The 138,330-nt window shown below is 44.4% G+C and overlaps 5 protein-coding genes and 1 long non-coding RNA gene across 13 annotated transcripts; 2 read left to right on the forward strand and 4 right to left on the reverse strand.

Annotated features, from left to right (window-relative positions):
- Positions 1-13,914: 13,914 nt before the first annotated feature.
- On the forward strand, positions 13,915-33,746 carry LOC110501626 (gap junction alpha-5 protein). The gene is made up of 2 exons (XM_021579320.3): positions 13,915-14,431; positions 32,172-33,746. The coding sequence occupies exon 2, from the start codon at positions 32,202-32,204 to the stop codon at positions 33,360-33,362; it is 1,161 nt and encodes a 386-aa protein (XP_021434995.2). The 5' UTR covers positions 13,915-14,431; positions 32,172-32,201; the 3' UTR covers positions 33,363-33,746.
- A 6,996-nt stretch (positions 33,747-40,742) lies between these two features.
- Positions 40,743-46,708, forward strand: LOC110501629 (lysophosphatidic acid phosphatase type 6). Of its 2 annotated transcripts, none has more exons than XM_021579325.3 (11): positions 40,743-40,970; positions 41,442-41,681; positions 41,855-41,983; positions 42,652-42,782; positions 43,253-43,332; positions 43,408-43,495; positions 43,627-43,759; positions 43,904-44,004; positions 44,216-44,308; positions 44,484-44,649; positions 45,611-46,708. In XM_021579325.3, exons 2-11 carry the CDS (start codon positions 41,457-41,459, stop codon positions 45,743-45,745), a joined length of 1,281 nt encoding a protein of 426 aa, XP_021435000.1. In that variant the 5' UTR covers positions 40,743-40,970; positions 41,442-41,456; the 3' UTR covers positions 45,746-46,708. The 2 variants fall into 2 exon arrangements, with proteins under 2 accessions (XP_021435000.1, XP_021435002.1); XM_021579327.3 differs by having other exon boundaries at positions 40,756-40,970; positions 41,447-41,681.
- Positions 46,709-47,470: 762 nt separating this feature from the next.
- On the reverse strand, positions 47,471-82,113 carry LOC110501627 (B-cell CLL/lymphoma 9 protein). 3 transcript variants are annotated; one of them, XR_002470230.3, is made up of 12 exons: positions 81,749-82,113; positions 80,086-80,266; positions 76,096-76,168; positions 69,200-69,641; positions 64,403-64,740; positions 63,800-63,907; positions 63,502-63,688; positions 54,816-54,915; positions 52,169-54,341; positions 49,458-49,727; positions 48,110-49,288; positions 47,471-47,907 (listed from the first exon to the last, which is right to left on the reverse strand). XR_002470230.3 is itself a non-coding variant. In XM_021579321.3 (11 exons), exons 4-11 carry the CDS (start codon positions 69,496-69,498, stop codon positions 48,234-48,236), a joined length of 4,530 nt encoding a protein of 1,509 aa, XP_021434996.2. In that variant the 5' UTR covers positions 69,499-69,641; positions 76,096-76,168; positions 80,086-80,266; positions 81,749-82,113; the 3' UTR covers positions 47,471-48,233. The 3 variants fall into 3 exon arrangements, 2 of the variants coding, with proteins under 2 accessions (XP_021434996.2, XP_021434997.2); XM_021579321.3 differs by having other exon boundaries at positions 47,471-49,288; XM_021579322.3 differs by having other exon boundaries at positions 47,471-49,288; positions 81,928-82,108.
- A 25,684-nt stretch (positions 82,114-107,797) lies between these two features.
- Positions 107,798-110,060, reverse strand: LOC149972839 (uncharacterized). The gene is made up of 2 exons (XR_016490742.1): positions 108,346-110,060; positions 107,798-108,064 (listed from the first exon to the last, which is right to left on the reverse strand). It is a non-coding gene; the product is annotated as an uncharacterized LOC149972839 (long non-coding RNA).
- A 163-nt stretch (positions 110,061-110,223) lies between these two features.
- LOC110501630 (uncharacterized) lies at positions 110,224-127,205 on the reverse strand. 4 transcript variants are annotated; one of them, XR_016490740.1, is made up of 8 exons: positions 125,527-127,193; positions 124,682-124,755; positions 124,223-124,457; positions 121,071-123,199; positions 114,528-114,737; positions 112,732-112,852; positions 112,321-112,382; positions 110,224-110,364 (listed from the first exon to the last, which is right to left on the reverse strand). XR_016490740.1 is itself a non-coding variant. In XM_036958988.2 (7 exons), exons 1-6 carry the CDS (start codon positions 125,864-125,866, stop codon positions 112,751-112,753), a joined length of 3,090 nt encoding a protein of 1,029 aa, XP_036814883.1. In that variant the 5' UTR covers positions 125,867-127,205; the 3' UTR covers positions 110,224-112,382; positions 112,732-112,750. The 4 variants fall into 4 exon arrangements, 2 of the variants coding, with proteins under 2 accessions (XP_036814883.1, XP_090072566.1); XR_016490741.1 differs by having other exon boundaries at positions 124,682-125,276; positions 125,527-127,183; XM_036958988.2 differs by having other exon boundaries at positions 110,224-112,382; positions 125,527-127,205.
- Positions 127,206-129,657: 2,452 nt separating this feature from the next.
- Positions 129,658-137,685, reverse strand: LOC110501631 (chromatin assembly factor 1 subunit B). Of its 2 annotated transcripts, none has more exons than XM_021579329.3 (14): positions 137,530-137,685; positions 136,975-137,107; positions 136,543-136,675; positions 135,435-135,555; positions 135,217-135,320; positions 134,983-135,079; positions 134,772-134,856; positions 134,543-134,636; positions 134,270-134,339; positions 134,046-134,137; positions 133,783-133,942; positions 132,969-133,544; positions 131,767-131,846; positions 129,658-131,514 (listed from the first exon to the last, which is right to left on the reverse strand). In XM_021579329.3, exons 2-14 carry the CDS (start codon positions 137,098-137,100, stop codon positions 131,393-131,395), a joined length of 1,860 nt encoding a protein of 619 aa, XP_021435004.1. In that variant the 5' UTR covers positions 137,101-137,107; positions 137,530-137,685; the 3' UTR covers positions 129,658-131,392. The 2 variants fall into 2 exon arrangements, with proteins under 2 accessions (XP_021435004.1, XP_036814886.1); XM_036958991.2 differs by having other exon boundaries at positions 136,975-137,104; positions 137,530-137,649.
- Positions 137,686-138,330: the final 645 nt, after the last annotated feature.

Below are 138,330 nucleotides of genomic sequence, written 5' to 3' on the forward strand. Positions count from 1 at the left end.
TCTACACCACTAAAATCTCATGTCTCATTTTAACCCTCCCCTGGGATTTCCACCAACCATTGGGTTTTGGACTGGACCCAACAATCTGGGTCTTCAGACTCTGGGGTGTCATTGAGTTGGGTATTTGGTCTCAAAATCTCGATACCAAGAGCAAACTGCTAGGAACAGCAGTACAGCAGTTAACCTGAGTGTTTTTGACCTAGGAATTTACTATATGTTTATTACTGCAAGACTAATGCAGGACAAAACAAAGAGATAACGAATCCTGGTCTTCCTTTATCACACAGAGCAAGTCCTATTACTTATAAGTGGTATTACTAATGGCTCAGTTGCTGATGAGACTTCCGGAACTTCAGGTGTCAAGTTAGTGGGTGTGTTTTAGGAAATAGTTTTCTGTGCTTCCAGAATTAAGAGGCAGGTTGTGATGTGCCTGCCACTCATCCTCAAATGTGAATATCAGAGAAAAGCAAAAGGTCAGCAAAAGGTTATGAAACACATTTCCTCTCCACCAAGGCCAGGGGAGTAACCCCCTAGAGGAAATGCAGCAGAAAGCACAGGTGTGGTGGTGGCAAGTTGACATTTTCCGAGCCGGTGGACCCATGGTGAAGGATGTATCCTCTGAGAAGGCTGGGGCACTGGGGGACTCCCTTTAAAGCGCTGTGTGTTGGTTTGGTGGACGCTGGCATGCTAAGCCCTGCCATGGGCCCGTGAATGGTGCTGGGATTTCACACAAAGACATGATGTCATGATGGAGGGTGCGGACTCTATTGAGCATGTGCGGTGAGGCGTGAGGCCAGATTAGATTCCTGTGGCCGGGCACTAACCGGCCACTAATCAGAACGCTAACACGCTAACAAACCTATCGTACAGCGATCTGCCTACGGCGCGATGGCGCCACTCGCTTCCTGCTCCCAACATAGCCATTGGAAAAGAGGGAGCGAAAAGGAGAGAGAGACGGACAGAGAGACTATAAGTTATGGTAAAAACTAATATACAGTAAGAACAAAAATACAGTAAGGACAGTACAGTAAGCAGGGTAAATACATAATGGTTGTCATCATGTTATGAGGAGTTTATGTAGAATAGACTAACATTGCCCCCTCCCTTTTTACCCACAAACACACCGACACACCACACAGACAAAAAAAAGACCACTCAGGTATCTATGGTTACTACAGTAGCTTCCATCATTGGTCATTGACCTTGCTGCAACAATACCATTACATAAACCTACATCTCTCCCAATGACTCCACATACATTTCCCCAAAGTTAAGAATCTTACATAACCATTCATATGTATTGAGAACTATAAGACGAATGAGAAAAATAAAATACATGCCATACTGATTTTATGCTTAAAGCTGCAGCCTTACAAGTTACAAGACTGAAGATTTCCATTATTCTCAATGTGATTTACAAAACTCTGATTTTAGCCTGACCCCTGACCACCATTTACTCAGTTGATTAGAAATTAAAGTGTATATTTTGTTTGCCTTGAGGGTGGCATAAATGTGCATAATATGTCCCAGAACATCACAATAGTGCTGACAATCCCAAGTCAGAGAGATGTAACACCCTTCAATAACAAACCCATGAGTCTCAGCCCTTCTACTCCTCTCTACACGAGGCAGAAGTCTCACAGAAGAGATACAGGATGAGTGTCATGAGAGAGGGATGAAGGAGAGAAAAGAAAGCGAGTGACAGAAATTAGTAGGAAAAAAAGACTGAAAACCCAGGGCTAGATCCTGTGAGCTTGTTGTGGTCCTAAGATACTCACACACTTGAATACTTGATTAGAATCCATAGTGGAACACTGTGCATGTAGCCACCCACGCATTTCATACAGTACATGTCAGGTGATGTATAGGTTATTTGTAAGGGAAGGTTTTCATAAAGCATCCTATTTTCCCTTCAGATATACTGTATAGGCTATATATATGGAATTGTTCAATCTGAACACACACATACAGTGGCGATTTTAGCATGTAAATCTTGGTGGTTGAAACTAAAAGCAACATGTTTTTGATGCATGCCAGCAAAGCCACTACACAATGCAACACATCCCTAAACAATACATTAATTTCACTATAACAGGGACAAACGGTGCCTACAAACTCTTAGGGCCTAGATAAAGCTGTCCCAACAGCAGAGTCCCAACAGCAGAGTCCCAACACCTTACCACTGCTAAACCTGGCTATCAGCGGAGCCTTGTCTGGCAGTGAAACAGTTCATTCAGCCTCATTTACTGCCTTTAAAAAAACATAGCTGATATGGTTGACTTACCTAAACAAATGTGGTTTGTAGTGACAATTGAAATGTACAAACTACGGTGCGACGAGTGGATAAGAGGCCATCTGTAATTTTAATGAAGATATTAATGATCAAGCTAGGACGGGCATACAATAAATTTTTGGACTCACCTTGTTGTGCTGTGCTCACTTGAACAGGAAGGTGGCGTGGCGGTCCTTCGTGGACACATTTTGTCATCAAAGTCTGTCATTCTCTGGATTTATGGTGCTTTCGAGACAACCGGGAACTCTTAAAAAAAACAAGGTCAAATCATGACATCGGTGATCTTCAGGTCGGAGCTCTAGAAAGAGGCCCTAGTTCCCGACTTGGAATTCTCAGTTGGATGACTGTTCAAAACGTATTTTCCCAGTCGGAGCTAGTTTTTTTCCAAAGTTCCCAGTTGTCCTGAACTCACTAAAGTCAGAGATTTCCCAGTTCCTAGATTCTACTTGTTTTGAACATGGTAGAAGTCATTCTGGATTGACAGCATGGCCAGTGTTGAATGTTTATCCTTTTAAGCTCAGAAAAGAGACCCTTAAACCCAGACTTGAACCACACACTCACTGCAATGAATATCAGTCGAGTGATTGTTTACAATGCTTGCTAAACATTGCAAAGCAATCACTAGACTGATATTTAGTGGAGTTGGTGTGTGGTCCAAGCCACTGATTCCTTCCAAACCACTCATTGTTGAATTTGCGATTTCAAACGTGTTGTGTAATGTTTATGTCCTATGGCCGATGAGCACTGGAGCAGGGTTTTGGCCGATGAGCACTGGAACATTTTATCTATAATTTCTCTTCATAATTTCTCTTCATATGATAAGGGTTGAAAAGGATTTTCCAGTAGATTGTTGACTTGATTCATGATGATGACTGCTAGCTTGCTAGCTAAGATTTTGAAAGTATGATGTTGACATGATCAGTCCAATTAAATCTAAAGTAGGTATAACGTGATTTGACTTCCTTTTATCTGTGGGCCAATGACCTTGAGCATTCTTGGATGGGCCCTTCTAATGTAACTCTATGGCAGCACCCAATGGGCTTGACTGAGCCAGTCAAGGCGCAACTAGAGAACATTACCAACCCCTACCCAATATTTTCTGCTGGCTGCCCCACCACTACAGAAAGCACTGCGCTAGGATGAAACACCTACATTTTAGAGCTGCCTTAGTCAAGAAAGCAAAAAAGAGATCATGTTTGCATGCGGCTTTATTAACTCAATTATTATTCAATGTTTTATATTGTTTGCAAACTGATATGTGACATGTATTAATGCCAAAATAACATGCAAAAAAGGCATTAACAACAACAATATATATATATATATATATACAGTATATATATATATATATATATATATATATATATATACAGTATATATATATATATATATATATATATATAATATATATATATATATATATAGATATATTGCTAAACAGGTGGGGCTCTGAATGACGGGTCGCCACTGCACACACGTCACAATATCAAACATGCCTGAGTGGTTATCACATGCACAGTCTCACATGCATAGAGAGGTTATTCACTGAGAGTGTTAAAGAGATGCTATTGGAGATGTCTGTATAGGAGGGCCTGGGGGCAATGCTCCCATGACCTAGCACACTACCATGACCACTAAAGTATTGGACTTACTGTGCACTGGAATGCAGAGGGGCTATGCAAAGGGCTATGTCACAATTTGTAAAATACTAGATATATCACCTTTATATAATGGAACATCTGATTTTAAGTTATGAAGCATTTATGTAGGCTCTATAAAGGCTTAATAAAGGTTTCATTAAGCCATATAAGCCAATTTACCAGTAAAATCAGGCCTAGGCCAAATACTTTTATGGTCATGGCAGCTCCAACCTCTTGCACCTCCAATGTGTGAACAAAACACCTCTCTCTATCCTTGAGAAATGTAGTGTTTCCTCTGAGAACCCAACATTCATTACTTTCCAATGATTGTTCTTAAGATTGAACAGACCACAAAGGCATTTCCGACCCTTTACTCTCATAGTCACCAAAGCAAATAAAGCCAAATGTTTGAGAGAGAGAGAATGTGCATCAACGTCGGCCAAGTCAAACTGGTGATAATACTTTTTTATTCTCAGTGTTTAAACTGGAGCCTGCATTTGGACCAGCTTCTGTGCCAGTGGAGTGGTAAAGGCACACACACCTTGGGTTATGGCATTGTGCTATTCGGCTGGTCACGGGCCATACCATTGTGTTTAGGAGGGCAGATCTGTTGTTGCCCAGCTGGACTTAGGTTATACCATTGTATTTGGGAGGTCAGGTTTGTTGGGTTTGGACGAGCACTCTGTCTCTACCTCTTCTGGAGTAGACCTGGTTGATAACCTCACTGGACCTGTTTCCATAAACCAGATAGGGCATAGCCAAGGTCATTTCACACACACACCCAAAACACAAACCAAGCTTCCTTCATTTTAAGTGTGATATTAGAGCTATGCAAAACAAGGAAGTTAATCTGACTAGCTTATCCTTAACGTTTAGCCAGTGATAAATATTTGCTTCGACCATTGTTACATGGTTCGTTAGAGAGGTAAATACTGTAAGATTGCTCATTAGATTGTAAAACAGTTATCAAGATTGTTAGAGATTGTTCGATGGTGGAGGGTTGTATTGTTTGGGTTCACTACCTGGGTTTTTGCTCCAGGCTTCCCTTCCTATGTTCTGCCACATTGCTAACACAATGCTAACACACGCCGGCTACTGTGTGTTTGTGAAGGGACAGAGTTCCTGTATCCAACACTCAGCGTGTCGAGAAGGCCTCTATTGTCTTCAGCTTGTGTTTACTGTGTTGCCTCCACTCCAGACAAGCGTTTTTAGGAGATCTAGTGATTCTAATGGTCCACATGAGACATGGGGCATACTCCTTCCTGCCTGCTGGGCAAAGGCCTACTCTACACCAGGGCCTGCTTCCTGCCATGTACAGATGTGTTTGTATTTAGTGCAGGTAACTATGTAGAAGAGAACTTGCCTGAGCATGGGACACAAACAGGCAAGGCAGGGGAAACACTGGACTCTGTGACCATGCATCATCTAGTCTACATTCCCACACACCCAGTGAGGGATCTGGCCTGGTCCTGGCGCTAGGAGTGATGAGTGAGTCTCATGTAACCTGAGTCCTGTAGTCAGAGCTCACTGCAGGTTCACAAGCCTAAACCCTGCTCCAATAAGCCTGGAGACCAGGGAGCTTTTAAATAATTTTTAAATGAGGCAATAAAATAATTCCTTACTGGAAACCAGGAAACACACTCATAGAGCCCATGGGCCCAAGCAGTGTTAGAAAAGTACTAAATTGTCATACTTGAGTAAAAGTAAAGATACCTTAATAGGAAATGACTCAAGTAAAAGGGAAAGTCATCCAGTAAAATACTAGTTGAGTAAAAGTCAATTGTAATTACTCAAATATACTCAAATATACTCAAAAGTAAAAGTATAAATCATTTCAAATTCCTTATATTTAGAAAACCTGATGGCACATGTATTTATTTCTTTCTTTTATTTAAAGATAGCCAGGAGCACACTCCAACATAATTTACAAACAAAGCACTTGTGTTTAGTGAGTCCCCCAGATCAGAGGCAGTGGGGATGACCAAGGATGTTATCTTGATAAGTGCATGAATTTGACTATTTTCCTGTCAAAAATAGAGTTATTTTGGGTGTGAGTTAAAATGTACGGAGTAAAAAGTGCATTCTTTTCTTTATGGATGTAATGAAGTAAAATGAAAAGTTGTCAATAATATAAATAGTAAAGTACAGATATCCAAAAAAATGACTTAAGTAGTACTTTAAAGTATGTTTACTTATTAATAAGTACTTAACCCCACTGCGCCTAATCATGTATTTAAGAAATATGATATGAAGAAAATGTATTTCATTAGCATAGCATGCGAGTTGACACAAATTAATTTTATTTGATTTTATAGTAAGAAGAACGTAATTGAACAGCTTAAAAAAAAATAGAAAAAAAAAACATTTTTTCCATAATGCAACGACTGCGAATATGAAGTGGCTACGTTGAGCGTAAAAGTGATCATTTGAAAAAGGGTCCTTTATGCTAGATTGGGTTATTTGACAACGTTAGTTGTGAATGACACAAACCTTAGAATGTCTTAAAAATCAAAACATAATATGGGCTGCATAGGCTACTGATGATTTGACGAAGAAGAAAATAGCTTGGCACAGCTGTTACCGCATCAAGTGATCATAATTTCCAACCATCAAGTGATCATAATTTCCACCCACCAGACTATTCTCAATTTAATCTCGTTTTTACTAATATGTCAAATTAGTTTCTATTTAGAATGGCCCTTTATCAGATTGGCAGGAACAGGGGCACGGGAAAAGTACATGTATGCATTCGAATAGCGAATGGAGGCCGCGCGCTTTCCCACGGGTCCGTTTTGTAGGCTACTTCGGTGTTATAGTGGAGCATGTGCTTAATATGAGCAACTGAGAAACAAATCTAAGAACACTTATGTCACTCGACTCATCAACCACTGTTTGAGGAGCATACTCTCGCTGACCCAACAGGTGATATTCCGCCCAAACTCTGGTGCCACGGGCACTCCAACCTTGTTCCTGCAGCTACCCGGTGTTTAATTTGGGAAACCAAGTGAAATCTGTTCGGGAACATCGATAGTAATATGTTTTCGAAACGAAAAATATTTCACTAAACTGTTGACTGCCCGTCTGCGCGCTCGAGAAAGGAATAAACAAGAGAGAGGAAGAGATGGAAACGCATGGTGGTGAAATATTCTATATACAATTGAAGTCGGAAGTTGACATACACCTTAGCCAAATACATTTAAACTCAGTTTTTCATAATTCTTTACATTTAATCCTAGTAAAATTCCGTGTTAAGTCAGTTAGGATCACCACTTTATTTTAAGAATGTGAAATGTCAGAGTAATAGTAGACAGAATGATTTATTTCAGCTTTTATTTCTTTCACATTCCCAATGGGTCAGAAGTTTACATACACTCAATTAGTATTTTGTAGCATTACCTTTAAAATTGTTTAACTTGGGTCAAACGTTTCAGGTAGCCTTCCACAAGCTTCCCACAATAAGTTGGGTGAATTTTGGCCCATTCCTTCTGACAGAGCTGGTGTAACTGAGTCAGGTTTGTAGACCTCCTTGCTCACACACGCTTTTTCAGTTCTGCTCACAAATTTTCTATAGAACAACATATTTTTACCTTGTCAGCAATTACTAGTCCAACACTTTAATCACTAGGCTACCTGTCACCCCTCTTGGCAAATGTAATGGGTTGTGGTTTTTGAACGCAGCCTCCTGCCTCTGTCAGTCACATGTGTAGCGCATTCTACTTAGAGGTGTGGCTTTGCGGTTTACCCTGTTTCAGGAGGTGCGGTTGATCCTGTTTCAGGAGGTGCGGTTTACCCTGTTTCAGGGGGTGCGGTTTACCCTGTTTCATGGGGTGCTTTTTACCCTGTTTCAGGGGGTGCGGTTTACCCTGTTTCAGGGGATGCCTTTACGTGCAGGCTGGTATGAGCCAGGGTATAGATTGTGACTAGCCTATGTTTATGAAAACTGTGCCCGTAGCCACAGGTACCTGTTCCCCTTCCTAAGTATGCGATTTGTATTTGGCCAGAAAGAGTAAGAATATTTCTTGTTATCAGCAGTGATTGTACTGAGCACTAGGTGCTGTAGATGGTGTCTGAAATAAGCTTTCATTGAGTTACTTGAATAATTGCAATAAAACCTATTTTTGTATAATTCAGGCCTGATCCTTCCCATGCTCCACTACTTGATGTAAAGAACCTGTGCATTGTTAGTTTAGTCCCGAGGACCTCACCTCATGTATACAAAATGTGGTGTAGTACTACTACAGAAATTGTAAATATGTATAAATCCCCCAATGTTACACAGGGGAACTACAGACTAGGCTAGCAACAACAAACTCTTTCTGTTAATAATATTCTGAGATGTTTATCAACCCAATACATTCCTAACCAGTTTAGGGAAAGTGTGGTACATTTCTTGGTGAAGTTTTTGGAATAACCCAGATCCGTGACCCTTCAGTCGAACCCTGGGCCGGTGATTGGGTATTGTCTGTTGCGTAATATAGTTATGTGGGTAAATCCATTTGAATTGAATCACTTTGACAGCATCTCTTTTGCAACTAGCGCTCTCTCTCGCATCAGAATTAGAAGTTTATCCATGTTTCTCAAACGCCAAATTTCATCAAGGACCTCACCACCTGAGCCTGTTCTCCCCGCTTCCATTACTCAGGCACGGGCAGGACAGGAGCATCATGGCTAAAACTAACAGACTGGCCAATAGCTTCTACCCCCAGACATCAGGCTGTTGAATAGCCACCACTTGTCAGCTCCCTGTCCCCCCCCCCTCCCCACCCCTCCATTTTGTTTGTTTCATTCACACATGCACTGTTGGAGCTCGGGGCTTAAGTATTTCACTGTACACTGCAACTACATCTTCGACCCTGTGAACGTGACTAAATATAATAGTCAATCTAATCTATTCGTTGTTGTAACTTACACACTATTTCACATAATTTAAGGGTTTTGTGTTGTGCCAGCCATTTGGTTGAGACACAACATGCTCTTGAATATAGGGTGAGTTCCATTTCAATCATATAAGTAGAATGGACCTAAACCTTCAGACCACTGCAATTTAGCTGGTACACCATTGACATTTAAATTGTATTGAAATGTTAACTCCTAATTACTACCACAAAGATAACCACCAGTCCACCTACTGTTAAATGTCAACTGAAATTGTCATGTCTATTCTATTATCTATATTTCTATCATTTCAATAGGTTTCCTATGGTAGATTTACAGTGTACTTTAAAACAATGGATTTTGCCACTCAAGTCAATATTCTGATGTGTGGACCTCCAATCATCTTTGTGGTACCATTTTAAAATTTGAACATAAATTCTATTTGTTTATCAGCCAAAACAGCACACCCACCCTGTATTTAAGAGCATGTTATGTTTCAAATGATCATGGGCACAACAAAAAACCATTAGAGGCTGTAAAACAGCTACAACATATGAGAATATTTCAATAAAAACATCGGAGTTTACATCTTCTTAGATTATGGACGTTAAAGGTTAAATGTCTTTTTTTTTTCTCCAGAAATTATAAAATAGTTTGACAACTCTGTTTGTAAGATTTCAAATTATATCAATCTCAACCGTTTATCTTCCCCTGTGATGAAGACATGGATGTCTCATGGTATGGTGGGGTATGGGTCACCTTTATCTCTTGAATGGTTTGGCATTCAGATCCAAAAAGTCACTTTCTGAGCATTTCTACAATGAGCAAATATGTCTGGAAGGTTTTGTTTAAATCAAAAGGGATGCTATCAAAAAGTGATTGAATTCATATAGATGTACCCATATTCACTGGCCAAGTTGATGAGCGATGCCCTCCTCATTCATTCAGTTTGTTTTCATGGACGTAGAGCACACACACACACAATACACACCCTTTTCTGCCTTCTATCACAAAAGGAGCCATTTCAGTCCACACGCACTCGTTGCATATCTGTCCTCATATCTGAGGTAGTTGTCTTTGGCAAGGGAGCCTTGTAGATACATCTCTTCCTGCATTTGTTAGCTCTCCCCTACTCTACTGCTCAGTTCAAACTCGACTGGAGACAAACATAGCATTAAAGCCCAAATTTCCTCTAGCTTTCTCACAGTCTTGGTGGCTTGTTCTCATGGTGGAGGAGGAACTAGCAGGGACCAATTTACGTTTCTGCTTGTTTTGATTTGAAGAAAAGACCAGTTAGTTATGTTAGGTCTACTAAAGGAAAAAGTCAGAAAACTCATGGAACATTTTGAATATAAACATTGATAAGATCTTAATTTGAATAACAATGGCCCAGCATATGTTCCAGTACATTTCCCATCAATAACTCATGAAAGAGACATTCCAAAGAAATAGGCTAATTGTAATATATTAGTATAACCTTTTTGTCGATTGTCTTATAGGTTATCAATATCATGTTTTTTTCCCCCTTTACGTAACAACGAATGGAAGTAATCCCTCTCAGAATTCTCTATATGGGCAAAGCCTAGAAGGCACAATAATGATCATTGAGAGGCTGAATGGAAAACACACACACATAAGCAGGATGTAATGACAGTCTCCAGTCTTTAGGAGGCGGCTATAGGAGGGAGGTGAAGGGAGGAGGTTAGAGAGGGGAACCGACAGTCAACCTTGACACACATGACCCATATATTCCCTCTATCCCTCAGGTCTGGGATAACAGCACTATGATGATGAGCTCAGAGAGGTCTAAAAAGCAGTGGTCTGATACCTCGTCAGTTGAATGCATTCAACCAAAATGTGTTTTACGCATTTAATCCAACCCCTCTGAATCAGAGAGGTGCTGTCTTAATCGACGTCCACATCATCGGCACCCAGGGAGCAGGTGTTGTTGAGGGTTAACTGCCTTGCTCTGAGGGCAGAACAGTAGATTGTCCCACCTTGCTGGCTCAGGGAATCAATAGGGCCCATGCAGGAATGGGAGCAACATCTCTGGGTTTGCCTATCGAATGACCGAGAGAGAGGGCTACATTAGAACAACACTGGTTTATCAGGAGGCCTACTCGGATCACTTACTGTATGTAGTTTAGTATGTAAGAAGAATCCAGACTGCCCTGGCAAATCACTCAGCACATACTTAGAGCACATATCTCACCTATGTGCGAACACGTATGTGCGCATACACACACACACACACACACACACACACACACACACACACACACACACACACACACATACACACACACACACGTAAGGTTTGGTGATAATACCATTGTATATCACAACATATCACTGTTTTTGTCCCTTAAAAGCCATTGTCAGGTCAGTTGTGCTATTTGTGTGTGTTGAACTGAACTTTTGTTAAATTTTCCACAGTGGTATAACCCAGGAAACCCAGGACTACAGCCCCCACCCTGGCACTGCTGCTCTGTTGTAAATGTTGAGATTACGTTGAATTGGAGAGTGTAACCTCTCTGTTCCAGATCACTTGATACTGTTTGACTAAACAAACTCTGCTCTCACCATAATCCTGCCTGACGATGATAAACACTAAGAGGTGAAAAGGGGTTGAATATCCCTTAGAATGAAAATAGAGTGATTAGGAATTATTAACATATTTTCTTTCCTTAAACATTTCCTTTAAGAGTATTATTGATTGATTCAACCTCAAAGCGCACAGCATGATACCTGCATCATTAACTAGTTTCCCAGATGTATATATACATGCACAGGCATTCTCCACAGTCCGCCATCAAAGACAGACTTGTTACAGGGAGAACGGGCTCTTTTCATTACTCTTCAGATCTAGAGTAACCCGCAGAGTAACACCACTGGAGATCTGGCTGATCTAGGAGCAGCACAGACACACATACTGTAGGGAGTATGTTTCCATGTGTGTGTTGGGGGGGAAAGGTGCATCTCTCCTCTCACCCCTCTCATTAGAGATGGAAACAGAATTCCCACACGGTGATGGAAAGCAATGTCACATTTGACAGAGGTGCCCCTGCCACTAAATTAGCATTGTCATAATGTCTGTGTATCTGCCTTTGTGTGTGTGTGTGTGTGTGTGTGTGTATGTTTGTATTCACGTGTGTGTGTCTATTGTGTGTGTGCCCTCACCACTTACTGTAATAACAGTCATTCGAACAGGCTGCCCTGCATCAAGTAGGAATCACAACCTAAAGGATTGACACTATATAATGTCATCATATAGCTGCAGGCCTGTACATCTAGAACAGTAAAACCAGCCAGGCCAGATACTGGTACAGGAGAAAAGAAGAGAGAAGAAGAAACAGGAGTAGGAGGGTGTGGAGGAGTATCGGCTGGCATCCCAAACTCTGTCTCCTGACTTCACAGCAGGACTGTGTTTGAGAGCATGGGAGGAGGGAGAGAAAAGAAGAGAAGACATGACCAAAACAGGTATTCTCAGCACAGAGTGGAGGGGGTAGATTGTTTTTGGCATCCGTGGGGCATGCTTTATTATACAGTATGCCAGATAAACTTGTATTATCCCTGACTTTATCATTACATAGTAGTTGAACGAGGGTGGGGTACCCAATTCTGTCTAATTTAAATGCTTATTGAACCCTGATCATCATAAATAATGTTTTTGTTTGTAACCTATAATATTTGCATAAAATCTATATTGTTATTGTAAAGTTATTATAAAACATTAAACCTGTTTCACATATAACAGTGACATTATTGACTGTGAATAACATACTTAAAACGTTGCTTTACTAAACATTTTCCACAAAACTTACTGAACAATGTATAACAACGAAGGCTTATGCTTCATGATTAGCATTCATATGAAATCTCATATTTCTTTCCCGGTAGAGTGATTCTACCTGGTATATTCCTTGACATAATGAATCATGTTACCTACACATTTCGCCACAAAAAAAAACCCACGGTAGTTATATAGTAAGCTGGGAAAGTATGTGTTGCAATGTCAGACTGTTGCTTATGCTGACTACCACTTTAAAGACAATGTACTGTTGACGGTAGTAAAACAAAAAAACACACAACTACGACTAAGTAAAACACACAACAACGACTAAGTAAATCACACAACTACGACTAAGTAAAACACACAACAACGACTAAGTAAAACACACAACTACGACTAAGTAAAACACACAACAACGACTAAGTAAAACACACAACAACGACTAAGTAAAACACACAACAACGACTAAGTAAAACACACAACAACGACTAAGTAAAACACACAACAACGACTAAGTAAAACACACAACAACGACTAAGTAAAACACACAACAACGACTAAGTAAAACACACAACAACGACTAAGTAAAACACACAACAACGACTAAGTAAAACACACAACTACGACTAAGTAAAACACACAACAACGACTAAGTAAAACACACAACTACGACTAAGTAAAACACACAACTACGACTAAGTAAAACACACAACAACGACTAAGTAAAACACACAACAACGACTAAGTAAAACACACAACTACGACTAAGTAAAACACACAACAACGACTAAGTAAATCACACAACTACGACTAAGTAAAACACACAACAACGACTAAGTAAAACACACAACTACGACTAAGTAAAACACACAACAGCGACTAAGTAAAATACACAACAACGACTAAGTAGAACACACAACAACGACTAAGTAAAACACACAACAACGACTAAGTAAAACACACAACAACGACTAAGTAAAACACACAACTACGACTAATTAAAACACACAACTACGACTAAGTAAAACACACAACAACGACTAAGTAATGCCTCTGAAAGCTTTGTCAGAACGGAATTCCTATTGATCCCTGAACACAATTCCACTTCCCTTCCCGATGCTAAGGAATTCTTCCCACCAAAATAAAGTGCCAGGGAGCCCACCAGGGAATCTGTGAGAGGGATGTACCATAAGAAGACGGGGGAGGGAGGGGACTGCAGAGGGAGGGAGGAGACTGCGGATGAGAGAGAGGCAGGGAGGAGGGCAGAGAGGAAATCCTCTCATGATGCCCCTGCTTTTCTTCCCGTGCCCCCTGCACAAGTTAGCATTCCCACCCTGGGACGGCACAGAGCTCCAGCACTACTCCACTCTACTCTACAGAGATCCTACTCCACTCTACAGAAATCATATTCTTCTCTGATCTACCCAGCTCCTGTTGATTATATCTGACGGTGTGTCTGCAAGAGGTACGGCTCAGGATCACTGGTCTCCACCAACATCTGTCCTCCGACCCAGCCCATCTCCACTCATCAGATGGTCAGGTCCCATCCACCAGGTCATCACTCCTCTACGGCCCGGTCCCATCTCCACTCATCCCACCAGGTCATCACTCCTCTACGGCCCGGTCCCATCTCCAATCATCCCACCAGGTCACCACACCTCTACGGCCCGGTCCCATCTCCAATCATCCCACCAGGTCACCACACCTCTACGGCCCGGTCCAATCCACCCTCCACCATTCCATCAGTCTCTGAGGTGAAGACCCTTATGGGAAGCAGCTAGGACCCTCTTCCTCAGTACTGACAGCCATCACCATCTGTAGCACGAAAAGGTAATTTACCACCACATCACCCTCGATGGGATACATAAACATAGGAAGGACACTTCAAAGTAGAACAGGAAACTTGTGGAAATGGACCAGAGTCTTAATTTGTCCCTTTTCATAGGTGCACTCAAGGCTAACAGGACTCACACAGCTGTCACTCAGTGAGTGTGTGTGAGGGTTTTATAGAGGTATTCTATTAACATCTGTCTCTTGTATTCATATTATATAGTTGCTGGGCCACTAAAGCATCATACCCAGTGTCTCTGTCTTTTACTAGTTGAGACAGAGCATTGAGAGGGCGCTGGTCCATAGCGGTGAGGTATCTGTCACAGAGAAGAGTGTAGGGACGATTTATAGGGGTCCTGGTGTGTGTTAGTCTCACTCTCTCTCAACACTGACTCATCCAGCCAGCCAGCAGCTCCAGAGACAAATATATTTTAACAAACGACTCCACTGTTCCGCTGTCTAAGATGGCACGGGTCTCTTAGAGCAGTAAATGTCCTTATATTAAGTGTTTCTTTCATGAAGGTTATTCATACAGCTACAACACCATTTTAAATCTACAATAATTTACAAGACTTCAGATTGGATGGCTTGACATAAGATTGCTTACATGAAATATCAAAAACAGGATCATTAACAAATACAAGACTTTCACCAATTCGGCATTAAATGACATGACAGATGTGTACCTTTTTCATCTCTTTGTTCACCTATAGATGCATTGTCTCATGACCATGGCTGGATGTAGCCTTTTGGGGGCCATAATTGAGATTTGGTTGGGGAGCCCCACCCACCAAGAGGGCAAAAATGTTTAGTTGCCCACCTTTTGATGGAGGAGAGAAAAATGTATGTTTTAAAGTTTATTTCCAGCAGTTCTACACATTCTACCATGACTTATGTTAATTAATGATATTTGAGTGAGAGTGACTAACAAAATCAGTAGCGGACTCCTTCAGGTCAGGGCCCCTGGGCAGCTAGGGGTACTTCCTGATAATGAGCATACATTGCTGTGCAGCTAGAAATAGAGATACTATTGATAAGAAAGACTGTTATAACACCCTATTGCACAAACATTCCATGGTCTGACACACCCCTGTTTATTAGAAGAACTGTTGAAAAGTGAAGAGATAACTGCAGGAAACATCAAGACACACCTGGTCTCTGTTTTTCATGCTGCTGATTATCACCTCACTCTCTACCTCATGAAAAGATTAAATCCAATTTGATAATCCTAAGAACTACAGTAAATATAAATGTACTTCCCGAAGGCAAAGCATTTAGCAACTCAACTTTAGAATCAAACTAGAATCATGTACAATACCTGCAATGAACATTTACTTTTATAACAAAACTTTAATGCAGGTACTATAATTGATAATCAAACATCAATAGTCTTCCCCTCCGGCAACAGGCTGGTGTCTGGGCTGAGCGACCCAGTGTAACACAGTTAAAACAATAGCTCATAACAGGGCTGTGGGTCTGTGTACAGTTAGTGGCAGACGAAAAGGCAGACCTCCATGTAAGGTAGCAGATGATCTGGCTAGCTGCGTGGCGTCTGGTGGGGTGAGACGGTGACTGATATATGGCTCGCCAGTCCTCAGGGCTTGCTGGTGGCTCGCTGCTCTATAAGTAGCAGTCGTGTGGCAGGTGACTAACCCACTCTGTGATTTAGGAAGTATTTCTCCCTCCGTCTCCCGCTGCCTCCCCCCAACTCACCCAGGGGGTCTGTACCCACCCCACCCCACCCCTGCCCCTCCATGGCTAAACTAAGTCAGTTAATAGTCAATGTGTTTAGAGAGGAGGGCCATTCAGACCTCAAACTGTTGATGTCTCATATACACATATACAGTTTATTAGGTGCACCCATCTAGTACCGGTTTGGACCCCCCTTTGCCTCCAGAACAGCCTGAATTCTTCAGGCCATGGAAACATTGCTCAATTGGTATCAAGGGACCTAAAGTGTGCAAGGAAAATACTCCCCACACCATTACACCACTGCCACCAGCCTGTTCTGTTGAAACCAGACAGAATGGATCCATGGACTCCTGCTGCTTACGCCAAATTCTGACTCTGCCATCAGCATGACGCAACAGGAACCAGGAGATTTTTTCCACTCCTTAATTGTCCAGTGTTGGTGATCACGTGGCCACTGGAGGCACTTGTTCTTGTTTTTAGCGGATAGGAGTGGAACCCAGTCTGGTCATCTGCTGCAGTAGCCCATCCATGACAAGGACCGACAAGTTGTGCGTTCTGACATGTCGTTCTGCACACCACTGTTGTACTGCGCCGTTACTTGCCTGTTACTGGCCCGCCTGTTAGCTTGCACAAAATTCTTGTCATTCTCCTTCGACCTCTCATCAACGAGCTGTTTTCTCCAACAGGACCGCCACTGACTGGATGTTTTTTGTTTATCGCACCGTTCTCTGTAAACTCCAGACACTGTCGTTTCTGAGATACTGGAACCGGCGCGCGAGGCACCAACCATCATACCACGCTCCAAGTCACTTAGGTCACTTGTTTTACCCATTTTAATGTTAATTTCAACAGTAACTGAATGCATCAATACCTGTCTGCCTGCTTTATATAGCAAGCCACAAACCATTTTCATGAACGGGGTGTACCTAATGAACTGTATATATACTTTACTATTCCCCTCTTTCTCTCTCTTCAATCTTTCTTCCTCTCGTGTTTCAGGCCGCCTACTAAAAAACTGTGGAGTGTTTTTGTCAGATAAAAGGCCCACCTGGCATCCATGTTAAAACCAAAACAACGATTGAGCACCTGCTTTATGTCAGGGTGGGGGTCGCATCCTTACCCAACCTCTTTGTTCTCCAATGGTACAACAAGCAGTGTGCTGGGACTTCATAGAGAGAGGTGGGAGGAGGAGGACTTTATGTTTTCTTAATATGTCTCTGAAGTTGTGCCACTTTTACTAAGCTGTCACTGCACAGTATATGCATTCGGGACTGTTATTGATGAGGATATTTTGTTCTCCCCCACAATGAAATCGGGGCGGGGACTGTGGATTTGTCTCCGTCTGTTATTCAGTTAGTATGTTCGTTTGTACGTAAGTCACACACGATATCTCAGACAGCACTGGCCCGATTTTGACGAAACTTGGGTGAATGATGCGTCTTGCCACAGAGATCTGGCATTAAAAACTTCCATAGATTGGCCAGATGGTGGCGCTATAACAATAGATTGAACATGTTAACTTTGAAAGGTCACGCGCCTCACCCCATTTTACCTAAAATCATGAAATTCAGTGCATACCTATCTGTCACAGAGAAGGTCCCTCTCCTCACAAGGAACAGATTTGCCTCAGGGACCCATAAGGTCGGCCATGATGGATTTCCCGACATTTTAATTTTGCGACAAACACTTAACGCTACTCTCCTGTGTCGTGTCTTTACTATGGATTAATATATGACATTTATCATATCAATTCTCTGTAAATAATATTACCCGATTAAACTAATCATGTAAATGTAATTAACTAGGAAGTCGGGGCACCACGGAAAAATGTTTATAGAGTTCAACTGGCTAACAAGTTGAATCAGCAATACTAAATTTGGTTTAATTATTTATTTACTAAATACCTAAATCACCCAGAATTACATATACACAGGATGGATCATACATTGATTACTAATTATGTCATAGAAGAAAACGTCCCTAGCGAATGAAACGATATGACGGCTGGTTAGACAATGAAAGGGGGTTGGGTTTGAATGAAAGAGCGGGAAGACTGAGGAACAAAAGGATTGGGTCTCTATCGGACCTATGCTCTCGTAAATACAGAATCTTGTGCATTATAAATAACCGCCCATTCTGAAAAGGAAAATGCAAGAAATATATTTACTCTGAGCTGCGCTTCGATAGATTGGTCGAAGATGGAAGGCTGGGTTGCCCAGCAGAGATCTCCCTTGTCCTTTGAAGAATATTTCTGGGCGGATACGTTGTCGTCTGTTGTCATGTGTTAGAACGGATACGTTGTAGTACCCTGTCATTCTGAAGAGATTGTCCGTCCTTTCCTAGGCCACGCATGTTTACAGCTGCTGATAACTCGAAGTCTAGGATGCATCACTTCTTTAGTGAATAAGAGTTCAAAGTTCATACCAAGTTGCCATACTATAAGCTCATGCTATATTCTGGCTGGTGTAGTCGAAATTCATCCTTCCAGCGTGGCGATCGCCACCCCCACGTTGAAATTAGCCCTTTTAAATGAATGGACATCAGTCCTCACGTCATCGGGAACACAAGGTTGACTTTCGTCAATGTGCTTTTGTGGTGGGTTCAGAGGAAGGCGTGTTTCATATTTCTCAACCAATGTCTGTTCACTTGGGCGTGGCCACCGAGTGATCATAGTTTACATAATGAAAACAATTCTCTCATTTAGAAGCTAAAATTACATTTAATCTTTTCACAAATGGTTTCATATTTAAACATTTAAATTGAACAACAATTCCATGTGAATCTGATAACTAGAATGTCTAGACTTTCCAAGATACATTTTATGTCGTCCTATCATCAGATATAATGTCCTAGACAACAACTGATCTGACATCATATTCTTTAAGTACCAATGGACACTTTCAAATGGTTGGATTACAGAAAGATTGTTCTTTACCCCAACCTTTTGATGTTACCCTACTCTCTCTATGTTAACAAAGGGCTTTCCAAAAGACCGATCTGTAGAGTGGAGAGAAAAAGGGGAAAAGGTATTTAGGGGGGATCATAAACCTCTTCCAACAAGGCAACTTTATGACACCGGGCACAAAAAGACCGATCTGTAGAGTGGAGAGAAAAAGGGGAAAAGGTATTTAGGGGGGTATCATAAACCTCTTCCAACAAGGCAACTTTATGACACCGGGCACCAAAAGACCGATCTGCACGAAACTTGATGTGGCATCTATGGACAAAGTTCTCTCAATGCAATATTTTCTAGGCGAGTACCTAAAACAACATGGCCGCTATTGACCAATAAACACTCACATGGGTGTGGTCTGTCACATAAATGCATATATATCAGTCAAGGATATTCGTATTGTAACAAAATTTGGCACACATGTTGCAAACACTGTCAAGACTCAACATATGGAAGAACATTCATATTAACCTCACGGTAGTTCTATAACAGGCACATGTTTATATATCTTGATCTGCTTGACTCAGAGTGATGAAATTTGGCACACATGCTCAGGGATATAAGTCTAGCTCAGACACCACTGGCCTGATTTTGACAAAACATGGGTGAATGATTTGTCTTGCCATAGAGATCCGGCATTGACTAAATTATACTGATTGGTGAAACGAGGGCGCTATAGTAATCAACTGTATGTACATTTGTCACACACAATCTCAGACACCAATGGCCCAATTTTTACGAATCTTGAGTGAATGAGTCTTGCCATGGAGATAATTGACAAAATTAAACTTATTGGCCCAAGTGAGGCGCTGCATCATTCGTGGGGGATGACATGTTTACTGTTGCCTTGTTATAATGTGCATTTGGCAAAGGCTTGTATGAATTCATTTAAAATGCAAACTATGCCATACAGTGGCATGGTACAGTATGTTTTGTTTCTACAGTTGTTGAGACAGTCCTTAAAAATCCAGGTCAAGGACTACATAAAAATCAATATTTAGTTCAGTAATTTTACCAGATTTGTCCATGTCTGCCACCTTAAAGAGGTTCAAGCCCAGACTTGAACCAATTCAAACATCTCTGGAGAGACCTGAAAATAGCTGTGTGGCGACGCTCCCCATCCAACCGGACAGAGCTTGAGAGAATCTGCAGAGAAGAATGGGAGAAACTCCCCAAATACAGGTGTGCTAAGCTTGTAGCATCATACCCAAGAATACTCAAGGCTGTAATCGCTGCCAAATGTGCTTAAACAAAGTACAGAGTAAAGGGTCTGAATACTTCTGTAAATGTGATATTTCAGATATTTTTTTTATACATTTGTCATTATGAGGTATAGTGTGTAGACTGATAAGGATTTTTTTAAATCCATTTTAGAATAAGGCTGTAACGTAACAAAATGTGGAAAAGGTTTGGACACACCTAGTCATTCAAGGGTTTTTCTTATTTTTACTATTTTCAACATTGTAGAAAAGTAGTGAAGACATCACAACTTTGAAATAACACAAATGGAATCATGTAGTAATCAAAAAAGTGTAAACAAATCCAAATATATTTTAGATTCTTCAAAATTGCCACCCTTTGCCTTTGCCTCTCAACCAGCTTCATGAGGTAGTCACCTGGAATGGTTTTAGAACAGGCTTGAAGGAGTTCCCACACATCCTGAGAGCTTGTTGGCTGCTTTTCCTTCACCCTGCGGTCCAACTCATCCCAAACAATCTCAATTGGGTTGAGGTCGGGTGATTGTGGAGGCCAGGTCATCTGATGCAGCACTCCATCACTCTCCTTATTTTTCAAATAGCCCCTACACAGCCTGGAGGTGTGGCACACTTAACAGTTGATGTTGAGATGTGTCTGTTACTTGAACTCAGTGAAGAATTCATTTGGGATGCAATCTGATGTGCAGTTAACTCTAATGAACTTATCCCCTGCAGCAGAGATAACTCTGGGTCTTCCATTCCTGTAGCGGTCCTCATGAGAGCCAGGTTCATCATAGCATTTGACGATTTTTGCGACTGCACTTGAAGAAACGTTCAAAGTTCTTGAAATGTTCCCGATTGACTGACATTCATGTCTTAAAGTAATGATGAACTGTCATTTCTCTTTGCTTATTTGAGCTGTTCTTGCCATAATATGGACTTGGTCTTTACCAAATAGGGCTATCTTCTGTATACCCCCCTACCTTGTCAAAACACAACTGATTGGCACAAACACATTAAGAAGTAAAGAAATTCCACAAATGAACTTTTAACAAGGCACACCTGTTAATTGAAATGCATTCCAGGTGAGTAGCTCATGAAGCTGGTTGAGAGAATGCCAAGAGTGTGCAAAGCTTTCATTTAGGCAAAGGGTGGCTACTTTGAAGAATCTCACATTTCAAATATATTTGTATTTGTTTAACACTTTTTTGGTTACTACACGATTCCATTTGTGTTATTTCATAGTTTTGATATCTTCACTATTATTCTACAATGTAGAATTAAAGGACTTTCAGACCATGAGAAACAAGAATCTCTGGTCTGATGAAAACAAGATTGAACTCTTTGGCCTGAATACCAAGCATCACATCTGGAGGAAATCAGGAACAAGAACTAGACAAGTCAGGACAAGTCTCTGAATGTCCTTGAGTGGCCCAGCCAGAGCCCAGACTTGAACCAATTCAAACATCTCTGGAGAGACCTGAAAATAGCTGTGCGGCGACGTTCCCCATCAAACCGGACAGAGCTTGAGAGGATCTGCAGAGAAGAATGGGAGTGGCTTTTGGCAAACTCCAAGCGGGCTGTCATGTGCCTTTTACTGAGGATTGGCTTTCATCTACCATATAGGCATGATTGGTGGAGTGCTGCAGAGATGGTTGTCCTTCTTCACAGAATAACTCTGGAGCTTTGTCAGAGTTACCATTGGGTTCTTGGTCACCTCTCTGACCAAGGCCCTTCTCCCCGATTGCTCCGGTTTTCGCTTTGTCAGTATGGGGTATTGTGTGTAGAATGATGATAAATATTTGTTTTATGTATATATACATTTTAGAATTATGCTGTAATGTAACAAATTGTGGAAAACGTGAAGGGGTCTGAATACTTCCATAATGCACTGTATATAATGTGTATATGTGTATATATACGGTGCCTTCAGAAAGTATTCATACCCCTTTACAAAGGGGTTGAATACTTCTTTACTCAAAACATTTCAAAGCTTTCCATTTTTTATTAATTAGTAAAAAATTCTAAAAACATTATTTCACTTTGACATGATTAGATATTGTGTGCAGGCCAGTATTGTGTGTAGGCTTACTCAGGCTGTAACACAACAATATGTGGAAAAAGTCAAGGGGTGTGAATACTATCTGAAGGCATAGTATTTTATATATTGTTGTCTTCTATGGGGACAGAGAGGGTGTGCGTCACTGATCAGACCAGGCCCCCAGTGTCCCCTCTGGAGCGTGGAGCTCTGCTGGTTGGCTACTGTTCTACCCTAGAAAGCCTATGTAAATTACGACGAACAGAACAGCCCCAAAAAATTATAATATTTATGACTGTTTTGGCCTTTAAAATTTGTTTATTATGATCAAGCACAATCCCCACAGTGAATTATTTTAAAGATCACTACGAATTGAGATATTTCATTAAACAGTGATCCATTCTGACTACTACATTTATGACTCACAACCTGGATTCGGTCTTATGTAGCAAAACTTGAAATTGTGTTTTTTACATTGGATAAAAGTAAAGACTCAGAGCTACAAAATGCTATATCATACACTGCAGTTGAGGAACAATGGGAAAGTCATTCTGCTTTGAAAGTTGATCAACTTGTAAACTCACTTTTGAGAAAATGGCCTTTGAATGCTTTGGTATCTAGTGAAGAGCTCATCTTTGTCTACACCCATTCAGCATCGTTCACACCCTCTTAAGCTTTAGCCCTGCCCATCTCGTTTCGCTCTCGGAGCGTACACTTGTCGTCACACAGGACCACGTGCTGACCACAGACCAATCACGGCCGGTGGACTGGGTTGACTATCTCAGGCAGGATGAAAACGTTTACATCGACCTTTGCCAGTTACGGCCACTTTCACCATGATCTTCAGCAATTTTTTTGGTGCCATTCTGCAATATGGCGTGCTTCAAATTCAAATGCTTGTGGCTTCATGCGCCGTCAGTAGTTTTCCCTAGGAATATGTCGATGACGCCAGTGCCATCACTATCTACTTGTTTTAATGTCTACGGATCAGACTAGTGATGAGAGCAGTGAAGGGACAGTGTGTAAATCAACACTGCCCCTGTTGTTCCTGTCTGGTGGATGCATGGAGAGGAAGGAGAAATGGTGGATGGGATTATGGTGAGGGAGGTGGCAGAGGGGTTTGTGATGGGAAGGGGTTGGAAAGAAGATAGAGGGGTTGACGTTCTACACCTGCTTCTACACCTGCATTGCTTGCTGTTTGGGGTTTTAGGCTGGGTTTCTGTACAGCACTTTGATATATCAGCTGATGTAAGAAGGGCTATATAAATACATTTGATTTAATTTGATGATGTTTTGGAGCAAGACTGATTTCTCTCAGTCTTTTCAGTGTGAGGCAATATTTTTATATGAAAACTCAGGATAGTTCTACATAGATATGTAGTCTCATATAGGTCAGTATGGTAGATTGTCCAGTTATGATGCTACTCTTGCGGGAGCTCCTTGTAGATAGTTCATCCTTTATCCAGTCTTCAATGCTCTGAGGTTGTGGGTTTGGTTTTTCAAATTAGTCATCACTTGTTAAATGGCACCGGTTAAGGCAGACAAAAGTCCAACAGTCAGTGTTTTACAAGACAGCTATAAGTTGTAGAGATCAATCCCATGAATGGAGTGGTTGATCTCCAGCTGGAAAATCACTAACTTCCCTCTAACGCAATGCTTTGAGCCCAGGCAGAGAAAAGGAGAGGAGGGTAGAGGCATTGGACAGGATTTATTGCTGTTGTGTGGCTTCCTTCCCTGGCTTGCTTTGAGAGACAACACTGTATTCATTCCTGTGGCTTTTTCAGCCCTGCTGCTGCTGCTGCTGGGTCTGTACCTGCCCTTAATTAGGACATCAGTTACCACCACACATTATTGATGCAGTTTGCTAGCTATGTCATCTCTATGGACTATAGCCTGGTTGCTCTCCAGCCCAGGTCCAGTCAATGTCCATGTATGTAAAGACTACTGTAAATACTACTACAATGAACCACAGGTTGTCCATGTCACTCGGTGTGTCCTTCTTGTTATTTGCTGATGTTCTGGGTTCCTGATCCATTCTCTATCTATAGGCTACTCCACTAAAGGCCCCTATGGTATGAGTTCAGGCATCACACCCACTTTTCCAAACCTCTCTAGCCCTGTGTTTACAGTATGTTCACTAAATGTAGTCCAACCTCACTTAATGCAAAGTGTGTAGGCCTACTGTCCAACCTCAAACACCATCTCTAAACATACAGTATACTCTCACTCTCTTTTTGTTAACAATAACTATCTCTATAGACTACAATACAGACCCCAGACTCTCGCTATGCCAATGCAGCCTATGGTTTCATTTGCCTATCCTCTCTCAAATCAAATCTAAGTTTATTGATCACTTACACAGATTTGCAGGTGTTATGGCAGGTGCACTGAACACTGATCTTACTAGCTCCAACAGTACAGTAGAATGTCAGGAAATACAATACAAATACACCAATAACCAAAAATAGAATCAAGACAAAATCCCAGTTACAGTTACTAAACAACAGTATATAAAACAGAATATGAGGTGACCAGAGTTCAATGACTCTATATACTGTACATGGGGCATTAGTCTCAAGGTGCAGGGCTGAGTACCGGGCAGGTAGCCGGCTAGTGATGGCTGTTCAACAGTCTGATGGCCTTGTGATAGAAGCGGTTTCTCAGTCTCTCAGTCCCAGCTCTGTACTGTCTCTATCTGCTAGATGGTAGCAGAGGGAACAGACTGTGGCTTGGGTGGCTGAGGTTCTTAATGAACTTCTTGGCCTTCCTTTGACATTGAGTGCTGTAAATGTTCTGGAAGGCAGGCAGTGCGCCCCCTGGAGAGCCATGCTGTTCAAGGTGGTGCAGTTGCTGTACCAGGCGGTGATGCAGCCCGACTTTGAGAATGCTCTCAATGTGGCATCTGGTGAAGTTCGTGAGGGTCTTAGGGGCATGCTGAATTTCTTTGGCCGCTTGAAGTTGAAGAGGCGCTGTTGTGCCTTCCTCATCCCGGTGTGTGTGTGTGTGTTGTGGAACCATTTCAGGTCCTCAGTGATATGCACGCCAAGGAACTTGAAGCTTTTGACCCTCTACACTGCAGCCTTGTTGATGTGGATCGGGGCATGCTCCCTCTTCAGTCTCCTGTATGTAGTCCACGATCAGCTCCTTTGTTTTTTTTATGTTGAGGGAGAGGTTATTTTCCTGGCACTACTCCGCCAGGGCTCTAAACCTCGTCGTTGTTGGTAATCAGGCCTACCACTGTCATGTCGTCTGCAAACTTGATGATTGAGTTGGAGATGTGCATGGCCACACAGTCATGGGTGAACAGGGAGTACATGAGGGGACTGTGCACACAGCCCTGTGGGGACCCATTTTGTGGATCAGTGTGGCGGAGGTGTTGACCTTCACCACCTGGGGGGCGGCCTGTCAGGAAGTTCAGAACACAGTTTTACAGGGCCGGGTTCAGACCTAGGGCCCCGAGCTTAATGATGAGCTTGGAGGGTACTATAGTGTTTAAGGTTGAGCTGGAGTCTAGGAACAGCATTCTTACATGCACTACAAGGCCAAAAGTATATGGAAACCCCTTCAAATTTGTGGATATGGCTATTTCAGCTACATCCGTTGCTGACAGACGTATAACATCGAGCACACAGCCATGCAATCTCCATAGACAAACATTGTCAGTCAAATGGTCCGTACCGAAGAGCTCAGTGACTTTTAACATAGCACCGTCATAGGATGCCACCTTTCGAACAAGTCAATTCGTCAAATTTCTGCCCTGCTAGTGCTGCCCCTGTAAGTGCTGTTATTGTGAAGTGGAAATGTCTAGGAAATGTTCACGGCTCAGCCGCGAAGTGGTAGGCCACACAAGATCACAGAACGGGACCCGTGAGTGCTAAAGCGTGTAGCTTGTAAAAGTTGTGTCTTCGGTTGCAACACTCACTACCAAATTCCAAATTGCCTCTGGAAGCAACAGCAGCACAATAACTGTTTGTCAGGAGCTTAATGAAATCGGTTTCCATGTCTGAACAGCCACACAAAAGCTTAAGATCACCATGCGCAATGCCAAGTGTCGGTTGGGGTAGTGTAAAGCTTGCTGCCATTGGACTCTGGAGCAGTGGAAGCACATTCTCTGGAGTGATGAATTACGCTTCACCATCTGGCAGTCCGACACACAAAGCTGGGTTTGGTGGATGCCAGGAGAATGCTACCTGCCCGAATGCATAGTGCAAAATGTACAGTTTGGTGGAGGAAAAATAATGGTCTGGGGCTGTTTTTCATGGTTTGGGCTAGGCCCCTTAATTCCAGTGAAGGGAAAGCTTAATGCTACAGCATAGAATTCCATTTTAGATGATTCTGTGCTTCCAACTTTGTGGCAACAGTTTGGGGAAGGCCCTTTGCTGTTTCAGCATGACAATTCCCCTGTGCACAAATCTAGGTCCATACAGAAATGGTTTGCTGAGATCAAGTGTGGAAACTTGACTGGCCTGCACAGAGGCCTGACCTCAACCCCATTGAACACTTTTGGGAAGAATTGGAACACCGACTGCGAGCCAGGCCTAATCTCCCAACATCAGTGCCCAACCTCACTAATGCTCTTGTAGCTGAATGGAAGTCCCCGCAGCAATATGCCAACATCTAGTGGAAAACCTTCACAGAAGAGTGGCTGTTCTAGCAGCAAAGGGGGGACCAACACCATATTAATGCCCATGATTTTGGAATGAGATGTTTAACGAGCAGATGTCCACATACTTTTGGCCATGTAGTGTAGGTATTCCTCTTTTCCAGATGAGATAGGGCAGTGTGCAGTGGGATGTGACTGTGTCATCCGTGGATCTATTGGGGCTGTATGCAAATTACAGTTGGTCTAGGATATTGGGTAAGGTGGAGGTGATATGATCCTTAACTAGCCTCTCAATGCACTTCATGATGACAGAAGTAAGTGCTACGAGGCGATAGTGGTGACAGCAGACTGGGGTAGGGAGAGATTGAATATGTCCGTAAACACTCCAGCCAGCGGGTCTGCGCATGCTCTGAGGATGCAGTCCGGGCCGGCAGCCTTGCGAGGGTTAAAGTGTTCTACTCACATTGGCTACAGAGATTGGGGCTGATTTTCCCTTTATAATCCATGATTATCTGTAGTCCCTGCCACATCTGTCTCGTGTCTGAGCCATTGAACTGCGACTCCATTTTGTCCCCGTGACGTCTCTTTTCCTCTTTGATTGACTTACGGAGGTCATAGCTGGTCTGTTTGTACTAGTCCATGTTCCCAGTCACCTTACTGTGGTTAAATGAGGTGGCAGTCCTGTAGCATGGATTCCAATCAGGCCAACGTTGAGTAGTTCTTACCACGGGTGCTTCCTTCTGTAACTTCCCTATGTTCTGATCAATGTCAGAGACATATCTGAGTGGTATGCTATGCCCAGTGTGTGCTGTGTTAGATACCTCATTGCCAAAGTGTCCATTACTCAGAGACAGATATTATAAACCAATATGACAGCCATGACGGTGGTCAGTGGGTACAGTGTATTACAGTAAATCCCTATTTATTACTGGGCACCCAGGAATGGAACAGAACAATCTCAAATGTGACGGCAAAGATGGGCAGCCTCTTCCCAACAAGGAGCTCTTAAATTCCATGCTCTATAATTGCTTGCAAAGTGATTTCATTAATTGAGTTCAGAGATAAGTCATTGTTAGACCATATTACGTGGATTTGTGTAGTGCCATGGGGTCCTTTAAAAAAAATAACAGCCAGAACATGCCTTTCTACATCCAACTGTCATCAAAGCTTTGGGTAGCGATCAGATAATGTGTTTACAGCGAGCCACAAAGAAATGAGGAAGAGCTAGCCTCGACTAGAGGAAGGGAGTGAGAGCCTGGCCTTCACAATGGCAGGAGGTAGGAGTTAAAACAGTCATTTTCCTACCAGACTGGTCTGACAAAAGGGTTTCCTCACCTGTTTACAACACAACCTATTGGCTGTGTAGCCTGGCTGGCCAACATTGCAATATTAGTATCAATATGAGACCAGATGTTTACATACAGTAGTGTTGTGTTTAGTTAGTCAACACAAGTTATGGTATGATCAGATGAACTTTACTCAAAGTGGTGAGGTCATCTTTTGTTAAAGTTCGTCATTTTGTGTCTTGAGCCTTCTAGTAAGTCTGTTGTTTTCACCTCATATATTGTTGCTCTGTAGGCTATATTTCATTGTGCTGTCACACAGTGTATCACACATGCTGTTCTAGTTTACTGTTAACTTTCTGATCGCTTTAGACCTGCACCCTTAAGTCACTCTTGATATTTCTGACTGTTTACTTCAAATCCAATCTAATTGTATTTGTCACATGCACCGAATGCAACAGGTGTAGTAGACCTTACCGTGAAATGCTTACTTACGAGTCCTTAACCAACAATGCAGTGTTTTAAAAAAGTTAACTAAAGGAAAAGTAATAACACTATAAAAATAACAATAATGAGGATATTTGCAAGGGGTACCGGCACAGAGTCAATGTGCGGGGTAGGGGTTAGCAGTGGTGGAAAAACTATCCAATTGTCATACTTGAGTACAAGTAAAGATACCATAAAATTACTCAAGTAAAAGTGAAAGTCACCCAGTAAAATACTACTTGAGTGAAAGTCTAAAAGTATTTGGTTTTAAATATACTTAATTATCAAAGTAAATGTAATCGCTAAAATATACTTAAGTATCAAAAGTAAAAGTATATATAATTTAAAATTCCTTATATTAAGCAAACCAGACAGAACCATTTTCTTGTTTTTTATTTACTTACGGATAGCCATGGGCTCACTCCAACACTGAGACATTATTTACAGATAGCCATGGGCACACTCCAACACTGAGACATCATTTACAGATAGCCATGGGCACACTCCAACACTGAGACATCATTTACAGATAGCCATGGGCACACTCCAACACTGAGACATCATTTACAGATAGCCATGGGCACACTCCAACACTGAGACATCATTTACAGATAGCCATGGGAACACTCCAACACTGAGACATCATTTACAGATAGCCATGGGCACACTCCAACACTGAGACATCATTTACAGATAGCCATGGGAACACTCCAACACTGAGACATCATTTACAGATAGCCATGGGCACACTCCAACACCGAGACATCATTTACAGATAGCCATGGGAACACTCCAACACTGAGACATCATTTACAGATAGCCATGGGCACACTCCAACACTGAGACATCATTTACAGATAGCCATGGGAACACTCCAACACTGAGACATCATTTACAGATAGCCATGGGCACACTCCAACACTGAGACATCATTTACAGATAGCCATGGGAACACTCCAACACTGAGACATCATTTACAGATAGCCATGGGAACACTCCAAAACTGAGACATCATTTACAAACAAAGCATTTGTGTATAGTGAGTCTGCCAGATCAGAGGCAATAAGGATGACCAGGAATGTTCTCTTGATAAGTGTGTGAATTGGACCATTTCCCTGTCCTGCTAAGCATTCAAAATGTAGGAGTAAAAAGTATATTATTTTATTTAGGAATGTAGTGAAGTAAAATAAAAAGTTGTCAAAACTGTAAATAGTAAAGAAAAAAACTACTTAAGTACTACTTTAAAGTATTTTTTACTTAAGTACTTTACACCACTGCTGGTTAGTCAAGGATATTGAGGTCGTATGTACATGTAGGTAGGGGTAAAGTGACTATGCATAGATAATAAACAGAGAGTATCAGCAGCATGTGTGAAGAGTGTGAAGGAATTTTATTTTATTTTATTTAACCTTTATTTAACTAGGCAAGTCAGTTAAGAACAAATTCTTATTTACAAAAATGGCCTACCAAAAGGCAAAAGGCCTCCTGCAGAAACGAGGGCTGGGATTTCAAAAAAAATTATATATATATATGTATAAATATAGGACAAACTCACACATCACGACAAGAATGTGTGGAATGTGAATGTATGTGTGTTTGTGTGTGTAGCGTCAATATGCTTGTGTGTGTGTTGGAGTGTCTATGTGTGGTTAGTCAGTGAGTGTACACTGAGCCCTCCCTTTCCTGGAGTCCAGGATCAGCTCTTTTGTCTTGCTCATGTTGAGGGAGAGGTTGTTGCCCTGGCACCACACTGTCAGGTCTCTGACCTCCTCCCTATAGGCTGTCTCATCGTGGCCACGCAGTCGTGGGTGAACAGGGAGTACAGGAGGTGACAAAGCATGCACCCCTGAGGGGCCCCCATGTTGAGGGTCAGCGTGGCTGAGGTGTTGTTTCCTACCCTCGTCAGGAAGTCCAGGATCCAGTTGCAGAGGGAGGTATTCAGTCACAGGGTCCTTAGTTGAGCAGTAGTCAATTAACAGCATTCTCATTTATGTGTTCCTTTTGTCCAGGTGGGAAAGGGCAGTGTGGACTGCAATCGAGATTGCATCATCTGTGGATCTGTTGGGGCGCTATGCGAATTGGAGACTTGATCTTATTTGACAGTCTTTTTGTTGTTGTTCCCAGACAGAGTTGGCATGGTCGCTCAGAGGAGGATAAGAGGGGTGAGAGGTAGAAGTAGGAGCACGGGGGTACAGACCCATCACAGGAGCAGTAATTAGTCTGTCAGTCTGTCTGGATACTCACACACAGGCTGTCATGGTGGGAACGGAATCTTAGCTACGCTGAGAATCGGAACAGACCAGAGGTTGCAGAGGGCTGAGCGGTCTCAGTCTATGTCTCCTTTCCTCAACTTCCTGTTCTTATTCTCAGAGGAACCAATCCCAAACAATATGATTTCTTAAACAAAGCCACTCAAAAGGGACCTCTCTTAAAGGTTGTAATTTGGCTAACTCTAGAGCTAGAGATGTACTGTCAAACCTCTCATGGTCATATGTATTTATTTTATTTAACCTTTATTTAACTAGGCAAGTCAGTTAAGAACTTTTTACAATGACGGCCTACCCCAGCCAAACCCGGACGATGCATGTGTGTGTGTGTGTGTGTGTGTGTGTGTGTGTGTGTGTGTGTGTGTGTGTGTGTGTGTGTGTGTGTGTGTGTGTGTGTGTGTGTGTGTGTGTGTGTGTGTGTGTGTGTGTGCGTGCGCGTGCGCGTGTGTGTGTGCCTACTTTATTTTCGCCTGTTGAATAATTGTAGTAAAATTCAGATTAGTTCACTTAGTGTGTACTTCGATGATTGGGGGTTTGATGACACTCATAAAACGATCTGCTGAGATGCCTTATAGGGACAGTAGATACACGCAAAGTCTCACTCATACTGCGGTCAGGGGGCAACGGCACACACACACTGATACAAATCACAGGAGGAGTGGAACGGAGAGACAAGCGAGGGAACATCAAAGGCTTCAATTAACCGGTACAAACATGATGACCAATGACCGATGCTGTGCTCTGGACAATATGGAGGAGATGTTGGAGATTGTAGGGTTAGGTCAGGGGCACAGAATTCCATTCCATTTCTAACATTCGGGGCCACTAGCTCCTAGCCTTGTCCTGCCCTATGGCCCCTCACCCTTTCTGTCTAGTTATAATGTGTCAGTGTCAGGAATAGTAACACAAACATCCAACTACTATATATCATTTCTCAGAAACAACCTCACTATTTACTTTGAAATGCCCTTAAATATACAGTATGTTTGTGTGTGTCGTGGGAAAAGATTCCTTCTCAGGCATTTGTGTCGTGTCCAGTCTCCAGGCCAATCACAGGCTATTTATACATGCATACCATGCCACTCACACATACTAGTCATTTTATCTCCTTTCTTTTCTCCCCCTATTTTCTTTCTTCTTCACTCGCTATCCCTTCTTCGTTCTCTCCCTTTACCCTCACCCTGCCCCTCTTTCTTTCTCTCTCCCTCTTCTCCTCTCTCAGGTGTGTGCCAGTGACCAGTGAGCAGTAGTGATGGGGGACTGGAGTCTCCTGGGGAACTTCCTGGAGGAGGTTCAGGAACATTCCACGTCAGTGGGGAAGGTGTGGCTCACCGTCCTCTTCATCTTCAGGATCCTGGTCCTGGGCACGGCCGCAGAGTCCTCCTGGGGAGACGAGCAGAGTGACTTCCTGTGCGACACCCAGCAGCCCGGTTGTACCAACGTCTGTTATGACCAGGCGTTTCCTATTGCACACATCCGCTACTGGGTCCTACAGATCATCTTCGTATCCACGCCATCACTGATCTACATGGGCCACGCCATGCACATCGTGCGGAGGGATGAGAAACGAAGGAGGAGGGAGCAGGAGAAGAGGGAGGAGATGGAGGAGAGAGGAGAGGGGGGGTGCGTATCAGGGGAGAAGGCATACCTCCAGCAGAGGGATTGTGGGAAGGTGCTGGAGGCGTCAGGGCAGGTTCGCCTGCGGGGAGCGCTGTTATCTACATACATTCTGAGCATTCTGATCCGCACAGTGATGGAGGTGACCTTCATCGTGGTCCAATACATGATCTATGGAGTCTTCCTCGGGGCTCTGTACCATTGCAAGGCCTGGCCCTGTCCCAACCCAGTCAACTGCTACATGTCCAGGCCCACAGAGAAGAACGTGTTCATCGTCTTCATGCTGGTGGTGTCTGGTGTCTCCCTGCTCCTCTCTGTGGTTGAGCTCTACCACCTGGCCTACAGGCGTATCAGGAAGTGCAAGCGTACCCACGCCGCCCTCAAGAACCGCACCCATAATGCTGTGGCCATTGCCGTTACCAGGGACCCCGACACCCCGCCCCATCACAACTCCCCGGGCTGCACCCCTCCCCCTGACTTCAGCCAGTGCCTGGCATCGTCGGATACGATGAACCCCATGAACCCCATGACCTCCATGCCTTCTCACCCCTTCAACAACAGGATGGCACACCAGCAGAACTCCGTCAACATGGCCACCGAGCGCCATCATTCCCATGACGACCTGGAAGGGGAGGGAGGATTCCTGAGAATGAGCTATACCCAGATGCCAGGGGAGATGCCCAACGGGTGCTCCGCGCCAACCCTGCTACACGCCAGCTACCTGAAAGACAAACGCCGCTTCAGCAAGACCAGCGGTACCAGCAGCCGGGTCCGACCAGATGACTTGGCCGTGTAGAACTAGACAGACATAGAACGAGAGAGGGGCTGAGAAAGAGAGGAGGGAGCAGACAGGACTTTCAGACACAGCAGGAGAGAGGCCCTGCCTAGAGGAGATTGGAGCAGGCTGGGTCTATAGACCCAGAGACTGAACTGGAGCAGGTACTCTACCGGTCAAAAGTTTTAGAACACCTACTAATTCAAGGGTTTTTCTTTATTTTTACTATTTTCTACATTATAGAATAATAGTGAAGCCTTCACAACTATGAAATAACACATATGGAATCATGTAGTAACCAAAAAAGTGTTAAACAAATCCAAATATATTTTATATTTAAGATTATTCAAATAGCCACCATTTACCTTGATGACAGCTTTGCACACTCTTGGCATTCTCTCAACCAGCTTCACCTGGAATGCTTTTCCAACAATCTTGAAGGAGTTCCCACATATGCTGAGCACTTGTTGGCTGCGTTTCCTTAACTCTGCCGTCCGACTCATCCCAAACCATTTCAATTTGGTTGAGGTCGGGGGATTGTGGAGGCCAGGTGATCTGATGCAGCACTCCATCACTCTCCTTCTTGGCAATTGGGTCATTGTCCTGTTGAAAAACAAATGATAGTCCCATTAAGCCCAAACCAGATGGGATGGCATATGCCTTGAGAATTCAAGTGTGCCTTTAGAATTCAAGTGTGCCTTGAATTCTAAATAAATCACAGACAGTGTCACCAGCAAAGCACCGTCACACTATAACACCTCCTCCATGCTTCACGGTGGGAAATACACATACGGAGATCATCCGTTCACCTATTCTGCGTCTCGCAAAGACACATTGGTTGGAACCAAAAATCTCCAATTTGGACTCATGACCAAAGTACAGATTTCCACCCGTCTAATGTCAATTGCCCCAATCTTGTCCCAAGCAAGTCTCTTCTTCTTATCGGTGTCCTTTAGTAGTGGTTTCTTTGTAGCAATTTGACCATGAAGGCCTGATTCACACAGTCTCCTCGCAACAGTTGATGTTGAGATGCGTCTGTTACTTGAACTCTGTGAAGCATTTATTTGGGCTGCAATTTCTGAGACTGGTAACTCTAATGAACGTATCCTCTCCAGCACAGGTAACTCTGGGTCTTCCATTCCCGTGGCAGTCCTCATGAGAGAAACGACAGTTTCATCATAGCACTTGATGGTTTTTGCGACTTTCAAAGTTCTTGAAATTTTCCATATTGACTGACCTTCATGTCCTAAAGTAATGATGGACTGTCGTTTCTCTTTGCTTATTTGAGCTGTTCTTGCCATAATATGGACTTGGTCTTTACCAAATATGGATATCTTCTGTATACCTCCCCTACCTTGTCACAACACAACTGATTGGCACAAACACACTAAGAAGGAAATAAATTCCACAAATGTACTTTTAAGAGGGCACATTTGTTAATTGAAATGCATTCCAGGTGAGTAGCTCATGAAGCTGGTTGAGAGAATGCCAAGACTGTGCAAAGCTGTTATCAAGGCAAAGGGTAGCTATTTGCAGACTCTCAAATATTATATATTTGGATTTGTTTAACACTTTTTTGGTTACTACATTATTCCATATGTGCTATTTCATAGTGTTGATGTCTTCACTATTATTCTACAATGTAGAAAATAGTAAAAAATTAAGAAAAACCATTGAATTAGTAGGTGTTCTAAAACTTTTGACCGGTAGTGTAATACAGACTGGGGCTAAAGATGGATGTGTTGGCAAACTCCAAGTTGATCCATTCAGAAGGCACCAGGCTGGCCGTACAAACCCAGGAGCGGCAGCCCAAAATGGGGGAAACTGTGGAGGATTGTCTGGTGTACAGCTCCAAGAGCATCACAGGAAGAGAGACCTTGGGGTGTGTAAGCTCACTGGGAGTGGGTTAGGTGGATCTTGAGAGCTTCCGCATATTGGACTGAGCTTTAAGATTGTGACCGTTGGGAGAACTGATGTTTTTTGTTAGAGCAATAAGAGCCTGGCCAAGCTTGAAACATGGACATGATAACTGTGATCAAATATTGATCTTGATGCAAAAGAGAAATACACCTTTTAAATCACAATTTGGGAAAGCCTTGAAATAACAGATAATTGCACATTGTATGTTTTGATGTTTTATAGATCAGAGAATTACAGTAGATCTTTCTTTAAAGTCTAAGAATAGTGTACATTAAGCTTGCATATTCAGTGTGCCAAAAACTGTCCCACTGTATACCCAGCTGCTGATTATAATAATACAAACATGTACATGCTTGCAAATGGAACACACAGAGACGCGCACACGCCCACACACACACACTGCTGTCAGAGGAGGTAAAAACCCTACATTCAGGGGTCTGACCAAAGAGTGTTGTCCCCTGATCCCTGCGATCCAGTGACGGAGGCTATCTGCAGCAGTTTGGAAAGTGAAATTGGGACACAGATCTCTGCAATGCAATCCATTGTGCACTATATCAGCTTCAAATATAGCAGGAGCAACTGTTTTCTCTGTGTTTAATCCTGATTGCAGACACTGCATTCGGAAAGTATTCAGACCCCTTACATTTCTTCCACATTTTGTTGCGTTACAGCCTTGTTCTAAAATGGATTAAATTGTTTTTCCCCCTCATCAATCTATGCACAATACCCCATAATGACAAAGCAAAAACAGGTTTTTCAAAGTTTTTGCAACCATTTTATTTAATGAAATATTACATTTCAGACCTTTTTATTATTCAGGCCCTTTACTCAGTACTTTGTTGAAGCACCTTTGGATGCGATTACAGCTTCAAGTCTTCTTGGATATGATGCTAAAAGCTTGGCACACTTGTATTTGGGGAGCTTCTTTCATTCTTCTCTGCAGATACTCTCAATCTCTGGCAGGTTGGATGGGGAACATCGCTGCACAGCTATTTTCAGGACTCTTCAGAGATGTTCGATCGGGTTCAAGTCTGGGCTCTGGCTGGGCCACTCAAGGACATTTAGAGACTTGTCCCGAAACCAATCCTGCGTTATCTTGGCTTTGTGTTTAGGGTCTTTGTCCTGTTGGAAGGAGAACCTTCACCGCAGTCTGAGGTTCTGAGCGCTCTGGAGCAGCTTTTCTTCAAGGATCTGTCTGTACTTTGTTCCGTTCATCTATCCCTCGACCCTGACTAGTCTCCCAGTCGTCCCTGTCACTGAAAAACATCCCCACAGCATGATGTGGCCACCACCATGCTTCACTGTAGTGATGGTGCCAGGTTACCTCCAGTGACACTTCAGGCCAAAGAGAATCTCATGGTCTTAGAGTCTTTTAGGTGGCTTTTGGCAAACTCTAAGCGGGCTGTCATGTGCCTTTTACTGAGGAGTGGCCTCCATCTGGCTCTACCATAAAGGCCTGATTGGTGGAGTGCTGCAGAGATGGTTGCCCTTCTGAAAGGTTCTCCCATATCCACAGAGGAACTCTGGAGCTCTGTCAGAGTGACCATCGGGTTCTTGGTCACCTCCCTGACCAAGGCCCTTCTTCCCCGATTCCTCAGTTTGGCCTGGCAGCAAGCTCTAGGAAGAGTCTTGGTGGTTCCAAACTTCTTCCATTTAAGAATGATGGAGGCCACTGTGTTTTTGGGGACCTTTAATGCTGCAGAAATGTTTTGGTACCCTTCCCCAGATCTGTGCCTCGACACAATCCTGTCTTGGAGCTCTAGGGACAATTCCTTCGACCTCATGGCTTGGTTTTTGCTCTGACATGCACTGTCAACTGTGGGACATTATATAAACAGGTGTGTGCCTTTCCAAATCATGTCCAATCAATTTAATTTATCATAGGTGGACTCCAATCAAGTTGTAGAATCATCTCAAGGATGATCAATGGAAACAGGATGCACCTGAGCTAAATTTTGTCATAGCATAGCAAAGGGTCTGAATACTTATGTAAATGAGTGTTTTATTATTTAGAAATTTGCCAGAATTTCTAAAAACCTGTTTTCGCATTGTCATTATGGGGTATTGTATGTAGATTGATGAGGGAAAGAAAATATGTAATGCATTTTAGAATAAGGCTGAAACGTATCAAAATGTGGAAAAAGTCAAGAAGTCTGAATACTTTCCGAATGCACCGTATACAGTAACATAGCACAAGCATTATCTTCCCGTCAGAAATCAGAACAAGGGACAGCTGTGCAAAAAAAAGTGTTTTGTCCATTCAACAGACTCCAATCATTACAGAGGGTTTTATGCGCTCAGGATCAGATAGTGAGGAACTATGCAAAAGTAATCAAGTGCCTATGAAAAGTGAATTCACAAAAGGATCAAAGTCCCAAACGTTCAGCTCCATGTTAGATTTGAGAAAATGTCCTGATGTGAAAGAACAGTGTGTTCAAAAGCCATATATGAAAACAAATCATTTAGCTTGAATCAAGGCAAGGCACAAGCTTGAAAAGTTGATTGTCCTTCAGTATATCTGCATGTTTCATTTTTTTTTTTTTTACCCACGAGGTGGAGACATTTCCCCTTGAGCCTTTAAAATACAGTGTAATTCCTTTCTTACAACAAAATTACAGGTATCTTCCAAAATGTGTGGGGCCACCACGAGCCAGAACAGCTTCAATGCACCTCATCATAGATTCTACAAGTGTCTGGAACTCTGTTGGAGGGATGCTACACCCTTCTTTCACAAGAAATTCCATGATTTGGTGTTTTGTTGATGGTGGTAGAAAACACTGTTTCAGGCACTGCTCCAGAATCTCCCATAAGTGTTCAATTGGGTTGAGATCTGGTGACGAAGACGCCATGGCAAATGGTTTACATAATTTTCATGCTCATCAAACCATTTGTGACTTCTGGATGGGGTCATTGTCAGGAGGCATAGCCATGGTAGCCAAAATAATTCCCTGCCCAGCATTTTTATACTTGACCATAAGGATGATGGGATGTTAATTGCTTAAACTCAGGAACAACACCTGTGTGGAAACACCTGCTTTCAATATACTTTGTATCAATCATTTACATTTACATTATTTTGTCAGTTATCTATACTTTAATGTGACTGTGTGAAACAGTTGATTGATTGTCACATTGGTAGCTATCTATCTCTTGGCAGTACATGTATTTTCATATTTGTTTAAATGTGATTTATTTTTGTTTAAATGTGAGGCTAGTCAGAAAATAACATGTCTAGGCCTGGAGGCTACTAAAGAAGGCATAGCCACAACCTGTGAAGTTCTAAACTGATTTTGCACTAGGCTTTTGGGGTTTTGGAATATACAGCCCCCTTTATAATATCATGAATCATATTTTATTTTTCTATAGAGTAGAGGAACCTCTTTTGGGATGCCAACAGACTGGTTGCCGTTTCTCTGTGCACATTTCAATGTCATGTTGTCATTCTGTTCCTGTAAAGCCTGCAATAAAATAAAACTAATCTGTCAAATGAATTTGTCCGCCAGAAATGAATGTGACACAAACTTTCTCAGTAAAGTCGACCACAGCCCAAACATTTGTCCTCGATATGGTTGCCCTCAAACAAATTAATTGACATTGAAACGCCACACTATGGCTAACTCTACACAAGACCTTCCCTCTATAGAAGCTCTCATCTGGTCATCCAAGGAATGATTTTATACTGTATGTCAGGTCCTTCCTCAATTAGGGTACTCTGGGAAACACTGATCAAAACTAAGTTTCCTACCCTCTACCCTGTCTACTGTAGGTCTGCATACACGCAATCCTACTAGTTGCAGATAGCCTTCATTCACACTACTCATTGTCTACAATAAAATGAATAGGCTATCATTATCATCATTGGATATTCATTTTTTATCATATTGCCTGTCTGAACACGTAGTGATGACTATCGGCTTCATCATTAGATAATATGAATACATCATAACATCCAATGTGTATATCTACTTTATGACTTACACACTAAAGTACACAAGATGGGTCTAAAGTTCAAGTCGCAGACAAGGCACTGGGGCAATTTCAATTCCAGTAGGTAGAAAGATTAAAAGATTTAGTTCACAAGTAAATCTCCACACATAAAACCATAGACCATATGCCTATATTTATAATATGCATAAAACACCAAAGAAAGGAAACACCAACAAAAAGTGTCTCAATAGGGCGTTGGGCCACCATGAGCCAGAACAGCTTCAATGCACCTTGGCAAGTGTCTGCTCTTCTTGGGGAGTGCGACACCATTCTTCCGCAAGAAATTCCATCATTTGGTGTTTTGTTGATGGTGGTAGATGCCTCAGGCGTCACTCCAGAATCTCCAAAATAGTTCACTTGGGTTGAGATCTGGTGACTGAGATGGCCATGGCATATGGTATACATCGTTTTCATGCTGATCAAACCATTCAGTGACCACTCATGCCCTGTGGATGGGGCATTGTCATCCTAGGGCATAGCCATGTTAGATGACCCTAAGCATGATGGGATGTTCATTGCTTTTTTCCCCATTTATTTTTGTAACCTTTATTTCAAATCAAATCAAATTGTATTTATCAGGTGCGCCAAATACAACCTTACCGTGAAATGCTTACTTACAAGACCTTAACCAACAGTGCAGATCAAGAAAGAGTTAAGAAAATATTTACCAAATAAACGAAAATAAAAATAAAAAGTAACACAATAAAATAACAATAACAAGGCTATATACAGGGGGTACCGGTATCGAGTCAATATGCGGGGGTACAGGTTAGAGCTAATTTGTACATGTAGGTAGGGGTGAAGTGACTATACATAGATAATAAACAGCGAGTAGCAGCAGTGTAAAAATCTAATGGAGATGGGGGATGTCAATGTAAATAGTCTGGTGGCCATTTGATTAATTGTTCAGCCCTCTTATGGCTTGGGGTAGAAGCTGTTAAGAAGCCTTTTGGTACTAGACTTGGCGCTCCGGTACCGCTTGCCGTGAGGTAGCAGAGAAAACAGTCTATGACTAGTTGACTAGGGTCTTTAGGGCCTTCCTCTGACACCGCCTAGTATTTAGGTCCTGGATTTCAGGAAGCTTGGCCCCAGTGATGTACTGGGCCATTACGCACTACCCTCTGGGACATACGCACTCAATTATTATTTACAATGGCGGCCTACCCCAGCCAAACACTAAACCGGACGATAATGGGCCAATTGTGCACCACCCTATGGGACTCCCAATCACAGCCGGTTGTGAAACAGCCGGTAATCATACCAGGTTCTGTAGTGATGCCTATGGCACTGAGATGCAGTGCCTTAGACCGCTGCGCCTTCTCGGAGCCCCTTAATTAACTCAGGAACCACACTTGTGTGGAAGCACCGGCTTTCAATATACTTGTATGACTCATTTACCCAAGTGTTTCCCTTATTTTGGTAATTACCTGCATACTGTCTGTTTAGTTTTAATTCCCACTTCATACAATATTGCGCTATGTTCATATGCGCACCACGCTGTTTTTACGGTAATGAGGGGCATGGGAGGGAAATGACGCATGTGGTTAGCTTTTCCGTGAAGAACAGTTTCACTTTGAAAGCTTGGATCACACCAGAAATGACTACATATTCCAAAAAACATTTTGTCCCTAGCCGGGTGACGTGTTTTCAAAATACACGGAGTTAGTCGATGACTTTTATTTTGTTTTAAAACTAGTTAATAACTTCCAGTGATAATTAAACGTAAGTACTGTACATTTGAGTGCAACATATTGTGCCGTTGAAGTAGCTAAAGAGCTAGCTAACCCGAAAATGAATTAATTTCTGGTTAGCTAGTTAACGTTACATATTTAGATTACGTTACTTGAATGGCTTTGACATTAGCTGAGATATCGACTGTACCTCATCAGTCTGCAGCACATTCTCAATATTGACATTACCGACACAGCCAGCTTGTTTCAAACGCCTGCTTCATAACTTGCTATCATCGACACCAAAATATCAAGTGCCAGGTTTACCCAGAATGTAGTTGTATACAGTACGTTAACTAGATAACGTTAGCTACCAAAAATAAAGATTGGAATAACGTTTGCTACCGTTAGCTAAAATCTTATGCAGATCACTAAACATGGTTAACGTTAGCTGCAAATGATAGGCAGTGTGCTAGCTAGCAAGCTATGTTCAATGTTGGTATTGTGTGGTCTGTCTCGGCAGTATAGTAACGTAAGCATGAGGACGAGGAACCTCTTGACCAAAGCAGGTGTTTTGGGCTCGGTGTCCATGGCGTTTGGATCCATGCTCTGGTCTCATAAGAAGACAGAACCAACCCAGACGGATTCGGGTTCGGCCCCCTCATGCAAGGAACCACATTTTCCTTACGAGCTCAAACTCGTACAAGTCCTGTTCCGCCACGGAGCCCGAACCCCGCTGAAGTCTATACCAGGCATCATGGAGGTGAGACCACCTGTGTCACACAAGAACATCTGACAGACCTGATGCTCTGTTTCCCAGGACTTGAAGTTGAGGGAAAGCCATTTATCTTACCTTCATATGCCTTGTCTTGGAGATGAGGCTATGTTCACCAGCATCTGGAAGTCTAACCTTTTTCCTTGTCCTGTCTGTATCAGGCCCAGTGGGTGCCTAACCTCCTGGAACCCCCAGCACACACACAGATCAACTATGTGGTGACAGACCTGGAAGGAGGTCCACGGCCCTCCTCACCGGTGGAGGACAGCTACCGGGCCAACATACTGACCGTGAGTATGCCTGTGTCTGTTAACGAGCAGAGGAAGTAGTGCCTAGAGAGATAAGGAAAGGAGTAGGCAGTGCTTGGATAAGTACGGTTAATGGATTTAAGTTGTCACGTAGGTGTGCTGGCATTGACTCCATACAGACATATGTCACTGTCACTTACTGGGTTACTCACAGCCAGCTGTCAACCATTAGGATTTCCCGCTCCAGACCAGTAACATCACACAACATCACTGGCACGACGTGTCAGGATTGAAATTCTAGTTGCCCATTTAATCTATTAGTGGTCTTTGAGGGTAGGGGTCATCATAAAGGACTTTGCACCCTGAGAGACCTTCTCCTGAGGCTTAGACCGGGGGCTGTATCTCAGCTAAAGGCCTGTTCAAGTGCAAGAACAATCTGTGGTTCACTCTGACCCAGCTCTGACTGTTATGGTCTGGGCCTGGCACTGAGGGAACGAACAGATAGCCAATGAGCATATACTGAGAGGTTTGTCCTTCACTCAGCGGGAGATTGCTGCGAGACTCTTCGGAGGATTGTGTCTGTTTCGCGGTGCACCTGGCATACCACAGTACTACTCTGCGGGCACACAATAGATAGACACTGGTGATGCCATTTTGGATTGACTGTCTTGGCAACCTTTGACTCCTGACCCTGTTCCTCTCCCCTGCAGGGGGGTACGTACCCAGGTCAGCTGACCACGGTGGGCATGCAACAGCTGTATGAGCTGGGAGAGAGGCTGAGGAAGAGATACATCCAGGACACAGCCTTCCTCAACCCCACCTTCAGCCCTACAGAGGTTTAGTAAGTACCACAGCCATCCTCAGCCCCACTTTCAGCCCTACAGAGGTCAAGTAAGTACAGACCAGTAGCCTGGTAGTCGCATCTGGTTCTGTAGCCAACTCCCTCTTTGTTTTTGCTTGACAATGTTAAAGGGTATAGCAGAAATATCTGGGCCCCAGGTTAGGTAACCTATAATGTACTGTTATTACTTTATGGATCTAGAAAGAAAGACACTGAATACAAGGATGTAAACTTGAGCTTTACATTTACTTAAGTAATTAGCAATGGCATAATTACATTGCTCATACACTATGCATGACTGTAGGTGCTTGGTCCATAAAGGGGACATGAATAGGTAACAGAACAAGAACATACCATAATCAGTTATCAACCTGAACGGTAAAGTACACTCCTACTACAACACGATTGTAAGATCTGTGACAGAGTACATGTAGCCACAAGACATTGATATATTCTTCTCTCTCTCCCAGTGTGCGTTCCACTAACATTGTGAGAACCATAGAGTCTGCCAAGTGCCTGGTGGCAGGGCTGTTCTATCAAAGCCAGAGAGGTAGGTGTCAGTTTGTGTTTGTGTGTCATAGGAAATACTGGTCTATCTCCTAATGTTGCTCCCCCTCTCCTGAAGACATGGTTCCCATTCTGACGACTGAGGCAGAGTCAGAGATCCTGTACCCTAACTACCATGGATGCAGACTGCTCAAACTCCTCAGCGGGTGAGTGACTGTCTGGGTCCCTTTTCTTGTTGATTTTTGTGATTGGCTGGATCCCTCACTTGTTGATTTTTGTGATTGGATGTTTCTCTCGTGTTGGTTTTTGTGATTGGCTGTGTCTGTGTGTACTGTAGTCATCGCTGGGCGGAGTCATCCACTCTGCCAGACATTGCTGCGGACCTGAGGAGCATCAAGAGTGCTCTGGGCATCGCTGCCCAACAACGGGTTGACTTCATCCTCATCAGGGATGACATGGTGGCAAGAGAGGTGACACAAAACAACAAAAATACAATACCATGACTAAAAAATATCATTTTGTTACCAAAGTTGATTATGTGGTCAAAGGATATGAGTGATACTATCACTGCGTTACATTGACATTTTAACGTAACAATATGTGTGTTCTAACAGACCCACGGCCTACCCTGCCCACCAGTCCTTGACTCCTGGAGAAACACAGTGGAGCGGAGAGCTGTGGAGATGATCTACCACATCTACGAACCCAGCAAGAGGTCAAAGGGCAGAGGGATTTAAATACAGATCAGCATGTGTAGAGGGTTGGGGAGTAGAACACACAGAAAATACAGTTCCCTGTTCCATGAGCATATGCTTCCTTATTTCACATTATGAAATTACAGTCCACTGTGCATTAGAGGTGTTTTAAAAAATCACCCAATACAGTTGTTTTCTTAATCTTCTCTGTGGTTGGTTTGTTGCGACTAGGGAGAACCTGCAGCTGTGTGTGGGTCCCCTCCTGCATGTCCTAATGGGCAACATAGAAGATAAACTACAGGACACAACCTCAGAGCCCAACAGGTGAACTACTGTAACGTTTACCTGTCCATTAGAACACAGAGCCAGTAGCAGAGATTTGCAGTTCTCAACCCAACCACTTGATGGTAGCAAATGTCATTTTCCGAATGGCACATTCTTAGAACGTGTTGTTGCTAAACATCAGAAATCTGAGAGTATTTATGCATGTTTCTTTCAGGAAGCTCTTCCTGTACTCTGCCCACGACACCACTCTGATACCCTGTCTCATGGCTCTGGGGATTTTTGACATGCGATGGCCACCATACGCTTCAGACATCACCCTGGAGCTGCACCAGCACCGGCAGACCAAAGAGGCCTTCGTCAAAGTGTCCTACATTGGCCAGGTAGGATGCAGGGCTCACAGAAGTGTGCGCACAATATTGAAACAATTTCCAGACTGTTTCTCTCCGAGAGTCAGTGATCTGTTTGTCTAGCTAGGTTTCCATCCAATGGTGAAGGTACATAAAGGTGGAGGAATTCAGATATGACATCATTGTTTTTAGCACTTCCCACAGAGTTCTTAAACTACGGTGTGCAACATGGTCCAATGTGCCAGTAAATCAGCACAATAATTTTTTCCAAAATGCCGCAGTATTGGAGCTAGAATTGGGATCATGTATACTGTGCTGATGCCAATTTAAAAAAAGAGTAATGGAGAACATTGTACAATACGGCGAACTGAGCAAACGAGACATTTGTGTTAAGTACTTGGGGGGCCGCCATCTTTATGTTAAAAATGTTTAAAATCCGCATAATGAAAATGTTTCCACCAAACTGATTTGTTGCGGATATAAAAAAAAAATCAGTATATGTACTTTTTCTCTAAAGTTGAAATCTAAAGTTTTGTGTTTCCAATGCATTTTCAACTCTACTGATAGTTTTGTCACAACTGTTGCGTTAAATAGCAAATGTGCCAACTCTCCTCTTGGCACATGCGGCAGGCTAGTAGTCTACTTGATGAGATTATTGTGGATACTATTTATTTGTCAAATGGTAGTGGTGCATCGATCATCATGTCACCAAAATAAGATCCTCAATATTTATTTGGAAAGGAGCATCAAGCTCATCACCTTGCACTTTCACCACCCTGTGAAGGTCATCAACTTATTTAATCTGTAGCCTAATAAACTGCATGGTTTACTGAGTCAGTTTTCACCACCATTTCTCACATAATACATTTTACCAATACAAAAAGGTCCCTCCATGTCGAACGAACAAATGATCTGCATTTTTTTATACGGTATAACTGGATGGAAACGTGATTAGTGTCTTTCTTACATTCTTTATTTTGATCCGTCTCTGTAGGACCAGTTGGTTCCAGGCTGTAGTGGAGTCTACTGCCCCCTGCAGGAGTTCAAGCAGGCCCTCTCCAACTACTCACTGACCTTTGAGCTCTACGAGTCACTCTGCAACCGCACAAAGGGCGTGGCTGAACCCTGAGGCTTCTGCGACCCCCAGCTCTACCCCATGCACTCACTGTTACCAGCCACCGTGTTTACATCCCACCAGAGACTTCCACTCTCCAGCCCTAGCCTAGCATTTGCCTATCACTAGCCATTGTATTACAACAGAGGTTTTCAAAGTGTGAGTACGCGGTTGTCTTAATGCTCATTGAAGGGAGGCCCACTGTCTCAGACTTTGAAAACAGGCTGTATTACAGTACAAACTGTGTGTTAGGATACCTCACTGTCTAAACGCACAAATATAGCTTCACTGTCAAAGTGTATAACTGGCTTTGAAACCACATCCAGCTGATATCAGGGCAATGGGCATCCTGTGTGTTACTGCTCATACTGGTTAAGATGAAGAGTTTTACTTAGAGGTCTTAATTTTTGAAATGATCTGGTAATATATTCTGCCTAAAAAATAAGTGTGTTACCAATTTATATTCATACGTTTACATTCTGTGACTACTATGCACACAGCAATGTGTATTTACTGTATATCTGATTACTTTATGCACTGTAAATTATAGTGCACCAGATTCTAACTAGCTGAAATATGTTCTGGCTTTGTTGCTTTTAGAGTGAACTAAATTTCTTCATATCAAACTGCAATCTTTTCCTCAGGGGAAAACCAAGCACATCATGTACGTTGTGTTCATAAACCAAGGGAACCAAATGTGTGTGTGTGTGCACGTTTACCCACTCCAAATCATTCATTTTAGAACCTGTTAAAAGGGAACTACTCTGCTAAAAGTTTGTCGTGAGTGAAACACTAGGTGCTGCCTTTTAGGATTGTATTGTGTATAAATGAAATGCATGGACCTATGAGCAAATATACACCCCCACACTGGAGTGATTTAATTTGCTTGTTAGTTGTATGCCAAATCATGGAGAGTTGCCCTGAAATTCTTTGACTTTGCTTTGGAGTGGTGGAGAGTAATAAAAGAGTTGGTCAAGGCTTTGTCTCTCACTACTGTGCAGCATAGCAATGGTCCAATCTCAACACCAGTGGTCATATATGGTCAGTCAGTGGGCCTCATAAGGATACCTGAACATCACCTTTCAGTCATGTATTAGAATTCAGGGGTATTCCGCTCTTACCCTACAAGGTCTGGAGCCTGCTTGTTTTCTGTTCTACCTAATTAAATTGCACCTACCTTTTGTCCCAGGTCTAAATAAGTCCCTGATTAGAGTGGAACAATGGCACTGTCTGATACATTGTAGTTTTGATCCACTCAAACACGGCCAATATGTTGTCTTCCATTGACACAGCCTTGGAAGACGTCTCTGTACCAAAGACAATGGAGGTACACATGACAAGCTTACAGACGGGTGAGGAAGTAGGGATCTTGGTTTTTCCTGACCATGTGACTTGAGCAGGAAAAGTCATGTTATATGGTCTGGAAAGATGTTGATGGTCAGATTTCTGTCTTTCTTGATACCCTGTTCCACTAATGTCTGAGACCACCATACATACAGCACCTGACTAGCTCATCGAGGCCTGTCCCACTAATGTCTGAGACGACTATAAAGTACATGACGAGCTCACCAGTTCTACAGTCTGATCCCACTCAGTTCATTTATGAGATTAATGCTGTGGGAATGATATTCCAGAGTAAATAGAAGAACAAACAGGAGTAAGAGAGCACATAGAACAGTTCTACCGCTATTCACACTGACTTGCTAGTAGAAATGTTTATATGTGAGTAAGACACTTAAGTTGATCCATGTTTGTGCTTTTTTAATAATACTAGTATCTTTGAGGTCATAGTTTGGTTTGTTATACACTGGAGTTACAAAGGAAATGAATGGAAAACAGTACTGTTCTTTAGTGGGGCGTCCCTCCCCCAATGAAAGGTGGATAAGAGAGCTTAGAGGTCATTGATAGAATCCCTATACATACTTACAACAAAAACACACACACAGGCGCATACACACACAGTCATACTGGACAGAAATAGTCAAAACGATGGAGCCAGAGAGAAGATGGGAGTTCCATTGAAATCTTCTCAAAGTACGATTTTATTCCACAAAGTCTTTCTATGTTTGTTATCCATTACCGGACAAATCCATTGTTGATTTTTAACTGATTTGAAAAAGTCGATGTACAGTCCTCCAAGGTGGTTCACTCCATTCCTCTCCGATGCTCAACTCACCCTTATAATCAGAGATTTAGAAGAAAAAAAACACTTGAACAGTTTAAATTGACATTGAAGCACAGCAATCCCATACATTCAGACATTTCTGAAGAGACTAAATGAAATGCTTGTGGTAAAAGACAAGTACTGGGCTATGTAGCTCCCACAAGCCATTAACTACCCATTCCTCTGCACTACATGTTTCAATCCAGAGAACCCACCTCTGTCTTTCATTCCTTACTTCCTGCGTTTTAATCCATCTCTTATCTGCTGTGAGACTTATTCCATCCTCATACTGTATATCGGCTCAGAACATTCAAGGTCCAAGATTCTATGAGTTGTGTGTTAGAACATTCCGGGCCCTGGGCTGAACCCCATGTCCATGTCCCTGCCACGCTGCCTCATATGCCCCCCCATCATCATCGTCTGCTGGGGGGGGGCACCCATGCCTTGTAGTGACATCATCATATTGGGCGACCCCCCAGGCCCAGGGTGGTTGTAGAGCACCCCCCTCTCTTTCCCCTGCATCATGCCCCCCGGACCCCCCGGTGACATCATCCGGTGCTGGGGCCCCATCATTCCCTGACCCATGAACCCTGGGGGTCCATGCGGCCGCATATGATTGTGGGAAGGGTTTCCCATGGGCATGTCCTGGGGGGCCATACCACCTCCCGGCCCCCCAGCCATCCCCCCCATCCCTTGCATGGACATACCCATCCTGGGCGGGCCCTCCCCCATCATACCCTGCATCATCCCCTGCATGTGTGGAGGTTTCCCCCCTGGGCCAGGCCCATCTCCTCCTCCCCTGGGGTAGTAGGACAGAGTCTGGCTGGGCTTCTCTGATGGGATGATCCTGGACAGGTCAAACTCTGGCATACCGGATGCTCCTGTTCGCATCACTTCATGCAGATCTGCATCACTAAACTCTCCCTGCATGTTGAACTGCGGTCCTCCAGGATTGTTGGGCCTACCCCCGTCGCCTCCCCCTCCATGGGGCATGTTCCCCATCCGACCGCCCATAGGACCCCCCTCTCCCTGGAAGCCCATGGGATGTCCTGGGAAGCCCTGGGGCCCGGGGCCATTGTGGGGGGAGAAGGGACCCTGCTGGGAGGGGGATTGGGGCAGGGGGTAGCCCTGCACTCGGTGGGAGTAGCCCATGCGCCCCTGGGGCATCATCTGGGGGTTGCCCATGCCTTGGTCCTGGGGGTTGGGGGGCATCATCATGCCATGGGGCATCATGCCCGGGCCAATGTTGGGAGAAGGCATCTGCTGGGGCATGCCGTGGGAGAGAGGCTGGGAGCCCATGGGGGTCATACCCAGAGGACTGAGGGCAGGCATTGAGCTAGAGGAGCCGGGGCCCATCATACGAGGAGGACCTTGGTGCTGGTTCATTCCCATACCTACAGAGGGCCACAGAGAGAGACAAGAGGGATGTTAGTGCACCATACAACACAGACAGCAAACCTACATCAAGTGGCGTAAACAGAGTCACACCTCTATGAAAAACGGTTCAAAATACATCTCAAAAATGGTTTAACATGACTTCTAGCCATGTCTCCATCCACTCACCATTGTTGTTCATGGGGGGTAGATTTGGGGAGCGTGCGGGGGGCGAGTCGTCGTCCGAGCTCGCCACCGTCTTGATGGCGTCGTGGTAGAGGGGGGTGGAGCTTGGCATGGCGAACTTAGACATGCGTGACATCATGATGGAGAGGGGGTTCTGGGATAGCGTGGGTTCGGGGGGGAGGGAATAGGGGCTGCCGGTCGGGGCGCCACCTGGACCCCCCTGGAGGGGCATGGGGCCAGACTGGGCTCCTGACGAGGGGGGGACGTTACCACCTGGTGAGAGAGGGGAGAGAGAGAGAAGAGAGAGATGAAATATAATAACTATTTACCTTAGGTAGCAAAACATATCCTGGTTTGAAATAGATATATAAGGGACATTGTGGCAAATACATTTTAGATACAGACATCAACCGGCCGTGATTGGGAGTCCCGTCGGGTGGCGCACAATTGGCCCAGTGTCGTCCGGTGTTTGTCCGGTGTAGGCAGTCATTGTAAATAAGAATTTGTTCTTAACTGACTTGCCTAGTTAAATAAAGGTTAAATTAAACTTTAAAATGTTTTAATTGTAAAAAATGATGGGGGTGTGATTTCCCTGAAAAGGGAGAATGTTTCTGCTTTGGGAAAATGTGTTTAGATGGATGAGAATGATTCTTTCAATTGACTTATAAATTACATGATTTAAAGATGACAAACAAATGCTAACCTGCCTGATACACAACACAGAGACTGCTTTGGTCAACAGACATTACAAAACAGCCCTCTATTAAAGACGTGAGGTAATCATCATTCAAGAGAAAGGTAGTAAGTATTAAAATCTCTTTGAAAATGAATATTATCTGTCTTGAAATTGAAATACACATGTTTTATGTTGTTTATCACAGCAGTTGAGAGAAAGAGGGAGAGAGAGAGATGAGACAGCCTATAGGGAGGAGGTCAGAGACCTCAGCAAGACAAACCGTGGACTACCGGAAAAGGAGGGTTGAGCACTCGCCCATTCACATCAACGGGGCTGTATTAAAGAGGGTTGAGAGCTTCAAGTTGGATCTACCATGGTCCACACACACACACCAACACAGTCGTGAAGAGGGCACGACAACGCCTCGTCCCCCTCAGGAGGCTGAAACGATTTGGCATGGGCCCTCAGATCCTCAAAAAGTTCTACAGCCGCACCACTGAGAGCATCTTGACTGGCTGTATCACAGCTTCATATGGCAACTGCTTTGCATCTGACTGCAAGGCACTACACAGGGTAGTGCGTACGGCCCAGTACATCACAAGGGCTGGGTGCTCTGTTATACAGGACCTCTATACCAGGCGGTGTCAGAGGAAGGCCCTAAAAATGGTCAAAGACTCCAATCACCCAAGAATGCTAAATAGTTAGTTAAAAAGTTAACCAAATAGCTACCCGGACTATCTGCATTTACGCATCACATACGTTGCTGTTACATTACGTTGCTGTTACATACGTTGCTGTTACATACGTTGCTGTTACATTACGTTGCTGTTACATTACGTTGCTGTTACATTACGTTGCTGTTACATTACGTTGCTGTTACATACGTTGCTGTTACATTACGTTGCTGTTACATTACGTTGCTGTTACATACGTTGCTGTTACATACGTTGCTGTTACATACGTTGCTGTTACATACGTTGCTGTTACATACGTTGCTGTTACATTACGTTGCTGTTACATTACGTTGCTGTTACATACGTTGCTGTTACATACGTTGCTGTTACATTACGTTGCTGTTACATTACGTTGCTGTTACATACGTTGCTGTTACATTACGTTGCTGTTACATACGTTGCTGTTACATTACGTTGCTGTTACATTACGTTGCTGTTACATACGTTGCTGTTACATTACGTTGCTGTTACATTACGTTGCTGTTACATTACGTTGCTGTTACATTACGTTGCTGTTACATACGTTGCTGTTACATACGTTGCTGTTACATACGTTGCTGTTACATACGTTGCTGTTACATACGTTGCTGTTACATACGTTGCTGTTACATACGTTGCTGTTACATTACGTTGCTGTTACATACGTTGCTGTTACATACGTTGCTGTTACATACGTTGCTGTTGCATTACGTTGCTGTTACATATGTTGCTGTTACATACGTTGCTGTTACATTACGTTGCTGTTACATTACGTTGCTGTTACATTACGTTGCTGTTACATACGTTGCTGTTACATTACGTTGCTGTTACATTACGTTGCTGTTACATACGTTGCTGTTACATTACGTTGCTGTTACATTACGTTGCTGTTACATACGTTGCTGTTACATTACGTTGCTGTTACATTACGTTGCTGTTACATACATTGCTGTTACATTACGTTGCTGTTACCATTTATCATCTATCCTGTTGCCTAGTCACTTTATTCCTACCTATATGTACATATCCACCTCTTACCCCTGCACATCAACTCAGTACAGGTACCCCATGTATATAACCAAGTTTTCATTACTGAATGTGTATTTATTATTATTATTATTATTATTATTGTGTTTTTTCTATTATTTCTCTCTGCATTGTTGGGAAGGGCTCGTAAGTAAGCATTTCACTGTTAGTCCACACCTGTTGTTTACGAAGTACGTGACAAATCAAATTTGATTAGCGAGAGAGCGAGCGAGCTAGAGAAAAAGAGCGGTAGAGGGAGAAATAACATTAACAAGAATAAAGCCATAGAAGTACTGTACCTTGCTCCATGTTACCCATCATGTTAGGTGAGGTCATACTGAGGGGGGTTTTTCCCCCCTGCTGCTGGGGGAGTACTGGGCTGGGCATGGGGGGTTTGGGGGAGGATGCCCACCCTGGAGAAGGGTTGGGGAGGGACGGGGACCTCATATGTACTGGGGAGGCACCAGCAGACCCCATCATAGAATGAGGGGACTTCATTGGGGCCGAGTTGGTAGTGTTAGGGGGGCCGTTGGGTCCCGGAGGGCCGGAGAGCATACCAGCCAGCTGGGAGGGGGTCTGGGGGGACTTGAGGTTCCCAGAGGGAGAGCCCATCATGGGGGATTGCACCTGCCTCAAAGGAGGGGACTTGAGGGGATTGAGACTGGGCGAGCTGGCCCCTCCTGACTGGATGTTCAGTTCTGCAGGCTTACGTCCCCTCTGGCCCTGGGGTGTTCCGGCGGCGGGGGGAAGGTGGTTGAGTCGGCCGTTGCCCGCCGTAGGCGTGGTCCTGTGCTCCGGGCCACGGTAGGGCTGCTCTCCATGAGGCCCCCTCATACTTCCAGGACCCCCAGGGAAGGGCCGTCCGGGCCCCATGGGGAAGTCCCCTGGCTGGGGATGGTCAGGGAAGTGGGACCCCTGCATCTGCCTTCCCTGGGGCCCCATGTTGTCCATTGGAGGCCCTCTCATTCTCATTATCTCGTCTGGGCTCATATTCATTTGCCCATCTCGTAGTTGGGGGTTCCCATGGGGGCCCATGCCAAACTCAGGGCCCATATCCCGGCCCCCCATCACAGCCAGTCTGGAGGAGGGGCTCATGGGGCCCTCGCCAGGCATCCTGGGAAACATCATCCCGCCCCCGTTGCCCGGCTCCATGCCGCCTCTTTGGTGTCCCATCATCCTCTGCATCTCCATCAACATCTGTGGAGGAAGGCCCGGTCCCTTGTCGCCCCCCATGCCCTGGTGAAACATAGCCTCCTGGACTGACTGGGGGTTGGGGAAGCGCTCTCCCCGCAACCCTGGACCTCCGAACATCCCCCCTGGCCCTCCTGGGAACCCTCGGCCATCCCCCATTCTGGGGGGCATGTCTTCAGGCCAGCCCATCCCGGGCCTGGGGGGTCCCTCCATATCAGGATTCATCATGCCTTGGGGGAACCCTGGCATCCTCTGCATGTGAGGCGGCATCCCTCTGGGGCCCATGGCAATGCGCTCCTGGTAGTGCTCTGATGGCCCTCCCGGCCCTCCCGGCCCCCCTGGACCCCACACCTCTCCGGGGCCCATCTGGTAGGGAGGTGGGGGTCCTCTCATCATGCCGCGCGGCCCGTGGGGATGCATCATCATGTCGGGAGGAAGTGGGCGGTGATGCATTTCCTGTTTCCTCTTCTTCTCCTCGTAGAACTCCTGCTGCAGCTTCAGCCAGGCCACCTGCTCAGGGGTCATGTGATCTCCGTCTCCACACCCCCCAGGACCTATCATGTGACCCAGCTCATCTGGGAAGGGGGGCATGTCTCTGGGGTGTCCATGCAGGGGGCCGAATGGGGGTCCCTGGGGTCGGGGCCCTCCTGGTCCCACTGGTGGACCTAGGCTCTGGGACTGGGCCATCATGGCCTGGAGAGGGCCCTGCTCCGGCCTCCTGGGTCCCACATCAGGCATGCCGTCGTGGGGCTGTGGGGGTCCCCCATGGGGGCCGGGTGGCGGTGGGGCGTCGCGGTCGTCAGGGAAGAGCATGCGCTGGATGTCTCGGAGGGTCTGGAGGGAGCGTTGGCGGTGCTCCAGCTGTTCCTGGGACAGTCCCTCGGTATTGGCCTCCATGTTGAGAAGCTCCTGGGCCAGTTGCTGCTGCTGCTGCTGCTGGGGTGTCAGACCAGGGTGACCCATCCCCATTGATCCCGGACCTCCTCCTTCCCCAGGCTGAGGGGGGTTCACAGGGGGCATGCCCTGTTCGGACTGAGGCTGGCACCCAGGGGCCTGGTCACCTGGACCCATGGTATTACCAGGGATTTTCTTGGGGTCCATGCCTGCTGAGGAGGCCCCATCCTGGGTGAGTGAACCAGGCTTAATCCCCTGGGGAGGGGGCTGGGGTGGAGCTTGATCAGTCATGCCAGGTTTAGACACTGTCTGGTGGTTCTGGTCTGAGGGGTGAGATGACTGCTGAGAGGGCTTGGAGTCACCTCGGAGGGGTCCTGTCTGATTGTTCTAAAATGAAGAAAGGAAAAAGAGAGAGGGAATTAAAAACAAGGAGGCTTGAGTAAGTGAGGGTTTGTAAGTCTTTATCAAAGCTGACTGTATGCCAAGTGGCCTGCGGTCATCACCTTTGTCACTGTTTATTGTGTGTATGTGTGTGTGTTTAACTATACTGGACGTGTTTAACTAAGTCCCCACAAGAATAGTAAACAAACCAAAATTTGACCAACTGGGAACATTTTGTTAGTCCCCACAAGGTCAAATGCTATTTCAAGGCGGTTTAGGGTTTAGGGTTAAGGTTAGTGTTAGGCTTAGAATTTGGGATAGGAGCTGGGTTAGGGTTGAGGTTTGGTTTTAAGGTTAAGGTTAGGTTTAGGGAAAATGTAATTTAAGGGGACTGAATTGTGTGTCCCCACTAGGTTAGTTATACAAGACTGTGTGTGTGTGTGTGTGTGTGTGTGTGTGTGTGTGTGTTCGTGTTCTTACCAGGGGTGGGAGGGGGGTCTTGTCCTTGCTGTTGGATATGTTTTTCATGTGGAAGTTGATTATGTTTTCTGAGTGTCCTGTCAAAACAGCATCGGCTGCCCTGAGGATCAGAAACCAGACAGTCACACATCAGTCAGCAGTCTATGTGTGTGTGTGTGTGCGCGCATGCGTGGTGTGTGTCCACGTGTGCCAGCAGAATGACGGCAGTGTTAGACAAGGGCATGAAGGAAATGCCAAGGTTGACATACTAAACAAACAACTTTACACACATTTTCCAATTAACATCCACATCTTTCATCTCCTATTCCCTACAGAGGACAGTGTTAATCTGAGCTAACTGAAACACACACACACTTTCAGGCAAGCACACTGAAAACAAAGCATAGCTGCAAGCTTTCACATGTTCGGTGGAGAGCAATATTTCTGGATTTGATGTCTCCTCTACTTTCTCAGAGAAATGTGCAGCATGATGTGCTTATGCACATTGGTTATTATTCTCTGCCCCCTCCGTGTGTACAGTGTGTGTGTGTGTGTATGTGTGTGTGTGTGCCTTGAGTGTACAAAACATTAGGAATATCTTTCCATGACCCACTGACCAGGTGAAAGCTATGATCCCTTATTGATGTCACAATCCCTTATTAATTGTTGCGTTTATATTTTTGTTCAGTTTATATAAAGCACCAGTCAAAAGTTTGGACACACTTAGTCAAAAGTTCCTTTATTTTTACTATTTTCTACATTGTAAAATAATAGTGAAGACATCAAAACTATGAAATAACACAAATGGAATCAAAAGTAAACAAAAGTGTTAAACAAATCAAAATATATTTTCTATTTGAGATTCTTCAAAGTAGACACCATTTGCCTTGCCTAGAGCATATCGGACTGTCCATCAACCAATTTCTTGGGCTACAATACCTATTTGCCAATTGGCCTGGGGCCTTTTATTGCCTACACGGAGCTCTGCCAATCCAACACGACTGGTCTGCCGACGTAACCGTCCAAGGGGGCTACAACAGACTCTTCCGTTGCGACGTCCCCCCCTAAGGCCCTTCTGCTAGCCCCGGCCCGCTAGCTGTCTGAGTCGCCGTGTCTCCAGCTCGCCTAAATACCCACTGGTCCATTTGATCACTCGGCTATTCATACCCAAATGTCAATATGCCTTGTCCATTGCTGTTCTGGTTAGTGATTATTGTCTTATTTCACTATAGAGCCTCCAGCCCTGCTCAATATGCCTTAACTAGCCCCTTTGTTCCACCTCCCACACATGCGGTAACCTCACATATTCGATTATGATATTTCTAGAAACAAACCTCTCTCATCGTGACTCAATGCCTAGGTTTACCTCCACTGTATTCACATCCTACCATACCCTTGTCTGTACATTATGCCTTGAATCTATTCTTCCACGCCCAGAAACCTCCTTTTACTCTCTGTTCCGAACGCACTAGACTAGACGGCTAGTTCTTATAGTCTTTAGCCGTACCCTTATCCTACTCTTCGTCAGTTCCTCTGGTGATGTAGTGGTTAAACCAGGCCCTGCAGCACCTAGCTCCACTCCCATTCAAATCAAATCTAATTTTATTTGTCACATACACATGGTTAGCAGATGTTAATGCGAGTGTAGCGAAATGCTTGTGCTTCTAGTTCCGACAATGCAGTAATAACCAACAAGTAATCTAACTAACAATTCCAAAACTACTGTCTTATATCCACAAGTGTAAGGGGATAAAGAATATGTACATAAAGATATATGAATGAGTGATGGTACAGAGCGGCATAGGCAAGATACAGTAGATGGTATCGAGTACAGTATATACATATGAGATGAGTATGTAAACAAAGTGGCATAGTTAGTGGCTAGTGATACATGTATTACATAAAGATGCAGTAGATGATATAGAGTACAGTATATACGTATACAAATGAGATGAATAATGTAGGGCACATATGTCAGAGTCAAGGCCCGCGGGCCACATCCGGCCCGCAAGAAGGTTTTTTACGGCCCCTGGGATGATCTTGATTTATTATTAGAACCGGCCCGCAGCAAGCCGGCAGCCCGCAGATCTTTTACACGCACCAATACTACATTTCCCACAATGCAAAGGTGACGCACCGAGCAGTAGGCTGCTTCATTTCAATATTTATTGGCACAGCAGTCGTCAGCATCACAGTAAAATTAACTTTCAGATACCCATCAAAAATGGCAAAACGGAAGGTGGATACTGAGAACCGGGGGTTTCAAACAAGGTGGGAGTCGGAGTATATGTTCACGAAGGTAGCTGGAAAACCTGTGTGTCTTCTGTGTGGAGAAAGTGTGGCGGTACTGAAAGAGTATAATCTGAGACGACATTATGAAACGAAACACGCGGACACACACGCGGACGCAACTGTCAAGGCCAGTTTTATTTTGGCAGAAGAGATCGCTAAATCAGCCCGGCCATTTACGGAGGGGGATTTCATCAAAAACTGCATGATTAAAGTTTGTGACGAAGTTTGCCCAGAAAAAAGGCAACTCTTTTTAAATGTGAGTCTGAGCAGAAACACCATTGCCGAGAGAGTAGACCAGTTGTCCATCAATCTAAAAGAGCAGCTTGTGAAAAAGGGAAAAGATTTTATTGCATATTCCTTGGCTGTGGATGAGAGCACCGACATTTCTGACATTGCCCAGTTGTCAATTTTCATCCGCGGAGTGGACTCCAACCTAAGCGTGACAGAGGAGTTTTTGGCTTTACGTCCTATGCATGGCACAACTACGGGGCATGATTTGTATGAAGAGGTGTCAAGATGTGTAAATGAGATGGAGCTGCCTTGGGAAAAACTCGTGGGTTTGACAACCGACGGAGCACCTGCGATGTGTGGACACAGGAGCGGACTGGTGGCGAAGATACGGGAAAAGATGCAAGAGGAAAACGCGACAGGTGAGCTGACAGCTTATCATTGTATCATACACCAGGAAGCGTTGTGCGTAAAGCCTTGAAAATGGAGCATGTAATGAGCATCATCACGCGCACAGTTAACTTTATCAGAGCCAAAGGTTTGAATCACCGCCAGTTCAAGGCATTTCTGACGGAGTTAGAAACGGAGCATGGTGATTTGCCTTATCACACAGAGGTGCGATGGCTAAGCCAGGGAAAGGTGCTTCAAAGATGTTTCGAGCTTCGTGAGGAGATTTGTCTGTTCTTGGACAGCAAAGGGAAAGACACAACACAACTCCGAGACGAAATGTTTCTGTGTGAAATGGCTTTTCTGTGTGACATTACGAGTCATCTGAATGCAATAAACTTGCAGCTGCAGGGTCGGGATCGTGTCATCTCTGATATGTACAGTACAGTGAAGGCATTTAAAACCAAACTGACTCTGTGGGAGACGCAGATGCGGAAAGAAAATTTGAGCCACTTTCCCAGCTGCCAGACCATGAAAGAGAAGCTCTCTACCAGTGCGTTCCCGAGCACACAGTTGGCTGATAAAATAGGTATGCTTGCCGCTGACTTTCGACGCCGATTTGCTGACTTTGAAGCACAAAAAAGCAGGTTGGAACTGCTCGGTAACCCATTTGCTGTTGACGTGGAAAGCTCACCACCAAACCTCCAAATGGAGTTGATTGACCTCCAATGCAATGATGCACTGAGGGCAAAATATGCGGCAGTGGGTGCTGCGGAGTTCGCCCGTTTCCTCCCCGGCACAATGCCCCAGCTGCGCATCCAGGCTGCTCAAACGTTGTCTATGTTTGGCAGCACATACCTGTGTGAACAACTGTTTTCTTTGATGAACCTGAACAAAACATCACACAGAAGTCGACTTACTGCTGAACACCTCCACTCAATTCTGAGGATTTCTTCAGCTCAGAGCCTTACCCCGAACATTGATGAACTTGTGGAAAAGATGGGACACCACCAAGTATCACCCTCAACCTCAAACAAGTGAACATTACTGTGCAATCACATATTTAGAGTTTTTACTCAGTTCAAGTTTAAAAGTTAAAATTTAATATTTGTTTTCACTGCATGTTACTTCTCCTTAAACAAAGTGTTGTTTTTGATTAATAGATTTTTGCACTTTATTTTTTTGTATTTCAATCCAATTATATTTTAAAAATATTTCAGTTGAGTGGATGATAGAAAATTGCTATTATTGTTTTTTCTTTGAAGTAAATTTAGCCCACTTTTGCTAAAATAGAAAATATAGTCTACTGATGGTGCCTTGAATACCGGTTTCTTTCATTTAATGTTCATGTTATGGGGATATTTATATAAAGGAAATTTGTCTTTTGTGTCTGTTGAAAATTAAAGATTACTGACAGAGCCATAAGAAAATATTGCTTTATTTATCTGATCATATTGTAATATATTTGTTAGGTTTTCAGTAGGTTCAATTAGGTTCACTAGACTATATGCGTCATTTAAACATTTTTCAATGAACATTCGAACAGTCCGGCCCTCGTCTTGTAGCTGATTTTTTTATTTGGCCCTCCGTCCATTTGACTTTGACACCCCTGATGTAGGGTATGTAAACATTATATTAGGTAGCATTGTTTAAAGTGGCTAGTGATATATTTTACATCATTTTCCATCAATTCCCATTATTAAAGGGTTCCCCAGGCATCATTCCCCAGGCACTCTCCTTTGTTGACTTCTGTAACCGTAAAAGCCTTGGTTTCATGCATGTTAACATTAGAAGCCTCCTCCCTAAGTTTGTTTTATTCACTGCTTTAGCACACTCCGCCAACCCTGATGTCCTAGCCGTGTCTGAACTCTGGCTTAAGAAGGCCACCAAAAATCCATCCCTAACTATAACATTTTTCGACAAGATATAACTTCCAAAGGGGGCGGAGTTGCAATCTACTGCAGAGATAGCCTGCAGAGTTCTGTCTTACTATCCAGGTATGTGCCCAAACAATTCAAGCTGCTTCTTCTAAAAATCCACCTTTCCAGAAACAAGTCTCTCACCGTTGCCGCTTGTTATAGACCACCTTGTGCCCCCAGCTGTGCCCTGGACACTGTGAATTGATTGCCCACGATCTATCTTCACAGTTCGTATTGTTAGATGACCTAAACTGGGACATGCTTAACACAGCGGCCATCCTACAATCTAAGCTAGTTGCCCTCAATCACACACAAATTATCAATGAACCTACCAGGTACAACCCCAAATCCATAAACATGGGCACCCTCATAGATATCATCCTGACCAACCTGCCCTCTAAATACACCTCTACTGTCTTAAACTAGGATCTCAGCGATCACTGCCTCATTGCCTACATCCGTAATGGGTCTGTGGTCAAACGACCACCCTTCACTGTCAAACACTCCCTAAAACACTTCAGCGAGAACACCTTTCTAATCGACCTGGCCCGGGTATCCTGGAAGGATATTGACCTAATTCCGTCAGTAGAGGATGTCTGGTTGTTCTTAAAAAGTGCTTTCCTTACAATCTTAAATAAGCATGCCCCGTTCAAAAAAATTTAGAACCAGGAACAGATATAGCCCTTTGTTCACTCCAGACCTGACTGCCCTTGACCAGCACAAAAACATCCTGTGGCGTACTGCATAAGCATCGAAGAGCCCCCGCGATATGTAACTTTTCAGGGAAGTTAGGAACCAATACAGGCAGTTAGGAAAGCAAAGGCTAGCTTTTTCAAACAGAAATGTGCATCCTGTAGCACAAACTACAAAAAGTTATGGGACACTAAAGTCCATGGAGAATAAGAGCACCTCCTCCCAGCTGCCCACTGCACTGAGGCTAGGAAACACTGTCACATCCACAATAATTGAGAATTTCAATAAGCATTTCTCAACAGCTAGCCATGCTTTCCACCTGGCTACCCCTACCCCGGTCAACAGCCCTGCACCCCCCACAGCAACTTGCCCATGCCTCCCTCATTTCTCCTTCACCCAAATCTAGATAGCTGATGTTCTAAAAGAGTTGCAAAATCTGGACCCCTACAAATCAGCTGGGCTAGACAATCTTTCTAAAATTATCCGCCGCAATTGTTGCAACCCCTATTACTAGCCTGTTCAACCTCTCCTTCCTTTCGTCTGAGATCCCTAAAGATTGGAAAGCTGCCAGGGTCATCTCCCTCTTCAAAGGGGGAGACACTCTAGACCCAAACTGTTACAGACCTATATCTATCCTACCCTGCCTTTCTAAGGTCTTCGAAAGCCAAGTTAACAAACAGATTACCGACCATTTCGAATCCCAACGTACCTTCTCCGCTATGCAATCTGGTTTCAGAGCTGGTCATGGGTGCACCTCAGCCAAGGTCCTAAGCGTGGCTAACCGCCATCGACAAAAGACAATACTGTGCAGCCGTATTCATCAACGTGGCCAAGGCTTTCGACTCTGTCAATCACCACATTCTTATCGGCAGACTAAACAGCCTTGGTTTCTCAAATGACTGCCTCGCCTGGTTCACCAACTACTTCTCAGACAGAGTTCAGTGTGTCAAATCGGAGGGTTCAATTCTCGGGCTGACTCTTTTCTCTGTATACATCAATGATGTCACTCTTGCTGCTGGTGATTCTCCTGATCCACCTCTACGCAGACGATACCATTCTGTATACTTCTGGCCCTTCTTTGGACACAGTGTTAACTAACCTCCAGACGAGCTTCAATGCCATACAACTCTCCTTCCGTGGCCTCCAACTGCTCTTAAATACAAGTAAAACTAAATGCATGCTCTTCAACCGATCGCTGCCTGTACCTGCCCGCACGTCCAGCATCACTACTCTGGACGATTCTGACTTAGAATATGTGGACAACTACAAAAACCTAGGTGTCTGGTTAGACTGTAAACTCTCCTTCCAGACTCACATTAAGCATCTCCAACCCAAAATGAAATCTAGAATCGGTTTCCTATTTCGCAACAAAGTATCCTTTACTCATGCTGCCACGCATACCCTCGTAAAACTGACTATCATACCAATCCTTGACTTCGGCAATGTCATTTACAAAATAGCTTCCAACACTCTACTCAGCAAATTGGATGCAGTCTATCACAGTGCCATCCGTTTTGTCACCAAAGCCCCATATACTACCCACCACTGCGACCTGTATGATCTCGTTGGCTGGCCCTCGCTTCATATTCACCGCCAAACCCACTGGCTCCAGGTCATATAGAAGTCTTTGCTAGGTAAAGTCCCGCCTTATCTCAGTTCACTGGTCACCATAGCAGCACCCACCCGTACCGCGCGCTCCAGAAGGTATATTTCACTGGTCACCCCCAAAGCCAATTCCTCCATTGGCCGCCTTTCCTTCCAGTTCTCTGCTGCCAATGACTGGAACGAATTGCAAAAATCACTGAAGCTGAAGACTCATATCTCCCTCACTAACTTTAAGCATCAGCTGTCAGAGCAGGTCACAGATCATTGCACCTGTACATAGCCCATCTGTAAATAGCCCATCCAACTACCTCATCCCCATATTGTTTTTTTCTCTCCTTTGCACCCCAGTATCTCTACTTGCACATTCATCTTCTGCACAGCTATCACTCCAGTGTTTAATTGCTAAATTGGAATTTCTTCGCCACTATGGCCTATTTATTGCCTTACCTCCCTAATCTTACCTCATTTGCAAACACTGTATATAGCTTTTTTTGTATTGTGTTATTGACTGTATGTTTGTTTATTCCATGTGTAACTGTGTTGTTGTTTGTGTTGCACTGCTTTGCTTTATCTTGGCCAGGTCGCAGTTGTAAATGAGAAGTTGTTCTCAACTGGCCTACCTGGTTAAATAAAGGTGAAATATATATATATTTTAAATGACAGTTTTGCACACTCTTGGCATTCTCTCAACCATCATCATGGGGTAGTCACCTGGAATGCATTTCAATTAACAGGTGTGCCTTGTTAAAAGTTAATTTGTGGAATTTCTTTCCTTAATGCGATGGAGCCAATCAGTTGTGTTGTGAGAAGGTGGTATACAGAAGACAGCCCTATTTGGCAAGAACAGCTCAAATAAGCAAAGAGAAACAGCAGTCCATCATTACTTTAAGACATGAGGGTCAGTCAATACGGAACATTTCAAGAACTTTCTTCAAGTGCAGTCTCAAAAACCATCAAGCACTACGATGAAAATGTCTCTCATGAGGTCCGCCACAGGAAAGAAAGACCCAGAGTTAACTCTGCCGCAGAGGATAAATTCATTAGTTACCAGCCTCAGAAATTGCAGCCCAAATAAATACTTAACAGAGTTCAAGTAACAGACACATCTCAACATCAACTGTTCAGAGGAGACCACGTGAATCAGGCCTTCATGGTCGAATTGCTGCAAAGAAACCACTACTAAAGGACACCAATAATAAGAAGAGACTTGCTTAGGCCAAGAAACACAAACAATGGACATTAGACCGGTGGAAATCTGTTCCTTGGTCTGAGGAGTACAAATTTTAGATTTTTGGTTCCAACAACAGTTTCTTTGTGAGACGCAGAGTAGGTGAACGGATGACCTCTGCATGTGTGGTTCCCACCGTGAAGCATGGAGGAGGAGGTGTGATAGTGTCACCAGCAAAGCACAGTCACACTCACAACACACACCGAATAAAGCCCATTGAGTGGAGAACATTTAGCAAAAAGATATCAAGATATTTTACCTTCATATGACAATTAATACGGCGATTAAGATCAAATATCTTGAAAAATATATTTTTGCAGTGTAATATACATTAATTCGCTGTGATCTGCCTTACTTGTTGGCCATCTCTGTAGTGAAGACATAAACCACTTTAGACCCAGCCTTCTGACCACCCGCCGACTCCGACGCTGCGCCCTGGCCTCCTAGTGGATTCTGGGAGGGCGTGGAAGAGCGGCTGAGTCCGGCGTTGGAGGGAGGATGGGAGTTGGAGTCCTGGGGCTTCACGTCACTGGAGTTACAGTCTGGGGAAGGACAGAGAGGATCATTGGTACTGTAGTTTTCAGTAGCAGGTGGAAATGGGGATGACCGACAGACACACAAACACATACACAAAGTCACACACACACACTCACTGAAGAATCCTTTGTCGTCCTCATCACTCTCTCCTCCAGAGCACCAGTCAGCTCCACTGTAGGGCTGCCTCCTCTCAGCCACACACATCCTCTTCACCCTGTTACTGTCTGTATACACACACACACAGTCAGTGTGTGTGTAGCTGTGTTTTCATGTGTGTGCATGCGTTTCTACAGACCAGAGTTCGAGCTGAGCTCCCATGTCAATAGCACACACAAACACACTTTCCCCTCTCCCCTCCCTTCTCTAAGTGCAGTCCTGTGCACCAGACTCCCAGGAGCAGAGGAGAGACCGACACAGCAGTGGATCAAGGGCAGAGTGCGTGACCATAATGACACGCTTTCAGGGGCCTGCTTCTGTTTCCACAGCCACAACACATGTTCACACAGAATGGATTCGTAACATGCCCACTAACATCAACAGCTATTGTGTTAGAGAAACAGAAATATATAAGCATATGAAGCTTTAGCTTCATGGAAATGCAAGCTTAGAAAGTAGGAAGTCATCAGTAAATAGTACACTACTTCATACCACTACGTATACCGGTACTCAACTTGACATATTTGAGCTGAATACTACTTGGAGTGCAGTGTAATACTCACCCTTGTCATCGCTGGTGGGCGTGACTGTGTCTGGCTGCTGCTCGTTGTAGGACTCCACCGAGGTGCTCCTCTCTCTTTTTACCTTCACCTTTGACCCCTGTCCCCCAGAGGTCAGGCCCTGGCCGTTCTTCAGCCCCCCCATGCCCCCTGGACCCGTCCCCAATACACCCCCCTGCTGGGAGCCCTTAACACCCACTGTCTTGAGGTCGCAGGGCGAAGCCTGAAGTTGGCTGCCTGGTTTGTTCTGATTGGGCAGTTTGGAGTCCATTTGGGCGGCACCACCGGAGGGAGACATGACAGGAGGGGAGCGCACCATGACTTCTGGCTTGGGTTTAGGACTGAGAGAGGGAGAGATGAGGAGGAGGGAGAGAGAGAAATGCTTATCAACTGTACAGAAATAAACTGAAGCAAATTGTACTTCATGCACTCTTTCATAGTGACAGACAGTGAAAAAAAATGGCAGCATAATTTTTATTTAACCTTTATTTATCCAGGTAGTCTCATTGATATAAAAATCTATTGACCTGGTCATGGTTAGGCAAGAGGGAAGACAACTTTACTTAGACTGATGAGGAAGAATTACTGGAGACTTGGGTTATGACATTCCAGGAGAATCAAGTGCATATCTCACACTCTGTGTGTACCTGTGTGTGAATGCCGCAACAGATATGGCTCCCCAAGTAGTACACTCAGGGAGAATCTCAATTGCATACTCCTCACGTCCCTTCTCCTATCTCTAGTCAGACTGCAATCCCTCCTCACATCCCTTCTCCTGTCTCTAGTCAGACTGCAATCACTCCTCACCTCTAGTCTGAAACTTCCATCATTGAAGTTGTTTGTGGTGAGGAGGGGCGGAGAAGAGTTTTACAAAACAAAGTCATCCGCGATTGGATCTTCTAACCCAGTGGTCACCGAAAGGCATTCCTAGTCGATCACCAAACATTTCTCAAAAAAACACGATTAAGATTTGCGATCATGTTTTTTAATTCGTCTTGTACTGTTTACGGTAGATGCACTCGATTCAACTCACCTGCGCGTCGAGTAGGCGAAGTGTTCCCATTTTATGTGTCTAAAGGTACAAACTGACATCCCGGCGGGCCCGGAGAGCAAATCAAGTGCACTATATTGGCCACAGTCTACCGCTGGCCAATCGGATGGCTCAGTGTAACGTAGCGGACATAAAAGAAAGCTACAGCGAAGTTGATACCGTGAGATTTCAAAGCTTTTAAAAACAATGACTAGAGCGACTGTCAACAAATACAGCAAAGAGCTGCTGTTTTTATGAGTGAGTTCATGTTTTAAGTTCTTACTCAGCACTGTCAACACTTTTTATAAGCCATAAAATGCTCAATTCTTCCAACTTCCACTCGCGCTACAACCAGCATTGTAGCTGTAATGAAAGAGTAGGAACGTATCGATAGGCTTGCGTTGTTATTTGCAGCTTGGGTCTATATTTCACTTTCTCTGTTCATAGGAGTAACAACATGAATTTGTGCACGAGGCAGAAATAATGCAGTGCGACTTCAGTTTCGCCATCAGCTGGAAACCGGTGTCCCTTTTTGGTCAATGTCAGCGGAGGAAAGGGAGAGCGGAGGGACATTGAGAGGCGGACCCTCAGTCTGCTGCTCTCTTCCTCCACTGAGACTCACTATCAGATGCAGGCACCATCAGCCCAGTACAATTAGAATAAAAAGCACATTATTTAAATGTATGGTCACTCAGCTGTGCCTCACAAGTAATACAACAACTGATCTATTACCGGTGCGATAATACAGCCTACCTCAAATGTTGAAATATCATTGAAAATAATTGCCTGAACAACAATGATTTGGCAGGGCAATTCAAGCAAAGCTAATATGCGGTGATAATGTATTGGGCCTATAGCCTAGTAAACCTACTGCACAAACCTCATTGCTACAGTACTGTTTTTAATTGGCTAATGTTACATATGCTTATGTTTTTTAAGTCATGTTAATTCTAAAAATCTTGGCTGTAGATCTCGGCTTGCATTTTGACTCAGAAAGTCATCTTGGCTCAAAAAGATTGGTGACCACTAGTCTAACCAATCTGAGCATCAAAGCCAATGACAAATTGTCAAACAGCCGCTTAACCCATGTGTGTTCTAGCTCTGGCTCAACCTATTGGTTTCTGAACCAATTAGAAGGCCCCGAATGTGTTAGCAGTCGCTGAAGGGTCGGACAGGTACTCCGGTCCAGACTCATTGCAGAGAAGAAACTAACGTCTGTGGGCGTGGCATAGGGTTTCGGCCGGAGCAAGGAGTGTGTGTGTAGCCAGGCAATCCTCTCTCCTCCTTCTCAAAACACAGATCAAAGGTCCCTCCCCTCTGATTTTCTCCTCCGATGGGTTTTGAGAAGGAGGCAACGAGAGGAGTATGCAATTAAGATTCTCCCACAGTCTCTGTTAGTTCTCTTACTTCCCCACCACGACTTGTTTCCCCTAGAAAAGCAGTGGTGGCAAAGGTCGCAGGAAAAAGGTGGGGAGATAGAAGTACAGTTCTGGTGACTTCTTAAAAAGGACATTCTACTCAAACGATTCCAAATTATTTTATTTTGAGTTTTTAAAGTCAGACTTTTAGAGAACAACTTTACATTTGACACAACATCCTAATTGTTATTAATATTTTAAATGATTTTGAATAAGCATGAATTATTCAACCGAGAAAAACTTTCAATTACAAAGTATGTAATTTCCCTTTCAAGACACCATTGCCCTGTGAAGAGTTTTGTTGTGCAGTTGTTCCTAAACCATGCTACAAACTCTAGTTGTAATTGCCTTTTTTAATGGTGCCATGCGTGCAATTACATTAAGAAATGTTGGACATTGACTGATTATCAGAATGCATGTTTCTCTCCCTGTGGCACCCGCAACTTGAATGCACCTCCCGTTAAAGCCATTTTACTATGGGGTTGTCTGATTTTGCTGTTCTTTACTAGTCTTGTTGACAGAGGAAAAGTAAATGTGGACAATTCTAGCATCTTCAAAGTGAATCTTGGCAGAAATATTTTTATGTTCCTTTTTTGTTGTTGTGTGGCGGCATCAATTTAGTGAGTACAGGGAAAACACTTGACACAACCAGGGACACAGAGGGGAAACAGGCCAGAGTCTGGAGCTAGAGTTAATGCCCAGTGAACAGACTCCTGACTGAGGAGTCTCAGTTGGAAAAGAGGCCAGAGAGTCAGACGGCTGGCTGGGAGTGGACCAAACTGACCTCTTGTCCCATCAACCCCTCCCCATCTCCCCCTACCTCTTTCCTCACTCCGCTCTTTCCATTGCTGGGAGGAGAGACTGCCAGAGTAGTGAATCACACACACACAAAACCTAACGTGTGCAGACTAATACATAAACACACACACACACTCCTTCAGCAGCTCTATTTGTATGGAGGCACCCTAATTGAAAAACAGACTAAAAACAGTAGGCCTACTGTGTTCAAGACTTACGCTGTGGGAAATCCCCCAACCTACCATGATCCATCATTATAGCTACTAACCACTGTGCTGTACATACATCATCATTATAGCTACTAACCACTGTGCTGTACATACATCATCAGCCAATACCTACAGTTAGACCAGTGGTCACCAACCTTTTCTGAGTCAGAGTAATCCTATGCAACATTAGCCAATTAAAAACAGTACTGTAGCAATGAGGTATGTGCAGTAAGCTATAGGCCCAATACATTATCACTGCATATTGGCTTTGCTTGAATTGTCAATACATTGTTGTTGACCTTATTAAAAAAAGAAATATATATATCATTTTATTTTCAACATTTGAGGTAGGCTGTACAGCTGCAGTGCTTGTTGTAGCGCAAGCAGGAAGAACCCGCATTGTATGGCTTATAAAAGTGTGGAATACAAAGTGTTGACAATGCTGAGTAAGAACTCACAGTTCTCCCTCATAAAACCACCATTTTGCTGTATTTGTTGACCGTCTCTCTAGTCAGGGTTTTAAAAGCTCACAGTATCAACCTTGCTGTAACTTTCTTTTAAGTCTGCTACGTTACTGCAGACCCAGCAATCTGAGCCATCCGATTGGCCAGCGGTAGGCCTATAATGCACTTGATTTGTTCTCCGGGCCCCCCTGGGAAGGCAGAGTTTGTAGCTTCAGACACATGAAATGGTTCAAAATTTGAACACGTCGCCAACCCGGCGCGCAGGGCAGCTGAATCGGGTACACCTACTGCCAACAGCACGAGATGAAAAATAGGAATGCAAGGCTTTATTGTTTGAGAGAAATATTTGGTGATCGACTAGGAATGCCTTGTAGATCACAGTTGGTATAGGCAAGTATAGGCACAGTACAGACAGACCGAGGGACGGGAAACACACACACCATTTTCTCACTGGTCAATAGTGAGGTAGGAATAATGTCTGCCAGAGTATTATATTTGGCTCGGATCACAACCATGTACAACTGACAGGGGCAGTTCTTCACAACCATAGGCCAGAGACACAGACCATAATAATCTGGCGGAGAGGAGGATCAGGGCGGCTGCTTCTCAGTGGCCATGAGAAAAGTACAGCTCAGGAGAACAGGACACTTCCAACTGGCAGAGACAGCCCCATACCACACCCTATTGACACACACAGCTGAGAGAGAGAGAGAGGGATGGCAGGCATTTGGCAGGGCAGATGCTGATTTTCAGTGGCTCCAGAAACATGAGTCAGCAGAGAGAAGATCCAAACACAGTGTACTCCCTGACCCCAGGACACACACCACTTTTACTACTACTACTTTACACAGACAGACACACGTACACTCGCTCTCCCTCACCTCTGTGTGTTGGTGGATGGGGAGTTCTTCAGTCTGTTGTGATGAATGGAGGGGGCTCCCAGCACCACAGAGCAGGGTGGGGTGATGAGCTGGTGGGGGCTGCCTGTGTGTGTGTGAGGGGCTTTCCCTCTGCCGTTCCCTCGGCCACCCGAACCTGGAATACTGTTCCCGATATTCCCAAGATTCCCCCGGCTGTCCTTGGCCTCCTCTCGTTCCTTCTTCCCTCGCTCTTTCTTGCTGAAGTGTGTTGCTGCCGTCCCTCCTGCTGTGGCAGGCCTTTCCTCCTGGACCTCCAACATGCTCTGTGTGTGTGTGTGTGTGTGAGTGAGTGTGTCTCAATAAGACTGTGTGTGTGTCAGAGAGAGTGTGTGTTTCTGTGTGAGGAAGAGAGTGGGTTCGTGCATGAAGTTTCCCCAAGAGGCTCTCACAGCCCTTGGGCACTCTGTGGAGAGAAGACAGAATACAAATGTAAGGACACCTTTACAACAATTGTCATTGCAGTTACATGGTCATTGGTTATCACATTTGAAAATAATTATGTTGTGTATCATCCTTTCTGGTAGAAGTGATGGGAGTCCCTGAATGTGGTTGACTGGGGGAAACACAGAATACTAATGGAAGCTCCACTGACTAAGCTCTCAATTATGACTGCCTGGATTCTTATTGACCACAGAGCCCACACCGGTAATTGCACTGTGTGCGTGTGTGTGTGTGTGCATGCGTGTTTGCGTATGCATTCTATGATGCAGCAGTGTGTGTGTGTTTGCCTGTGAGTGCATATGCATTCTGTTGCAGCAGTGTGTGTGTTTGCCTGTGAGTGCATATGTATTCTGTTGCAGCAGTGTGTGTTTTATCCCCCTCTGGTAATGACATGAGAATCCACAGTGAGCAGCACAGTCAGATCACACTGTCATCCCGCAAATATTTAGGAACTCCTCCAAAACACTCATACTGTAACCGGCTCCAGAGATCCACGGGGGGGGGGGGGCTCCTGGGACTGGAATTAACAGACAATCTCACACTGTTAGCTGCTCCTACATGGGCTAACTATACACTACTGTACAGGGTTGTGTGTGTGTACAGCGAGAGAGAACTCCATAGGGACAGAGAGACCGACAGTGCTTTCAGAAAGTATTCACACCATTTCACTTTTCCACATTTAGTTGTTACAGCTTGAATTCAATTGAGATTTTGTGTCACTGATCTACCCATAAAGTCAAAATGGGCATTTTGTTTGCAGAAATGTTTTGAAAAACTTTTTTTTTCTTTCTTTGAAATGTCTTGAGTCTATAAGTATTCAATCCATGTGTTATGGCAAGCCTAAATATGTTCAAGAGTAAACATGTGCTTAACATATTGCAAAACAAATTGTGGTAATAGTAGTTAACATGATTTTTGAATGACTACCTCACACATACAGATAATTGTGCGGTCCCTCAATCGAGTAGTGAATTTCAAGCAAAAATTCAACCACAAAGACCAGGGAAGTTTTTCAATGCCTAGCAAAGATGGGCACCAATTTGTAGATGTGTAAAAAAAGATATACACTTTTGAGCATGGTGAAATTATTAATTACACTACGAATGGTGTATCAATACACCCAGTCACTACAGGCATCCTTCCTAACTCAGTTGCCAGAGAGGAAGGAAACTGATCAGGGATTTTACCATGAGGCCAGTGGTGATTATAAAACATAGTTTAATGGTTGTGATATTTATATTTATATATATAAATAAAAAAACTGAGGATGGATCAACATTGTAGTTACTTCACAGTACTAACGTAAAATGACAAAGTTGAAAGAAGAAAACCTTTACAGAATACAAATATTTCACAACATGCATCCTGCTTTTTGTCCTGAATACAAAGCATTGTTTGGGGCAAATCCAAACCATCACTGAGTACCACTTCATATTTTCAAACATTGTGCTGTCTGCATCATGTTATGGGTATGCTTGTCATCGGTCAATATAAGCACAGGCAAAATCCTAGAGGAAACCCTGGTTCACTCTGCTTTCCAACAGACACTGTTTCAGCAGGACAAAAACAATAACTTAAAACACAAGGCTAAATCTACACTGGAGTCGCATACCAAGACGGCATTGAATGTTCCAGAGTGGCCTAGTTAGTTTTGAAATTGGCTTGAAAATCTATGACAAGACTTAAAAATGGCTGTCTAGCAATGATCAACTTGACAGAGCTTGAAGAATTTTTTAAAAGAATAATGGGCAAATATAGTCTACTGGAAAAAATATATAAAATGCAACATATAAATTGTTGGTCCCATGTTTCATGAGCTGAAATAAAAGATCCCAGAACTGTTCCATATGCACAAAGAGTTCATTTCTCTCAAATGTTTAGTTTTCACCTGTTAGTGAGCATTTCTCCTCCACACACACACACACACACACACACACACACACACACACACACACACACCCCATGTGACACTTAAATAAAGTCCACCTGTATGCAATCTAACTAATTATGTGACTTCTGAAGGTAATTGGTTGCACCAGATCTTATTTAGGGGCTTCATTGCAAAGGGAGTGAATACAAATACACGCACCACTTTCCCATTCTTATATTTTTTTTAAAACAAGTAATTTTTTTTAAATTTCACTTCACCAATTTGGACTATTTTCTGTATGTCCATTACATGAATTCCAAATAAAAATCCATTTCAATTACAGGTTATAATGCAACAAAATAGGAAAATACTTTTGCAAGGCACTGTATGCTGAGGAAAACCTAGTGTATTTACAAAGAAACTCGTTCTGCCTGAGCCTTAGAATAGCAAAACCACTCTGTCTTTCCTGTTGTAGCTAGATATACTCACTTCAGTCTTACACACACACACACACACACACAGCAGGAACTGTCAATCACCCTCTCCCTCCAATCACACACTAACGAGACGCTAATTGGGCCGCTTGCTGACATTCCTATCACACAGAACAAACACGCAGCACCCACCACACACACAAGCAACCACTAAAGCCTTGTTCACACTGGCAGTTTGAAGTGACTCAAATAAAAATATGCATATCTGATTAGAATCTGTTATTCTTCCTGCCAAAAAGCACATGTAATCGGATATTTCAAGCCACAAATCTGATTATTGGCCATGCGGCTTGTGTCTAAACGGTCAAATCGGATTTATTTGTTCTTTAGACTGATATTTGGCATATTTTGTTGTGTTTATATTTTTGTTGAATATAAGCAAGCATACGTACATACAGAACAAGAATATAAACAATACATGTAAAGTGTTAGTCCTATGTTTTATGATCTGAAATAAAAGATCCCAGAAATATTTCACACACACAAATAGCTTATTTCTCTCAAATGTAGTGACCAAAACATACACAATGTGTTTCATGTTTAGTGAGTTTGCAGGCCATGGAAGAAGTGGGACATTTTCAGCTTCCAGAAATTGTGCACAGATCCTTGCGAAAAGGGGCTGTGCAATATATTCTGAAACATGAGGTGATGGTGGCAGATGAATGGCACGACAATGGGCCTCAGGATCTCATCACGGTATCTCTGTACATTCAAATTGCCATAGATAAAATGCAATTGTGTTCATAGTTTGTAGCTTATGACTGCCCATACCATAACCCCACAGCAACATGGGGCACTTTGTTCACAACGTTGACATCAGAAAACCGCTCGCCCACACGACGCCATCTGCCCGGTAGAGTTGAAACCGGAATTAATCTGTGAAGACGACACTTCTCCAGCATGCCAGAGGCCATTGAAGATGTGCATTTGTCCACTGAAGTCGGTTACGACGTCGAACTGCAGTCAGATCAAGATCCTGACGACGAGCACGCAGATGAGCTTCCCTGAGAAGGTTTCTGGCAGTTTTGCAAAAAATTCTTCATTTGTGCAAACCCACTGATTCATCAACTGTCTGGTCTCAGATGATCCCGCAGGTGAAGAAGCCGGATGCGGAGGTCCTGGGCTGCAGGTGAAGAAGCCGGACGCGGAGGTCCTGGGCTGCAGGTGAAGAAGCCGGACGCGGAGGTCCTGGGCTGCAGGTGAAGAAGCCGGACGCGGAGGTCCTGGGCTGCAGGTAAAGAAGCCGGACGCGGAGGTCCTGGGCTGCAGGTGAAGAAGCCGGCTGCGGAGGTCCTGGGCTGCAGGTGAAGAAGCCGGCTGCGGAGGTCCTGGGCTGCAGGTGAAGAAGCCGGCTGCGGAGGTCCTGGGCTGCAGGTGAAGAAGCCGGATGCGGAGGTCCTGGGCTGCAGGTGAAGAAGCCGGATGCGGAGGTCCTGGGCTGCAGGTGAAGAAGCCGGATGTGGAGGTCCTGGGCTGGCGTGGTTACTTGTGGTCTGCAGTTGTGGTGCCGGTAGACGTACTGCAAAATTCTCTAAAACGACATTGGAGGCAGCTTATGGTAGTGAAATTAACATTAAATTCTCTGGCAACAGCTCTGGTTGACATTCATGTAGTCAGCGTTCCAATTGCATGCTCCCTCAAAACTTGAGACATCTGTGGCATTGTGTTGTGTGACAAACTTTCACATCATAGAGTGGCCTTTTATTGTCCACAGCACAAGGAAGCACCTTTGTAATAAGCATGCTGTTTAATCAGCTTCTTGATGTGCCACACCTGTCAGGTGGATGGATTATCTTGGCAAAGGAGATATGCTCACAAACAGAGATGTAAACAATTTGAGAGAAATAAGCTTTTTGTGTGCACAGAACATTTCTAGGATATTTTATTTCAGCTCATGAAACATGGGACCAACACCTTACATGTTGTGTTTATATTTTAGTATATAGAGTTAGATACAGTACATCTATATACACACATACACACACACAAAGAGCAGCCCCAGCAAAACAAACACGTATACGGTAACGGATCCTCTCCCACTATTAAACTAACTGATCAGTTAAACAACAAATGTGCTTCATCAGTAAAGAGCCACTGATATAAAGAGTGATTTCCACATTTAAAAAGAGGCAACTTAATTAAGTTTTGAAGTGCAGGTTTATTTCTTTTTTACACAGCTTGCACACAAACACACACTACCCTCTCTTAGCCCCGCTGGCTGTAAATGGCCTGCAGATGTTTCAGCCTCATTTATGCAAATCCAATATCGCAGCTCAGCCAAGAGAGCAGTCGCGCTCTCTCCCTCTAAATAATTTTAAACACTATTTGTTAACACTGTCCCTTGCTTTTCTATCCTCTGCAAGACCATGATTCACTCACACACACACACACACACACACAGCTAAACCTGGATAACCACTGGAACGGCATATTAGACACACTAGTCTTGCACAATGAAAACATATTTACATGTAGCATGTGTCAACCTAGCCTGGATTTTATACAATGCAATAGCACCCCACACACTCCAATTTCAACTGTAGGTACACACACAAGACAATAAAGACAGAAAATACCTTTGACAGACAGAACACAGGCGATAGCAGAAGGAACATTCATCTGTACACTAGCTTCCAGTTCATTTCACTGAGTGTTCTAGTCCTTCCAACCAACATGTCTAAGACAGGGGGATGCCTTCCTCTTCCTGCTCTGATTGGCTGACAGCTGACACCTGGGATCTCACCTGTTCAGGTGACTTCCTGTACCCAGTGCCAGACAGACAACACGCCCTGGAGATAACACACACACGGAACGCACAGAATTCTTGGAACTCAGGATAACAGCTAAATATAGCGCTGTGACGCCAAGGGAGAGGTTTGTGACATACAGGTAACTGCCAAAATAATGGAAACACTTGAGTAAATGAGGGATACAACGTATATTGAAAGCAGGTTCTTCCACACAGGTGTGGTTCCTGGGTTAATTAAGCAATTAACATCCCATCATGCATAGGGTCAAATATAAAAATAGTGCTATCAAGATCATTGGGAAGTCCCTAACCATAACCATTTCAATGGAGTAGGGGATGTCCCAAGGATCCCGAATAGCACGTACCGAATAAAAATGCTGGGTAGGCCATTATTTTAGCTACCATGGATTTGCCCACATATAAATACAATGCCCCCCATCCACAGGGGAAAGGGTGGTCACTGAATGTTATCATGCTCATCAAACAAATGTAAACCATATGCCATGGCAGTCTCAGTAGCCAGATCTCAGCCCAATTGAACACTTTTGGGAGATTCTGAGACAGCCTTTTCCACCACCATCAACAAAGCACCAAATGATGGAATTTCTTGTGGAAGAATGGTGTCACATCCCTCCAATAGAGTTTCAGACACTTGTAGAATCTATGCTGAGGTGCATTGAAGTTGTTCTGGCTCAACACCCTATTAAGACACTTTATGTTGGTGTTTCCTTTATTTTGGCTGTTACCTGTACATAGACAAACACATTCATACGCACACACACATTTATGAGTGAGCTCTTGTTCCTTGTGAATGTGAGCCATGTCAAATGTTTACAGTGAACTCTTCGACTGTTCCGCATACTTAACTCACACATTAAGTATGCGTAGGGGCGGCAGGGTAGCCTTGTGGTTAGAGAGTTGGACTAGTAACCGAAAGGTTGCAAGTTCAAATCCCCAAGCTGACAAGGTACAAATCTGTCCTTCTGCCCCTGAACAGGCATTTAACCCACTGTTCCTAGGCCGTCATTGAAAATAAGAATTTGTTCTTAACTGACTTGCCTAGTTAAATAAAGGTACCAAAAAAAAATATCAGCTTTAGCGCACACACACACGTCTTTCTCTCTCTATCCATCAATGTGCCTGTCTCTAACCATATTAAACTCAACAGATCTAGCTAGTAATGGCCTCTTATAAAGAAAGACTTGCTGTGGTGATGCACACCGGCATCCAGGGCCCTCACTCTCCTCCCCACTGTTACGCTGTAATGTCATGTTTAGGACATGACTATGATCACATCACTCACCATGTCCATCATTGTCATGATATAGATGTGGCCATCCCTGCAGCGGGAAGAGAAACGTGTGTTACTCCAAAACCTGCAGGCAGAAGAGACGGAAAAGGTTACACGAGACACACAGCTGACTCACGACTGACACATCTGCTGTCTGAGCCTGGGCACGGTGCCATGTGTGTGTGTCAGCCAAGCGGGCAGCAGGACTGGCACTCAGCAGCTCTTCTGCTGCTCTGATCTCTGGCTCACACACTTCATCACACATTATCCCTCTCTACCTCACTCACACCCCTCTCTGTTTCTGTTTGAGGGTGTAATATAATTAGTAACATATGATAATACAAAGCACACACTATCACTTTCCTTAACACACAGTTATATCCATCTCAAATACTTGTACGTACACACACACACACACACACACACACACAAACAGCACAGAAGTTGATAACAGACTGAAGTATAATCCTTAACATTCTTTGTTTATTCATGGAGTAGGTACTATAGGTGGAGAGATATTGATTTGATGGTTTCTGACTGCAACTCCAGTGCTTTCAACACACTAGCTCCTGTCTCCTCCCCCCTTTCCCCTCCCTCAGCCATGTTCTCCTTCCATCCCGCAGTTCGCTCCCACACTCCGGCCACATTCCTCCATAGCTCATGCCGTGAGGACTCCCTGTGGCTCAAAGCATTGTGGGAAATCCCAACAGTCGATGGGAGCCTTCGGAGGCCCTGTGCCCCACAGAGACAGACAGAGGGAACACACAGTCCTCTCTACTCCCAAGGAACTGGGTAGGCCCGGCTAAATGTTGGGGACATTGAAATAGCGCAATGCAAATATAAAAAAAAATTGCCATTTGATGTGCAAAACCAACTAAATAAAATGTGTTGGTGCGTTACACACATATAAACATTCCAGTCTATCACGTAAACATTTACGATGGTTTGTCGTACAGCTGGATATAGTGATGTTACATTTATGTGGTCTACTTCTATACTGTACACCTCCCCTCCACCCAATCCTTTACTGGTGAGCAGGAGGAGCAAGTAGTAATGCCTGAAAGAGAGACCATGTAATTGATTAGTGATCCTGGGGAATGGGAGGCGCATGGGGACAGAGAGCAGATTTAGTTAAACTCAGAAACAGAACATGCAATGTGGCCTGTTTTGTGTCTCACACACATTACATACTGCACATACACATCTCCAATAAGGTCCTACTGACCAAACGTGTACAATAAATGGTGTAGAGGTCATATTTGTGCAAGTAATATCTATGATGATCACAAATTCACACACACAACCTTTTCTTCTCTAGCCCAACATTAGCACTGTGGAGAGAACATGAGTCAGGGTCTGTCCCTGAATTAACCCACTTTAACCTGGTGTTTCATTCCCATGGGATTTTAAAAATACTGGCAAAGACCTGTCCAATTAAATGCGCAGGTAGACACAGAACTACACACACAGCATTCAGAAAGTATTCAGACCCCGTTTCAGCCTCATTCTAAAATGTATTAAATTGTTTTTTTTCCCCCCTCATCAATCTACACAATACCCATAATGACAAAGCAAAAACAGGTTTTTAGAAATGTTTGCAAATGTATTATTAATAAAATACTGAAACATCACATTTATATAAGTATTCAGACCCTTTACTCAGCACTTTGTTGAAGCACCTTTGGCAGCGATTACAGCCTCGAGTCTTCTTGGGTATTACGCTATAAGCTTGGCACACCTGTATTTGGGGAGTTTATCCCATTCTTCTCTGCATATCCCCTCAAGAGCTGTCAGGTTGGAAGGGGAGCGTTGCTGCACAGCTACTTTCAGGTCTCTCCAGAGATGTTCGATGGAGTTCAAGTCCTGGCTCTGGCTGGGCCACTTAAGGACATTCAGAGACTTGTCTCGAAGCCTTAGGGTCATTGTCCTGTTGGAAGGTGAACCTTCACACCATTCTGAGGTCCTGGGCACTCTGGAGCAGGTTTTGATCAAAGATCTCTCTGTACTTTGCTCCCTTCATCTTTCCTATCGATGCTGACAAGTCTCTCAGTTCCTGCCGCTGAATAACATCCCCAAAGCATGATGCTGCCACCACCATGCTTCACACCATAGGGATGGTGCCAAGTTCCTCCAGATGTGAAGCTTGGCATTAAGGACAAAGAGTTCAACCTTGGTTTCATCAGACCAAAGAATCTTGTTTCTCATGGTCTGAAAGTCCTTTAGGTCCCTTTTGGCAAACTTCAAGCAGGCTGTCATGTGCCTTTTACTGAGGAGTGGCTTTCTTCTGGCAACTCTACCATAAAGGCCTGATTGGTGTAGTGCTGCAGAGATGGTTGTCCTTCTGGAAGGTTCTCCCATCTCCACAGAGGAACACTGGAGCTCTGTCAGAGTGACCATCGGGTTCTTGGTCACATCCCTGACCAAGGCCCTTCTTCCCCCGATTGCTCAGTTTGGCCGGGCGGCCAGCTATAGGAAGTCTTAGGGGTTCCAAACTTCTTTCATTTAAGAATGATGGAGGCCACCATTTTCTTGGGGCCCTTCAATGCTGCAGAAATATTTTGGTACCCTTCCCCAGATCTGTGCCTTGAAACAATCCTGTCTCGGAGCTCTACGGACAATTCCTTCAACCTCATGGCTTGGTTTTTGCTCTGACATGCACTGTCAACTGTGGGACCGTATATAGACAGGTGTGTGCCTTTCCAAATCATGTCCAATCAATTGCATTTACCACAGGTGAACACCAATCAAGTTGTAGAAACATCAAGGATGATCAATGGAAAAAGGATGGACCTGGGCTCAATTTCGAGTCTCATAGCAAAGGGTCTGAATACTTATGTAAATAAGGTATTTCTGTTTTTTATTTTGAATACATTTGCAAAAATGTCTTCACCTGTTTTCATGTTTGTCTTTATGGGGTATTGTGCGTGTATAGTGATGAGGGAAAAATGTCTTAATTCATTTTAGAATAAGGCTGTAATGTAACAAAATGTGGAAAACGTCAAGGGGTCTGAATATTTTCTGAATGCACTGCGAGAGAGAGAGAGGAGGGGAGGTAGAGGGGAGAGAGAGAGAGGAGTGAGGTAGAGGGGAGAGAGAGAGAGAGGAGGGAGGGAGAGAGAAGAGGGGAGAGAGAGAGAGAGAGAGAGAGAAGAGAGAAAGAAAGAGAGAAGAGAGAAGGGAGAGAGAGAAGAGAGGGGAGAGAAAGAGACGGGTTGGCCTACAACGTCACAAAATGATGCGCATGGATGTGGCTAGAAGCGTTGCTATGATTCTGAACGGTCAGATAGCTAGCTATAACGGCACAAGGCCTTGTGGTGACAAGAAGTCCTGTGGGAAGTCGTAGGTGGATTGTTTCAGCTCGTTGTATCTTATTATTGATGCCATGTCTTGTTATGAGATGTTTTGGCAGATTTAAAAAATATATCATGTAGATGTAAGCCCAAGGAAGAATTGCATTGTTATTGATTACTGCATTGTTGGGTTTAGCGCTTGCAAGAAAACCATTTCACTGTACTTATGTATGTGACATGACTTGAAGACCCCAGGAAGACCTCATCTTTCAAGCTGAAGCACATGATGCATCTCTACCTCTCTCTAAACACACATTTCTCTCCTACTGTTTGACCCCAAGATTTTTACTTGAAAAGCCACGAAGTAAACAAAATAGGAAACATTAGGCCAATTCACTCAGGAGAAAAAAAAAAAATTGTCCTTAATACATCCGTATCCATTTCATCCTGTCATCTTCCTTGCTGTGGTTTTTGGTTAACACTGTAGATTAGATGACAGTGTGGATAGTTTTCTCAGGCAGAAAGCTTTGACCCTCCAGTGTCCTCAGTATGTACAGATCACAGATAGTGCTGCCAGCCCAAAACAATCCAGCCCTGAGTCATCCCTACTCACGGCCTTGAATGTTCAACAGGCATTGAAGCAGGCAAAGGTAGTGTGTGTGTGTGTGAGAGACAGACAGATACAGACAGAGTATAGTGATTGATAGGTTACCTCGGTTGGTCCCCAGCCCCCTCAGCAGGGCCTCATATGGAAATACAGCCCGCGGGTCCTCAGAGTCACAACCTTTGAACCCTGACTCCTCCCACTCAGACAAAGACAGGCTGAAGGCAGGAGTTGATCCTTGCTCTGTCACTGGCAACACCCTCACAGGTCACTGCAGACAAACACACACCTAAGAGAGACAAAGTTTTACTCAACATCCAATCATTTTGACTTCTGTTGCAAAAATACTTGTAACACTGCCAGGAGCGATACAACAGCAGCAATTACTCAAATGTAAACTAGTTCAACCACTCTTCAGTAGAATAGATTATATCTAGGAACTAGTTATCCCTCTCTGGAACTAGCCTAGTTCAATGATTAAATGGTCTCCAGCCTTAGTCCTGGAGAGATACAGGTGTTCAGAATTGTATTTTCTTCCAGACCAGAATGATTACAACTTCACAAATCAACTTATGAGTAATAGTGTATTAGTTGATTCAGATGTGTTAATGTTGGGCTGAAACAAAATAAGCACCATCCAGGGCCAGGGTTGGTGGGGAATACTGGATTAGTAGAGAAAAGACTTCAGCCCAGAAGAGACAGATTAGGGTTCAGGGTAAGCAGTTGTGTGGACTCTAGCCAATCAATAATATGAATTGATCAATTACGTGCCTGGGAGAAACAAACCACAACCCTTGACACACATACAGTCATGCAATGCCACTTAATAATATATCTGGCCTTGGTTAGTTTAAATATCTGGCATCCTGAGTGACATCACTTGATTTCAAATGTCCCAATCGCAGAATAGACTATACAAGAGGCTACAACCAGATAGAGTAATGTAGCTAGCTATACAGTTATAGCCATAAATACACCGTGAAATATATATAAATTGTAGGCCTAGTTTGCAAACGAGTGAAAAACTCCTGAAACAAACGAAATAAGTGACCCCATGAAATCTCAGCGTCTCACTGGCTAACGTTTGGCGTCCTCAGTATTTCAGGGCGCTCCAAACTCCAACTTTTTCCTCCTAAAATAAGTTGTTCCTGTTTCGCCCAAGAACTGGGGGAAGGGAATACTACAGCTCTCTCACACAGCCCCGGCCAGCGCAAACAAAGTCGGCCCCGAGAGGGGGGCTCTCACGGCGGTTGCCACTCGCCACAACCCTGCTTGTCCAAATCAGCGCCCACAGACAGACAATACTTAAAAAGGGGAAACATTATAAGCTTTGTCTAATATAAAAATAGAGCCACTCCCACGACAAGCAGTGTTACATTTTCAACTTCAGTACAGTAACAATGTAGAATGTTATCGTCACCGAATTCGCTTGATCTCAATAGCACGTAGGATAGGTTCTCTGTGTGGATAGCCTAATAGGGTAGGCTACTAAGGATAGGCTAGGCTATACGTTTGTTAGGCCTATAGTGGACCTACAATAGCCTACGCCTTTTTCAAGCAAATATAAATTGTGTTGTATATTGCTTGCGCCGAATTGTATTGAAGAATGTGGCACATGCATGCTGCACCGTAGGCTATTTTCATTTTCGAGAGGCAAGATTGGTACTCCAGTAAAGCGTAAAAAGCCATATTCCTCCGCGCGTAATATCATATCCTGTCAACGTTGTGTGGAATTATCCTCCGTAATCACGAGAAGAAGAAAAAAAATCACCGTTGATGAGAAGAAACGATCTTTCCTTGTCAGACCGGGTACGCTGGGTTTTGTGGCCATCCTTCGGGGACAGAGGTAGGTAGAGCGGATACTGGACTGAGATGTCCCCGGGAGGAGGACCCCCGTGTAGCCTTGCCAGGAGGTGAGCGGCCACAGCGACACTTTCCCCGAAAACTCACCTGGAATAACTCATCCGGCTTGCTTCGCTTAGTAGGCTACGTTCTCTAGCCTAATTGTAGCGATGAAATAGCTACATTATTCGACCAATGTTATAAACAGAAATGTCTCCCCCCCTTTCGCCGTAGCTTCCAGCGGTCCTACTACATTATATCCATAACTAAGATTTCCTGCTGTCTCCCCCGCCCGTCCCAGTGTGTTGGTTTAGTCCGAATTCTATGTAGCAATTCTAGGTCAGGTCTATGTGCCAGTGAGAATGTAACTGTCGGAGAAGGGGACAAGAAATGCCGTCTCAAGACAGAAAACGGGCAAGTAGACTTTTGAAAATTAGAATATTCAACTGGTTTGACGTGAAACCCATTAAACTGTGTGTACGTAGGCTACACAGATATTATCTGCACAATAAAACACACAGCATTCACCGCAGACTGTATGTAGCCTTTTGAGTCTATCCTCATTAAGAATCTACTTCAACCAAACTCCCTCGTCTCCTCTCCTTTCCTGCAATGTCTTTTCATTTGAATCCTACACTCGGTTGAATCCTACTCACAGAATCTACACACAGTTCAATGTGTCTACATCTGGTAGACACATTGATTCAATTATTAAAGTGTCAAAAAGTCTGACACAGAGAGGGAAGGTGATATTAAGAAAAGAGTGACTTCTAAGATATGTTTTTACCAAAAGAGTGAAGAAGAAGATAAGGGTACCTTTCCCCATAATACATAGCCTGCACACAGACACACACACACACAGACACACACACACACACACACACACACACACACACACACACACCAACAAGATGTCATTTCCCTTCTAAATGTAAAATTTTATGGATGAATGACACACACATACACTCAACTGTCCACAAACACACCAATTTATTAAAACCCCAGTTGTTATAATTAAACATTTGGATTACATTTGAAATGTACTGTATCTTGATTACATATTGAAGAGCACCACTCTCAGATTGCTTGTGCTTAATGTTTCTCTTCTCCTGTGAGGCCCCTGACAGCCCCCTGCCCCCTCTCTTTCTTAGTGTGTGTGTGTGTGGGTTCTGATGGACCAGATGATGATTGTTGTGCAGAAAAGTGAGGTAATAATACTTGCATTTTTTACCCGTGAGGCTATGGCAGAGATTATTCCTGAATGACTATCTCCACTTAATTATCATCCTGTGTGTGCATAACATATTACTTGTCACGTGCAAGACAAACCCTTATCACATAATACCATTGCAATAACAATGCATCAACCTAACCACATCCATCAAACCATTCAACAGCTGTTGTACTGTGAGAGTGACAGGGGAGAGTTGTCCTAATACCCATTATTCTCTACCAGCAATCTGACAGACAGAGCGAGAAGACAATCCCACAATATAAAAAGTGGGACAATGCTTTTGTTCATCTGGAGTGCTTTTACTGATTGGAACGATAAAAAATGATGCTTTGGTTCGTTCAACCTATTAAATTTGTATGAAATCAAATAACAAATTTGACAGATCAATGTGATTTAAAAAAATGCAATGACGGCTTCTAAATCACTTTCACCACCTCAAGGCATGCACATTGAATAGCAGTGGGGGCAATGTAGCAGCAACAGCCTATTAGAAGAGTTGGAGGCGTGGCTTTCAGTTTGTTCTTTTTGCCCAATCATGAGAGTGAATGTTATTCCAATTAATGTGGTCTATTATAGTCATTATTCAAACTAATTTTGTACACTGTCAGCATCTGTAAGGATACAAGTGCATGTCATATTAAAGAGCCCATAAGGTTTCTATGTTAAAGGAATACTTTTGTCCAGTATGAATAATTTGCCCAGTATGAAGGAAGTTTCATGAGCAAATGCTAACTATTGTTAGCACGATGACTAGAAGTGTATGGTTATCTGCTAGTACCCATAGACTTCCAGTCATTGCGCTAGGGCTGGTTAGCAAACTGCACGCAGGGACATAAAAATGGTATCCACGAGTTGGATACCATCTGACTGGGAAAGTAGATAAAGGGCTTCACTGCCAAAATCCTGAAGTATCCCTTTTAAGGTAGTCAATGCTTGGTTACCATAGTGTGGCTACTAAATGTGAAAGTCTTGTGAAAAGAATATGTTTGGAAACATTATTTCAAGTTGGTTAATTAAATAACTCGATTTCTTGATTTACAGGGAATGTATTTAATTGCTTGTAACTCAATTAAATAACTAAATTCATTACAAATTTAAAAGTGATCTTGCAACAAGATTTTTTTTAAACTGGGTTGTATTTATATGAAATATAGTTTGTATTAGTTATTTATTAGGTTTAATCAAAGAGGAAAAGTAAGTTGAGTGTTAAAAAAATAGGCTGCACCTTGAAATATACACTGCTCAAAAGAATAAAGGGAACACTAAAATAACACATCCTAGATCTGAATGAATGAAATATTCTTATTAAATACTTTTTTCTTTACATAGTTGAATGTGCTGACAACAAAACCACACAAATTATCAATGGAAATCAAATTTATCAACCCATGGAGGTCTGGATTTGGAGTCACACTCAAAATTAAAGTGGAAAACCACACTACAGGCTGATCCAACTTTGATGTAATGTCCTTAAAACAAGTCAAAATGAGGCTCAGTAGTGTGTGTGGCCTCCACGTGCCTGTATGACCTCCCTACAACGCCTGGGCATGCTCCTGATGAGGTGGCGGATGGTCTCCTGAGGGATCTCCTCCCAGACCTGGACTAAAGCATCTGCCAACTCCTGGACAGTCTGTGGTGCAACGTGGCGTTGGTGGATGGAGCGAGACATGATGTCCCAGATGTGCTCAATTGGATTCAGGTCTGGGGAACGGGCGGGCCAGTCCATAGCATCAATGCCTTCCTCTTGCAGGAACTGCTGACACACTCCAGCCACATGAGGTCTAGCATTGTCTTGCATTAGGAGGAACCCAGGGCCAACCGCACCAGCATATGGTCTCACAAGGGGTCTGAGGATCTCATCTCGGTACCTAATGGCAGTCAGGCTACCTCTGGCGAGCACATGGAGGGCTGTGCGGCCTCCCAAAGAAATGCCACCCCACACCATGACTGACCCACCGCCAAACCAGTCATGCTGGAGGATGTTGCAGGCAGAACGTTCTCCACGGCGTCTCCAGACTCTGTCACATCTGTCACGTGCTCAGTGTGAACCTGCTTTCATCTGTGAAGAGCACAGTGGCGAATTTGCCAATCTTGGTGTTCTCTGGCAAATGCCAAACGTCCTGCACGGTGTTGGGCTGTAAGCACAACCCCCACCTGTGGACGTCGGGCCCTCATACCACCTTCATGGAGTCTGTTTCTGACCATTTGAGCAGACACATGCACATTTGTGGCCTGCTGGAGGTCATTTTGCAGGGCTCTGGCAGGGCTCCTCCTGCTCCTCCTTGCACAAAGGCGGAGGTAGCGGTCCTGTTGTTGGGTTGTTGCCCTCCTACGGCCTCCTCCACGTCTCCTGATGTACTGGCCTGTCTCCTGGTAGCGCCTCCATGCTCTGGACACTACGCTGACAGACACAGCAAACCTTCTTGCCACATCTCGCATTGATGTGCCATCCTGGATGAGCTGCACTACCTGAGCCACTTGTGTGGGTTGTAGACTCCGTCTCATGCTACCACTAGAGTGAAAGCACCGCCAGCATTCAAAAGTGACCGAAACATCAGCCAGGAAGCATAGGAACTGAGAAGTGGTCTGTGGTCACCACCTGCAGAACACCTCCTTTATTGGGGGTGTCTTGCTAATTGCCTATAATTTCCACCTGTTGTCTATTCCATTTGCACAACAGCATGTGAAATTTATTGTCAATCAGTGTTGTTTCCTAAGTGGACAGTTTGATTTCACAGAAGTGTGATTGACTTTGGAGTTACATTGTGTTGTTTAAGTGTTCCCTTTATTTTTTTGAGCAGTGTAGGTTTGGTAATCATCAAACAAAACATGTGGCATTGAATAATATATTTTGTTTCAACACATATTCTATTTTCAATTGAGAACCTAGCTAACTCATTTACTTGTAAACAGTTGAAGTATTTTATTTTTTACAATGCATGCTTTTAGAGGAGGTATAGTAAACAACAGAGCTGAGAGAAATGCCAGGGGACTTCAGAACTCCACAACAGCACATAGGACACAGCCGATTCAATTATTGAAGCAGCCTGTGGATAGTGCTATAAAATAATCCACCAAAAAATATCACAGAGATGGGAGTGGATGGTGAGTGGATGAGTGAAGAGGGTATCTGTACAGGAGAACACAGACTGCAGGACAGGGGTTGTGTCTTGTGTCAGGGTTGGGTTTCTTTGTCATGAACACAGAAATGATGTCATATAAGAGAGGGAAGAGCCAAGTGAAACACGGATTTCAGAAACAAATCCAGAGATATTCTGTGTTTGACTGACATTCTCAGATTTGCTCGCTGTCCTTTTACACACAGATACAGACAAGTGAACAACAGAAGCTAAATAGCAGAAGCTCCCCTGGGTTCTTAGACTAGCGCTGCATATTTGTGACTTTTGACTGAGGCCATGGTTATATTAGACATGTTGGTGCATGTTAGTGCCGATCTGTGACAGAGCATAAAACTGTATACAGATCTCTCTCTTTCTCCCCCTCTGGATTTACACTGAGTGTACAAAACATTAGGAACAATTGCTCTTTCCATGACATAGACTGACCAGATGAATCCAGAGGAAAGCTATGATCCCGTATTGATGCCACTTGTTAAATCCACTTCAATCAGTGTAGGTGAAGGGGAGAAGACAGGGTAAATAATGATATTTAAGCCTTGAGACAATTGAGGCATGGATTGTGTGTGAGTGCCATTCAGAGAGTGAATGGCCAATACATAATATGTAAGTTCCTTTGAACAGGGTATGGGAGTAGATGCCAGGCACATAGGTTTGTGTCAAGAACTGCAACACTGCTGGGTTTTTCATGCTCAATATTTTCCCATGTGTATCAAGAATTGTCCACCACCCAAAGGACATCCAGCCAACTTGACACAACTGTAGGAAGCATTTGAGTCAACATCGGCCAGCATCCCTGTGGAATGCTTTCAAAACCATTTAGAGTCCATGCTCCAAAGAATTGAGGCTATTCTGAGGGCAAAAGAGTGGGGTGCAACTCAATATTAGGAAGGTGTTCTTAATGTTTTGTGCACTCAATATAAGCCTAGACTGTGTGTGTGTGTCTGTGTGATAAGTCCACTGTTTAGTAACAGCAGACTGGCAGTATTCCCAGACTGGGATGCATTAGACATGCACACTAGCAGAGCTTTCCAGGCCGCTGTTCTGACTCTCCAGCGTTCCCAATCTGGCTGCTTCATTGGCTGAGAAGTTGGAACACACTGAGGAAACAGGACAACAGGCTCCACCTCCTGTCCTAAACTCAAACAAAATATGTATCATATATTTAGATTTGGGCTACGTACATAAAAATTGGTGGAATACTTCGGTGATTCCTTGACTGGTTCAGTGTGTGTGTATTTGTTGGTGTAGGTGTACGTTCATGAGTGTTGTGGTCTGTTATATGTGTCTGATCGGTCTTTGTCTCGGTCTGACTATCTATATTTGTACTGTGTGTGTGTGTGTGTGTGTGCACGCACGTGTTTAAGCAGGACACCAACATTGACTCTTATCACATTACCATCTGCATTATTTAAGGCTTTAGTAAATTCTGCTATGCAGGGAGACATGCTGTAGACACACTGACAGGGAAAGGGGGCGGCGGAAGAGAAAAGGAGAGAGAGAGAGATCTTCTTATTAAGGACCTATAGAGAACAGTACTCACGCTGCTGCTCTCCAAGACCAGATGAGGACATACTAATCGATGACCTATTCACGCCCCAGTCTGCCCAGTGAGGGGTCTTCAAGGATCCGCCATACATGATGGGATGAGGCGGTACCCGGTCCTTGCACTGCTGTTCCCTAAAGAAGCTCGGGTTGGCTACTCCACACACATGAAAAGGGGCTTTATTGTCAAAATAGAGGGATTTTTCCTCACCAACCAACACAATGACTCTCATTTCAATGCCCCTTCAATACAGAAAGACACAATAGACATAACAGGCCCAAAACACCTCATCTTTGCTAACAGAAACCCATCTATATCCATGCCTGTATCCTCAGACTAGTCCCTGCTGTTGATGTTTTGGTTCTGGAGGTATTGGATTTGTTTAGTGAGTTCATTAGCATATTCTGCAGTGGTGAGAGCAGCCTCACTCAACAGGGTTATCAAAATACTGAGACAGTGAGCTCACTCACACACCGATGAGGTCACACACTGGAGCTCCGCTGTCAGACCAATCATCAGGCAGCCATTATCATGGTTTGCAGTGTTGCTATGAGTAACAGTCAAGCAACACTACAGAGATCCTCACTGATGGTTAATACAGAATCTTCTATTCTATTTGACAGTTGTCCTGGATTCTACAAGCACTAGGCCTATAAGATCCACTCTGGGGAGATTCTGCTTTATTGACCTTTCTCCCTACTTTCTTTCTCAAACTGTTGAATTTGAATCCATTTCACTGTTATGTGTCTCTTCAAACTGAAAATACTCATAGCACTTTTTCACCAACAGTCACATGAATTGAAATGTATTTTATTCCTTTGCTCTCATTTACAGTTTCTCTCCATCCTGCTTTCCTTCCCCATCCCTCTCTTTGTTGAGTCTCTCCCAGCAGTCTTTTTTGTCTGTTCTGTTCCCCTCAGCAGGTACAGTGCCTTCAGAAAGTATTCATACCCCCTGACTTAATCCACATTTTGTTGTATTATAGCCCAAATTTAAAATGTATAGTTTTCTCACCGATCTACATATAATCAATACCCCATAATGAAAAGTGAACATTTATTTTTTTGAAATTGTTGCACATTTATTAAAAATGAAGTACAGAAATATTGAATTTACCAAAGTATTCACACCCCTGAGTCAATACTTTGTAGAAGCACCTTTAGCAGCGATTACAGCTGTCTTTCTGGGCAAGTCTCTGAAGAGCTTTCTACACCTGGATTGGGCGACGTTTGCCCATTATTCTATTCAAAATTCTTCAAGCTCTGTCAAATTTTCAGGTCTTGACATAGATTGTCAAGAAGATTTAAGTCCAAACTGTAACTCGGCCCCTCCAGAACATTCACTGTCTTCTTGGTAAGCAACTCCAGTGTAGATTTGGCCTTTTTAGGTTATTGTCCTGTTGAAAGGTGAATTAATCTCCCAGTGTCTGGTGGAAGCAGACTGAATCAGGTTTTCCTATAGGATTTTACCTGTGTTTAGCTCCATTCCATTTATTTTTGTATCCTGAAAAACTCCCCAGTCCTTAACAATTGGGTTAGGGTAGCCTAGCGGTTAGAGCGTTGGACTACTAACCGAAAGGTTGCAAGATCAAATCCCTGAGCTGACAAGGTAAAAATATGTTGTTCTGCCCCTGAACAAGGCAGTGGCCACTGTTCCTAGGCCGTCATTGAAAATAAGAATGAGTTTTTAACTGACTTGCCTAGTTAAATGAAGGTAACATTTAAAAAATACAAATAGATAAAAAACATGATGCAGTCACCACTCTGCTTGAAAATATGGAGTGTGGTGTTCAGTAATGTGTTGTATTGGATTTGCCCCAAACATAACACTTTGTATTCAGGAGAAAAAGTTGCTTTGCCACATTTTTTGCAGAATTATTTTAGTCTCTTGTTACAAACAGAATGCATGTTTTGGAATATTTTTAATCTGTACAGGCGTCCTCCTTTTCACTCTGTCAATTAGGTTAGTATTGTGGAGTAACTACAATGTTGTTGATCCATCATCAGTTTTCTCCTATCACAGCCATTCAACTCTGTAACAGTTTTAAAGTGGCCTCATGGTGAAATCTCCTTCTTCTCCGGCAACTGAGTTAGGAAGGATGCCTGTATCTTTGTCGTGACTGGGTGTATTGATATACCATCCAAAGTGTAATTAACAACTTCATAATGCTCAAATGGATATTCAATGTCTGCTTTTTTATTTTTACCCATCCTACCAATAAGTGCCCTTCTTTGCGAGGCATTGGAAAACCTCCTGGGTCTTTGTGGTTGAGTCTGTGTTTGAAATTCACTGCTCAACTGAGGACCTTTTATCTACATGTGTGGGCTACAGAGATGATGTAGTCATTCAAAAATCATGTAAAACACTATTATTGCACACAGAGTGAGTCCATGCAACTTATGTTACATGTTTAGCAAATGTTTACTCCTGAACGTATTTAGGGTTGCCATAACAAAGGGGTTGAATACTAATTGACTCAAGACATTTCAGCTATTCAATTTTAATTCATTTGTAAAAGAAAATGTGAAAAACATAATTACACTTTGACATTATGGGGTATTGTAGGTAGGACAGTGATCAAAAAAATCTAAAGCTAATCAATTTTAAATTCAGGCTTTAACAACAAAATGTGGAAAACCCACACTAACACACAGTTATATTAACAGTATTGCACTTTTCATGTAGCCTAATTCTGGCCACCTAATAGCCAAATCACCGATCAAGCAACATTATGGACTAAAAGTTCAATTGCATTTTTATTTAAACCTTAGTAAGGTGAGGTAAGGTGACTGAGAACACATTCTCATTTACAGCAACAACCTGAGGAATAATTACATGTGAGAGGAGGGGAGATGAATGAGCCAATTGGAAGCTGGGGATGATTAGGTGGCCATGATGGAATGAAGGCAAGATTGAGAATTTAACCAGGACACCGGGGTTACCACCCCTACATGGTTTCCATGTGTTTGATGCCATTCCATTTGCTCCGGCCATTATTATGAGCTGTCCTCCCCTCAGCAGCCTGTTGTGCCCTACACAGGGCAATGTCCCCACTGCCCTGGGCCACTGGGATATATATTTTTTATTTTTTTAGACCAGAGGAAAGAGTGTCTCCTACTGGCCCTCCAATACTACTTCCAGCAGCACCTGGTCTTCCATCCAGGGACCGACCCTGCTTAGCTTCAGAAGCAAGCCTGCATTTAGGATGCAGGTTGGTATGCTGCTAGCTGTTGCTGCAGGATTATTTTTGCTGCGGCAATACTGGTCAAATTAAGATCCGACACATCTGTAGCAGAGGCAGCCACCAGAGATTTGAGCCTCCGCCCACCTGTGTTTCAGCAGTACACTAACTGGCCTGTTAATGACTAATCAGGGAGGGAGTGTTGAGAACAGTGTTTCCCAACTCCGGTCCTCCAGTACCCCCAACCTCACACAGTTGTAGCCCCGGACAAAAACACCTGATTCAACTCGTCAAGGGCTTGATGATTAGCTGACAAGTAGAATCAGGTGTGCCTGTCCGGGGCCACATCAAAAATATGTACTGTTGGGAGCACTTGAGGACCGGAGTTGGGAAACGCTGGTTTAGAACAGGTACAGTATTAACGAGCTGGATTTATGATTGAACAGGGCTATAATATTTATACCATAAGAGAGCTCGAACACTGGGAAACTGCTGGTAGACAACCGATAAAGATAGAGAGAACTTGGTAGTTACAGTGTTACAGTGAGTGACTGTGCTGGTAGACATAGTTAGCTGTGCCGCAACTGAATATCATCTAATTTAATGTAATTTAAAACACCCAGAGTATGTATTGATCTCCCCTCAACTTCTCTCTCTCTCTCTCTCTATTCTCTCTATGAATGTTTAGAGAGGAAGCGATGGATGCACACATTCCACAACCCCCCCCCCCCACTATCTTGTTGCCATGGGAACCAAAGCAGAAGGGAGACAGGTTCATATCGTCCTCCCTCAGGTCTCCAGTCGCTCTCCCTCCTCCTCTCCCTCCTTTCCTCCCTCTCTCTCTTATTTCCCCTCACTCTTTCCCCTATTCTCTCTTTTTCCCTCCCTCCTTCTCTCGCTCTCTCTTTCCTCCATTTCTCTCTGCTTCCCTCCCCTCTATACTATATTCTCTCTATTTCTCTCTCTCTCTCCCTCTCTTTCTCCTGTCAGAGCTGGCTACTCCTGTGTGGGCCACTGATACTCGCTGATTAAAGGAAGTTATAATTTGATTTTCTCAGCAGGCACCATTTAATAGAGCAGTTTAACTAAAGATGTGCCATCCCTAGGGCTTAGAGAAAGAGAGTGAACGAGAGAGAGCTTTCGAGTCATATACTAATCCCAAACATTGAGCAGTCACCCACCACCAAACTCCCTCACTCTCTCTCTCTCTAATTCTGTTTGCCTCTTTCTCACTCTCCCTCCACTTTAATCTCTCCATTCCTCTCTCTCTCTCTCTCTCTCTCATCCCTCCCTCCTTCAGTGAGGCAGACAGCCTGTATTACTGGCCCATTGTGATAATAATGTTTAATTATACTCTCTCTGCTAACATCAGCTCCATCTCTCTGCTTCTTTTTCCCTGCTCACTCACTCACACACTCACTCTGTCTGTGCTGCCTGGGCCTAATGCCTCTGCCTCCCCCTTTCCCTCCTATCCCTCCCTCAGTCTCTCCCTCCTCCTCCTTCACCCTCCTCCTCCTTCTCTCTCCTTCCATCTGTTCAGACCCATTTAGTTGGATAAGCATCTTGAGACGGACAGAGGGTTTCTGCTCTCTTTCAGAGGGATGCAGGGAGAGGATATGGAGACTGGCATTGCTGCTGCCCACTCTGGAATACCAAACAGGGCCCAGGCATCTTAATATGCAGTGTGGGGCAGAGCTGGAGATCAAAGGGAGCGACAGAGAGAGAGAGAGAGAGAGAGAGGCGTGTGTGTGTGTGTATGCGTGTCATCTCTCACCTCCTCAACTACATCTCCTCTCCTCCTCTCTCTCTACCTTGCTCTCCTCCCCTTCCCTCTATCCCCTCTTAACTGAGTGTATGTGTGAGTGTGTGTCTGTGTGTTTGTATACACACAGACAGATGTGCGTGTACCTGTCTGCCTAAGCCACTATTCTATCAGCCAATTGAGATCATCAGCTGTGGTGGCTGAAGCAGTAGAGACAGACTAAATGAAAAGGTATTGGATGTGAAATATGAATCATTAGACTAGAGCCAGGACAGGGTTGGAGAGGGGGAGGGAGAGTCTGCGAGAGAGATAAGAAATGGAAGAGAAAGAGAAGGGAAGACTGAGAGAGCAGATAATGAAAGATGAACGCCATGCTTCTCAGAGTCGTGGAATTTGAAAACCTTCTAGATGAAATGATTTATCCCTGTCAGTAGAGAGAGAGGGACAGAGAGAGAGAATACAAAAAAGTAAAGGGAAAAAGAGGAGAGAATGAAATGAGGGCCTCTCGCACTCTTTGATGCCAGTCCAATATTTCTGTGCTTGTGTGTTTGTATGCATATGTGTGCGAGATTGTATGTATGTCTGTTTGTTTGTGTGTGTTTGGGGGTATGTGTGTGTGTTTGGGTGTGTTTGGGGGTGTGAGCTCACACAGCCCTGGTGCACAGGTGTCAACCTCAAAGCTGTTTCTGTTGAGAAGAAATAGGAGTAGAATAAGAGGAAGGGAGAGTGATTAAACGAGTCCTGGTATTTTTTCAGATTCTTCTCTAATTTACAGTGAGATGAAGAGCAGAGAGAACAGACTGCCTACACAGCCCTGTACACTCTACCTTTCACAGTCTCAATGAAGACAACACACACACATCACCTACACTCTCTCATACACTCCTCTGTCTAAAGTAAATACACACCAACACACACAAACATGCACAAACACACATAAATGTGCACATACACACAAACTCACAACTGATTTGTTTTCAGCTTCTACAGACATTCCTTTACATGTATATCCCTGCCTAAGCTCTCCCTCTCTCTCTCTTTACCTTCTCCCTCTCCTTCTCTCGTTTCTAGTACTGCTATCCTTGACCCTAGGACACAAACACACACACATTCTCAATACACACCCAACTGAATAGACTACTGAGCGTACAACACACAAACACACACACTCCCTCCTCATTAGCCCTGATTCCCCCTGAGTGACATCTTTAACAAAAGGATGCAGCGCTGCCGCCATGGCAACCATGCCTCCTCCATCTCTATGCAGCACCTCAGAGTGTTTAGAGGACACCATAAGTGATCTCCCTCTCTATGTGTGTGTGTGTGTGTGAGAGAGAGGGGGGGGGGGGGGGGGTCAAAGCAAATCAGCTGCACACCGCCCACACACACAGTCACACACACAGTCACACACACTCCCCCAAATCTGAGGAGTGAGACTAAGAATAGACCACCATGGAAGTGTTGTCTTTTTGGCTTCTGCCTCTCCTTTTCCTCCTCCCTTCCTTCTTCCATTCCTGCTGTCATAATTTGTGGTGTGTTGTAAGTCACCCAATTCATTTTAGATTATATCTCCTTCCCTGAGCTTAGCCCAGCAATAGCGCTCCGGCTTTCAAACGTCACCGGCTTTCTAGCCATCGCCTTCATACACATCATGACAGAATTACATGGAGTTGAATGGAGTCAGCAGGATCAGGTACCCCGGTTAGAGGAGTCGAGGAGAGCGTCCAGGAACATTCGGCCATGCTACATCATCTTGGTGCCATGATGGATCACGTTGTCCAGACCATGGACCGCTGGAAGAGACAGGAGGTCTCTCCAGTGCCTTGACCAGCACAACCGGGGTTGTCTCCACCCGTTCCATCCGGAGGGGATTCCAGGGGATGCGTCTCTCCCTTCCCTGGGAGTATGATGGAACAGCAGCACAGTGCCAGGGATTCTTGCTACAACTGGACCTCTACCTGGCCACTGTGCACCCAGCTCCCTCAGGAGGGGAGAGAGTGGCCGCTCTCGTCTCCTGCCTCACAGGAAGAGTGCTGGAGTGGGCAAATGCCGTTTGGAGAGAAGGAGACACGGCTCCAGACCACTTCGAGGATTTCACCCGTCGCTTCAGGACCGTCTTCGACCATCCACCTGAGGGCAGAAAGGTGGGGGAGAGGCTCTTCCATTTGAGGCAGGGGACGAGGAGCACTCAGGACTTCACCCTTGAATTCCGAACCTTGGCCGCCGGAGCAGGCTGGAACGACAGAGCCCTCATCGACCACTATAGATGCAGCCTACGAGAGGACGTCCGACGTGAGCTGGCCTGCAGGGATGCCACCATTAACTTTGACCATCTGGTGGATTTGTCCATCCGGTTGGATAACCTTCTGGTCACCCGAGGACATCCAGAGGGGGCTCTGTTGGTTCCATCATCCAGCAACCCCGCTCCGGTGCCCATGGAGTTAGGGGGGGCTGCTCATAGGGAGACTGGAGGAGGAGCCATCACGTGCGCCATCTGTGGCCTCAGAGGACACACTGCTGGTCGGTGCCGTGTTGGTTCCTCTGGGAGTCGAGGCAACAGGCAGGGCACTCTGGCATCACCCCAGGTGAGTTTGCACCACACTCCTCTGTTGAGCAACTGTTTGTTTCCCTGAGTTTTCCCCACATTCCCAGCATAAGGCGCTTGTCGATTCAGGCGCAGCTGGGAATTTTATTGACAGAGCATTAGCCATTAGGTTAGGGATCCCCATTTTTCCTATCGTTAAACCCTTCCTGGTACACGCTCTAGATAGTCGACCATTGGGGTCCGGGCTAATCAAGGAGGCCACCATCTCCTTGGCCATGTTTATGCAGGGGAATCATGAGGAGAGAATAAGTCTGATCCCTGATTGGCTCTGCATAACCCCACTATTTCCTAGCAACAGAGGGCTCTCACGGGGTGGTAGCGAGAGTGCTCAGGGGTGTGTGTGTGGGTTTCTGTTGGTGCTACTACGGTGGAAAGTCCAGATCAGGTCTCCACCATGCACATCCCCCCAGAATATGCTGATTTGGCTCTCGCCTTCTGTAAAAATAAGGCGACTCAGTTACCACCTCATCGACGGGGGGATTGTGCGATAAATCTCCTGGCAGACGCTGTGCTTCCCAGGAGTCACGTGTATCCCCTGTCGCAAGCAGAGATGGTGGCTATGGATACATATGTCTCTGAATCCCTGCGTCAGGAGAACATTTGGCCCTCTACTTCACCCGCCTCCTCGAGTTTCTTTTTTTGTGAAGAAGAAGGATAGAGGTTTACGCCCGTGCATTGACTATATCGAGGTCTCAATCAAATCACGGTGGGGTACAGTTACCCGCTACCTCTTATCGCTACGGCGATTGAGTCAATGCATGGGGCGCGCTTCACAAAACTGGATCTCAGGAGTGCGTATAACCTGGTGCGTATCCGGGAGGGAGACGAGTGGAAGACAGCGTTCAGTACCACCACAGGGCATCATGAGTACCTTGTCATGCCGTACGGGTTGAAGAATGTTCCATCAGTTTTCCAATCCTTTGTAGACAAGATTTTCAGGGACCTGCACGGGCAGGGTGTAGTGGTGTATATCGATGACATTCTGATTTACTCTTCTACACGCGCCGAGCATGTGTCCTTGGTGCGCAAAGTACTTGGACGACTGTTGGAGCATGACCTGTAAGTCAAGGCTGAGAAATGCCTGTTCTTTCAGCAGGCCGTCTCCTTCCTAGGGTATCAAATTTCCACATCAAGGGTGGAGATTTAGAGAGACCGCATTTCAGACGTGCGTAATTGCCCGACTCCCACCACGGTAAAGGAGGTGCAGCGATTTTTAGGGTTTGCCAATTACTACCGGTGAGTTATCTGGGATTTTGCCAGGTTGCTGCGCCCATTACTTCATTGCTGAAGGGGGTTCCTGTAAGGTTGCAGTGGTCAGCTGAGGCGGACAGGGCCTTTGGGCAGCTAAGAGCTCTGCTTACTTCGGCTCCAGTGCTGGTCCATCTGGATCCCTCTTTGGCATTCATAGTGGAGGTGGACGCGTCCAAGGCTGGGATAGGAGCTGTGCTCTCACAGTGCTCTTGCATGCCACCGAAACTCCGCCCCTGTGCTTTCTTCTTGAAGCCTCCTGCCTGGTAGTGCCGGTCGTGTGGGATCTATCTGGATGCGGACATTGAGCAGGCGTTCCAGTGTCTCATTGGGCGTAAGTACGTTCCGTCTGCTGTCCGTGACCAGTTGATCTCTTGGGCCCAAACGTCTCCCTCCTCTGGTAATCCGGGGATTGGTCGGATGGTGCACTGTCTGACTGGGAAGTACTGGTGGCCCACTTTGGCTAAGGACTTGAGGGTTTATGTTTCCTCCTGCTCGGTGTGTGCCCAGTGTAAGGCTCCGAGACACCTGTCCAGAGGTAAGTTACATCCCTTACCCCTTCCACAACGACCTTGGTCACATCTGTCAGTGGATTTCTCAACAGATCTTCCTCTCTCACAGGGAAATACCACGATCCTGGTCGTTGTGGATCGTTTTTCTAAATCCTGTCGTCTCCTCCCTCTGCCTGGTTTCCCTATGGCCCTACAGACTGCGGAGGCCCTGTTTACACATGTCTTCCAGCACTACAGGGTGCCTGAGGATATAGTGTCGGATCGGGGTCCCCAGTTCACGTTGAGAGTTTGTAGGGCGTTCATGGAACGTCTGGGGGTCTCGATCAGCCTTACCTCAGGTTTTCACCCCGAGAGTAACGGGCAGGTAGAGAGAGTCAACCAGGATGTGGGCAGGTTTCTGCGGTCCTATTGCCAGGACCGGCCGGGGGAGTGGGCAGCGTTTGTGCCCTGGGCCAAGATGGCACAGAACTCGCTTCGCTACTCCTCCACTAACCTTTCTCCCCATTTCTTGGTGTATTGGGGTACAATACCGCTCCAGGAATCTGAGGTGCGGGAGGTCCCTCCGCCCCCTTTGGACATCGAGGGGGCCCCGGCGTACATCGTTCGTTCCATCCTGGATTCGAGGCGTCGGGTGGGGGGCCTTCAGTACCTCATGGAGTGGGAGGGGTACGGACCAGAGGAGAGAGGCTGGGTTCCGGTTGCAGATATTTTGGATCCTGAACTACTGCGGGAGGTTCACCGTCGCCACTGGAGCCGCGCGTCAAGGGGGGGGGGGGGGGGCGTTTGTTTTGCGCGTTTGTTTTGTTGTGCTCCCGGTTTGGAACTATAATAAAGTGTGCTTTATTTAATCATACTCTGCACCTGACTTCGCCTTCATACACATCATGACACAAAGTAGAAGAAAAATTATAACATTTGTAAAACATTTATGAAAAATAAAACACATATCTTGATTATCTAAGTATTTAATCCCCTGAGTCAATACATACATGTTAGAATCACCTTTGACAGTCTTTTTAGGTAAGTCTCTAAGAGCGTTGCACACCTGGATTGTACAATATTTGCCCATACATTTTTTTTTACTCTTCAAGCTCTTGTCAAATTGGTTGTTGATCGTTGCTAGACAGCCATTTTCAAGTCTTGCCATAGATTTTCAAGCCAATTTAGAGTACCAGTCAGGTTTGGACACACCTACTCATTCCAGGGTTTTTATTTATTTTTTACTATTTTCTACATTGTAGAATAATAGTGAAGACATCAACACTATGAAATAACACATGGAATCATGTAGTAAACAAAAAAGTGTTATACAAATTCAAATATATTTTAGATTCTTCAAGTAGCCACCCTTTGCCTTGACAGATCTGCACACTCTTGGCATTATCTCAACCAGCCTCATGAGGTAGTCACCTGGAATGCATTTCAATTAACCTTGTTAAAAGTTAATTTGGGGAATTTTTTCCTTAATGTGTTTGAGCCAATCAGTTGTGTTGTGACAAAGTATGGGTGTTATACAGAAGATAGCCCTATTTGGTAAAAGACCAAGTCCATATTATGGCATGAACAGCTCAAAAAAGCAGAGAGAAACGACAGTCCATCATTACTTTAAGACAAGAAGGTCAGTCAATCTGGAAAGTTTCTTTAAGTACAGTCGCAATAACCATCAAGCGTTATGATGAAACTGGCTCTCATGAGAACCGCCACAGGAATGGAAGACCCAGAGTTAGAAGAAGTTCATTAGAGTTACCAGCCTCAGAAATTGCAGTGGTTAAGGCCGCTGTACTGCAGCGCCAGCCGTGCCGCCAGAGACTCTGGGTTCACGCCCAGGCTCTGTCGTAACCGACCGCGACCGGGAGGTCTGTGGGGCGACGCACAATTGGCCTAGCGTCGTCCGGGTTAGGGAGGGCTTGGCCGGTAGGGATATCCTTGTCTCATCGCGCACCAGCAACTCCTGTGGCGGGCCGGGCGCAGTGCGCGCTAACCAAGGTTGCCAGGTGCACAGTGTTTCCTCCGACACATTGGTGCGGCTGGCTTCCGGGTTGGATGCGCGCTGTGTTAAGAAGCAGTGCGGCTTGGTTGGGTTGTGTATCGGAGGACGCGTGACTTTCAACCTTCGTCTCTCCCGAGCCCGTACGGGAGTTGTAGCGATGAGACAAGATAGTAGCTACTAAACAATTGGATACCACAAAATTGGGGAGAAAACGGGGTAGAAATTCAACAACAACAAAAAAAGAAAAGAAATTGCAGCCCAAATTAAATTCTTCAGAGTTCAAGTAACAGACACATCTCAACATCAAGTGTTCAGAGGAGACTGCGCGAAGCAGGCCTTCTTGGTCAAATTTAGGCAAAGGAACCACTACTAAAGGACACTAATAAGAAGAGACTTGTTTGGGCCAAGAAAAACGAGCAGTGGACAATAGACTGGTGGAAATCTGTCAGATGAGTCCAAATTTGAGATTTTTGGTTCCAACAGCCATGTCTTTGTGAGATGCATGTGTGGTTCCCACCGTGAAGTATTGAGGAGGTGTGATGGTGTGGGGGTGCTTTGCTGGTGACACTGTGTGTGATTTTTTTTGAATTCCAGGCACACTTGACCAGCATGGCTACCACAGCCTTCTGCAGCGATATGCCATCCCATTTGGTTTGGGCTTAGTGGGGACTATCATTTGTTTTTCAACAGGACAATGACCCAACACACCTCCAGGCTGTGTAAGGGCTATTTGACCAAAAATGAGAGTGATGGAGTGCTGCATCAGATGACTGGACCGCCACAATCACCCGACTTCAACCCAGTTGAGATGGTTTGGGTTGAGTTGGACCGCAGAGAGAAGGAAAAGAAGCCAACAATTGGTCAGCATATGTAGGAACTCCTTCAAGACTGTTGGAAAAGCATTCCAGGTGAAGCTGGTTGAGAGAATGCCAAGAGTCTGCAAAGCTGTCATCAAGGCAAAAGTTGGCTACTTTCAAGAATCTCAAATATAAAATATATTTTGATTGTTTAACACTTTTTTTGGTTACTACATGAATCCATGTGTTATTTCATAGTATTGATGTCTTCACTATTACTCTATGATGTAGAAAATACCCCCCAAAAACTCCTTAGTCTTTGCCAATGACGAGTATATCCATAACATGATGCAGCCACCATCATGCTTGAAAATATGAAGAGTGGTACTCAGTGATGTGGTGTATTTGCCCCAAACAAAACACTTTGTATTATTTGCAATATTACTTTAGTGCCTTATTGCAAACAGGATGCATATTTTCATATCACAACCATTAAACTCTGTTTTAAAATCACCATTGGCATTATGGTGAAATCCCTGATCAGTTTCCTTTCTCTCCGGAAACTGAGTTAGGAAAGACACATGTACGCCATCCAAAACGTAATTAATAACTTCACCATGCTCAAAGGAATATTCAATGTCTGCTTTTTTCCTATCTACCAATACGTGCCCTTCTTTGCAAGCCGTTGGAAAACCTCCCTGGTCTTTGTGGTTGAATCTGTGCTTGAAATTCACTCCATGAATGAGGGACCTTGTATGTGTGTTTAATTGTATGTGTGGGGTACAGAGATGGGGTAATCATTCAAAAAGCATGTTGACCACTATTATTGCACACAGAACTTTACATTTTTTTTTAAATAATTTGTAAAAATTTCTAACAAAATTCCACTTTTATATTATGGGTTATTGTATGTAGATCTATGGCACAAAATCTAAATTTTATCAATTTTAAATTCGGTCTGTAACACAATAAATGTGGAAAGAGTCAAGGGCTGTGAACTTTCTGAAGGGACTGTACATATTTTATGCATCCATGCATGCTGAACACACATACATGTCAGTACATGCAGAATAAAGTGTGTGTGTGTGTGGTATTGTCCTGCTCTCCGTCTGGCTCTTCTGTTTCTGTGCTGTCTGAGGCCTCCTCTTCTCCATGAATACTAATGTGCTTCAAACCCCTGAGATCACCCCTCCTCCCTCCATCCATCCCTACCTCCTGCTCTTCCCTCCCTCTCTCCATTTCTTCCTTTCCATCTTTCCCTCCTTCCCCACTCCCTCTATTGCTCCTTTCCCCTTCTGTGCATCCCTCCCTACCCCTTTCCTCTTACTCCATCATCCTTCCTCTATCAGTCCTCCCCTCTCCTTTCATCCATTCACCTATGTTCTCTTACACCTCTCTCAGAACTGAGTCTCCTGAATACAGCTTCCACACCAACTTACAGCTGTAGAGGTAGGTGTGTGTGTGTGTGTGATTACTGTTTCTCCTCTCTACCAGCCCCTCCAGTGAACCATCCAGCACCCCAGTCGTATACACACCTTAACCCAAACACGTTTCCACATCCACACATTATTCAGTTATTAACTTATAATTACACATCCTTTTTTTAAGAGTCTTTTAAAACCACAAGTGCAATAAATGAAAAGGGACCAGGGGTTTCTGATTCTTGTAGAGTAGAAACAGACTGCTGACTGGACATTCTGGAACTTTACTGCTTTTCCACACAAAAAAAGATTCAGTCTGGAAATGAGACCTCTGTGACTGCCAACAGGAGCCTCTATTTTGTGTGTGTGTGTGCGTGACTGAACACAAAATGTTCCTTATAGAAAGAGAGCGAGAGGGGAGGAAAGAAGAGCGGAGTGGATTAGGGAAGACTCCATTCAATGTGGGCTTTTAAAGTGGTTAATTTAATTGAATCAAACTCATTTTTTCCTTCATTAATAAAGTACTAATTTAGATTGTTAGGAATTTGTCTTTCACTTTCTGATGTCAGATAAATCCTGCCATGGGTGCTCCCTCTGAAAAGGAAAGATCCTACTCGCCGTGAAAAGGATGGGGAGAGAAAGTGGGAATATGTCTCTGTCTGGGTTTCTTATTGATGCAGATAGGAGAGGAGTGGATAGGGGGGAAGGCAACAGGCCACAGCCACAGCACAACCACACACATTCTCAAGACTATTACAACCCCTACTGGGGAACAGGGGAGAGACATGCTGGTGTTTACACAAACACACACATATTGCAAACACACAAAGCAAGATGCACACCTGGCAGTGTGTGTCTGGACTCTTCTGAAGAGATGTCTCTGTATCGTACACACGCAAACATGCACACACAGTCTACATGTACACTTTGGGTTTCATCATCTTTTTTCCCTTTGTTTTTTTTCCCTATTTCTCCTGTGTGGAGGGAGGGGGAGAAAGGGGTGTCTCATTCCCTCTCTTCGTTGCTGTTTGTGAAAGAGAGCACATATCCATACAGAACACTCCGCTCTGGCAACAACTCGCTCTCTCTCTCTCATACACACACACACACACACACACACACACACACACACACACACACACACACACACACACACAAAGATGCACACCAGGGCAGCATCAAAGAGTAGAGGAATAAGTTCAGCCCCACACACTGGCTGCTCAGTTGGAGTCCGTTTTCCCTGTTGAACCCCCTCCTGGCTTTCACTTGGTACAGTCCACGCATTCCTGCCAAGTAGCATTCACACATGGAGGGGAAGCTTGTCTCAAGCAATTGCTGACAAGCAACAAACAAGACAGACCCTCTGTCCCTTTCCCTCCCTCTCTTGCCTCTCCCCCTCCACCTTCTTTAACCTCCCACCCACATACTCCTTACCCCTTCTGACCTCTCTCTCTCCCACTTTCTCTCTCTCTCTCTCCCACTCTCTCTGAGAATGTGGGGGCCCCACTAGACATGTATTAAATAGTCAGCTGTTCCTGGGCGTTCTCTACTCTCCTAACTGTCCTAAACTTGCACATGCAGCCGCTGGAAACTGTAAGGTTACCTAAAGAGCGATGGTATGTATTAACAGAATATTCATTGTTAAAACATGAATGGATTTTTTGAGAACTTACTGTAGTTGTGAACCCCAACTATCCATCCTCAGGTTTCAGTCCAATTCAGTCCAGTCCATGGTGTGTTTGTATATATGGTATCTACACAACAATCATTATCATGAACATTATTATCTCTATAACTGTTAACATGATCATTATCAACAGCTGGATTGTCATACTCCTATGGCAATCATCATCAGCAGCAGATCCCCATTGATCATGATGATTGACATACCGCGTATGCCAATACAGCTGTTGATAGTGATAATGTTAACAGTTGAGGAGACTGTATACATCCTGTGATGACTGGGACTGCGCAGTTGTATTTTGACAGGGTGTGTCACAGCATTCAGGAAGTAACCTATTAGGAGATGGTGATAAAACAATTTCCTAAGTTGGGATCAATAAAGTACTACTCCTAAACAGATGGCCTGCCTGGTACCATGATCCTAGAAAACCCTATAGGCTGAACCCTATGTTGTTCAGTATTATGGAGAGCGCTACACTTGCACCCAACACTACAAGCTTGCACCCAATGGATGTGGTTTGATGTAGTTTACAATCAAAGTTACCTGCTGCAGTATATCTCCCGAGTTCTGTGCTCAGCTCTTTTGCTGCCAGTTGCTCTTGGTGTATCATACAATGCGTCCATATGGCAGAGGGAGACACATTCATAACTAGAGTGCAGAAGCCTGCCCCCCGTCCCGTTATAGATAGAGCCCCATCTGTGCAAAGGCCCACCATCCGATCCCATGGAATGTGTTTTTCGTCACTAAACGGTAGCCACGCAGCACACTGAACATCCCCTGTGCCGTGTCATGCTCGGGAATCGTGAGACAGAACAATATTTCCTCATGAATTGCATCCCCCGACATGTAGCCAACAAATGTCAATGCGTGGCATCTCAGCTCTCACAGCTAACGTACTTTTGGAGAGCATAAACTGGGGAGTTTGAGTTGTTCAGTCAGTTTCCTCTTTATTGCTAGCTATAGCATCAATTCTTAGTTTCACAGTGTGATCTGACAAAGGTATTGATGCGAGTTTCTGTTCTTCTGTTGATGGCCTCCCCACACATTGTTTTCACCATATCAGTTGCCGCCGAGAATATCAAAGTCTCTGCAATAATGTGTGGTTTCATAGTGTAACGGGCTCAGCCATTCACCGTGGGAATAATTCAAGTGCAACGGTCAAGTGCGGCCTTTTCCCATGATCGAAGAGCGCTCTCTGGTTGAATTTTATCTTTTAGATTTTAATCATTTTCATTTATATTTTTAAGGTTAACCACATTACAATGATTGAGATATAAAGACAATATATATACACTGCTCAAAAAAATAAAGGGAACACTAAAATAACACATCCTAGATCTGAATGAATGAAATATTCTTATTAAATACTTTTTTCTTTACATAGTTGAATGTGCTGACAACAAAATCACACAAAAATGATCATCCAAGTGGAAAACCACACTACAGGCTGATCCAACTTTGATGTAATGTCCTTAAAACAAGTCAAAATGAGGTGTGTGTGGCCTCCACGTGCCTGTATGACCTCCCTACAACGCCTGGGCATGCTCCTGATGAGGTGGCGGATGGTCTCCTGAGGGATCTCCTCCCAGACCTGGACTAAAGCATCTGCCAACTCCTGGACAGTTTGTGGTGCAATGTGGCGTTGGTGGATGGAGCGAGACATGATGTCCCAGATGTGCTCAATTGGATTTAGGTCTGGGGAACGAACGGGTGGGCCAGTCCATAGCATCAATGCCTTCCTCTTGCAGGAACTGCTGACACACTCCAGCCACATGAGGTCAAGCATTGTCTTGCATTAGGAGGAACCCAGGGCCAACCGCACCAGCATATGGTCTCAAAAAGGGTCTGAGGATCTCATCTCGGTACCCAATGGCAGTCAGGCTACCTCTGGCGAGCACATGGAGGGCTGTGCGGCCCCCCAAAGAAATGCCACCCCACACCATGACTGACCAACCGCCAAACCGGTAATACTGGAGGATGTTGCAGGCAGCAGAACGTTCTCCATGGCGTCTCCAGACTGTCACGTCTGTCACATGTGCTCAGTGTGAACCTCTGTGAAGAGCACAGGGAGCCAGTGGCGAATTTGCCAATCTTGGTGTTCTCTGGCAAATGTCAAACGTCCTGTGTTGTTTAAGTGTTCCCTTTATTTTTTTGAGCAGTGTATATATATATATACAGTGGGGCAAAAAAGTATTTAGTGAGCCACCAATTGCGTAAGTTCTCCCACTTAAAAAAAAAAAAAAAAAGAGAGGCCTGTAATTTTCATCATAGGTACACTTCAACTATGACAGACAAAATGAGAAAAAAATCCAGAAAATCACATTGTAGGATTTTTAATTAATTTATTTGCAAATTATGGTGGAAAATAAGTATTTGGTCAATAACAAAAGTTTATCTCAATACTTTGTTATATACCCTTTGTTGGCAATGACAGAGGTCAAACGTTTTCTGTAAGTCTTCACAAGGTTTTCACACACTGTTTCTGGTATTTTGGCCCATTCCTCCATGCAGATCTCCTCTAGAGCAGTGATGTTTTGGGGCTGTTGCTGGGCAACACGGACTTTCAACTCCCTTCAAAGATTTTCTATGGGGTTGAGATCTGGAGACTGGCTAGGCCAGTGGCTGAATGACGACATGGATATTCAGCTAGTGGGATATACGCTGCACCGGCAGGATAGAACAGCACACTCCGGTAAGACGGGGGGGGGGGGGAGCGGGCGGTCTGTGCATATTTGTAGACAGCAGCTGGTGCACGAAATCTAAGGAAGTATAGTATATTGTGATAAATTGCAGGCCACGCTACTTGCCTAGAGAGTTTTCAGCTATACTTCTATAGCTATAGTTCCATTAACCTACCTGAGCTTCCTCTCAGTCCTGTGCTTCCCCTCAGTGCCGAGCTACCCCTCAGTCCCGAGCTGCCCCTCAGTCCCGAGCTACCCCTCAGTCCAGTGGGGCCCTTGTAGAGGGTTACTAGGCCAAGGTCGGCGGCGAGGGTTGCCAATCAAAGGACGCGATGCAAGGGGACTAAGACTTTGTTGGAGTGGGGTCCACGTCCCGCGCCGGAGCCGCCACCGTGGACAGACGCCCACCCGGACCCTCCCCTATGGGTTTAGGTGTGCAGCCGGGAGTCCGCACCTTGGCGGGGAGGGGTTCTGTCACGCCCTGGTCTTAGTATTTTGTGTTTTCTTTATTATTTTGTTCAGGCCAGGGTGTGACATGGGTTTATTATGTGGTGTGTTTTGTCTTGGGGTTTTTGTAGGTATTGGGATTGTGGCTTAGTGGGGTTATCTAGAAAAGTCTATAGTTGCCTGAAGTGGTTCTCAATCAGAGGCAGGTGTTTATCGTTGTCTCTGATTGGGAACCATATTTAGGCAGCCATATTCTTTGTGTTTCGTGGGTGATTGTTCCTGTCTCTGTGTTTGTTTTGCACCAGTATAGGCTGTTAGGTTTTCGTGTTACGTTTCTTGTTTTTGTATTGTTCGTTTTTTCATCATTATTAAACATGTATGAAAATTACCACGCTGCATTTTGTTCCGACTCTCCTTCACCGCAAGAAAACCGTAACACAAACTGCCTTTCCACTCTTTCGCCGAAAGGTGACTAGTTTGCATCCCTGATAAACAGTATCACCACAGTCCAATACAGACAGAAAAGCACAATGAATCAACTCCTTTCTGGCGGAAAAGGAAAAACAAGCTTTGTGCCGGTAATAAACCCCAATAAGCAGCTTGAATATCCTGATACGTTTCTCTACATGGGTGGTGATGCTCAACTTCTCATCCACTCAAACTCACAGATATTGCTACACTTTAACTTGCTCTATAGTGCCATACCATGCCTTTTGTTTTAGAGGAATTCAGAACAAGCTTCAAATCATACAGATTCAAAAACCAAAGTCAAACTGCTGCCACTTGAATGGAGAACAGTGTCATCCACATAAAACTGCACATCAGCTGTCGCAATATGTTGATCTAAATCAGGGTTTCCCAAACTAGGTCCTGGGGCCCTCCTGGGTGGACGTTTTAGTTTTTGCTCTAGCACTACACAGCTTATTCAAATAACCAACTCATCACCAAGCTTGGAGTATTTGAATCAGCTGTGTAGTGCTAGAGAAAATACCAAAACCAAGTTTGGGAAACGCTGGTATAGATAATAAACAGCAGGGTGTCCGACTGACTGCACAATCATATGCCTTAACACACTAGGTTTGATATGACAGGTAGTTCACCACTTGCACTTCTAGAGGCCTTAAAAGCTTCAAAACTTGCAGTGACTACAGGGCAAAACAGTCAAGGACATGGCAAATACTGAACCATTAAAGGTTTGAGGCTTGCTGCCACTCCAATCTGTCCCATATACACATTTAATTGTTGGGGAACTACTACAGTAACACACATCAGTTAAACTGGTACAGCAATCTCACTCACGGGTGCAACAAATGTAACCTCTTACAAGGCACACCTCAAAATATGTTTATGCGACAGAAACAACAATACCATGCACCCACTAGTGGTCAAAAACTTTTTTTGCACTCAAAATACGGTAAGGTACTATATTCTGTGGGGTGAAATTACATTACCGTTTGAAATATGGTACTTCTTTAAAGTAAGGTACTGTTAAACCAACCATTGGAATGTATGGTATCATTATCAGTTACGCCTAAAAATCACCCGGAGTGAATTGCGATTTATGGCAATTTATTGTAAATAATATGGTACGTTACTATTTGGGTGATTTAAAAAAATATATTTATAAAAAAAACTGAAATAGTCTGCATCTCACCCGACAGCATGAGATTGGCGTTTGAAACAGAACATTTTAGTCTACAGTAACCGTAAACTATTACTGTAAAGAAACATAGCATGTTAGAGTCATTTTTATTGGAGGCTTCCAAGTACAGTTAATAACAGTAATTTCTGCATTTGACCAATAATGCAGTGCAATCTACAGCATTCATTCTGTAAAACACATTCAAGGTATTTTACTGAAGTCTCACAGTGTACAACAACTAAAATGAATGAATGTATGAGGAGTACGTGTGAGGTGGAGTCTCTACTACATGCCTCGCCCAGAGCAAATGCAGCACTGAGGACAGAAGGATGGTCAACATCGCCATGGTGATAGTCCCCTAAGAGAAAGAGTAAAAACCACTTTTTTTTACCATACTGTAAAGATATGTACAGTAGAAATCAGATAGTATAAAATGTCTGTACCATTTCCACAGATAGTAGAAATCAGATAGTATAAAATGTCTGTACCATTTCCACAGATAGTAGAAATCATATAGTATAAAATGTCTGTACCATTTCCACAGATAGTAGAAATCAGATAGTATAAAATGTCTGTACCATTTCCACAGATAGTAGAAATCAGACAAAGAACAAGTAACAGAAATACTGCCATAATCACCTCAGTGAGTAATTCAGAGTGTAGATGAGTAGTAGAAGTAGAACTGTTAGAGAATAAATCCCAGTAGATTCTGTAGGTTCTGTTCAGATGGAGAGAGAGGTAATAGTTATGTAGTTTGAACAGCCCTCCAGACCCAGTATTCCTCACACACATCAGATATTAATCACCCAACTAGAAAGAAACCACAATCAGTCTCTTACCATCAGTAACAAGATGCTGTCTATGCAATGAAGAGTTGAGTTCTTGTCTCCAACACCATTTTTATACTAGATTTAAAGGCCCAGTGCAGTCAAAAACAGGATTTCCCTCTGTGTTATATACATTATTATACTCGGAGATTGGAATAATACTCTGAAATTGTAAAAAAATTATGATAAAACCCTTTTAGTGTAAGAGCTCATTGAAAAGACCGCCTGAAATGTTAGCCTGTTTTGGTGGGATGGAGTTTTGGCCTGCCTGGTGAAAGAGAGTTCCAAATCTCTCTGCCAATAACAGCTTGTTTTCTCCTATACACTCAGACCACTCCCAGACAGTCCTATCAAAATTCTACCACTTTAATTGAAAACAATCACAGTAAGGTACTTAATTTTTACCCAGAAGTGAGTATGTATGAGTAAGTATGATATGGTATAATGTCGTGCTGTTATCAGGAGGAAATGAACAAATAGTTTTATAAACAGTTTTGCACGCTATGCTGTCCCTTCTCTGGTACGGTTGCAACATGATGGTGAATTTTTTTCATAAACATGCAATATTTACATAACACCTATACACTACACATCCACTGAGTGAAGGCTGACTATATTACTGATACTGTCTGATACCCAGTCTGAAATAATCCCCTTGCCTTAGACACTTCCTGATGGACCATTGACAAGGGGCCTTTTCAGATCTGAAAGAACTGGGTTGGTGCAAGTCTGTTGTTTATTAGGTATGACCATATTATTGACACATACACCTATCCAAAGTTCAGATCTACAGGGGGCCATTTCAAAGAGTAAAGATGGAAGATTTCATTATTTTGCAGAGGCACCCACAGCCAATTCTTACTACCTAGTATTGGTTGCCATCTTGTGGTAGTATCAGGTACTGCATGGTAATGTCCTTGGGATTACGCCAGTCATGGTTACATATCTGATTCTGAATACACCGGTGACATCACATCATTATGTTTGAATGAGAAGCAGATGCTTTTTATGTGCTGTTTGGGCACAGTAAATGGATTAGTGACCATCGCTGGTCGATTCCTGCCTTCTATCGTTCCTCCTAACCCTCTGGATGAGCACAGACTGTGGTTAGTAGGACCATGAAGATGTGCCTGAAATATGTAGAATACTTATCATTTTATGTAACTGTGTGAATCCCTAAGGTTTTCAATACATGTCCAAGCTGATGCATTAATTAAACATGCATTTCTCAAGAATGAGAAGTGTGATACACCGTGTACAAAACATTAAGAACACCTTCCTAATATTTAGTTACAAACCCCCACCACCTCCCCCTCACAAGGCTGCTGGCCAATGTTGACACACGGGAAACTGTTGAGTGTGGAAAAACCCAGCAGCTGTGCAGTTCAAAGGCACTTCAACATTTAGTTTTTCCCCATTCACACCCAAGGGCACATATACACAATCCATGTCTCAAGGCTTAAAAATCCTTCTTTAACCCGTCTCCTCTCCATCTAGTGACATCAATAAGGGATCATAGTTTTCACCTGGATTCACCTGGTCAATTTATGTAATGGAAAGAGATGGTGTCCTTAATGTTTTGTACCCACAGTTTATATAGCTGCTCTGTCTGTATTCTGCTGAAACTGTACAGTAGACAAGAAACAAATGTGAACAACTATTCTAATTTCAAACAGGAAAGGCAAAAATGTAAAAGGCAAACATTTATTCCATATCATTCTTTTTACAGAACCAAAAGGAGAGTGTGAATCATCCGACCTCCAATCAAATTCGGAACATCTTCAATGTCTCCATAGTATGTGCACGCGTTGCATTCAGTACGAGAGAGGTTCTTAAATATGAGAAGAAAAAAAACAATTTAAAGGCCAAACATCCTAGTTGAATTAAAAAAAGGAGAAACATATACAGTGCCCTCCATTATTGGGATATTGCAGTATTTTTCTTAGTTTGGATCTATACTCCAGAAGTTTGGATTTGAAATCAAACAATGACAGGTTAAAGTTCAGACTGGAAGCTTTAATTTGAGGGTATATCCATCCATATCAGGTGACCCGTTTAGAAATTACACCACTTTTGTAAATAGTCCTCCCATTTTAGGGCACCAAAAGTTTAGTATTTGGTCCCATATTCCTAGCACGTAATGATTACACCATGCAGGGCTTGCCCAACCGTCTTCCTGGAGATCCTGTGGGTTTTCAGTCCAACCCTAATTTAACACACCCGATTCTACTAATTAGCTGCTCAACAACACCTTAACCAGCTGAATCAGATATGCTAAATTAGGGTTGGACTGAAAATCTTGGGTTGGGCAGCCCTGCTCTACAGACTTGTTGGATTCATTTGCTGTTTTGTTTGTTTCAGATTATTTTGTGCCCAATAGAAATGAATGGTAAATAATGTATTGTATCATTTTGTATCAAATTTAAATGTGTTTCTACCATGATTACGAATAGTTCTGAATGAATCGTGAATAATAGTTAGTGAACGTTAGACGCACAAATGTTAAGTTTGTAGAGTCACAAACTTGGTATAATCATTGCATGCTAGGAATACGGAACCAAATACTAAACTTTTCAATACACAAGTGAATTTGTCCCAATATTTTTGGTGCCCTAAAATGGGGGAGACTATGTACAAAAAGTGCTGTAATTTCTAAACTGTTCACCTGATATGGATGAAAATACCCTCAAATGAAAGCTGGCCGTATGCACTTTAACCCCATAGTAGTCATTGCATCATTTCAAATAAAACGTTCTGGACTACCGAGCTAAAATAACTGTATATAATCCAGAAACAAAGTTCAGTATTGAGAAAGTAATTTTACAAATTCACATTTAGACATGACAGTTTTCCCTTTCATAGACATATAGTAACATTGGAAAAGACAAGGGGAGGAAACAGACCTGCAGTCAAACATGCAGGGATGTCATAGAACCCCCTTACCCCAAACTAGCTAACTCATGGGCCCAATCCCAAATGGACCCCTAGACTCTATGCACTTATGGAGATCTGAGAGGATATGACATGTGTAAGCAATATGATAATACATCTACCTTTCCATTTGATCTACTATGGGGAAGTTTCTCCATACTGCTTCAATCAATCAAATGTGCTACGATCTCCACAAGTGCATAGGGCATGGTGTTTAGGGGTCATTTTGTGATTGGGCCTATTCCCCCCTCCTAACCCCCTTTCCCAAACCCTAACCCTGGACAAAGGTTAGACTAGAGAACCGATACATGAGGCGATACTAGCCAACTCATACCATCTCTGAACACCAAAGAGACCAAACCCAACAACCCCCCTCGTCTACAGACTTTAAGAAACACTCTCCAATTCCATCTCCAAATCGACCCCTGTGAACCTTCAAGTATTTCCACCTGGGACTGCTCTCCCGCTACCCCTCCGTTTTACATCAACTTATTTTAGGTTTACAACAAAGCTATGGTATAGGTGCACTCAGATTCAGTCTATACATACAAAAATATTGATAGCAATAGTAGTAATCATTATCATAATAATTCTCCATCATTTCCATTCTAATTTACATACTGTGATGTCGTCGACCATTTAAATACAGTGACCTCACAGTTCCCCACCCCCTGAGTGAATTTTCAAGTTTAAACCCCTGTAGCTACCTAAAATGCAAACAAGAAATTAAGTTCTGTTTTTTTAAATAACATTACCAATCAAGAATTACTACAATAATCATAATCATCATCGTAATAGTAACTACATTTCTCCTGGTAGACTTGTGTTTGGATGTGGACTGATGCTTTGTATTTACAAGCTTGCAGTTTAACAATGTGCCTCTCCTCATCCCGTCAGTCAATGTAGACAGCTTCAACCCTAAAACACAAAAAGGACAATTAGGGGACTGAAGAGCTAGTCTGACAATGCACAACGGACTGTAGAATGATTTACCAAATACAGCCATCTTCACTGGCAGGAACAGTGCTGACATATACACTTGCTTAAATGACAAAACATACCGTGCTGTCAAACAGTTTTAAAGCAGCAGGTGGCCGTCCTGTCGCCTCCAACTACAGAACATCAGCAGTATTTTTCTGTTCATTTCACTGTTTTACATGTTGAAGCGCCACAGCTAGTCGACACCTGCAGGTGATCTACTGCACACATCCGACATTGGTTATTGCGTCTTGCCCTTAAGTGGGACAGAGGGACAGGGGACACTCACCTCCTTCCCCAGTCAGGTCTCAGGATGCAGCCAAACAGCTGCGACACTTATACAGCCTCTGGTCGTGGGTCCGAATGTGGTTCTTCACATTCCTCATCCTGAAGAATGTCTTATTGCACAGCTACAACACAGAGCCACAATATATATACACATACAGCCGAAGTCAGAATTTTACATACACTTAGGATGGAGTCATTAAAACTCGTTTTTTAACCACTCCACAAATATCTTTTTAACAAACTATAGTTTTGGCAAGTCGGTTAGGACATCTACTTTGTGCATGACACAAGTCATTTTTCCAACAATTGTTTACAGACAGATTATTTCACTTACAATTCACTGTATCACATATCCAGTGGGTCAGAAGTTTACATACACTAAGTTGACTGTGCCTTTAAACAGCTTGGAAAATTCCAGAAAATTATGTCATGGCTTTAGAAGATTCTGATAGGCTAATTGACATCATTTGAGTCAATTGGAGGTGTACCTGTGGATGTATTTCAAGGCCTACCTTCAAACTCAGTGCCTCTTTGCTTGACATCATGGGAAAATCAAAAGAAATCAGATAAGACCTCAGAAAAAAAATTGTAGACCTCCACAAGTCTGGTTCATCCTTGGGAGCAATTTCCAAATGCCTGAAGGTACCACGTTCATCTGTACAAACAATAGTATGCAAGTATAAACACCATGGGACCACGCAGCCGTCATACCGCTCAGGAAGGAGACGCGTTCTGTCTCCTAGAGATGAACGTACTTTGGTGCGAAAAGTGCAAATCAATCCCAGAACATCAGCAAAGGACCTTTTGAAGATGCTGGAGGAAACCGGTACAAAAGTATTTATATCCACAGTAAAACGAGTCCTATATCGACATAACCTGAAAGGCCGTTCAGCAAGGAAGAAGCCACTGCTCCAAAACCGCCATAAAACAGCCAGACTACGTGGGGAAAAGATCTTCCTTTTTGGAGAAATGTCCTCTAGTCTGATGAAACAAAAATATAACTATTTGGCCATAATGACCATTGTTATGTGTGGAGGAAAAAGGGGGAGGCTTGCAAGCCGAAGAACACCATCCCAACCGTGAAGCACAGGGGTAGCAGCATCATGCTGTGGGGGTGCTTTGCTGCAGGAGAGACTGGTGCACTTCACAAAACAGATGGCATCATGAGGAAGAAAAATGATGTGGATATATCGAAACCAATATATCTCAAGACATCAGTCAGGAAGTTAAAGCTTGGTCGCAAATTGGTCTTCCAACTGGACAATGACCCCAAGCATACTTCCAAAGTTGGGGCAAAATGGCTTTAAGGACAACAAAGTCAAGGTATTGGAGTGGCCATCAAAAAGCCCTGACCTTAATCCTAGGAGGAATGGGCCAAAATTCACACAACTTATCGTGGGAAGCTTGTGGAAGGCTACCCAAAACATTTGACCCAAGATCAACAATTTATGGGCAATGCTACCAAATACTAATTGAGTGTATGTAAACTTCTGACCAACTGGGAATGTGATGAAATAAATCACTCTACTATTATTCTGACATTTCATATTCTTAGAATAAAGTGGTAATCCTAACTGACCTAAGACAGGGAATTTTTTACTAGGATTAAATGTCAGGAATTGTGAAAAACTGAGTTTAAATGTATTTGGCTAAGGTGTATGTAAACTTACGACTTCAACTGTATACACACACACACATCAGTAAAACACTGAACAAACATACATACACACACACAGCTACAACACACACAGCGAGAGACTAACAGTGTTCAAAGGATGTAACAGTTTCAGTACGTACAGGGCAGGGCCAGTGCTTGCCCTCGATGTGCCTGATGCGGTGCATGATGAGGGCGTTACAGTCCTTACAGGATGCCCGGCACTGCAGGCAGACGTGGGATGACTTGTCCTTGGGGGCCTGACTGCGAGGACCCCGCAGCTGCTTTAGCCTCGTCCGGCAGATTGAGTCCAACAGGGCAGGGCCTCGGCTAGGCAGGGGCTTAGCTGGCTTCTGCAGACAAAGAGTGAGAAACAGAATCACATCGATTCCATTGTGTTAGATGACATTCAGGAACACGTATTTCTTAAGATGCTCCAATGCTGTCTTTTTTTCTGGACAAGTACCCAGTTCCATGGTCATGACCCCAGTTCCGTGGTCATGACCCCAGTTACATGGTCATGACCCCAGTTACATGGTCATGACACCAGGTCATGACCCCAGTTACATGGTCATGACCCCAGTTACATGGTCATGACCCCAGTTACATGGTCATGACCCCAGTTACATGGTCATGACCCCAGTTACATGGTCATGACACCAGGTCATGACCCCAGTTACATGGTCATGACCCCAGTTACATGGTCATGACCCCAGTTACATGGTCATGACCCCAGTTACATGGTCATGACCCCAGTTACATGGTCAAGACACCAGGTCACGACACCAGTTACATGGTCAAGACACCAGGTCATGACACCAGTTACATGGTCATGACACCAGGTCATGACACCAGTTACATGGTCATGACACCAGGTCATGACACCAGTTACATGGTCAAGACACCAGGTCATGACACCAGTTACATGGTCAAGACACCAGGTCATGACACCAGTTACATGGTCAAGACGCCAGGTCATAACACCAGTTACATGGTCAAGACACCAGGTCATGACACCATTTACATGGTCATGACACCAGTTACATGGTCAAGACACCAGGTCATGACACCAGTTACATGGTCAAGACACCGGTTACATGGTCATGACACCAGGTCATGACACCAGTTACATGGTCATGACATCAGTTACATGGTCAAGACACCAGGTCATGACACCAGTTCCATGGTCAAGACACCAGTTCCATGGTCATGACACCAGTTCCATGGTCATGACACCAGTTCCATGGTCAAGACACCAGGTCATGACACCAGTTCCATGGTCAAGACACCAGGTCAAGACACCAGTTCCATGGTCAAGACACCAGTTACATGGTCATGACACCAGTTGCATGTTCATGACACCAGTTGCATGGTCATGACACCAGTTGCATGGTCATGACACCAGTTCCATGGTCAAGACACCAGTTACATGGTCAAGACACCAGGTCATGACACCAGTTCCGTGGTCATGACACCAGTTCCATGGTCGTGACCCCAGTTCCATGGTCGTGACCCCAGTTACATGGTCGTGACCCCAGTTACATGGTCGTGACCCCAGTTACATGGTCGTGACCCCAGTTACATGGTCGTGACCCCAGTTACATGGTCGTGACCCCAGTTACATGGTCGTGACCCCAGTTACATGGTCGTGACCCCAGTTACATGATCAAGACACCAGGTCATGACCCCAGTTCCATGGTCATGACACCAGTTCCATGGTCATGACCCCAGTTCCATGGTCATGACACCAGTTACATGGTCATGACACCAGGTCATGACCCCAGTTCCGTGGTCAAGACCCCAGTTCCGTGGTCAAGACCCCAGTTCCGTGGTCAAGACCCCAGTTCCGTGGTCATGACCCCAGTTCCGTGGTCATGACCCCAGTTCCATGGTCATGACCCCAGTTCCATGGTCATGACCCCAGTTCCATGGTCAAGACACCAGGTCATGACACCAGTTACATGGTCATGACCCCAGTTACATGGTCATAACACCAGTTCAATGGTCAAGACACCAGGTCATGACACCAGTTCCATGGTCATGACACCAGTTCCATGGTCATGACACCAGTTCCATGGTCATGACACCAGTTCCATGGTCAAGACACCAGTTCCATGGTCAAGACACCAGGTCATGACACCAGTTCCATGGTCATGACACCAGTTCCATGGTCATGACACCAGTTCCATGATCAAGACACCAGGTCATGACACCAGTTCCATGGTCATGACACCAGTTCCATGGTCAAGACACCAGTTCCATGGTCAAGACACCAGTTCCATGGTCATGACACCAGTTCCATGGTCAAGACACCAGGTCATGACACCAGTTCCATGGTCAAGACACCAGTTCCATGGTCAAGACACCAGTTCCATGGTCAAGACACCAGTTCCATGGGCAAGACACCAGTTCCATGGTCAAGACACCAGTTCCATGGTCAAGACACCAGGTCATGACACCAGTTCCATGGTCAAGACACCAGTTCCGTGGTCAAGACCCCAGTTCCGTGGTCAAGACCCCAGTTCCGTGGTCAAGACCCCAGTTCCGTGGTCAAGACCCCAGTTCCGTGGTCATGACCCCAGTTCCGTGGTCATGACCCCAGTTCCGTGGTCATGACCCCAGTTCCATGGTCATGACCCCAGTTCCATGGTCATGACCCCAGTTCCATGGTCATGACCCCAGTTCCATGGTCAAGACACCAGGTCATGACACCAGTTACATGGTCATGACCCCAGTTACATGGTCATAACACCAGTTCCATGGTCAAGACACCAGGTCATGACACCAGTTCCATGGTCATGACACCAGTTCCATGGTCATGACACCAGTTCCATGGTCATGACACCAGTTCCATGGTCAAGACACCAGGTCATGACACCAGTTCCATGGTCAAGACACCAGTTCCATGGTCATGACACCAGTTCCATGGTCATGACACCAGTTCCATGGTCAAGACACCAGGTCATGACACCAGTTCCATGGTCAAGACACCAGGTCAAGACACCAGTTCCATGGTCAAGACACCAGTTACATGGTCATGACACCAGTTGCATGTTCATGACACCAGTTGCATGGTCATGACACCAGTTGCATGGTCATGACACCAGTTCCATGGTCAAGACACCAGTTACATGGTCAAGACACCAGGTCATGACACCAGTTCCGTGGTCATGACACCAGTTCCATGGTCGTGACCCCAGTTCCATGGTCGTGACCCCAGTTACATGGTCGTGACCCCAGTTACATGGTCGTGACCCCAGTTACATGGTCGTGACCCCAGTTACATGGTCGTGACCCCAGTTACATGGTCGTGACCCCAGTTACATGGTCGTGACCCCAGTTACATGGTCGTGACCCCAGTTACATGATCAAGACACCAGGTCATGACCCCAGTTCCATGGTCATGACACCAGTTCCATGGTCATGACCCCAGTTCCATGGTCATGACACCAGTTACATGGTCATGACACCAGGTCATGACCCCAGTTCCGTGGTCAAGACCCCAGTTCCGTGGTCAAGACCCCAGTTCCGTGGTCAAGACCCCAGTTCCGTGGTCATGACCCCAGTTCCGTGGTCATGACCCCAGTTCCATGGTCATGACCCCAGTTCCATGGTCATGACCCCAGTTCCATGGTCAAGACACCAGGTCATGACACCAGTTACATGGTCATGACCCCAGTTACATGGTCATAACACCAGTTCCATGGTCAAGACACCAGGTCATGACACCAGTTCCATGGTCATGACACCAGTTCCATGGTCATGACACCAGTTCCATGGTCATGACACCAGTTCCATGGTCAAGACACCAGTTCCATGGTCAAGACACCAGGTCATGACACCAGTTCCATGGTCATGACACCAGTTCCATGGTCATGACACCAGTTCCATGGTCAAGACACCAGTTCCATGGTCAAGACACCAGTTCCATGGTCATGACACCAGTTCCATGGTCAAGACACCAGGTCATGACACCAGTTCCATGGTCAAGACACCAGTTCCATGGTCAAGACACCAGTTCCATGGTCAAGACACCAGTTCCATGGGCAAGACACCAGTTCCATGGTCAAGACACCAGTTCCATGGTCAAGACACCAGGTCATGACACCAGTTCCATGGTCAAGACACCAGTTCCGTGGTCAAGACCCCAGTTCCGTGGTCAAGACCCCAGTTCCGTGGTCAAGACCCCAGTTCCGTGGTCATGACCCCAGTTCCGTGGTCATGACCCCAGTTCCGTGGTCATGACCCCAGTTCCATGGTCATGACCCCAGTTCCATGGTCATGACCCCAGTTCCATGGTCATGACCCCAGTTCCATGGTCAAGACACCAGGTCATGACACCAGTTACATGGTCATGACCCCAGTTACATGGTCATAACACCAGTTCCATGGTCAAGACACCAGGTCATGACACCAGTTCCATGGTCATGACACCAGTTCCATGGTCATGACACCAGTTCCATGGTCATGACACCAGTTCCATGGTCAAGACACCAGGTCATGACACCAGTTCCATGGTCATGACACCAGTTCCATGGTCATGACACCAGTTCCATGATCAAGACACCAGGTCATGACACCAGTTCCATGGTCATGACACCAGTTCCATGGTCATGACACCAGTTCCATGGTCAAGACACCAGTTCCATGGTCAAGACACCAGTTCCATGGTCAAGACACCAGGTCATGACACCAGTTCCATGGTCAAGACACCAGTTCCATGGTCAAGACACCAGTTCCATGGTCAAGACACCAGTTCCATGGTCAAGACACCAGTTCCATGGTCAAGACACCAGTTCCATGGTCAAGACACCAGGTCATGACACCAGTTCCATGGTCAAGACACCAGTTCCATGGTCAAGACACCAGGTCAAGACACCAGGTCAAGACACCAGGTCAAGACACCAGTTCCATGGTCAAGACACCAGTTCCATGGTCAAGACACCAGTTCCATGGTCATGACACCAGTTCCATGGTCATGACACCAGTTCCATGGTCAAGACACCAGTTCCATGGTCAAGACACCAGTTCCATGGTCAAGACACCAGTTCCATGGTCATGACACCAGTTCCATGGTCATGACACCAGTTCCATGGTCATGACACCAGTTCCATTGTCATGACACCAGTTCCATGGTCAAGACACCAGTTCCATGGTCAAGACACCAGGTCATGACCCCAGTTACATGGTCAAGACACCAGTTCCATGGTCATGACACCAGTTCCATGGTCATGACACCAGTTCCATGGTCATGACACTAGTAACATGGTCAAGACACCAGTAACATGGTCAAGACACCAGTTCCATGGTCAAGACACCAGTTACATGGTCAAGACACCAGGTCATGACACCAGTTCCATGGCCATGACACCAGTTCCATGGTCATGACACCAGTTCCATGGTCATGACACCAGTTCCATGGTCAAGACACCAGTTCCATGGTCAAGACACCAGGTCATGACCCCAGTTCCATGGTCAAGACACCAGTTCCATGGTCATGACACCAGTTCCATGGTCATGACACCAGTTCCATGGTCAAGACACCAGTTACATGGTCAAGACACCAGGTCATGACACCAGTTACATGGTCATAACACCAGGTCATGACACCAGTTCCATGGTCAAGACACCAGTTCCATGGTCAAGACACCAGGTCATGACACCAGTAACATGGTCAAGACACCAGTTACATGGTCAAGACACCAGGTCATGACACCAGTTACATGGTCATAACACCAGGTCATGACACCAGTTCCATGGTCAAGACCCAGTTCCATGGTCAAGACACCAGTTCCATGGTCATGACACCAGTTCCATGGTCAAGACACCAGTTCCATGGTCAAGACACCAGTTCCATGGTCAAGACACCAGTTCCATGGTCATGACACCAGTTCCATGGTCATGACACCAGTTCCATGGTCATGACACCAGTTCCATGGTCATGACACCAGGTCATGACACCAGTTCCATGGTCAAGACACCAGTTCCATGGTCAAGACACCAGTTCCATGGTCAATACACCAGTTACATGGTCAAGACACCAGGTCATGACACCAGTTACATGGTCATGACACCAGTTACATGGTCATGACACCAGGTCATGACACCAGTTACATGGTCATTACATATTTTAGCTTAATGATCTATGCATGTCAGCAGAGATTAATCAACATGGAATGTTATCAAACTCAATTTACAATCTCCAAAAGAAGAATGTAATCTCATCTCAGATCTGACTTTTCTAATGTAATCTAAGAGAGTATTAAAGTGTCAACATTTTGCTCCAGTTAGTTCCCAAAGAAAAAGTATGGCTGATGAGTAGAACACCCTACCCCTTAGACAGGGTTGACATTGGTTCAGCCTGTTTAACCCCTACTGGAATCCTCAGTCTGATGAATGGTGTTATGGAGAGAACAGTTAACTTCACCCACCCCAGACCTCCCCTCTACTCTACTCTCCACTGTGGAGGAAAGCAAGGCATCTCAATAGTTTCATCCTGGCTTCCTGTACTGGATGTGAAAGTCCTTCAGTACACCTATGCCATTTCTTTCATCCATCTTGTGTTTTCATGTCAGTGAGACAGAGATACGGTGAGGACTGAGGAGAGCAGCAGCACACTTTTTAAAATATTAAGACTCGCTCAAATCATAGGAGAACACGCAAGAAACCCCCCCCACAGTGTTTACCTTTGGTATGTCCCGTGCAACGCAAGCACCCTTTGACCCTGTGGCTCTATCCAGGTGGGGGGGTTTGTGTTGGTGAGAGTTGACAGCCCTTGGTGGCCCCTGCCTCTGGATTGGACTTTGGCTTACACTCCTTTCTTCCCTCTCTTTCTTCACCCTGTGGAGAGTGGGGGGGCCTCCTCTGGCCCTCAGGACCCTGGCTGGGGCCCCCCCGGAACCAAATCTCTCTACCCTTGAGACCGACCGTGTTAGGCAGATATCCACACTCTCCTCCTCCCTCTTCACCCCCAACATGGGCCCTCCTGCCGGCCGGCAGAAGCTGAAGAGGAAGCCTGGGTCTAGGAGCTTGACAGGGGGCTTGATCTGCCTTTTGCCCAGCTCTGGGGAGGAGGACAGGGAGGGTGACTCGGGGAAGGACCCCGCCACAGGTAGAGGGTCTGCTGGTTCCTCCTTGATGACCCTGTACAGAGGATGGCTGTGGATGGGAGGAGGAACAGGATCAGGGCTGAGGATGCTGCTCGTCTCCCTGCTGCTCATACCTCCAGGCCCTCTCTCCATGATCCTTCTCACTCCTTGGCTGCTCCCGGTCCTCATGCTCTCCTCTCTGGGCTTACGCTGGGCTCTCCCAGCCTCTTTCATGCCACTCCGCTTCAGCTTATCTTTGGCCATCGGACGCCCGCTGTTGTAGCGGAGCGCTCTGACAGTTTCTGTGGTAACCTTGTGCCTGAGGTGGGCCCTGGGAGAGGAGAGGTGTGGGTTTGGGCGTTGGCCATCTGAGGGGATGGATGGTGCTGAGATGGCATAGTCTGCAGGTTCGGGTTTGATCCTGACAGTAGAGACGTTCCTCTTGGGATTTGGAACTCTTGTGTTCCCAGAACGGGGTGGGAGGGGTGGAGGGGGGTGGCTGGCCTCAACACCCCTGACAGAGCGCCTGAGATCCCTCCCTCCGTAGACCAGCCTGGACACGGGCTGCAGCAGGTCTGGTAACACTACTTTACTGCGCAAGCTCCTGTCACTGGGCGGAAACCGCCGGGGCTGCCTGGGTTTCTTCAGTCTCTCCATGCTGATTGGATACTCAGGCTCCGTTTTTATGATCCTGCTCAGGAAGTGGGCTTTGGCAGGGGTACATAGGGGGAGTGACAGGGGCGGCCCCCCGAACGTAAGCCCCCCTGATGCCTGGAGGCGAGGTTTCCTCCTCTTGGTCAACGAATAGTTATTGACCTTCAACTTCCGGAGGCGTTTTTTCTGCCTCCAGCCAATCAGATCCTCTGGTCTGGGGAGGAGGGACGTCCTCTGTAACCCGAGCACGCTCATCAGGCGGTACTTCTCCAGCGCTCGGAAATGATCTTTCTCATCCTCTTCCCCCTCTTCCTCCTGCTTCACCCTCACTATGGGGGCCTCAGAGCCAGCCCTCTGTGTGGAGGAGCTGGAGGTGGAGGCAGGATGGGGGACAGGGTGAGGTTTTCGGCCCCGATGAGGGCTCTCTGTCCTGGGAAGCAGTCTCTGAACTTCCTGGGCGGCCCCGGGAGTAGAGCGGAGAAGACGCGTGTGGGGCGAGGAGGAGGAAGATTGGGTGTTTCGGGAGCGGGGGTTGGAGAATACGTTTTTTGGAGGTGAAGAAGATATTTTACAAGACGGAGATTTGAAGTCCATGAGCTTCATCCTGCGGGTGGGGCTGAGGGGGAGACCGTTCTGCCCTAGGGGGAGGGGGCTGGGTCCGGGGGGGCGACGGGGTGACCGCCTGGTCGGGCTCTCCTCCCTCGACTCATTGGACTGATCCAGAATTTGTCTGAAGCCATCATCCACACCCCTTACCCTTCTACCCTCAGCCACCCTCTCCCTGCCCTCTCCAGCCAACCCCCTATTCTTCCTCCTGTTCCTCTGGTTGTGGTGGAGCTCCAGGGGAGATCCAGGGATCTGCGATGAGAAGCCCAGGGCAGGGTGCTCCATGGTGGGGTATTGGGCGGCGTGATAGCCCTGCTCCGTCTGGAGGGCAGAACAGGCCTCCACGGCAGGCCACATGCCCAGGTGACGGGCCATAGTGCTGACCTCTGGAAGGTCCTCCTCAGACACACACAGAATAGAGGAGTAGGAGAAGTCCAGCAGAGACATCAGGATAGACTCACTGAAACCTACAGGACAGGGAGAGAGAAGGTGGTTAGACAGGCAGACAGAGAGGAACAGCTAGAAAGAGAAAGTCATTGAGTGAGTGGGATAGAAAGGTTGTCTGGATGAGAGAGTGAGAGAAAAGGAGAAAGATGAAAGTGACAGTAAATCTCAGCACCAGCATCAGTCTTAACCCACAGACAGTTCAATCTAGTAACAGGTTTAACTGAATGGACAACATAGGAATGCAATATGACATTTTATTAAATAGTTTGGGGAATGGCCTTGTCTGCGAGGGAAAATCCTCGGAGCAAGATCATATGATGGCAGGTCGCCCTATGTGGGACTGCTGGCGTCGAAACCCCCTCCCCCCTGCAGGGGGAAAGGAGTTCCAATGCCAAGGCCATAAGGTTATTTTAGCTGATGGGGAGGTGGATGGTTGTCAAACTGTTGCTGAAAAACAGCAAGTGAGAGAACATCGGTAAGTTGACATAAATACATCCCAAGATTTACACCCATTGGTTGAGAGAGAGGAAGGTATTAATTGTCAGAGTGAGCCCATAGGTTTAACAGCAAGCATGAGGAATGAGCATTATTGTGTTGTGCTAATAGGCCACAAGGTAAATAGCATTCTGCACATGGGAGAAGAGGAGAAGAAACAAGATGCTTTGCTGATGATGATACGTTTTGTCATCATTCCCACTATGCCTGTAGAATAGGAAACAAAGGGACTTATGTTATGCTGACTGGATGAAGTTAAATGAACATTCAGACCAGCCTTACTGATTTAACTTCTGTAAATGACATATGTTGAGAAGACCAGAGGGGGGAAACAGTAGGAGGAGAGACCAAACATGAGGAAGTGAAAAAGTGGAAAAGTTAGTGAGGTAGAAAGTGCTGTTAAGTTCCTTTTCAGAGCAGCAGCGGTCATGTCCACGCCAAAACATGGGCACCCACAAAAGGAGAGAGCAGAGTAGGATGGAGGAAAACAGAGACAGATGGATAAAGAAACAACCCCATTTAGAAGTGTGTGTGTGTCAATCTCGTACCTGTGAGGTCGATGTCAGACCTGGAGCTAGGGGCGGAGTCCATCTCAGTGAATAATTCCTGAAAGTACTCGCTCACCGCTGCCAGCACCGCCTTGTGGGCGGAGTAAGAGCACCCGTCAGTCCTCAGAGTGATGTCACAGAACAGCCCCGCCTCCCGCTGGCTCCTCAGTTTACTCAGCATGTCTCGGCTGTGTGACATCATCGTCTGAGAGAGACGCCTCTCACCCACACGCTTCTGTAGGAGAGAAAGCGAATTAACACGACCGAGAGTAGAACAGAGTCACCAATAACGTGAGAACGAGGGTGAGAAAGGGATTGAAGGAAAGAGAATGTGAGAGAAGGAAGTGTGAATGAGAGCAAACGTGAGTGGCGGAGAGATGGGGGAGAAAACGACATGGTGAAAACATCATTCAGTATCAGTGCCTTCACATCAGGATGCTCTATGGTGCCATCTCTTACCTTGGGTCTCTTGTTCCTCTGCTCCAGGCACGCTGGACATCCCCGGACAAAGTCTCGGATCTGGAAGTACATCCCTGAGGAAGGGTCAATCATGTACATTATTGCAATGATCATCATAACGGATTTTATATTAAACGAAACAAACCATTTTACATAGGCAATGTTTTTTGACCACCAAAAGGGTCGTTGTTTTTTTTAACCGCAAAACAAGATCAGTATTTATTCAATGTAGTTCGACATTATACAGCATCAATCTGACTTGTTGCAATATAATAACACCTCTGTCGAACGCCTGCAGTTCACCTTCTCTTTTAGGTCTCTCTGGTTGTAAAGAGGGACTTCCCTCTTTACAGAATAGATGAATACATAATCTCACCAGAGGATAGGAGGATAGAGAAGTTTGGAAACACTGGCCTATACTAAGCCTTGCAAGAACATTACAACAACAGTCTACAATGTGATGAGATGAGGTATAATTATTTTGGCTGAAAAGCCACTTTCAGGAACATCCTAAGTGGTGTTAATCATTGTCCTGTGTAAAAAAGGGTAGAGTAGGAGAAGTCCAGCAGAGACATCAGGATAGACTCACTGAAACCTACAGGACAGGGAGAGAGAAGGTGGTTAGACAGGCAGACAGAGAGGAACAGCTAGAAAGAGAAAGTCATTGAGTGAGTGGGATAGAAAGGTTGTCTGGATGAGAGAGTGAGAGAAAAGGAGAAAGATGAAAGAAAGTGACAGTAAATCTCGGCACAACCATCAGTCCTAACCCACAGAGAGCTCAATCGAGTAGACTTAACTGGATGGGGGATCGATAATAACCAACCATCCCACCCGACCAGACTCACCCTCCCACCAGTAGTTCTCGGCCACTGATCTGTACGTATCCTCCAGGGAGTGGTGGCACATGCCTGGCCGCCGCCGGTGGAAAGTGGCGATCGCCCCGAGTCGTCGGTCCTCGTCTAGCACCTCCCGGTAGTGGATGAAACCTCTCTCCAACTTCTTACGGTACAGCAGCCCATCAATCATGTCAAAGTTTGGCGAGCAATAAACGGACCCACGCCCCTGCAGAACACTGGGGGCGTCGGGCTCCCCCGCGGGCACCCGCACTTGGTCCAGTAGAGGTTTGGATGGAGAAAATGTGTCATCATTCACATAATGCATCTTATAGTTGCAGTCGCCGGCCATTTTATTGAGTCAATACCTCTTCGCTGTATGACAGCAAAAATAAAAAGCTGTCACTTTTTTGCAGCAGGACTACAGCAGAGGGAGCCGTCTGTGCGTCACGGCTGGAAGTTTCCTCGACCCAAAGTTTTCAAGTAGACCTACATGAACTCCACGTGGATGCAGTTACAGGAGTGGATTGTGACCAATGATTACTCACGCGTCAGGAACACATAGGATGCAACGGAACTTTGAAATGAACCCATTTGCAACCCATTTAGATAGGCTATTTATGTTGTATTCCATTGTGTGGTTAAAACAGACCAAGTACTGAGACAGTGGCACAATTACCCACTAAAATCAATACGTAGCCTATCCAAGAGTCAGCAACACAAGACTATGTAAACTATTTGTTAGTTTAGGAGAAATGTCACCAGCATAGTTCAATAGAGTCAACATCTCTTTGGCGATTATACATACATTCCAGGGTCATGATCATAATCCGAGCAGAGTCCGGTGTCTGAGTCGATAGCCTATCCTACACAAATTGTGTAATCCAACAGACACTAAACATGTGCACTCCCTTGACAAGTCCAAGAGGTCATTTGATGATGATGGAGTCAATAACAGTACACATGAACTGCCTATATTCCAGATGATTACGATGTAGGCTAGGTCTGGATAGATTAGCCTGTTTCACAGGAAAATTGTTTGAAAAATAATGCTTTTTAGTTTTTATTTATCCCAAATTCAGCCACTGTGCCCATAATCAAAATATTGGCTAATTACGATCGCACCCACCCAACAAATTAGGAGGAACATCGCGCCAATCCCAGGCATAAACACAAGTGATAGGCTACAATGTAAACACTTACTGATCTTCCTAATTCACATCACCGGGCGCGACAATGTATCACTGAAGTGCCAACAAGCCAAATCAACAGATGTAGCCAATGCATCCCTCTTTTTCTGCTTGCAATTGTCGGGTGGCCTCTGTAGCTAAATGACGACGACTCACTGCCCCCCTGGTGTAACTTGTGATTTCTTTCGCTAACTCGGAAGCAACATGATGATGCAGCGATCTGTCCAGCATCGCGAGTTGAACGACCGCGTGAAGCGAGGTATCTCGTCGATCACCACGAATATAAAAAATGTCTAAATAATGTCTCCAAAAACAACACAAGACTCGCACCTGTGGTATCCGACTCATTCCATATCTCTTCTCTTTACGCAAAACCAGTCAGACGATCAAATAATCATATATATTTTTTAACTCGTAACCTTCTGTTGGTTACTACACGACAACCTAACTCGTTCTAACACTCGCAGCATCTCTCCCTCAATGCCTATTAGTAGACCCTTTAAAGAGCCCCAACCATAGACAATGCGATTGGCCATTGGAACTGCCAGTCAGATGGTGTTTTTTCATGCATCAAGATAGGTTGTTGACGGCAGTTTTGCCTCGCTTGGTGTGATTTTTACAAGTATCAATTCCGCTACTTCTCATATATCACCCAATACCTCTCTAGGGGATTCACATATTGTTAGATAATTCTCCTCATGCATTCAGACCAATAAATGTGATCAGATACCAAAATGTTCAGGTATTCATCTGCTATGGGCTATAAATAACATGTTTTATAAATGCACTTCACCCACAAAGTGTATTAATGTGAATGCATTATATGCAGTAGTTTAGATACTGTATGTGCCCCAAAACTGGAAGGCAGTATTTCATTTAATATCACCGAATTTAGAACCTTTATTATACGGATTATGGGCTTTACCGTCACATTTATATGCTTCCAGTTGTACATAGCCATGATAAGGCATTTTCCATACTGACTGTGTGACGTAAGACCAGAGTGGACCATACATAAGCAAATACACACACCAAGTGCTATGCACCTGACTATATAACAGACTCTGTTGTCCTTAACCTAATCATCATCATTATTATCATCATCATCCTCTTCTTCTTCCAAAGCATGACACGCAGCAAGCAAAAAAAGTGATTGAGGCAAAATATACACCACTACTCTAATGACAGATTCTGCCCTAAATTACACTTGTGTACGTTCACCTGTGGTTGGAAAGACTAGTGATCAGTTCCAGTGGTGAGATGAAGCAGATGCTAAACTACAGGACTGTTTTGCTCGCACAGATTGGAACATGTTCCCAGGATTCTTCCGATGGTATTGAGGAGTACACTACAGAGGGTAGTGGGTACGGCCCAGTTCATCCCCGGGGCCAAGCTTCCTGCCATCCAGGACCTCTATACCAGGCGGTGTCAAAGTCTCCAGCCACCCTAGTCATAGACTGTTCTACCTGCTACCGCATGGCAAGCGGTACCGGAGCGCCAGGTCTAGCTCCAAGAGGCTTCTTAACAGCTTCTACCCCAAAGCCATAAGACTCCTGTACAGCTAATCAAATCAAATGGCTACCCAGGCTATTTGCATTGCACCCCCCCCCCCCCCCCCCCCCCCCAGCTGCTGATACTTATTATCTATGCATTACCACTTAAATAACTCTCTCTTTTTGTATTTTCTTAACTGCATTATTGGTTAAGGGCTTGTAAGTAAGCATTTCACTGTAAGGTCTACTACACCTGTTGTATTCGGCGCATGCAACAAGTACAATTTGTTTTGATTTAAGGCTCTAAATGCTCACCTTTAAGGTGTTATGGAGCTGCAATTGGGCAAGAGGAGGCGCCTTACTACCTTGCTGCCATATTATTGCTTATCAGATTCGTAAATTGTTCCCTCACACATATGGTTGTTGCAGGATATACTGACCATGTTGGCTTTCTCAGTGGAGGAGGGTGTGGTGAAGATTTGAGTGGCAGTAGAAGATCAGGCTACGACAGGGGTCAGAGCTTTCTGCCTGAAAACAAAAGTGGGTTTTAGATGATCCTGGGTATGTGTCAAAGGGCAACCTCTACCAAGAAACGTCCAAGACCAAGTAACCACCCAGTTACAGAAAAACAAGCAAATTGAAAGACGAGGTTGTTTAATTGATTCTGTGAACTTCCTATGTGTGAAATGAAACCAATGTCTACAGAAGATGTCTGCTTCTCATACAATTGTCCGTGAGGGTTTGTGAATAGTTAAACTATTACTATTGACACATAAACAAGCAGTGTGACTTTCACAAGGACACATCGACCCCTCCTCCTCTCTCAGGCATTATAATCTCACCTCAGTGTCAGACAATGGGTGGGTTTCAAAGGTATATCGGGCTTCCTCTCATTTTCCTTCCTTCATACACTGTTCTGGATAGGCCAATGGGATACTTGTTTTCACAAGTCCAATTGTTTAACATAAATGTCTGCCAGGTGTCAGGTATCCCCAGTACTTTGTTAGATGGATACATTTAGTTGAAAACCTGATGCAACTACCATTTTTAAAGATGTTTATAAATTGTCTTACTTGACATATTTACTTGGCTTCTATAAGGAGCATAGGCCATTGACGAATGTCTATCATCCCCCTTGGTTTGGGCCGGGGGAACGTTTTTTCAGGTTGCACTAGTTGAGGCCACTCTCAGTCATGAGAGATGGAAGAGGAAGCGAGACATCCCACTCCCTCATTTTTTCTGTTTCAATGGAAGTCAATGAACTAATTAGACCAGACCCAGCTGCTATCACATTGGTGTCTATGGGAGAGACACCCCCTTAAGTAGACAGGAACTGATCATTTCTTTCAATGGTAAATGGCCTGAGTGAACTGTCATAATTGATCCACCATTCTTGCCGTAATCTCTGCCTGGAAGTTTTTAGATTTACCACTTGGGTCCTGGGAACATTCATGGGAATGTTTAGAGAGACATAACAAATACATGTATTTTTTTAGACAAGCATTACTGCATTGAAGTGTTACCAAAATCCCAAAAGTACAATACACAAACATTCATATAAAAAGGAGAAACAACCCCAATATACCACTACAGACAACCATTCAGACTAAAGTCAATGACCATTGTACAATTTCATACATGAGCTAAGCATAATTTGGCCTGGGGTGGTTTTATCTTATATGTAACTTTCTGTTTCTTATCCTTTATTTTTAGCCAGGTACATTTTTATTTAAGAATTATCGCATGAGGGGGTGTGGCATATGGCCAATATACTACAGCTGAGGGCTGTTCTTAGGCACTACGCATCGCCGTGGTATATTGGCCATACACCACAAACCCCAGAACTGCCTTATTGCTATTATAAACTGGTTACCAGCATAGAGCAGTAAAAATAAATGTTTTTTCATACCCGTGGTATACGGTCTGATATACCATGGCTGTCATCCAATCAGCATTCAGGGCTGGAACCACAGTTTTTAATTTAAATTATACAACGGGTGGGTCTAATCCAGAAAGCTGATCGGTTAAAAGCGCATTCCAGCCCGTGTCTTTCCACAAGTTACCACTGGCTAAACCTATGATGTTAAAATGCCCATTTACTCTGCTCCATCTGAATGCGTAATCCACTGTCTCATCAGCCTAGGCAGGGAAGTTATAAACTTTAAAAAGCATCTAGACATTCTCACATTTCTTTTAGACTAACATTTACTTTTCAACAATGGAGATTTGTATGAACCTTGCTGTCTGTCTCTCTGACATTTGCTTCAATAGTCAAATTCAATCTCCAGCTGTCCCATAGTAATGAACTTCTAGGGATCGGGACGAGAAAGACAGGCAAGCGTTTCTCAGCCAGTCGAAATCATGAATCAACTGGCATAATTTTTATGAATACAAACAAAGAAATGTCAATTGAAAAAAGGTCAAATGAAACAAAGCTAGTTTGCAGTCTTTCCAGCTTCCCTTTGAAGTTATTGTAGCTGTGTTTTTAGCTAGCTCCTCTGAACAACAGTGCCCTGATGAGAGCACATTGTCTCATAAGCTCATTGTTATGGATGTTTCAAAATAAATGTCACTAGAAAGCAGCTTAAACAAATGCAGCTACTGTTATTCTGTCTGCACTGTTTGACGTGACTATGGTAGCCGTAGTTGGTAGTTAGCAAGCAAGGGATAAGGACGTTGCCAGCCAGTATGGCATAGATACAGAACAAAAAGACTGAACGAATGACCAGCCGGCTTGGGTAGAACCCTAGATTTGTGTCGGGACTATATCTTGAGGAAGGATGAAATAGCATGAATAAATTCATGAAAATAACCTTATTTGAATATGTTGGTAACCCACTGTATAAAATTGATAATGCCCTCAAAGACTGTGTTTGGAGGATATATTGGCACGGCTAACACTGCTTCTCGGGCATTATGACTTAAATAACTACCTGCTTATCCAATAAAATGATCTACAGAACAATTCAGGATGTGAAATTACAAAAATATACAGAAAATTGCATTAGGAGGAAACACCAGTCTTTGCTCCGTGAACTTTTGTGAGTGTGTGTGTGTAAATTAGGTCACACCAGTCTCTAAGCAGTTCTATAGGCTAGACACTTGTGAGTGTGTGTGTGTGTGTAGGATGATAATATGCGAGTTGCATGTTGACACCACTCTGTCCTGCAGAGGGTTCTTGGCAATGAGGGGTCCTTAGGGGTTGGGTGTGGCCCTTGAGGCTGGAGCCACCCCTGTCTTGCGTGCCAGGGTGCTGGTCTTGGGCCGCTTGGATTCTGGGGGCTGGCACACTGGTTCGGTGGGGGGAGAGGGTTGTTCTGGGGGGCAAAGATGAACCAAAATACATGCATCAATCATTGGCAGAACACTGGACCGAATAAAACTTTCTTAGGAATAGGATTTTACATCATTTAGTATACTCAGATGTTAATTTTGTTTCATTGGTTGGGCGCTCAGAGGCAGACCCCATTACAGAGACAGGTAACTATAACACTGTCCATAGCCAATCCCTGGCCTTGTTGTAAAGTGCTTGGCAAATCCTTGTGTTGGTTGTTGCATGATATGCTGACCACGTTTGGCTTTCTCCGTGGAGGAGGGTGTGGTGAAGGCAGCTGAAGATCTAGAGACGACGGGAGTCAGAGATATCCGTCTAAAAACAGAAGGTAGCGAGAGAACAGTGACTTAGAGAGGGAATCTACCCAGCTCTTGAGTAGGTGGCTTAGGAATAAGTTCCAAAATATGGCTTTTATGTAGGCCTACATAAGAAAAACTTGCACCTAATTTAGGATTCATAGGGAAAAACTAAACCTGCAAATAATAACAATCTAACTGCACTTCTTCCCACCTATGCTCTTTCTCTCCTCATTCAATCTCCTCACAGACTGATAATGACCGGACACACACACACACACCCACCCACTGCCCATCTTGTCTGCCGGCAGCCTCTCAGGATAATCGGTACTTGATTAACAGTGGGTGGGGTCCAAAGAACCCTGAACACCAGACAGGGTTTTGTTCTGACAGACAGTAGCTAACGACCAATACACGGCGCAAGCTCTGTCATTATTTTGTCTCACACTCAATGTCAACAAATGACTTATCATCCACAATGTTGATTCAGAACCTGCATAGAGATTCTTAGATACTGCACATTTCCAATAAATGGAAACAGTAGGGGGGGAAATGGTTCAATGTCCTTCCCTAGACAAGGCATGCTGCCATCAGCCTATCCCTGTCTAACTGTTCCCTTCCATCCAGTGATCATGTGGCAGTGACGTAGTAGCTGTGTGTAGGTACCAGGCAGTCAGTCTGGCTCCACTCACCATCAGCCATTTGAATGGGAGTTCAGGGATTTTTAACTACATTTACATACTATATTTTTGTATTGGAGAGTGTAGCCTAAATGCCCAGGTGCTGCCTTTACATTCAGGCTAACTTGTTGTAGCATCTAGGCAATAGCATCATGGTTAAGAACAGGATAGTAATGAGCTTATGGACCAGGGGTAGCCATTACAGGGAGAATGGTTTCATCTAACCTTTGATTGTAGTGGTGACCAACATGATGAGTGATTCAACGAGGATCAAGGTGCATTAGCGTGCAAACGCTACTCACACATGCAGAAACACATTCTCACTAATATACGCACCCATGCACAAACTCTGACTCACAGGCAAGCATTAAATTGATTAGACAAGCACAGGCATACAAAAATCCAGACACACAATGGTCTGTAGATAAAAAATCCATGACATCTTGTGTCTGTGCTCTTACCTGGGGACAGGTTCTTTAGGGGTGGTGCTAGCTTTAGGGGTGCTGGGACCAAGAGTGTTTCTGTGGGCCGTTGGGGTGAGGCAGGGCTGGGCTGTAGAGGGGGTGAGGCGGGTGTTGGGGGTAGAGGCGATGAGGTGAGGCTGCTGGGGGGTGGAGGGGGCGCTGATGTTGGCTGTGGTAGGGATCTTGGGGGAATTAGCAGCAGTGGCTTTGGGGGTGCTGGGCTTGCCCCATCCCTCCAGGGTGTTGAGGGTGATCCTACGGGGCTGTAGCTTGGCCTTGCCAGGGTTGTTATTCTCCTCACCCCCAGGGACCAGGGGGGTGGCATGGGAGGTGCTGGGGGTCTCTTTAGGAATGGCGTGGACAGTGGCGGTGCTCTCTGTGGTTTTAGGGACGGGGGACACCCTGCGAGTCATGGCAGCCTTCTTGCCCTTCTTCTCTGGGCCATTGCCAGGGGTGACGACCTCCAGGACTGGGGGCTCCTTCAGGGGGGTGCCCAGCTCACCAGGAGAGAAGGAAAGGAAGGAGCAGTAGCCGTCTGTAGAAGACACCGCCAGGAAAGAACCGTCCCGAGACCTACAACAGTACACCATCACTAAATAGACTGGATGGAACAGACTGGAATAATACTACAACAACTTATTATCACAAGGAGTAGTTAGAAGTTACCCCCAAAGACTGATACAGGGTCAGATATTTTCAGTGCAGTTTGGGATTGGGGGATAGGGTCACCAGATCGTAGATCAAGGGCATCTTCTACCTCAAGCTAATCAAAAACAGAGCAATACAAGACATCTGAAGAGCGTGTGTGTACCAGGTGAGGTCGCTGAGTGTGTGGTAGTGGATGTTGGACACGTAGCCGAAGGGTAGGGTTTGCTGAGTGTCATAGATGAAGATGGAGTCCTCTGATGCCACAGCAAACACCAGTCTGTATGGCAAGCCAAACATGTTGGGCAGGGGCTGGGCACTGCCATCTGTAGGGAAGGAAGGGAGAGTGGAGTGGTGAGGAGAGAGGAAGGCATAGAGAGGAGAGGAAGGGAGTTAGTTATCATGTTTTGCTATTGTGTGTGCCCTTACCATCTCCCTTCTTGGTCCTCAGCTCGAAGTAGACAGGGCAACAGCGTACAGCCAGGGTGGCTTTAGCAGGGCAGGGCAGGTGAGCTATGGGCCTAAGATACAGAAAGGCAGATACAGGTTATACCCATACACTGATACAGAAGCAAACTGCAGGCTGTGATAGTCTCAGTTCATTTCACTAAATCTTCATTGTCACCAAAGGGTTATTGGTTGGCAGCAATGACCTCTTGAGGCTCTTCCTGGAGAAGACGTATGTAGTGTTGGTGACGTTCTCCCCTGCCTCCACACACCCCGCTACATATAGAGAGAGAACGCAGAGGAAGGACAGAGAGAGAGGAAGGACAGAGAGAGAGGGAGACAGAGAGAACGGAGATGGGCTAAACAGGATGTCACCTATGACCTCCACATCATAGGATAAGACAGCAGCACAGGACACAATTTCTTCCTGTTTCAAGTCGCCAGACGAATGCACAGAGTAATTGTTTTCGTGTGTGTACCTGGGGCAAGCAGAAAGGATCCGTCCGGTGTGAAGGTGAGTCGCCTGAAGAAAGACTTCATGCTGTCGTCATGGAACATTCGGTACTGTTTCACCTGTACAGAAACAAATAAACACCATTACATCATTGAGTGTTCAGTGTGTGTATGATTGTTTCGTGTGAGTGTAAATGTGTGTGTATGATTGTAAATGTGTGTGTATGGGAGATTGTCCACTCAGCTCATACTCACCTCTCCCTCGACAGCTGATCCAGAGCTCATCTTACTGACACTGTAGGCCTTCCTCCTGCTCTGAGTACTGTACACACGCATCACCCTGAGCGAGAGAGAGGGAGATGATGCTGGTTCATTGTTTATATGTTAGTTCCACTAATCACTGATTAAGGGAGAGACAAAATGGCTTCTCACGCAGAACCAGTGGCTGTGTGTGTTGTGTTCCTACCGGTCACAGCTGAGTGTGGCCACATACTGGCCCAGCGGGTCCCAGGTCACTCCCTGCACATAGCTCTTATGGTCGTTAAAGATGCACAGCTTCTGACCTGAGAAATACAACACAGTTACTACCTGTGTTATAACTAATGAACAGCATGCATTCACCGAGAGTAAACATAATAGACAACACAGAGGTACAACTCAACAGACACATTTAGACACACTTTGTGTACACACATCTTACCCTTTGTGACATCCCACATAATGGCAGTGTTGTCCACAGAACCAGAGACCATGAAGTTCCCATCCCGGGTCCAGCTGATATCATACACATCCTCTATGTGTCCCCTACCAAACAATTTAAACAACAATCACAGATGTGGTTATGAAGTAAGACATATCAAAATATTACAGGGAGGGGACCATGCATTGTAGATAAGGGCATCTATTAGAGGGTCTCACCTCAGGGTCTTGACCACGCTCCAGCTCTCCTTGTTGAGCTGACTGTCCTCCTCCTCCTGGAACGATTGGGCCTGTTCAGGCTCCTTACTGTCGTTTAGCTTCCACAGCAGGATGGCTGCATCTGTTACACAGTCATTACACTCACATGTAATGTGAGTATCTCTTATCATAGCAATTTACAAGTACTTGGGTTTTTTGAAAGATCCCACATCGAAGGTCTTTTGAAAAAGCTCAGGCACAAGTTGGATTTGTTTTGTCTGTAATAAGTCATGTTTTTATTTGAAGAGATAAAAGAGGCTTGTTTGCACTACTTTTATGCTTGTACTTGATTATGGTGATATCTTGTACATGTACGCCCCTGTGAGGTCATTATGTATGATGAACACTGTACCATGGAGTGCTGAAGTTTGTTACCAACTCCAAAGCTGTCACATCACTGTACCCTCTATGTGCGAGTGGGCTGGCCTTAACTCTTCAGGGGATTAAATCCTTTGTACATTTTTATTTATAAAGCCATACTGAGACAGTTCCCATTTTCACTAGTCTAACTACATTATCGAGCAGTCACATGGGGGGTGGGGGGTGTCAATGTTAACCCCTAGTTTCACCACACTCTCAAACCATCTTACTGTTCAATGTGTACATTCATGTTTTTTAAACTGTAATGATTCGTGTTTGTGTGCTGGTATTTAGGCCAGGTCTCACTTGTAAAAGAGATAGTTCATCTCAACGAGATTGGTAAAATACAAAAATAAATAAATAGTATTATTGTTGTGTTGGCATCCACTGATTACAATACCAGAGGTGCAAAAAGATGGCGGCCTCCATGCACTTACCACAAATGACTTGTAGGCCAAGTTTTCCGTATTGTACATTGCTCTCTGTTACTTTTTTTAATATCATAATCACAGTAAACATGATCCCATTTTTAGCTTCAAGTTTTGAAAATTGAACCATGTCACACCATAGTTTTAAAACGCCATTGATAGTGGTAAAACCACAATGTCATTTTTTAATTCCAACATCTTTATGCACCTTCGGCATTGGAGAAGCTGATCACCCTTGTTCCATTTGATTTGCTATATAAGTTTGCTACATAGTGACCCACCATCTCCTCCAGAGGCGAGCAGCTCGCTGTTGGGGCAGAAGCGCACCACGTTGACGGCCTTGGTGTGCCGCGCCAGGTTTGACAGGAAGTCCACCACTGCCTTCCCATCAGGCCCCATCTCCACACGCCACAGCTGACCACAGCAAGTGACACCACACGTTACAGCATCACACAGAGCCACTACACACGTTAGGTCATTGTCTCTGAAGGCATAACTACATTGTTCCCTTACCAAGTAGTGTGAGTGAGAGAAAAAGGCCCTCTGCTAATGCATACAAGTGTTCAGTTTGTGTGTAACTACATAAATGTGTGTGTGAGAAAGTAAGAGAGACATTTCGCTGCACCTGCCATAACATTTGAAAATATGTGTACACGACCACTAAACTTTGATTTGAACAACGTGGTTGTTTTAAACAGCTAGCTAGTACTCACCCTGACAGTGGTGTCCACTCCTGCTGTGGCCAGCCTGTGTATGCGGCCCTCTGAGTTGTGCTGGAAGTCCAGACTGTAGACAGGCTCTTTGTTGTGCCACGCAATCTCACATGTTATCACCTTCATCCTGCTACTAAATACAGGGAAAGGAAGAAAGATTAAAGGAGAATGTCAGCTAGAGATACTAGCTATAACTAGCAACTGAACAAACAACAATTGTTGTGTTGTTGACACCAACAGTCACTTGTAAATGAGAAGGCAGTGAAGAAAGTTGGGACATTAGCAACTTTCAAGTGCTCTACTCTCATATATTAATTGTAGCTCAGTACCTACTAGTAATTTTGCTTAGTAAAGCCAACCTGTTCGTTAGCTTAGCCAGAGCTAAATTAGCTCAATCGCTAGCTAGCTGACGTTAGCTAGTTCAGATAGCTAGCTGTGTGATGAAGTAAACCACTTGCGACGACCTAATGAACAGTGTTAATGTTATATTAAATATTGAATTACTCAGATATGCATCCATAACATTTGCATAAATAAACATTTATCTTTATCTACCTGTTTTTCGGCTGTTTCACTTATCTGCTGAGTCCAGTCGACAAGCAGACTGCACAGACAAAACAACATGGGTTTCCCGCGTAGAGTTCGTCCATAACTTCCGGTAGAGAAGTCAACAGTGATAGGAGGAGAGGGAACGGATGTGGGTATGAGAACCTGCAACATCAGAGATTGTTCCCGGGTGCTGTAATACCAGAGTAATCCAAATGGCGGCAGAGAGTACACAGACTCTCTTGAGTCTGGGTCATTTCAAGGGGTAAACAAATTGACATTCAAAATAGATTTCAGCTGACATTATAGTAGAATAACAACATATATGCTGACATTCAAAGGCGTTGTAAGTGCATGAAGCGCATTTTTATTTATTTTATTTGTATTTATTTATTTATTTCAACTTTATTTAACCAGGTAGGCTAGTTGAGAACAAGTTCTTATTTACAACTGCGACCTGGCCAAGATAAAGCATAGCAGTGTGAACAGACAACAACACAGTTACACATGGAGTAAACAATAAACAAGTCAATAACACAGTAGAAAAATAAAAAAGAGTCTGTATACATTGTGTGCAAAAGGCATGAGGAGGTAGGCGAATTACATTACATTATGTAATTTAGTTTGAGACTTGGGGTAAATTGGGAATTAGGAGGTGGGGAAGCATTATTTAATAGAAAATGACTCAAGTAAAAGTGAAAGTCACCCAGTAAAATCCTACTTGAGTAAAAGTTCAAAAGTATTTGGTTTTAAATATAATTAAGTGTCAAAAGTAAATGTAATTGTTTAAATATACAAAAATATCAAAAG

Source organism: Oncorhynchus mykiss, chromosome 22 (genome assembly GCF_057628025.1).
Source record: "Oncorhynchus mykiss isolate SJ-2025 chromosome 22, ASM5762802v1, whole genome shotgun sequence".
Classification (NCBI taxonomy): domain Eukaryota; kingdom Metazoa; phylum Chordata; class Actinopteri; order Salmoniformes; family Salmonidae; genus Oncorhynchus; species Oncorhynchus mykiss.

What these genes read in the sequence shown, in the direction of transcription:
- LOC110501626 (XM_021579320.3), top strand. Translation starts at nt 32,202, where the DNA reads ATGGGGGACTGGAGTCTCCTGGGGAACTTCCTGGAGGAGGTTCAGGAA.
- LOC110501629 (XM_021579325.3), top strand. Translation starts at nt 41,457, where the DNA reads ATGAGGACGAGGAACCTCTTGACCAAAGCAGGTGTTTTGGGCTCGGTG. An exon ending in ACCGGGCCAACATACTGACC is followed by an intron (nt 41,984 to 42,651) that starts GTGAGTATGCCT and finishes TCTCCCCTGCAG; the next exon opens with GGGGGTACGTACCCAGGTCA. An exon ending in CTGCTCAAACTCCTCAGCGG is followed by an intron (nt 43,496 to 43,626) that starts GTGAGTGACTGT and finishes TGTGTACTGTAG; the next exon opens with TCATCGCTGGGCGGAGTCAT.
- LOC110501627 (XM_021579321.3), bottom strand. Translation starts at nt 69,498, where the DNA reads ATGTTGGAGGTCCAGGAGGAAAGGCCTGCCACAGCAGGAGGGACGGCA. An exon ending in CCATCCACCAACACACAGAG is followed by an intron (nt 64,741 to 69,199) that starts GTGAGGGAGAGC and finishes TCCCTCTCTCAG; the next exon opens with TCCTAAACCCAAGCCAGAAG. An exon ending in GATGGGTAACATGGAGCAAG is followed by an intron (nt 49,728 to 52,168) that starts GTACAGTACTTC and finishes CTCTCTCACCAG; the next exon opens with GTGGTAACGTCCCCCCCTCG.
- LOC110501630 (XM_036958988.2), bottom strand. Translation starts at nt 125,866, where the DNA reads ATGGCCGGCGACTGCAACTATAAGATGCATTATGTGAATGATGACACA. An exon ending in AGAGGAACAAGAGACCCAAG is followed by an intron (nt 124,458 to 124,681) that starts GTAAGAGATGGC and finishes TCTCTCCTACAG; the next exon opens with AAGCGTGTGGGTGAGAGGCG. An exon ending in GCAAGCACTGGCCCTGCCCT is followed by an intron (nt 112,853 to 114,527) that starts GTACGTACTGAA and finishes TCTGTGTTGTAG; the next exon opens with CTGTGCAATAAGACATTCTT.
- LOC110501631 (XM_021579329.3), bottom strand. Translation starts at nt 137,100, where the DNA reads ATGAAGGTGATAACATGTGAGATTGCGTGGCACAACAAAGAGCCTGTC. An exon ending in ACACTCAGCGACCTCACCTG is followed by an intron (nt 133,545 to 133,782) that starts GTACACACACGC and finishes GTACTGTTGTAG; the next exon opens with GTCTCGGGACGGTTCTTTCC. An exon ending in CACGGAGAAAGCCAAACGTG is followed by an intron (nt 131,515 to 131,766) that starts GTCAGCATATCA and finishes TTTGCCCCCCAG; the next exon opens with AACAACCCTCTCCCCCCACC.